This window comes from Rissa tridactyla, chromosome 4, assembly GCF_028500815.1.
Source record: "Rissa tridactyla isolate bRisTri1 chromosome 4, bRisTri1.patW.cur.20221130, whole genome shotgun sequence".
Taxonomy (NCBI): Eukaryota; Metazoa; Chordata; class Aves; order Charadriiformes; family Laridae; genus Rissa; species Rissa tridactyla.
The window spans coordinates 78454275-78598453 of NC_071469.1; the positions used below are offsets into that span (position 1 = coordinate 78454275).

At 40.6% G+C, this 144179-nt stretch overlaps 1 protein-coding gene across 2 annotated transcripts; it reads right to left on the reverse strand.

Annotated features, from left to right (window-relative positions):
* Nucleotides 1-12002: 12002 nt before the first annotated feature.
* Nucleotides 12003-118970, reverse strand: NKD1 (NKD inhibitor of WNT signaling pathway 1). 2 transcript variants are annotated; one of them, XM_054200247.1, is made up of 10 exons: nucleotides 118633-118969; nucleotides 118460-118492; nucleotides 118035-118195; nucleotides 49193-49250; nucleotides 30765-30871; nucleotides 28068-28163; nucleotides 19164-19311; nucleotides 18016-18100; nucleotides 13853-13983; nucleotides 12003-13069 (listed from the first exon to the last, which is right to left on the reverse strand). In XM_054200247.1, exons 1-10 carry the CDS (start codon nucleotides 118655-118657, stop codon nucleotides 12495-12497), a joined length of 1419 nt encoding a protein of 472 aa, XP_054056222.1. In that variant the 5' UTR covers nucleotides 118658-118969; the 3' UTR covers nucleotides 12003-12494. The 2 variants fall into 2 exon arrangements, with proteins under 2 accessions (XP_054056222.1, XP_054056224.1); XM_054200249.1 differs by lacking the exon at nucleotides 28068-28163 and having other exon boundaries at nucleotides 118633-118970.
* Between the last annotated feature and the right edge of the window lie 25209 nt (nucleotides 118971-144179).

Sequence of the window (144179 nt, forward strand, 5' to 3'; positions counted from 1 at the left end):
TAGTCTCCTTACCTGAGGAGCTCCGAAGTAGGAACTAGATGTGTAAACTCCTTCAGCAGTAAGCAAAACAGGAAGAGGGCGGGGAAAATAAAAATCAATCTACTGCCAGTGGCCAATACAGCAAATTAGAGCTGACACTCATTACTAATTGAAGTACTACTATATCAAACAAAATGATTAAGGACTTAACTGGGTCTAACCCTCTACAAGTAGAGATTATGAAACTCAATCATGAAAAAATACATGAGCAATTTAGGCTCTTACTGTAAAGAACACCAGTCATTTTATTTGATTCATCAATAGCACGGCAGCCTTGACAATACTTTCGTATGTTACAGTAAGGCCTGACAGCTTACAGGACATCAGGTCTCCTGTGCATGAAGATGTAGCTTTGTTGATTCAGAATTCCCTCAAGGAGTCCATTATTGTGGATTGCAGTGTTAAACAAGTGTGGGCTAAGCACTTAGATCTCAAAGAAAGAAAAATGGGACTGTTAAAAGATTAAACCAGGAATGCTTCAGAAAGAAAGCTCACAATAAACCAAAAGGGGGGGTGTGTGTGTATTGCAATTTAATTATTGGTGATCAGGAATGAAATAGCCATCAATGATTCTATCTTCTGAAAACTCAAGGTTTCAGCTGAGAGATTAAGTCTGGAATTAAAATAGAATTAAATTTAAATTCCAGAGTTCATTGGAAGCCGTACTGGAATAAAAGAAAATTTGAACTCAGCCCTATGCCTCTAATTGAAGCAGGTTAGCAATGCAAACTTAGAGCCGACTATTACACGTAGAAGAAAGAGCATGCCTTCACACTGAGCATTTTCATCTTTCAGTCTCTATCTGAGCATCATTACAAGCAAAGAATTCAAACCTGTCACAGCCCTTCAGCTTGTAACGTGCTGCAGAACTACAGTTGAGCCAAGCCTTTCTCTCTTGAACTTGCTAGCGTGGTTCATGGGATTACTGCCCCAAAGTGTCCCTTCTACCTCCTGTTGGAGCATAAGAGACTTTGAAACATCACAAATTCATTTTCCACATGAAAGATGATTTTCAGATTAATTTTTTTCTTCATGTTTATCCTTAAGGTAATTTTCTACTCAGAACTCTGAAAAAAAAAAAAAGGGCGTTCTGGCTCATATGCAGTCTACATCAAAAGTTACCAGAGGTAAAAACCAGTTAGGAACCAAGCTGACTGACCTAACCAAGAGTTAGCTGGGGCCCCCTGAAGGAAAAAAATTACTGAAAGACACCAGAGAAGGAAAAATAAAAAATGAAAGTCCATACTGTTGTGCTAAGCTGGTCCGAGCATGCCCACTACACCCTATTTATGTTGAAAGTGTCTAATATTACAGCCAGCTGGGAAAAAAACGCAGGAAAGTAAATTCAAAAGTTCTGAACATCTTTTCCCCTCTTTTTTTTCTTGACACTCAGTGCTGCCGACTGGCCCCACTTGCAGATAACAGAAGCCGCAGTCACTGCCTGCTTATGAAATGGCCCCACGTCCAGGCCGTGGTGCTCGCCGCGAGGGTGGCATCCACAGAGCCAGACCGTCTGAGAGCACAGGGCGTGAGGGATCCCCCAGCAGCCGCGAGGAGTGACAAATCAAGTGGTTATTTTCATCAAAGTGATAGAAACAGAGTTGATCAAAACAAGCAGAAGGCACTGTTCTGTTTGGTCGGTACACTTTGTACGCTGCCACTTGGGAACTTAATTAGCCCACATGCTTCATGTTTCTATCTTTAGTCTGATGGCATACAGCTGTTCTTTTCAACATCGCTGCCTATTGCCCTGTCCCTGCTGTTGGGGTACAATTGTAAATAGATGACGCGAGATCGCCTCAAGTTTAACCCTCTGCCAGTGCGGCCTCAGCTTACCGATGAACTGCAAGCCCAGGGAGATGGAGCAGCGCTGGGAGAGGGCCTCCATGGCCCTGAGGAGGTGCCATTGCCAGCCTCTTGCCTGATTAATTAACCCAAACAACACCTGGTAAAGGTGTCTAAAAGGCAGGGCCCTTGCTGATTGCCTAAACCAGTATGTTTTGGCCCAATTCATGAGGTAAATTACTTCATTACCTCACAGGAGTTTAATTTAATTGTGGTTAGGAAGACACTGCCACACAGGGGATGGATCCCTCAGCCTCACAACACTCACCCCATCGCAAGGCCACCCTCCAAAGCAAAAATGCTGGGGGGAAAAAAAAATCCAGCGTTTCGAGGGTGACTGTGCCTGATTGCCAAAACCAGTAAGTTTTGGCCCAAATCATGAGGTAAATTCCTTCATTACCTCATAGGAGTTTCATTTACTGGTGATTAGGAAGACACCACCACAGGGGGGATGGATCCTTCAGCCTCACAACACTCAACCCGATTGCTAGGCCACCCTCCAAAGCAAAAATGCTGGGGGAAAAAAAAAATAAATAAAACCCCCCAGCATTTCGAGGGCAACTGTACCTGATTGCCAAAACCAGTAAAGTTTTGGCCCAAATCGTGAGGTAAATTCCTTCATTACCTCACAGGATTTTCGTTCCGTTGCGGTTAGGAAGACACCACCACAGGGGGGACGGATCCCTCAGCCTCACAACACTCGCCCCCATCGCGAGGCCACCCTCCAAAGCAGAAACGCCCTGGGGGGGGGAAATAAAAAATTCCACCTTTTCGTGGGCGACCGTACCTTGTCGGGGTGAGGGGGAGGCACTTCGAGTCATCGCCATCGTGAGGTGAGGGGGCTGAGCTCGTGCTGCGGTGGCAGCAAGTGCCGCTTCCCGCCTCAGCCGAGGTGGCCCCCGTGAAACCTTCTGGAAAGGCGCCTGAGGCGCCTTTCCAGAAGGTTCCACAGGGGCCACCTCGGCTGAGGCAGGTTTGAGGCGGAGGAACGAGCCCTGGATGTGAAAACACATCGCGAAAGTATGAAAGGATATAGCTTACGGAGGCCTGGCGCTTTTCCTCAGAACACCTCCCGCCGTGACGAGAGGGTGACCGAGAACCGTGCAAGGATTTAAGTCCAGAAAAAAATAAGAAGACATCGAGGACCGAGGTCGCGGTGACATCTAGGGAAGATGCCAAGCTGGATGTCGGAGCCAAGCTCGAGGGAAAGACTCAGCAACGAGGCGGGAGCTCCCACTTCTGGTTGCCTATGCGTTTAGCATCAAGATGAGCCCCAGCACCCCTGTGCCCAGCGGTCACAAGCCCAGGGAGGAAGACAAAGCCGGCTTTATGGTCTTGAGGCTGGAGGGAGGAAGGGAACGCACCCCCACAGTAGGTGGGGGTCTGCACAATACCTTCGCTTGTGTCATTTCTCGCATATGATATCACAGCCTTCCACTTTCAACTGGGATATTCGTACCTCCCAGATGGAACGCAGCCGGCATCTCCAAGCCTGGCTGTCACCCCCCCCCCCCCACCCCAGTTCAGACAGCAACTAATTTTTCTGAGCAGTTAAGAAGTTACACATTCATCAGCTCCCAAGATTTGCCGTATCAGTATCCTCCACCTCCCCCCCCCATTAGTTTTTGTCTCTTGTAATCATTTTTTCTCATATCCTAGAAATTCCTGCCTCACTACCTTGACAGTGATGTTAACGTCAGGTGCTGCATATCATGCCACACTCATGAGTTTTACATTCCTACGACATGGCAGACTTTGATACAATTACAGCTTGGCTACATATCTTAATTTATGTTACAATATTGCTGTAGTGATATCGAGACAAATGTTTAATTCACAGAACCTCAGTTTCAAACTACAGTCCCTGAATGCAAACAGCAGACTTCAATATTTTTTCATCAATTTCTTAGTTCATAAAAATCAATTTTTGTAGAGTTTTTACACTGTACATAAAAGACTGTGGCATCAATTAGCCTTAATTCTTTTTTTTTTTCTTTTTTGGAAACCTCTTTGTAGGAAAATCTCATATTTCAGCAATTTGCATTATCCACACAATCTGCTTTGAAGTTCTAAGTTATGGTAAGAAAAGGATCCACTTATCTGCACATAAAAAATGTTCAAAGCTTATAAATTCCCTGAAACAGATGTACATTATCATTGGATTTGCCTTTCTCTCTTTGCTGTTGCATGGCTAATAGAGTTTCATGTGCCCCCTCACATCCTCCCCATTTAGCATCTTTTCTCTACAGAAGCATGCACCCTACTGTGCCAATCCACACTTCAAAGATTTCTGTCTATCTATTAGAAACAAAGCACAAAGTGAGAACATATGGCCCCTTTTAAATTTCCCACATTTAAGTCAATATCGTTTCTTTTCTCCTTTGGCAAAGAAACATAATAAGGTTTATCTTCTCCCTTCCTAAATCTGCTGGCTCTCTCAAACTGCTTGTGCCAATTCAGCAGTTACTTTGCAGTATCAGACTTGGCAGCACACATGAAAACAAAATCTTTAATTTTTTAAATTGCTTTTATTTCTTCAGATCAAGAAGATGCATTTAAATGATGAAAAAGGACAAAATGTAACTGCATACTTTCAGATAAGTGGATTTTAAACCCATGAAAGGGCACAGCAGAGAGTCAACAGCAAAAAAATTGTCTCGTTCTTTTCACAGTGACATCTTTCCAAACGTTTCCTACCACTTACTACAGGGATGGAAGAGCATTTTGGAATCCAAAGCCTTACTGAGTACAAGCATCCGTTTGTCCTGTGTCCCAAAGCATCCGCAGAAATCCAGCATACTGGCATGGAGGGGAGTGATCAGGCAGTACGAGACACTGATGCCCCTCTTGAGGAAGGGGAACAGTTACTTGCCTCAGAATCACTTTGGCTCCTCAATTTTCTCTGTTGGGGTTACAGACATAGTGAAGGTACCTCTTGTCTGCCTGGAAGCAGAAATTTCAGACCATTTTTTTGGAGTCACTCCATCCTGCACATCCTTGGGGAAGGGCGTAACGGGGCACGCGGGATGCTCTTGGTGAGGTCTGCTGTTCAGATGATTCCCTTTACATTTGTGGGCAATAAAGGCAGTATCTACATCAACAAAGGCCCTAAGTAAAATAAACTTCATTAACTATTGTTAGACAGATCATCAGACACAGAGTATCCTGTGAATGCTGAATTTATCATTCAATTATAAGGCAAGGGGTTGCAGTGATGATGATTTTAGCAGCGTAAGGTATGAAAGTCTTGCTCCACTCCTGAAAACACTATGACTTACTCCTTTAATTCAGTCACTAGCTAAAATGACTCCATATTTCAGATTCCTAAAGTGTCAAGATTGTAATCTTTAAATTAATTGATTTTAACATCCATTTATTAGATCAGGAAAATTCTTATAAAAACCTGTCCCTGATCAGTGCAAGCCACGAGTGCCCCAGGGCCCTGATTCCAAGCGAGTGTAAATTGAAGTACCTCTGTTTACATCTGCCGATCCAGTTAAGCTGCACAAAGTTTCCATTGAAACCCATGGAAGTCACATGTGCAGAGCCATTGAGGGCTATAGCCTTAACAGATGGCATACTCAAATGGCAAGAAGTTGTGATTATAGACATCAAAAGTAAAAAATATTCCCTGAGAAGGCTGTAAAGAGACAGGAGGAATGTGAGGCCCACAGTGCTGCTTTTTGCTTCCCTTCATACTTTTGCACTTACTGGAAACTCCGAGTCTCTTTAATTGAGCTTTTCCTCCGCTCCATTCCTTGCAGGGTGAGAGGGTTAATTGCTTCGGACTGAAACATTACAATTTTCATACTCCTGCTTCCTAATGGCACGTTGAGTATGCAAGGATGCCCTGGGCATGCACCGCAAAGGAGCCCGTACAGCACTCTGAGCAGGGATGGAATAAATAGCTCCGGACCCCACGGCCATGGGTATCTAATAAAGCACTGTATCTGCGACTTTAAAAATCAGCACTGGCCAAGTGAGACCTTAATGCTAATTGCCATAGCATTTCACTGTTTATCTTAGTTGAACTAGCATTACCAGTCCTGGTTGTTAACAACCTCAAGTGGCACTTTATTCATCTATCAACAGTCTTATCCTGTGAACAAGCAAGCGAAGAACTATAAACACCCACTCCAAAGTCACTTTGTAGGTTTAAGCTAAAGCCCACCGAAAAAGACCATTCACAGAACTCCAGTGAGAACAGACAAAATACAACCTCCAAACCAAAGTTTTAATCTACAAAGTTTTATTTGTCTTTTTTAAACTTGTAAACCATAAAAAGAGCTTATCAAATATCTGAAATTAGTACAAGAAAAAATGATGACTCATATAGCAAACTGCATTTGAAGGTCCAAATTCCCAGAGGTGCATGGGGCTCTTCTGGCTTCCATTTGTGAAGCTGAAGACAAATTTGGCCCAGTTTGTTAGGTGTTTTATCAGAAAATTCACAAAGCCTCAACGTGTTATACTTTGTGACTAGAACAGAACGGGAAGGATTAAGTGCAAGAATAAGCACTCAGCACCAGAAAGATCTGAACCCCATACCTTTGTCCACAAAGTACAGGCTCACCAAAGCAGTACATCTCTCAGCTGGTAGCAATTACAAGCTGCTTTGCCTATATATGGACTAGGCGCTCAAAGGAAGACACAAACCCCACTTCATAAGCATGTCGTAAAAAACCAGAAAGCACAGTGCACAGAATTACCAGTATGCCTGATACTGTTAATGTTTGCCCATTGCCAAATTTATGAAGCCCCTTAACATTATGTCTTCAACATTCTTATGAAAACTTCTGGAACTTCCTAATCTCAGACCCTGAAATACTAGGCTGATGAGACGACTGATAGGTCCAGTCTGCCATTTCTTGTGATATAAATGACTACACTTTGTGTCAGTAGATTTCCAAGGTATAGTTAGTGCTTAGTGTTTAGAAAAATCAGGACCGATATCAAAGCTTTGGGCAACATTTGACTAACTTACGTGTGTTTGTAATCAAACAGAAAAAGAACTGATGCTACTATTCAAAGCATGCTCTAAAGAATATTGAAAACATCTGTAGAAACACCTCTGCTGCTGAAAACATTTCCCTCAGAGTGGACAAGGACTCTGGAAACTGGGGCATCATTTCTTATTCTGCCACAGCCCTCGTGGTGATTATCTACAGCCTTCCTTGCGCCTCCCACTGCACACTGGAGATTGACCTCTTCCAGAAAGTCTCTCAAGTTTTCCCAGTGAAAAGCATTCTATGAACTACTGTTGCTGTTTTATGAGCAATAAAAGTACCATAAGAGATTCAAAAATGTAACATGAATATAACTTCTCCATATAGTATTTTCCTGCCTCTTGCCTATCTCCCCCTGCCCCTCTGTTGGACAGTTCTGTGCTACCCCTACACTTCTCAAATCTTTCCATCCTTCCCTTGCCAGTCTTTCTTCATGGCTCTAACCCTCACAGTAATCCATCTGAATAGTTCTTAAGTTCTGCTATTCAAAAATAAAAAAATAAAAAAAATGAGAAGACCTCATCCATATGATTTCTATCATTTTAGCTCAGTAGGATCAAATTATCTAGAATTATATAGAAATATAACAGTAAATTAAAGCATCGTTGAAAGCCTCATTATTTAATAACTATAATCCAAACCTCAAGTAAGATGCAGTTCAACATGCACGGAATAATTTCAATATAAAGTTATTTGCTTTTCTACGTCTGTTCCTTTTAGCCCATTTTGAGCACATTTTAAACGTACACAAGCCAAAAAATCCCAAAACAGCTCCTTCCAAGTCAAATCAACTGAACAGCTGTCAAATATGCAAAGAAAAGAAATCATTATGTGATAAATTGAGGCTGGTTTTGCTGCTAAGTGCATTAGAAAAGAAGAGAAATCTTCTTTCAGAAGCTATTTAGAAAACACATTAAGTTCAATTTTTATTTCATGGATTTTCAAACATGTTTCTGCTTGGTACATTTAAAAAAAAAAAAGTCTGACAACTAACAGGATGCTGAATATGACTTGGTTCCCAGCAAAACCATGAATAAGTCATGTTTGAAAAAGTATTTTCAGATCTTGATGAATTGCATCAACGTAATTAAAGGTGAGACTTGATTAGCTGACACATTTCCAAACATGAACATTCTTGCCTATACTCCAGGCAAAAATTATGGTGAATGTTTTTGCAAATTTTCTAGCACGATGAATTTTTCTCAAGTATAATTCAGCCCCCAAGGGGCCTAACTTTCCTGTTAATTGGAATACAAATGAAATCTGCCATTCAATAATTGAGGCGCACAATGACATATGGAGAACAGTAAGCATTCATCATATCCGTATGTTTATGTGGCAACTTGTAGACTCTTGAGCATACACGGTACTTATCCCTTTATAAAAGATCACCTCTGTCAGAATCCATCTTGTGCCATTCTCTAACTTCTGCCAGAGGACACATATACACATACATATATATATATACACACACACACACGCATACACCTTTAAGGTACTTCTCCAGCTATACTTTGCTGCTCTGTGCTCCAGATGACTAGAGCAGGAAGGCAGTTACAGAGGTCACACAGTGGCTTTTTAGTTTGGTATGGCCTTAAGGGGCTGGTCTGCCAATACGCCAGGAGAATCTGTACTTCATCATCCAAGGGCAGAACTATGTCTTAATTTCTAACAGTGACTAAATGATGTGGGGATGTTTCAAAGACATTTGGAAGTGCCTTGAGGTCCTCCAATGACATGAGTATAAAGCGCAGTATTTGCTGCTAATCTTAATTAACTTACCAGCTTGATCTCTTACTGTAAAGCTTCCACTTAATGTTAGCTACTACAAAACCATCAGCAGTAAGATGCATAAACAATAAATACTGAAATCACTGTCTGCACATTATGTAGACTTCAAACCCACATTCCCAGAATGAAATTATAGGCACCCTGAAGCCAGTGGGAATCTGGCAGACTTGCCAGAGATTTCACTGGGAGAGAGATTTTCCTTTGCTATCCTTAGCTTAGTTTACTTGGTGTTAGGCAGTCATGAAGTTGTGAGAAGGGCTTAGCAATCCTGGCTTCCCAAAAATTGTAGATGGTAGAGCTCAGCAAAATTTTTCAGTTGAAATATTTTCAGCAAATAGTGCAAAGTTTGGGATCAGCTTAGTTTTGCTGAATTGCTTTTGTGTAAAAATAGAAAATGTAAGTGAAAAGGCTGGAGTTTTCTTTCAAAATGACTTTGTGCCACTCCATTTTACTTTTAAAAGGTAATAATATACTCAACTCTGATGTGTTTTTTCTTGGAAATGAAACCAGAAACTAATCTATTTTAAATTCTGATTCAGCCACAGTTTTGAGCAACTTAAAACAATATACTCGTTTTTTTAAGAAAGGTTTTCAGAATTAATAACAAGCTGAAAAATCAGTTACCCAACACAGGTCTAATAGTAGGGGACAAAAAAAATTTAATATCGAAACTTGAGAGTTTAAATATAAAACCAAAGCGTACCCAGTCCATACCTTATGGCCTGATCCTGTTCCCAAAAATGTTAATGCAAGCTCTTTCATCAGTGGGATCTGCAAGCTCTGACAGCAATTGCAATAAGTCCCTGAAATCCACAACAAGAAGGAGGAAATATACTTTCTGAGCTAGTAAAACTTTAATTAACAGGGGGTTCTCTTGGCACAGTTTTTGCTGTTAAATAAATAAAGCATTTAGTCAAAACCATCTATATTTACTATACAAAATACTGAAAAGCAAACATTTTGAAAAGATACAGAAATTTAAGGTTCTGTGAAAAGAAACTGTGCTACATGTTATTCACACTTCATACACGTAACACAACTGCAACACAGTATTTAGATACTGTACGTTCATACATGGCTGGTGTAAAGTCTTAGTACGGGGATGCCACGTTATTAAAATGTATTTGTATTTCACAGAATCTGGGCAAGGCAGAATTTGTCTTTTGACTCTCCAAATATAATAAACCAAAGCAAATCAATGCAAGGTTGTATCCAATGGTCAGTCGTGTTACATTTCCGAGTTCACTTGGCACAACCGGTACTGCTTTTCAATCTGGTGGGGTTTCACTATGGTGCTGTTATCTTTTCCAGCGAAATATCTTTGGATGAAAGAGCATTTATGCCCCTTTGCTGCCCCTTCTTAGAAAAGCCCACAGTTCTGAAAACACTCGAGTTTTTCAGAACGTTTTCTGGTTTTCATCAACAATCTGTGTTAAAAAAATTGACTAAGAAACAATTCCCACCTCCCAGTCTTTCTGGCATATGCTCTACTGAAAAGAGAACAGCTTTAATTGCATCTTTAAAACAAATAGCATGGCATCCCTTCTTAGATGGAATGTACACTTGTGTGTTTGCATGCGGTATAACGTAAGTCACTTGAATACATCAGACTTTGTTAACACTATAATATAAATAAGCTTATTCCTTCTACTAGACATTTAAATGCCTTTTTTTTGCAGTCCATAATTATATATACATTGAAAAAGAATGATACACAAGCAGCAAAAAAGGCTTAGACTAGAACAACTCAGTGGTAACTAACCAAATTTGTGGCTTTTTCATATTTTCAATACAGAAAATTCTGCATATAAATATTTTTGGACTTTAGGAATTTTAAAAATAAACAGAACAGTATAGTTGTCACACAGATCAAACACATTTTAAAAACATTTTGTTAGAGTTAACAGAACACACTGTTGACAGCTAAAAAAATAAAATAAAATAAACCAGATTTTTAAAAGAGGACAATAAGTCTAAACAACTGCTGATCCAGGGAGACAAGAGATGGACCTAATTACCACGAAGCAGTGATTCTATTCCAATTCCACAAGAAGGCAAGGCTTTCCACTTTTCTTTAAAAGTTGATGTCTCCATGTTCTTAGAAAGGACAATGTCCCTCTAAAACTGGTCAGCAGGAAGGTAATATCCCATTTTGGACTGATCAAAACTCTAGTCAGAAAAAAAATACCCTAATCATAAAGGGCTTATAATAATGTGGGATAGTTACATTTTACAATATATACTATAGACAAAATACCACAACATTTAAAATAATTAAAACCAAAAGCAAATATGTTTATAGAACAATTATGTTTTTATGTGAGGAGTTCTCTACTTTAAAGTTCCAAAAGCAACGTAGGTGTTTTTCAGTCACTTTCTACCTGCAAAATGGTGATCTGTACAAAACCCAATTGAATGGATTATAAATCTGGGCCCCTCAGAAAGTAAAACTTGAATGTACTGACCCTTGTTTTCACTTTTCCAATTTGCTTTTGACCTTCAAATTTCTCATCAGCCAGTAAGGTCTTGTGAGTATGGTCTCGTTCTCCTTCATGGAATGGAAGCCCTTTGATACAGAAAAAGTAGAAGAGGCCAGAATAATTGTGAATGATATTTTTTTACATGTTGAATTGTCTCTAAAATGGGGAAATTTAAATTGGAGGCACCTAAGAAAATGCCACGGCATATATTTGTAAAAAGTCACTGTTGTGGAAAAAAAAATTATAATGTTAATATTCAAACCACAGATTTCTAAAACACAACAAAATGTACCTGAGAGTGTGCATATTTATATATATATATATATTTATATTTATATTTTATATATATTTGCCAACATTTAAAGTGAGAAAGTATATTTTCCTCAATTCTTTCTCAAAACAAAGAACTGTGGATTTAAACAAAACAAAACTCCCAAACAATCCCTCTCCTTCCCAAACCCCCATGAATGATACTTATGGCCCAAGAACTAAAGTCTAGTGATGCTTTTGAAAACCCCATTTCACATCCTCCTCTTTTCAAATGGTTACCCCAAACAGAATGGAGAGTAAGCAAAAGAAAAACCAAAAATAAAAGAAGTATATTTAAATATTACCCAGTATATAACAGACTGTACTTGTGTCAGTGAAGAATCTCCAAGAAAATAAAGTGTAAGTTGTACAAATGTAGCTCTGTTGACAAGTATAGCTAATATTTCCTTGTCGTTATTAAGATAATTTGAAAGGATGTGAACACAAACAGGCTACATGAATGCAGTATATTAAAATCCCCCCCCGCCCCCCGCCCCCGTAGCACATTACAATCAATAAAAAGAAAATAAAATCTGAATAATACTAGAGGTAGCAGCTGTTTGTATTTTCTGTTATTCTGAGTATCTCTGGAGTCCAACCCTTTGAACATTGCTCCCCTGATAAAAGGCTTGTGTGCGATCAGCCGACATACAGCAGACTGGTAAGCTAGATGTCTGCAATAGTGTTTGAAGTATCTTTCCTACTACAATGGAAGTAGTACTTGTAAAGAAGTGCGTTGACGACCTGTATTAAATCACAGCTCAAAAAGCTATGGCTGTTTGCTGTTTTACAAGCCACTTTAAAAAAAAAAAAAAATCCACAAGGTGTTTAAGTAAGCTATGCAGTTCCACAACATATAAATAGGGTAAGTTTCAAGAGTTCCATATAACCTCTAAAATATATGCTAGCTGAATATTAATGGAGTAACAATAATATTAATCATAGTAATGCCTTAGTTCTGGTATCACGAGAACACATTTCCTTCATATGGGATGATTCTTGGAGGATGCTGGTGGGATCTGTTTTATGTCTGGTAGAAGTGATGGTAGTGGTGGTGGTGCTCGTGGTGGTGGTGGTGTTCGTGTCTTTGTATCATTTGTCCAACTTGGCCTTCATATAAAATGACTGTGGGCAGGTCTCTCACATGCTCCTTTTCCACAACTGTCCCTGGAGACTGAAAGGTTTTGCACATTTGATGATTCTCCTTCGCTCTCTGCTTATGCTTCTTGTGAACCTGCTGAGATTGCAAGGGGAGGTAAGGAAGATTGTGACCCACCCGTGCAGTTGGGGAAGCCATTGGCACGGGCGCCCCTTGAAAAGGTTTATTTCTTACTGCCCTTCCAGAATGCATAGGGGCAACGTTTTTGCCCTGGGCCTTGGGAGACCTCACAAAGTGCTTGTTTGAGTCCTGGTTCCGGAGCCTCTGTTGGATTTCTGCAATCTTGGCATACGAACTCTCAGCCAGATTGATGTGGCTCGGATCCACCACTTGAGATTTCCTATGGTGAGCATGGAAGGTTTCAGGTTCATGAGAACGCGATCTAGTCTGATTCACAACTCTGCTTGGTGGGTCATGTTTTTGAGCTGCTGGAGGAGATCCTAGGAAATAACAAGCTGAGTTAGTCATCTAGTATTTCAAAGTTTTAATTAGTAGCATGCAGTTGGCAGGAATAGCATTAATCGGCAGAGTGAATTTTTCCTAAGGAAATGAATGCAATTATAGCTGTCTAGTTTAATTACATTTAATAATTCTGACTAGTAAATAATACAATCACAAATACACATACATATCTATATAAGAGAGTGTGTGTGTGTGTATGTGTGTGGGGGTGTGTGTGTATAAAAGTGTTTACATTACCTTCTCTTGGTCATCATCTATCTGAAATTCACCAAAATAACTGAGAGTGGAATAGTAAAATCTTGGCAGAAGACAGGCAAAGGGAGGAAATCCAAATCCCTTTAATTTGGGTACAGAAGCCAAAATTCCACGTTTGAACCCACATTCTCCGATTTTTGGGTCAGTAGTGAGTACAAAGTATGTGCTGGTATCACCTTGGGAACGAGCTCCAACATCCAAAAATTAGTCCTCGCCTCACCCATAGACTAAACGTAATAATTTAGATGTAAAGATTGTTCTCCTAGGCTCACCTCCAAGTTTAGCTACACAAACAAGTACTTCAAAGCAGGCTTGCAGCACATTAGCCACTCTGTTGTGATACCACCTTCATCAGTAATTATCTTGCAGTATTCACACAGGCCTATTCCTTCCAATATGTTCACTACAGACCAATCACACAGGTTCCCAATTCACTGCCCCTGATGTGGAACATGCAACTGAAGAAAGAAAAGATGAAAAGGTTGCAACACAAATTACCAAATTACCTGGCCCAAACTTTGATGTGTAGTTTTCTATTCCTGCAAGATCCAAATAGTGGTTTCTCCTTTCAATGTTCTCATCAACACAATGACGATAGCACCCACTTTGCTCTGGATTGTTCTCACTCTGGTGATATCTGTCAGCAGCAAGCAAAATTATAGTTCAGCAGAACTTCTTTAAAGTTGTTATCACCATCTGCAAACCAACAACTAATGGCCTCTTTGAAGTGACAGGAGTTGCTCACAAAGAAACAACAAACGCATGAAATTCTGGATGACTGGATTTGCTAAGTCGACAGGCCTGAACTGACTGTTCTTTCTCCTCATTTAAATTGACCCCAATGTTGCAAAGCGAAGGAGGCTTTCAAATTGCATCACACACGCAAAAACAAATAAAAATCCTCCTAGAGTTTATTGCATTCTGTCTTAGGGCCAAACCATTCAACGGATTCTCTAATTTGGACATGCCAAAGAAAACCTGCTGTTTGATTCATGGCTGTTCCCACCGCTGTCAGGAAGCGCCGGGGTAAGTCTCGTGTCAGATAAACATTCACGTGTATCTGCTTCAGAAAGACAGGCAACAGCAGAGCTGTGGTAACTAGAGAGAGCCTGTGCAGAGAAGGTGTTGGTACGGCACCCAGAGATAACCACTGCTTTCCAAAATACAATTAATAAGGTCGGATCAGCCACTGGGTTCAGAATCTCGACTCCTTTTCCTGCTCAGCTTTGCAATTTTATTTATAGCAGAACTATTTCCTGAGAATGAATATCTGAAATACCATTCATTTATGAGGCAGAAAAAAAATAAGGCAGAGGTTTACAGTATTGTAGCCCGTAATGCTGAACAATTTAATTCAGCAATTTAAATGGATGTCTGCAGATATGAACAATATTTTCAATATAACAAACAGGATAAGCAGAAAACTCTTGATTAAATCACTGCCTGTCATTCAGGTAGTTCAGTCTCCAAGACCACAACACAGGTTTTTTTCTTCCTCTGTGCGATTGCACGGATGTCAACCTAAGACCAGAGCTTGGCCTTGCATCCTACAGCAGTTGCTAAACATGGGCTCCGCACTGCACGGTGCCCAGTACTCCGCTTTTACACTATTCACACATTTCCAGGTTTCCAGAGGCTGCTGATCCCATTGAGCTTTGGCACCAACTGCTTTCCTGGTCTAGCGCAGTACTGTTCAGGGACATTACAGAACTGAGTCCCCTGTGTCTCTGTCAGACACAGGTCTACAGTTTCTTTGATAAAAGTCACAAGACTTGACCTACCTGGAAGATAATTTTTGCTCTACTTTGATAGAGGTAGAGTCTCCTGGATGGAGGAGAGTCTGCCTGGAAAGCAGGTAAGCTTTACAGACTCTGAGTCAGCTTTGAACCCCAGAAGTGACGTGGCATACTGTCAAAAAAAGGGAATGTCCAGATATTCTTTATTTTTTTGGATACATAGCCAATTGGTACCTTTCCTGCCTCAGACACACCTTTACAGGTTGGTTACACTTTAGCAAGTCAACATAAAATATCTCTGGGACTAGAACCTGGCTAACTGAAGTTGCCAAGCATGACTTGCCTACGGAAACCATTGGGACCTGCACGCATGTGCTGAAGAAAAAGCACATTTAACCCAGAAAATACGTTATTGGGTTTGATCCAACACAATTAAGCAACACTGTACACAGCACTGTTGAAAACTAAGTTAACAGGGAACCTGGGTTTTTGTTACTGTAATAAATTCCATCTCTCATCAAGACAGTGAAGAAAAACTATGCCAGTACTGCCACAGCCCTGCATCCTAATAGCTTTCTTGCATGCGAGATGACATTCAGCAATACTCATAAAAATATAGACAGTGAAGCAATTATCTACTGATGAGAGATATGCTCCACTGTCAAAGAGAACTTGAAGTACTGAGAACTGAGAAGTCTGGCATCCAGCCCCACAATGCTCTCCTGCATACACACAGGAGGACACAGGCATGCATCAACCTTGCATCAAGCACAGGGTGTTAAAAATATACAGTGGCTTTATTGTTTTTTTGGTTTGGTTGTGTTTTTAATAAAAAAGGCATCTGCTTAAGTGTTTGTGGAGTGTGTGAAAGCCCCGTCTAAAATTCCCACACTGGAGTGTCATTCTGATGCTAATAAGCACAGAGCAATATAGTAGGTAAGGGGAATAGAGCAGCAATAGAGAGCAGGGGAGAAAAATGCACGGACATTTCCCGAAAGCTACACTCACTGATAACAGAGTTTAAGCCACTCAGGGAGAAATCACTTAAGCAGGAAAGAAAGAAAGAGTGAGAATATTTATCTGTGGGTAAAAGGAAGATCTTTTAGAGGCTGGCATGCATCATATTTTCTCTGTTGTGCTAAATGAAATATGAACTAGAACGGCATGAAGATACCCAATCTACAAAGTTGCTGCCAGTGCTCTTCCACCACTAATTTTATACCACACATGCCAGACAAGCTAGCTATGAATCTAGTTAGTTGATCTTGATACTTGTATTAGCCCTACAGGTGAAAACTCCTGCCTGTAGCTTCCACCAGATGAAAAACCTAACCCATCTATCTCCCACCTTCAGGATAAAAACATTTCTATCCATTTTATCTTGAATATTAATCACATCTTGCCTAGAATTCCTAAGTGACCAAATCTGTGAAATGTGTGCACTTCTCACAAGTCCTTGTTGCCGCTTTCAAAGGGGAAACCTGTGCATTAACATCGTGAGATTCCAATATGAGCCTCAGGGAGCTTTCCTGGGGGTCAGCAATCTGGCCAGAGTGCACAAACACCCCTGGAACATACACAGCGTGAACAGGGCATTCTTTGTCCTGTCCACATTTAATGAGATGCAACAAGAACTGTCAGATGCCGACAGCTGTCTGATGCCGATCTGCTCAGCTCAAGATACAGGTTTGTCCTGTTGAGGAAGCCTCTAACCAAAGGGATGAAAAGGACAAACGCAGCAGAGCCAAGATTCTTCCCCAATATTTGATGCCCCCATGACCGTGGATTTAAGTGGAAATGGCTGCTGTTCATAACCCCACAACATTTGCAAAACCAGGACTTTAAGGCGGATGGGAGGGGGGGCTTCAAACTGACAGGGGATTTTTGCAATAGATTATCAAACAAAACCCATCCATTAAATTCACACAGGGCAGACCTTTGCTAACAGGCATAGGGAATCCGAACACCACATCTAGGCCAGCAAGCAAAACCACGGAGTATTGTTTAGTTCACGTGGAGTGTTCTTTAGCTCAAAAAAGATTTTGTACAGAGTTGCTAACAGAAGATTAGAAGTCATTATAGTCTTTTTTTAATCTGAAATTTGACTGTACTGGGATTTATTCACTGGGATAACTCACTAGCATTTTCACTCTATCCAAAAAAGGGAGGCACAGTTTTGTTGTCATTTTTAATAAAACTGACTGCTCCTTTCTCCTGATAAATTTATTAAACTAAATACATGTATTTGGACAAATATCCCTAAATCCAAGAAAAGCCAAAACTGGATTTTTTTTTTCAATTTGTATCTGAAGAAACAAATGTAACTAATGATTCAGTGTCGTTACTCTAGCATCTCAGCAAACACTTCCCTCTGTCTCAACATGAAACGTAAAATCCTAAAACAAATCAAACCTATACATCAAAATGACCTATTTGGAGCAACTAATCTACTTTAAAATGCATCAAAATTACCTGCTTTTGATTTGTTTTGCTATCCATTAAAATACCAAATTCAGAAAAGGAGTAGCACACCTATGTGTGACCAAGAGATTAACATTTTTCTTAGCTGTAAAAAATTTTAATACTTGAAAAATACATTGAAAATTATTATCACATACTCTGAAGTTCAGTGCAGGTAATAGCTATCATGTAGGTAGACCTCATCTAAAAAACACTGCATGTCCTCCAAAGAGCAAAGAGAAGAAGAAAATTTGAGTAACGCGTGCTACAGATTTGGGTTTTTTGGTTTTGTTTTAATATAGAAAGTATTCACCCATGGAATCTGCTGATGGTTCCACAGTGAAAAATCCTGTAATTCCTCTATTTTAACATATTTCTTTAAAACAAAGCAAGTGAGCAGGCAAGAAATCAGCGGTTGAGGTTTCCTCAGAGGTAGCCAGTGCCTGTCAGGGGACAAGTTTCTTTCCCCTTACCTGAGAGAAGCCCGCTGCTTCTTCTCAGAGCTTCTTACTTCTTCATTAGCTTTGCTTTCAGCTCTATGCCTGGCACTCTGCAAATCTGCCAACAAGAGAAAGTACATTATTCTCACATTACTGTCCTAGCTGATCAGCATAACTAACATGCTGCATTGCAAATACATTTTTTCTTGTTGGTAGATCAAGACACAACGTATCATTTCGTGTAACCTTCTCAAAAGTGCTTTTGTCCGCACGACAGATTTTAGGCAGACATAACCTTGGCTGTAGGACATTAGTCAGGGTTAGGCTGCAAGCCATGTGGCACGTTAAATGGAACCACATTTGCAGTGATATACTTGTCCCTCAGGAGGGCTCGGTACTTCGGAGCTTGATGCTGTACTAATGCATCACGTAGCTCCCCAGCCGTGCAAATTTGTTTACGGCTGCATGAGACTGAGTGGAAGTACATACTAAACAACAAGGCAACAAGGCTCTCCTTTTGGATAAGGTGCCCACATTTTCTACTGAAGTATTACTTTTATACTTTTAAAATACTTTAAAGTATTTTAGTTTAGTACTACGTTCTCTACTGAAGTAATTATGCTCGTATAACTATTATTAGAGTGAATATAAGATGAATAAGCCATCAGAATATAAGACATTTTACAATGGCAGACTCTGCCAGTACAGAAAAACGTGCAATTTTTATGCATAGATTCATAAAGGTTACTTATTTAATGGTTTGTTTTTATCCAGTAGCAGCGAGAGCTATGCACTTGCAAAAAACATTTTATACCACTACCCCTGTTTCAACACAAACTGGGCGCTGTAATATCAGGTGAGTTAAAGTGGTACAAGTCAAAAAGGCCTTAAATCTGCCTTGCAGTACACAAAGACAATTACACAACATACGGGTTATCGCTGCTGCCAAGAGGAAACAATCAATAAGGAGAGGCAACCCTAATTTGCTTAAGAGACACTGAAAGGAGGGCAGGCAATTTTGTACCCGAGATCTTAAAACAGGTTCATGGAGTTTAAAACACCCACGTAATTATTTGCCTTTAAGTATATATTTATTTGCATTAACAAAATACAAAGAGGTATTTTTAAGGGATTCTTGAAGTTTTTTGTATTTTTTCCAATGGCTGATCGCACATCCTTACCAGTATGATTTAACAAGATGCTCTTCTTCTTCTGGCTGCCATCTGGTGCCACAGTAAGTTTCACTCGCAGAGTTTTGCTGGAACTAGGAGAATGGTTTACTGATGCATCAACTACCTCATAGATGGTATGAAGCAAGCTGGTAATATCCTATAGTTGGATTGAAACACAAAGAGATACGCTATTGTGAAAATGGTATGAAACCTACAGCTTTGATACTTATAACTATGTTAGCCTTGGGACTATTAAACTCTGAAATATCCTCAGAAATCACTGAATTTAAAAGAGCAGAACTTGCACAGACCCTTACAAGAAAGGATTCATTTCTCTTTTCTGTTAACCCCCATTTTTATTAATGTAGACTGTAATATAACTCACAGACACAGAAGGGAATGATTCAAGTGCATCCATATTCTTCTTCATCAAATGGCATAAGATTTATGAAAAGGGGCAAACCAGATCAAAACAATAATAAAAGCACAAGGTATTCAGGTTTCCCAAACTGTGAATCAGCAAAATTCTGTCCTGCCTTTTCTTTTTTTTGGTTTCAACAGAACCCAGGGATAACCATTCATACTGCACTAGACATAGAGTTCACATGACCCAAACAACTACAGTAATTGAAGAAAACCTCAGACATTAAAGTCCTACTACTTCTTGGGGTTTTTTTCTTGGGATAGTTAAATAGTTGATTATATAGAGAAAAACCACTAAGAGAAGTGGCAGAACTATAAACCCCCGATTTGGAAATAAATGACATCTGAATGTCGCTCTACCATATGCATATCGGGGTCTAGCTTTTTTTGTAAAATTCAAACCTGTTCTAAATTTACATTTTTGAACAGCAGAGATTATTCAGTCAGGCCCATTACAGAACATTCTTCACACGTCTCTTTCTTTGAAGGCAAGGGGACGTGAACAAATGCTTACATGTGTGGCTGTATCAGAAAGAACACTAGCTAAATTCAATAAGCCAAGTGTTTCAAACAGGAGAAGCACTGTTTAGTAGCTGGTGATGCTCAAAGATGTCTCTGGTTGATCTAATCCAGCCAGGGTCAAATAGGGTACTCCCTTAAATTGCCAGGATGAAAAGGAGATCTCTTGATTCACTGTTTTTCCTTGAAGGGATTTCACCCAAATTGATCTTGGGCACCAACCTAAGGCCAAAGCATACTGATCCTTGCACGCGATAAAACATCCCATTCAACGTATACCTGAGAATTTTTCCAAGCTGGTCTTCCTATTCCTTGATCTATCCTAGTACCTAAGCTCTTTCCAAATGCCGGAGAGCACAAAGGAAATCTAAATCATACTTTCTTAAGTATAACTGGGCCTGAGGATTAAGAGTCAGGTCTGTAAAAATTCAAAACCTCTACAAGTCTTCCTTTGCCCTTAACAATGGCAGCCTGAAGTTTAGTATGCCTCAACAGGTCTCAGTACTTCAGTAGTCAATATACTACACGGTCCTCGTTATCTAACCAGCTTTAAAGGTGATGCAGAAATATTAATTTCTACTCACAGAGAATTTAGGGAAATACTGACCTTATGGGCCAGGACAGTAGATGATTTTCCAGCTCAACAGGCAGAATGAATAACTAAATCCTAGGCAGTCCAGAGTTTGTCTTAACATTTACCCTCTCTAACTTTTCTGCATTCAGTGGAATTTCTCCATACTTGTGAGTTCAAGACAACATTCATTAAAAAAGAGGTAAATTTTACTTCCCCACTGAAATATTTTTTTCTGCCATTTCCACAAGGGTCTCTGTATATGGGCTGTTACTACCGTGTCAGTAGATGCTTTCCATCCTTTTGACAAGAACCACTGCCTAAAGCTTGAATGAGGGAGAGACTGCTCAGTGACACTCTGGTGGACACCTCACAGCTTTTTAATACATTTCATTTCTCACACTTCCACTCTAATTTGAAACCTAGCCAGACCTCTAAATAGGCACAGACATATCTGACAGCCAGCTTGAAGGGCTAGATTTTTATTTCATCTATGAGAAAAACCTAACCAAGCAATAAAATAAACAGACCAACAAACAAAACATATCTGTTGCTTTATACACCCTTCATAAATTATCTTCTAGGACCCTTGTGCTATAATCCTACACCTCAATAAGCCAAACCTTCCCATTCAGCAGAATACTTAAGCACCATATTTATTCTTACAGGCCCTCATACACTCAGCACTTTGGTGAATGGAGCCTTTCCCACACGTTCCTTAACAAGTGGTGGTTAGCCAACATGGCATCTATCCACACAAGGCTACTATCAAGAAGTTATTATCAACACTTTCATTCACAATAATCAGTCCCCCTTCCTTTTTTCATCTATGCCAGATGTTTGTACAAGCTCATCGTATTTTAACTTCAATAGGCAAAGACAAAACCTCTTTACTCCCACTGTCCTTTTACATGACTTTTTCCCAGTGATGAGGTCTAACTTTCTAACTGGCACACAATCTGGCCCTTGTGTTCTGTAAGGGTCTTTCTCAACAAGCCACTTGACTCAGGAGTTTAAAAGCACTCCGAAACGTTGTGAAGGAAGGCCAGATGTAACGTTTGTGTGACACATACTTGGCAAGTCAGAAATATGTGCATGCATGTATCCATGAGGACAATTTACATCTCTCAGCCAAACAGGTCTGAATTAACCCAAATTAACGTCCAGGCTCCAAGCAGCTTAAGAGGCGGCACAGAGGCATCAGGACACTTTGTGGCCTTACGCTCTGCTGCCTGGGCATTTCGTTGCATGTTTAATACCCAGCTTCCTCCACAACAATCTGAACTGCTTTGTCTTCTGGCACTGAATGAACGCGGTCGTCAGACTGGATGTATACCAAGATCGAGGTTAGGGATATCCATAAGTAACCGCTTAATGCTTATGCTGATCTTTTAAATACCAACATCAACATTTTTTATTATAGGATTCATTTACTTGTGGTCCTCATTTAGGGTTGGAAATTCCAGCAAGCTGACAGCTCTGATTCGGTTAAACAAGTCTGCTTGGGTCATTCGCTACTCTCTCATCTACCGAGGTCCTGGCCAAGAAGGTACCAGCTACAAGGCTCCTTGAACCTCCTGGTGCTTTCCAGTTATTGCTTCACAATTATAAAATACAAATTCCTGAGGCATTCCTGGTAGGAGTGGTCTTCGCCAACGAGTTTTGAATGGTGACTAAAACTACCTTCTTATAGCCCTTTTTTGGCAGCTAATATGGTAACGGCTTCTTGTCAAATTAGTAGCACTAGACCATTAAAATCTATGTTACAAAATTTGTATTTTACAGTTATGTCTATATTTACCCCCAAAAGAATTTTTGTCTTCCCGTAGCCTGCCAGGAGACTGAAGCAATTTATGTTCCCCTTGAAAGCTGTCCCACGGAACATTTTCTGCATTTAAAATCCTTAAAGAACTGCCTAAAACCATTGACACAGCTTCACCTTCTACACACCAGCTTGTGCATTTCACTGTCCTCAAGAAATTTAGCATCAAAGATCAAGAATAAAAGCTAGTTCCACTTTCCTCTCTTCTGGTACACCAGCCAGCACAGCACGTCTCAGAGACCACCTACCAAAAATCTAACTTTTCTGCACAATGGATTAGGATTTTTGTAAGTCACATAATTTACCAACTGCTTTGCTTAAGACTGCTTGGCACTTCCCGTACATTCCCCCCCACACTTCATCCCACATTTCTCTAACTTCCTCCCTTTTTACATGAAAAATATACAATAACAGATTTTTCAGTGCTTCCCCTTTTTCCAAAAATATAATTTGCTTGGGTTTTTTTAACTGAAATGTACCTTTAAAGCATTTCTAGTTAAAAATCATTGTGGATTTTTAAATTACTATATTAAATGGGTAAAGAGAAATTAGAAATATAAAAAATAAAATAAAATAGAATAAAATAAAATAAAATAAAATAAAATAAAATAATAAAATAAAATAAAATAAAATAAAATAAAATAAAATAAAAATAAAATAAATTTCTCTCCTTTCTCTCCTTTGTAGCAAAGGGATTATATTAAGAGGGGAAGTAGCCTGCATGAATCTGCCTAACTTCCGAAGGGCTTCTAGTGTGCAGAATTTCTGCTGGGATAGCTAGTTTAATCAAGAAAAAAACCTGAAACTATGATATTTTTCCTCAAAGGGGAAAACAAATGCTTCCTGGGTAGTATCCAAACAGCCAGCACATGCCATACCCAGATTTGTGCCTTGCTTATTGAACGCTACAGTTGGTTTTTCCAGGGCTGAAGGATTTAACAGTGTTAATCTCTATGTTTTTCACATCCTATTTTATCAAGCAGCTAATACAACAAAGTATATTAAAAAGAGCAACTTTAATAAATTGCCAGAAATACTTGCATTAGAAATACTAAAAAGCAAACAGTGAAGGCCACACACGTGTGCTGCACTCACACACGCATCCGCAGAATACTTTACAGATCTCCAGTAGGAGATTAGCAGGAATTTAAAACGTTCAGAGAAACTAACGGGTCTGCAAAAAAGAACAAGAGCAAATGACACTGAAGCATTCTTCATTCTTTACAGAACTCATGTGACTGAGAAAGTTCCTATTCCAGGTATTAATTATATACTTCTAAGGATCATTAGTGGTAAAGGGATGACCCTATTTTTTCCAGTATTAGCATAGCTTATCATCATAGGACTAGTTAGCAAATTAGAGATTCTGTAAAGGAAACTAAGAGGCTTTTCCAGTGGAATTAATTTCCCAAAATGAGATATTTGCACAAAAATTAAAAAAAAAAAATAAAGAAAACCCGCAAAACAAACAAATCTCAAACAACACAACAACAACACCACCACCACAACCAACCCCACTGAGTGTAATAACACTGAAAGAAAACATTCAGTATGATTCTTTGTAACTTGTCTAAGAGGCATGTTTTTGGCTTCCCTCAAAACTAAAAGAGAAAGTCAGATTTTCTCTTAATATTTCTCTCTGGCATAAATGCACCAAATCTAATGGCCAAAATGATGTCTCCTCTGATACAGACAGACATTACTCCTCTGTCTGTTGGTTGCATTGCTGCTTCTATATCATGAGTTCATACAATGTTAACAAACACACGAAAAACCAGCAAATTTCAAGATAAGGGTCAGGCTGATGAACAGTAGCCCCAGAAAAGCCAGTATCCTTCCCCAAGACAAAGATTTGGTGCTGACTTCTGAATACAGAAATAACCTCAAACCTTTTCATCCATTACAGAGGATATGAGCAAAAATAACTAAAAAGGGAAAGAAAAAAAAAAAAAAGAAAGGAAACGTAAGAGGAAAAATTGGGTATTTAATGTAAGATACAAAGAACATTTTTAGCATTAAAAATGCATGAAGAGAAATGTCAATATCAGTTCATTACCTTTCCCTCAGAAAAAGAAAAGTACAAATGTCTTATTTGTACTTTGTTTGTAGTCTGATTTTTACATACAGCAGGATGTTTTTATTGCAACATCAGCTTTGTTTGATCACATACGTTTTTGAATCATTCTTATTTGGAACCTGAAAGGAGCTTCACTTGCTATCTACTGAACAACTAGTCTAGAAGAAATTCCCTTTTTTAACTCCTGACAAGCAACTTCCTTCTGTGCTTATTCCTGTGCAGTCTCTCACCAAAGAAACCCAATTTTCCAAGAAAGAGCTGATTGCAAAAAAAAAAAAAAAAGAAAGCTAGTGTTTATGAAGTATAATTACATTCAGAGAGCTCAATATAAAACCTCACGGATCAAAACACATTAGTTCAATTATCCAAGTTTCAAGTCTGATTACAAATATTCGTGTGAAGATAATTACAGTGCAGCTGTCAGTTCTAAAAGGCCTGTAGTACATAATGAATTGTCCTCTTATGGCTTGTGGAATGAAGGGAAACATTATTAGCCAAGTTTTGTAATATACATATTAGAGCAGGAAAAGTTATCTCCCACTACTCCAAAAGGACTGAAAAATGGTCGTCTTCTATGACAGAAAAAGTAGTAGTTCAATAACACACAGTAATGCTAATTTTATAATTTGCTATCCCAATAATTATGCTTTCATAATGGGTGTATCTCTTCAAGAAGCATGACTAGATCTGAATTTCTAATTATAAGGACTACGGAATAAGTCATACAGACTCTAGGAAGAAATCAAAGCACTATTAAGTTCTGAAGATGTTGTTAAGATCCAGAAAAAATTTCACCAAGATGGAATTTGAATGCTCTTGCAGTGATCTGTCATTGTGTGAAATCCAAGGGATATTTTATCCAGTAACTAAATCCATATCTTATTTACAATTTTCAAACATTCTAATGAAAAAAACATTTAGTCCGCTTGTAAAATTGCACCCCACCTACATGTCTCTTAGAAACTTATTTAACACTGCGTATTCCTTTGGACACTCTCTGGACATGAAGTCCATTGTTTTAAACACAATGACTTTGAATCAAATGAAATGAATGTGGGTGGGCAAGTCACTTCCTCTTCCAGCGTCTCACTTTTCCAACGTTAAAAACAAGAATGATAAGGCTGACTTCTTTTTGTAAAGTACCTCAAGGTCTACAGATAGAAATCTGACTTAAGAAATTTCATCTCTCTGTTAAATCCGGCTATAAATCCAGGAGACATTAAAGTGAAATTTTCAAAGAAGGCGAAAAGTCCACGCTAAGCTTTTCTCACAAGAACACCGGACCTTTGTTTAGAAAAGCTGACCGGTTCTGAAAGCATTTTCATCAGCTCACTAAATGGCACTGGTAGAGATCAGCCCTCTTCCTTAGACTGCCCGTTCTGTCCCTGATCCAGCAATGTGCTTCACTTACTTTTAACTCAAAGCATGTGTTCTATTCATTTTAATTGAAACTATTCACACGTTTAACATTCACCATCATTACGCCCTTTGCTTGGATCAGGAGAAGAGCGGCTTAACAAATGACACTATCAAGCCCATTAAGTTGAACACCAGTCTCCCAGGGGCCAATAGAATAAGAAATTCTGTGTCATGTGAAGAGACTGAAATTCCTCTTTTGTAGCCAAGATGATCTATGAGCTGTTATCATTAGTCATTCTTGCATAAACAACTCTTAAATTGCATCTGCATTCAGCAGAAGACAACCAACAAGATGGATTGTACAAATGGCACTGGAACAGCTTGCGAAAGAAGTGTGTAACATAACTGGGAAACTCTGCAATGGTGCATACTATTTGTTTCTATCTTTGGTCACATGCAAAGAGCTGAAAATTATCAACCTATTTGGTCCCTTGGTTAAAAGAATTTTTTTTGGCACAGGTTCAAGCCTGAATATAGCAACCTCCAGACCTCAGAGCAGTATAATTTTCAATCCCTGCACAGATTTGGTTTCAGTTAAGCTGCAGTCTGCTCTTGTAGCAGGGAGAGGTAGACTTTGGCTGTAACATATTCTCTAAGTACAGTCAAATTAAGCTCTTTGGTGTACCACATAATCACAAATAATTATTGTATACATACTTAAAAGCATATTCTCGTTATGTTCAGCACATGGAACTCCCACTGACATTAATGGGAATTCCATGCCTGAATGTAAAGGACACCCATGTGTGTGGGTTCGGGTTTTGTGTGTTTTTCCCCTATTCTTTGAGAGTCACGATAATCTTGTAATGAAGACTTAGCCTTGGGTCTCCAACGATCTGGGTTCAATCTGCCACTAGGTTCTTGTGAGACTTCAGGCAAGTTATTTCATTTTTCTGGTCTCTGTTCCCCATACATTAACAAATACAACACTACTTCCCCACCCCCCATTCTCCTTGCCCTCTCTATATATCTCATCTTCCCATTTGAAACTCTGGACCTGGCCTGTAACTTTTCATCTGCTTATTCTCTTGCATGAGGAGCACAGATTTCTTTTGACTACTCAAAGCGCTATCAGAGTAGAGACAATGAAAAAAGCCTAGTAATGATGTTCACATACACGTTAAAAACCCTGAAAAACCACCACACTTGGCAATTTGTTCATAAATGGCAAAAGATATTTGCTTCAGTCTTCTAGGAAAAATTTCTGCCCTCATTTGGTGTCTAAGGCCACTATACTTTTGGTATTTACCCTATTCCTTTCAGTCAGTTCTTAGTAATTTCCACAGACACCAGTGTAAGAGTCAAGAGAGACAAAAACTGTCAATGTTCAGCTGATTATCTGAAGACATGGGAGCCAGAAAACACACCACACACAAAAATCAATGACAGCACATTGCAGTACATCTCAGTAAAAGACATTCTTCTAGAAGAACTATCATTCAATCTGGATAGAAATAATTCTGAAAAAGGACTGTATTCTAATCTATACATCCTCTTATTTGGCTTCTTATTCGCACAGGAAATATGACTTGAAGACATCCCGATAATAAAAAATACACACAGGTATGCTTTGACAGCCATTCACTAAGGTCATCCAGCAAGTATTATCAATCTTATTTATACTTGGAGGGAGCAGGCAGAGATCAGCCTAATATTTATGAAAACAACAGAACAGTATAGTTAGTCCTACTGGAAAGAATGTCAGAAAGCAACCTTGCTATTTGGTTAGCTTAACTCTAAGAAGCAGGATAGAAGCCAGAACAATATACATTTGCAGGGGTTTATTTTGACAATGTGTTTAGTTGTTCGGTTGTTTCAGACATTTTTCCTCCTCAAATGCCATTACTATTTTTTAAAGGCTAATCCCAGATATTAAACAACAACCAGCTTAAGAAGTGGTACAGTACATCTGAAAACAGTAAACTGCTGGTGGGATTGTTTCTAGGAGGGAAGGGTCCATGGAAACTGCTGTTTAAGTTGGCAGGACACCTCTATTTCACAGAAGAAAAAAATGTTCCTGTTATAAAACACTTCTCTTGTTAGCAAACGCTGCACACAAAGGGGCAGCTGTACTTTGCTTACCTCACGTGTGACTCTTCCGTTGTTATCAAAGTCATACAGTGTGAAGGTCCATTCTTGCCTGTTATCTTCCTCTACAGACACATCACATTGCAATTCCTAAGAAACATGCAAAGAGCAGCTGATTACCTAAAGCAAAAGGCCTGTTTGCAGAGCAGACTCTCCATGGAAGGAGGTTGCTTGCTTCCTTCCTTCCTCCCTCCCTGGCAGGAGGAAGCTTTCAGGATACGTCCCGGGGAGGCCTCTGTCCACCACACTGAAGGAGTCTCATCACAATCACAAGATAATGCTGACTCCCTTGGGCTAGACTTCGGGGAATCTGCAAGATGCTTTCTACTTCGTTGTAGCAAACACGTACAGGAAGGTACAAGGAAACTACTGCCTGAAGCTCTTGAAATATAATAAAATTTCCCACTAAAAAGTGAGAAAGAAAACTCTGCTTAACTCAGGAAGAGAAAGATAACAGAAATAGAGTGACAGAACGAGGCGGTACACCACAGTGCCAGGAGGAGTCATTAATACAAAGCGGACATATGGCACAAATCCCCACCAGCGCGACCTGTCCTTGACACAGATATTTGATACCCAAAGGTTGTCAGAATTAGTGCAGTACAGCATCACGACACCGAAGCTCCCGACATGGAACCCGCCTAGGAACTGGCAGGTAAGAACGACCTGGGAGCACTGCCTGGTCCTTATTTTACCTGCACTTTTGTTAGTGAGAGTGCGATCTGTGGAAAGCCTGAAAGAATCAATTTGTTATAGGGAAAAAAAATTCTCAAACCAAACCCAAGACTTCAGTCAAGAACAAAGGCTGCACTTTGACTGACTCCAGTCACCTGGGTGCAAATCGTTTGCTTTCTCTCAAGACCTGCGCAATCAAAATTATCCAGAGCCACAACAAGGCAAACCAGAAGAGTTACAGTGCAATTAAAATGAAAGCCACTGTACGCAAGTAAAATAAACAGCTCCAAATAGCTTCGGCATGATAGAGCTCAAAATACCTGGTTGATCTTCTGACTTGAAACCAATTCCCTACAGCAGTTCCCGGTCCCCCTGTCCCCTGCTGAGTTCAAAGGCAGGCTGCTCCCCGTTGCAGCAAGCCTGGCAGAGAGCTGCCAAGCGCCCCACACTCTACTGTGGAAACACAGTCTCACGTTACATAAACATTCCCGGCACCTTAAAAGCCAAATCACATCCACCTCAGATTTAGACCTCATGTCTCAACACTTGCATTTCTGATTCTTTTATACCTTTGAAACGTTTACCAATCTCTTAGCTCCTAGCTTACATAGCTGGAAAACTTTCATTTGTAGAACAAGGGGAAAAATATCAATACTTGGTTTCTTGCCACATATTAATACCTCCCTGTCCCACATTGCCTAACATAACATCTTTATGTGAGGATGTGCTCTGCTTAGTCAAGAGCCATGGCAACCTTCCCTGCATTCGTCACGGAGCCTAGTACCAAGTGCTAACCTTTATGGCATGCCAAGAACTACTTGGGAACAAACACAGACTTTGCTGGTACGGTAGAGTTCCAGCTACTCTGGCACCAACCATGTTGACAGGTGTCCTCCAACGTTCAAATATCAAGGCACCGTTAATTGCAATTTATCATCCCTTTCCTGTCTGCAAGCGTCTGCTACTCAAGGTAGAATATAAAATATGCCTAGAAAAAAGAGGTATCGCTGTGAAAAGACAGGAAAAGTCACCTCCCCCCAGAAGGCACACAAGCACCTAGCAACACCTGAACTGCCTATGGGAAAGCTACCTCCTTTTAATCAGCCTTAAAACAGTAAAAAATAAATCATACTAGACTACTAAATCCGCTCGAGAGAAGGAAACGAACACTGGAGCCATGCTGCAAGGTGGCTGCATGGTCTTTTAAATAACAATTGAGGAACGAAAAGCTCATTACTGTGACAAGCTGACAGCACTGAAAGGCAGAAGTTTGCCACATCTGCTGGAGTGCAGAGAGATGAAAATTCGTGCTGTTTCTTGCCAGTACCAGAGTATCTTCCTCCTCACCAAGACGGACAACCCTCTAGCTGGATGACAGCATGTTTCAATACTCATATTTATTAAATCACTCCCTACATAAACAAAACCTGCCAACTACACACAATGTCTGGCAGTTTTATGATGTTTGTAAGTCTAGAAGGAAATAGACCATCAGACTCATTGCCCTCCAGGATCCTTCCCCTCCTGACATGTGATTGCATGGATTTCCCCTGTAGCAGGTCAGGGCTATTTCACTTTGGAGGCCCAGGCAGAGAAGACGGATGGTTATGGAAGCTTTCACAAACATCTTTTACACCAGTCAGATTTAACCAAGTGCAATAGTCCATGAAAGTCCATCTAAAGATTTGATAATGTGATAGCTGGCATAATAAATTGCTAATGAAAGAATCATAGATAAAGGGTTAAATCAAATGCCTCCTCCTACTGTACATTTCGTGTCCTACAGAGGAATGATCATCATTTGATCCTCTCCAAACCTGGAAATAAATCTCACTAATCACCTCATAAGGAGCACCAATAGTCAGACACTGACTTGTGACAATTCTGCTCCCTCCTGTACCCATTACGATTGTCGGGAGCTGTATACCTGCATCAGCGGACACTATTTGGTCCATAGGTTATTTTTCTACCATAATTATGTCAGTACAGTGAAACTTTAAAATATAAAGGACTTACTTCAAATTTCAGTTGCTTCTTGGAACCTGTGCGTGTGTCACTTTCTTTTTCTGCTTTCTTTTCATCTCCACTGCAAACTCCATCTGTCTTCTCTGGAGGCAAAGCCACTGCGAAAAATATATTTAAGAAAAAACGCTCATAAGGAAATGTCAAAGCAGTCTCATATTTGCAAATCTGTCTTTATTTTTAGGGTGAAATTGATTTCAGCAAACTTGAATGAGAGGATCATTATACTTGATTTGCTTTTGTGTTCACTACACATCTGGGATAATTTCTGCAGACAATCTACCAACAGCTTTTGGTACACAGCCTCTCCTACAAACATCACTAGTCACAGGAAGTTCAAACACAGTATTATGAGAATATAAATCAGCAGAACTGTTACTGTAAATAAGTTGAATAATTTTGCAACATATTGAAAGTTTGTGACATATTGCAAAAACACACTGCATTCACCAGCAGTGAAGTAAGGAAGCAGAAGTCCTCATTCTGTTTCAATTTCCCTCTTCAAATACACACAAACATTACTGCCTTCTAAAAAGGTAAAGCTACCCGCCAAAAAGGTTAAGCTGCATTTTTTCAAGTATGTATAAAAAAGTATATTTTACCTAAGTTTCAAGTTAAAACATTTGCACTTGCATAATTCATTAGCACTCATAAAGAGAATCAATATTAACATCTATCAGATACATATCACAACATATCATAACATGTACCAGATATGGAACAAAAAGATAGATATACTTCTCCTGTGGATTAAAAGACAAATGCCCATGAACTTAATAGCTGTGCCTTTGGCTCCTGCAGAGGCACTCAGGCTTGCACATGATGTAACCCTCTATCTGAAGAAAATGAATCCTATATTCATTGTGAAAACATACAGATTTTTTAACCCTACCCTCAAATGTTTTAGATATGAATTTTTATACATCCACATACCTCTGCCAATAATGTTATACCCACACTTCATTAAACATAGCAGTAATCCTGCCTATTCCCCAAAAAATAGAAGATATTGCGAGATTGTGGGTCTTAACGTCAGCATTTGTTCTCTTGCACTGCAGCATTTGCATTTACCCAAAGCCTTTATCCTAATGCTATGTAGGAACCATTTCTTGGGGATGCGCTTGTAAGTAATATCTCACGTAAGTGCCACTTCGACAAAGTCAGATTCCTCACAAAAAAAGGAGACCTGATCCTCTCCAGTTCAGGATGACCCATTTCAAACTGGGTTTACTCTGTAGCTCTCCTGTTGTTCGGCACTACTGAGGTGCCTCCCAAACATTCTCCCAGGAAAGCAACTCACTAACATGCTAGAAATTAAGATATTGTATTAGCCATCTTTCAGTATTTTCTTTAACATTTAAAATTGGACAGTTAGCTAAAAAATAAAAAAAACTACCCTTACCATAGCTTTATACTCTCAGAAACTCCAAAAACTAAGATTTCTGCCGCAATATTCCCATTACTACAGTGCAGTACAACACATTTTCTAGTCTTATTTCTTTGTTCAAATTTAACACTACTGTCTTTCTTCTTTTTTTTGGTTTTCAAAATTGTGGTATACTAGAAAAGATTCTGGATGTGCAGGAAAGAAGGGGGAATGAGGTAGAAATCCTAACCTTTGGAATTTGCTGACTTTGTTACTTATTTGCAGTTTTGATGTTATACTAACACGCGGTTCCCAACACGCACATGTAATTTGCATTGTACAAATGCAAGTAGGCATGGAGTTTATTAGACACATACTCACACACTGATACACTTTGATTTCTACTCCAAGCCACATTAGGATTCCCTACACTAAACACAGGCTAAGCAGGAAGGTCAGCTGAAGGAAGAGAAACCTCACTTCACAGCAGTTTCTTCCCTTGTCCTTTTAATCTGGTGTTATCAGATGAGCAGGGACTGCTTATTAGGAGGTTTTTGTATAGTGTTTATCATAATGAAGGCACATATAAAAATAAATACTACTTACAATAGAGAAATCTGAAGTATATCTGAAGAAGGGCCATTTGCTTTATACTCCCCCTTTGTCCATAAATACAACTCCATATTCCTGGAATTTGAAAGCTAAGGCCGCAGAAAGCCCTCCGTAAAACAAAAGTCAACATTTGGTGGTCTACCTTAGTCCAGCCTTGTTGTTTCATTCTATAATCACCAAGAAATGAAAAGGTAATGAGGGCCTTCAGAACAAGGACAGTTACATTGACAATGGCTCTTCATAACTATTAAATATGCCGCTAGATTTTCAGTGGCTCATTTGTACCAGTGATGAGTTTCTCCCAGGTACAGTTCTAACTAAGCTGATAGAAACATTTGTATGAGGGGCTTTTGCAATCCCTCGCGATCTCACTCTAGGAAACATGAAATAAATGAAAGCTGGGCTGGTATGACCCCTCGCTTCGTTGGAACGGTGGACAACCAATTGAAAAAGAAATCCCCCCTTGTTATCACACATGCTTTTAAATGTATAAAGGTACATAATGGCCAAAAGACTTCTAAGTGGTCTTTTATCTGTTAAGGGGCAGCATCCCAAATGACACTGGCATGGCAAACAACATTAGGCTGAGAGCACTGAGGAGCAGATCCTGCACAAGGTGACTACTCCCTGCCCCAGTGCTCTTTTTGAGTTTTTCTGTAAAAATTAAGTGTGTTACAGAGCATTCTCTCCCAGCCACCACCGTGCTCTTGCACTGTGCTGAAAGCATACCGCTGCCTGCTCCCATGGCAGGGGGTTGGAACTAGGTGATCTTTAAGGTCCCTTCCAACCCACACCATTCTATGTGCAAAGGAGCACCAGAGCTCCCCAGCCCACATGGTGCCGCTGAGAGGAACGGCAGGGAGTTACCTTCTGGTGTCAGGAACAGCCCTTCCACTGGCACGTCTAATAACCTTTCTGGATGTAGAGTTTGTGTGTTCAGATAGGAAGCTTTCACTTTAATGTATAATTTATGTAACAGAGGAAAAAATGTGCTCTGACAAATTAGTCTTCTCGAAAAACAAGAGTTCAACTATTGGGGAAGGAGGGGATACATCTTGCAGTACACTCCTTGAGAGAGTTTAAATACTGTATGCCAGAAATTATCCTCTTTGAGCTTCGCTGACCTTTGATCTGAAGAACTCATTGGCCTTGCTGCTCTGGGGAATTATCCTTTGAAATCAGTTCCTCGTTTTGGAGCTCAGATGAAATGGGGAAATCTGGTGATCTCATCCTGATGTCAAGTTTCATTCAGCAAAGAAAAATAAAATCTAAATGGGGAAACTTTAAAGGGGAATACGGAGGTATTAAAATAATATTTACGAGTGATCAAATAATGTGTCTGTGCATATATCCTCGTGTGCCTTATCCAAAGCCAACGAACATTTAAAAATACATGCTGGAGTGAGACTGTTTTGTCTGAGAAGAGAAGTACAAGTGGTTTGGTATCTTGTTTCTATACTTAGTTTTGACTATTGACACGCGCTCAATTTCATGAAGGATACAAACACATGCTGAAGCTACTTATAAATAAAATAAGAATGTCTGCTTGGGACAGTTAAAACTGGCAGCCTATAAACAGAGATCCACCAGTGAGCCGCATGCCAAGGTTCAGATATATTCACAATGTGAACTTCCTTTCAGCTCTGCCAATGATATTAAACTAGACCAGACAAGATAGCTATCTCAAAGGAGCGCGGAGAATTAATAGACTTGTGTTTCCAAAGTCTAGGCCATCAGAAATAGGTCCACGTACAATATATCATCTGTGCAAAAATACTTATTTACCTCCCCACTCAGATAACAAGTCCTGACAAAGAGAATGCGCTACATAGACGAATACACAGAGAAACCTACCCTTGTTGTGGGAATCCACAACTGGAGGGGGAAAAAAAAAAGTATATTTATTGCTTCTCAGGGGAATAACCATATGCTCTCAAAAACAATGTTCCCTACAGAATGTTTCATGAACTGAAATACTGCATATGTTTTCTTTATGATGTTCTCTTTTCTTGTTCATTATTAATGGTCTTGTATTCACTTCTATAACCTTAAGACACTATAAAAATGCGTCTGGACAATATTTGAAATTGGAAAGACAATAAAGGAAAAATATTAACTTGGAAAAATTGTGAAATACCATTCCTTCATGAAAAACAAACTGACTGGCTTAAGTGTACTAGCAGATGTTTCTCTCTAAGATTGTTAATTACTACCACCCAATTGCTCGTAATTGAGGCGGGGGAGGAAGAGAAGAGAATGAACACTAGTTTAAAGGTATTAAGACTCATCCCTGAAGAATTAAGTCTTTTTTCTTAGAGGTTTATTCATTCCTAAAAAAAGAAGGGGTAATAATTCCAAATGCTCCTTAGGAATCACCAAAAAATCCCAGAAATGAGGTAAAACTGGTTGCTGTGCTGCGTATATTGAACAAGCATACAATACGAAGCTTCAGACATCCAAACCATTCTTCGCTGACCTCCATCCTGCATCTGAGAATAAGGGGGAAAAAACAGAGAGCCAAAATGGAGCTGCCATCCGGTTGAAAAGTGACTGTTTAAACTTTCACCCTCACTCAGGTGGCTTGTCATTTCATACTTCTCAAAGCCTCATTCAAGGAAAGCACCACGCTCTTTAACAAACAGTCTTCCTTCTCAAAGTAAGGACAGTTTCACTCTGTTTTTCAACTGTACTTAGCGTTTTAGTCAGATGGATTAAGAGGATCTTGTGGCCAGAAACAGAAAAGGATGCAACTCTGATGAATGTTCAGGTCTAAGTTACAGCTACCAAGTCCAAATTTGCACAGCAGTTAGGAAAACTCAGGCTAACTATAACCAACTTCAGAGCCTCTTTGGGATGACAGCCATTCTGAAAGGTATGTGATGGATCACAGGGTCTTAACTCAGAGAGCAGAACTATGGGAGAAGCTATGCAATTCCACAGTGATAAATTATGACTGGACATTGACATTATCTCAACATCAGGGTCATTACTGTGTAATTTTTGAGAGAAAGCAGAGTAAAGGTAAAATTGGAGAATTGACAAAAATGCCACCTCTGAAAGTCAGCATCTGGCATACATGAAACCAAACCCTTTGAAGTGAAATATTATTAGCCTTCCCCTCAAGTCGGGATAGACCAGATTCCACATCAATTCTTTAAAACTACGACTAGAAACAAAGGGACAGAATTATCTGTACATGGAGAAAAACAACAAGCCACACACTAGAACCTGAGACTTATGGGGGAGTAGGATAAAAGGAAAATAAAAATTGCATAGATATATGAAGACAAAGAGATGAAGTCATAAGCACTTCTGTAACAGCTCAAATTGAACTTCAGTAGCAATATTTGACTGGCAGAATTGAGTGTCAAAGAGCTGGTCCAACCAAGCTCAGCAGTAAATTCCTACTGACGTCAATAGGGTAAGGGTTTCACTTCCAATTTACAGATCTAGCAGATGCAACAGAACTTAAAGTCAGAAACTATGAGGACCAAAGGGATAGAAAGAGAATTAATTTTGTTATTTTTCCTGAAGTCTCTGATGTCTAAATTATCTGGTTCTGTCAACGTTTTTTTCATTGCAAATCAGGTTTGACAAACATAACTGACATTCTTTGCTGACTGCACAACAACAACCAGAGCAATAATAACTGTGTTTCAAAGTCCAAATTGAGAAGTCATCCTTTAATCAACATTTGCATTCACATTCAGATTTCACTTTTAAGTTCTCCTGGAGGCCATGGATTAAGAAATATCACCCCCATTAAGCACACATTTTGGTTTTTTTTCCACAGAGTTGATTGAAATACATCCCCGATAGAGATAACTTTGCTTAAGCAGGGGTGCTCTTCTCCAGTAGCAAATGAACGTAGGCAGAGCAGGACCAGGAAGGGAGTAACATTCCTGTTCCACAGCCACCAGAATAAGCGTGTAGAAAAACAGGCTCGCCCTGGGTCAGTGCCAAAAGCGTGTATTCAACTTTCTCTGGCTGAAAGCTGAAGCTGATGAATTAGACACACCCTTCAAAACAACAAAGATCAAGCTGCCTTCTCTGAAACTTACTGTAGGGAAATTAATTGTCCATTTTAAGTGCAGAGGGACAAGTCAAAACCAATTTAGCAAGAGCCGTACTAGTGGTGCTTTGTACTAGTCTGGGATGGGTACTTCAGTCTGAAGTATGGAGAGAAGTCACGTTCTTCTATTTCACCGTTTCCTGTTGATGGTCACAATACAAATTAAAGGTTGAATTGCACACCATGGAGTGGAAAAAAAAAAAGATTCATGATGTCACAAGACGTATTGCCAGCACCCGAGCAGGGGGAGACAGTTAGGCACAGATCAGAGGGGTAGTGACTCAGACCATGTGATGGTTTGCAAAAAAAAACCAACAAAAATAGACAACCAAAATATGTGTTAATCATTCAGGCATCAGATAATGATTCTAACTGACAAGTCACTGCTAGGACACTGGGGAATTGCTAAACTGAAATTTACTTAAATGTTCAGACAACATTTTCTCTCCTGAATAAAAAATAGTCAAACTTACAGGTTTGTGCAACACCACCTCCCTGAAAGCTTCAATTCCTTTTGCCAACCCCAATAATTTGACATATGTAAGCAGAAGTATTTCCAAGTCTTGATACAGAGTCACTGGTTTCTATCTAGGTCTAGTGCCTTTTTTTTTGGCTGCTGGGTTTTGGGGGAAAAAATTTTACTATCTCCTTAGGAAAAAAAGATTTGCACTAAAGATGCAGATACAAAGGACAATACGGTTTCTCTCTGCTAGCTAGGGTGTAACTCATACATGCTTAAACACTAAACCTAGATTTCTCACACTCCCGCTGCAGTGAGTTTGCTGAAGGGAGGGAGTTTGCTGAATTTTGCCAGATTATGATTCCCTTTTCCAATTAGTTCCCCAACTGGCTGTATTTCATCAACAGCAACTGCCAGATTAAATGCCTTACTTGACCATCTTCACCCAATACACTTTGATGTTCAGTTCTCAAACTTCAAAATACCTTTTGGATGAAGATCAGACAGCACTAAACAGAATTACTAATTAATTAAGCAAAGTTAAATTTTAAACACTGTTTGTTGTGTTAGCCAAAAGCCTGAACAGAACAGTCTTTTTTTTTCCCTTCCTCATCGGAGATCAAAGAAGATCATTTCTCCCTCCCCTCCCCTATCTTAAAAAAAAAGGGGGGGGGAGGGGGGGGCAGAATCTCCATAAGCTTTGGTCAGAATAGTTCAGGATGATACCTGTAGCAGCAAGATTTGTGTTTGACCAGTGAGCATATCAAAAGCCACATTAAGAGAACGCAATCTGCTGTAACTATCTGTATCATTTAACATGGGTAAGTACTTAAGTGAAAACTGTCATTGTCACATGGACCACTTACCACTTTCTAACAGCATTATGTGTCCCTGGAGCTCTAAATGGGCCTGCAAAGCGTTGAATTCTGTTGCTGAACAGTGACAGATGGGGACACCAACTGATCATTTGTGACTTAAAGCAAAAGAAGAAAGACCTTTCTTCTCTAAAGATGGCCGTACACTGATTTTGGTTAGTAACTGCTAACAATTTTGCTTTTTAAAAATCCCTTACCAGTGTAAGTTGCAGATCTGCGTGTTCACACAGGATTTGCTATCTCAGATTTTCTTTGTCTCTCTGGATTTTTTTCCCCCTGAGACTCACAAGGGAAGAAAAAGAAGAAAAAAACCCAGCCACTACATAACCCTTTATTCAAATGAAGGCTGAGTAGGTAGTGTTATTAATAATGTAGGCTTTGATATCAACTCGCTCCCATCTAACTTAGATGTTCAATGGAAAAATCGTGTTTTCACCACCTTTGCTATGATAACGGGGCTTCTAAAGGTATATGAACTGTAATATTCATCTCATCAGAATTGTTTCCCATGAGGAAGAATGTCACTCTGACCCTCACAAAGATGGCCTTTTATAGAGAGCAATGTTTTGGGCCTGTACTGCAACATTATTTGGGCTGTGATGAATCAGTTGCATGTCTGACAACTCTCTCATAGTTAATATTCAGTAGCATGTTCAGTGTTCCCATCCTCAGAGCCATAGATGTTACTCTGAGAGGTGGGAGAGAATGGAGGACAACTAAAAAGCAATATAGTGACCAATAGTCCAGCATATACCCGTGCATGTACAAGCATACATCTCTTTCCCTTTTCATATTCATACATGGGTGAGGAATGGTACTGAGGTGATACATCACATACTGCAAAACATGCAGAGAAATAAAATTCATCAAGGCTTGACCCAACAACCTTATTTAAAGTCTAGAGAGCACACAGGATCTCACCACAAGAAATGACTCCCACAGAGCAAACACAGGTAACTGCTCACTGTTTTTAGTAAGTATAGTACAGCCTGAAGGCCACAACCAGAGATGGAAGCCCACTGTGCTACGTACTGCTCACAATGCAGAAGAGGAGACAGTTTGGAGCATGCTTACAGGAGAAGCCAGACCTTCTTACTGCCCTAGAGACCCCATGTGTTTCGCAACTCAAGATTCAGCTTCCCACTTTGAGCTACCCCTTTGGTGGAAAACCCTGCAATATCCTCCTGGACAGGGCCATTGTGAAGTTTTGTTCAAATGCAGCTTCTTGCAATCTAGGCAGCAATCCCTACTGCAGGGCAGGCGGGTGGGTGCCCAGCGTGGCTCCCAAGGGTCCTGCATGGGCACGGAGCTGGACACGGAGCCGTCTTCATCTGAATGCTGCTTTGCCAAGAATATCCTTCCACACCTGGATGGCTCCACTCTCTGTAGAGGCTCATTAAAGTAACAAACCAAGGGTCTGCAGCACCACACTGCAACTTCATGCTGCCAAATCCTTAAGAGGGACTCCAACTCCCTCCTAAATAAATCTCTTGTGGATGGAGCTCAGGGCTGCCTTGGCTCCCCTTGGCCACTGCTGGCTGGTGCTGAGCCCAGCGCGCTGCGCCGGCTGCAGGGCACAGTAAAAACCCTCCGCTCCTCCGGAGCCCTGTGAAAATTCCTCGGGTAGCAGCTCTTTTACTTCTGGATATTTTGTTTTACAACTATTCCTTTCCTCTCTTTTTGTTACCTTTATAGTTTTAAATCCTTTTCGGTACAAAGTTGGGCACTTTGTATGACATATTTTACTGGTGAAAAGACCTGGATTTCTGGATCAGATTTCTAAAGCAAGAAAAAACTGATTACTGGTATTTTTATTTTTTTGGTAGGTTGGGGGTTGGGACTTTCCATCTAACAAGAGCAGCTGGACCTCGAGCTCTTTCAAGAGCACAAATGTTGCTTCAGGTTCATTTCCACAACCCCATAGTGCTGCATTTATTATTTGCTTTTACTCACAAACTAGTTGCGGTTACCAAAAAAAAACCACTCTTCCAAACAAATGACATTTTATCTTTTTCTCCACAGGAGAATAAGGTTGACTGCTACTTGTGCTTTGAGGTTTGGATATGATTGAGATGAAACATCTGTTAAGAAAAAAGGTGTGGGGGGGACTTTTTTCTGCTAAAAATATCATGCCTTTTTTTTTTTCCACCAAACTTGAAACATGTGATGAAATTCAACTTTTAAAATATAACCCTGGAGCTACTTGAAACTATAAAAGTCTCCTCAGTATCTGAGGCAAGTCAGAATTTCCACTGTTCAAGCTGGGCTTTTATGAAGAGCAGACTTTAGAAAAAGCTGTAATCTGTCTAGGTAACAAAGGGCACTTGTTCTGCCTGGTGAGGTAAAACTTTGGGTTTCTGTAGCTACTGCAGCAGAAGTGGAGTTGAAGCACACAAAAGCACCCTGACTGATACACACTTTGAATTTGGAATAGCAACTGGCAAAAGCAATATGCTTTTCACTGAAATTGCCTCCCTCAGTCTGCATGTACACGCTTGTGTATTTGTAAGGTTCGGCAGGATAACAGGTTGTTGTGCCTAAACTATCCAGCCTGAAGGTTCACGCATCTATCTCGTTTTACACCCATCTAGCCGCCGATATAAAACAATGGCTCCTAAATTCAATCCCAGAAATGCAAGAACTATTCAATCCTGTCATAAACTGTATCCTCACATAAGACACTCTGGGATATGAAATCCCTACGGGTAGGAGAGCAGGGCCTTACAGGAGCACGCACATGGGATCTAAACAAAAGCCGACTGCAGAAGGCTACCAAAGACCCAGCAAAGGGAGCACTCAAACTCGGTTGCCTGGCTGTGTCAAGGTCAAGTCAAACACAAGAGAACCGGCAACTTGAGGAATATTCGGGAGTTGCAGCAGGACATATTGCCTGTCAAATGCAGCATTCAAGGGTTCTACAAATGAATGTAAAGTTTCATGTAAAGGCAAGGGATTTGAAACAAATATATTGTCTTCTGAAATAGCGTAGGCCAAAACTTCTTTCAATTACAAGAGTACAAAACTGGAATAATTCCATGAACACCAGCATGAGAGTATTATCTGGCCCCAAATCTTTGCCTGGAAATATGCTCTAGTTTCACATGGATTAAAAAAAAAAGAAAAAAAGAAAAAAAAAGAAAAAGAGAGAGAGTCACAAGAGAGTCAGAGAAGAATGGCATTTTGACTCACTTTTCAAAAACATGTTTAATAAAACCTCCACGAACTGTGGTCAAAGCTACAAGAAAAATAACTGGTAATAATCGTTGCTGGGAAATTAAAAGTAGAAAAGGACCTTTGTTCTTGAAGTAGAATAAATGAAACCACGGGTATTCATCATGTTTCCAGAGAGATTGTTTTCAAACTCCTGACTTGTTCCCATATTTCATTCTTTGTTCTTGGTGGTGGATGTCCTGGGGCAAAGTTCAAGTGCATTTTTATCCTGCAGCACACGTACAGTAATGCAGCTTTATCTCTGTACCGTCCACTAGACCAGCTCTCTCCCAGAGACATGCCTGAGTCCATCAGCTTGCCAAGGTGTATCTGATGGTCGACGCTGCCTCCTAGATTAGTCACCACTGCAGAGGTAGGAGAGCAGGGCAGGAAGAGAGATGTGACCGGCTGTAACCCAGCCATCTCGGACGGTGGCAAGGGTTTGAGGGGTGCACCCACACGGCGGGCAGCCAGCGCAGAGCTGTGCACCAGCCTGCATTCCTGTGCGCTCAGTGTGACTGTCACCCGGCCTGAGCTGGACGAACAGCTCACCCAGATGTGCCTACACACGCTTCAGTTCCTTCCTCCTCTGAATCACAACATTGACAGCCGAAGGGAAACACCAAAGACCAAGACTGACTGGTCTTTCAAACTCTTTCAAACCTCATGGACAGAGCATCAGCCTCATGTCACTGGCAGCCACTTCTTGTCCCTATTTCAGTCACACTACACAGTAGCTTCCCTCGGGCTTCACTCACTGGTGTGAGCAACCAGTTAGGTTCCATGGTCTGCTGCCTAAGCACCACCGTGATGCTTTGCCTTCAGGATGCGGAAAGCAAATGCAAGAGCCCTCCTCCCTCTGATGAGATCTCTCTAAGTTATGCACTTTTGCACTTTGGTTGCCCTGCTTCCCACACACACCCTGATCGTCTGCCTCTTACGTGCTACAAAAGAAGCAGCTTGAGAGACCTGTAGTCATAGGTTTTCAACAGCTATATCTTTGCCTCCTAGCAGACTAGTTCAAGACTACTCCAGATGTGAGAGTAAATGAATATTCTACTGTTAATTGATTATTTTTTAATGACCGCTTGGAAAGAGCATTAGCTTCTCTGTGAAAGAAGGAAAAGTTGCCCATCTTAGGTAGAAGGAAAGAGTATGGAAAAACAATATTGTTATAAATACCAAGCATGCACATAATATTAAAGCTTTCTATGTTTAAGGTGTTCATAATGATCAACTCCATGCTTTTTTGAGGTGCTTGTTCACTTCCCTTTTCATTACCTCAGTTTTCTACTGAAATGCTTTTTATACACTACACACAATTAAATTAACATTTGGCTTTCTTCAGCCATCATGAAGAATAGAGACCACTTGTAAGTTTGGAAGGTTTTCTTGTGTATTGTACTTTGAAACGCTCTCTCTCTCATACTGGAAGGGACAGACATAGATGTAGGAAATCCCAGGCTCTGTTCTGAGCTTTGCTATTGTGTCCCTGAACCAAACATGCAACTTGCTTGTGTTCAGGCGTGACAACTTTCCAGCAGCATAGAATGATCTGAATACAGAGATCAATGTGAAGCTATTACTTAAAGCAGGTATGATCTTCCCAGTCCAATGCAGAGGATTAATAACCCAGAACAAAACTCTCAAGCCCTAGACAAAACACATACTCTATCAAAAACCGCTAGGAGCTGGTGGGTTGTCAGCTGAAGAGAGAGATACCCTGCACACAGGGAACAAGCTCAGCACGGGCAGCAGAGCACAAACCCTCCGCACTGCAGTGGCTCAGTGTGAGGAGGAAAAGCTCACCCTCTGAGGTGACATAACAGCCCACTTTTCACTGCCTTTCTGTGCTCTGCTTGCCAACATGGGTGGGAGCCATTAGACACTGCAAAGGACCATTTGGAAACACCTGGAGACCACTAACTCATTACACACAGGCCATGGACAACCATTGGATGGCAACACTCTTTCATCACTACTGACCTGGCTGCACTTGAAACAGCAGCTCTAGAAGTAAAAGCTTCTGATCCAAATACCAACCCCCCTCAACTGGAACAGCTAATGTTAAGAAACACTTGTACAATTTTACTTCCCCCCGCCCCCCCGCCTTAAAGTGCCTTATGCCATAAGATTTTCCTCCCGCTCATGGCAAACAGCCTACCTGCTTCTTATAATTTCCTGGATCTGTATATGACCACAGGAAAACTTCTGCTAATCCTACCAGTCTCATGTTCTTTGGTGACTTTTATTCTAACTGCCAAACTAAGCAGTTTTCTCTTGGCACTCTCCACTGCTCCTTTTTTTCCCCCCTCATGTTCTTTGGTACTCCTTCCAATTCACAGTAACCAGCTTATCAGCTTCCAGCCTCGGCAGGGAGTAGCTGTTTGTCAGATAATGGCGGCTGCTGCCCGTGGGTCACCCTGAAGCTGAAGATATTTTTCACAGTTGTTTCATGTCACATGAAAAGGGTACAGCAGAAACCTCTCGATAGCCGAAAAAAAATACAGGCAATGAGCAAGCGATCACCAGTCTGCAGTGATCACATAACCTATACTCGTCCATAGCAAATCGATGGTAAGGGTGTAGGACTGGCAACAAGTCATTAAAACACACAACATCCCAGAAGGCTGACCACAAGAGCACTTTTAAAGTAGAATTATTCGCACTCTGTTTGCAGTGTCAGGGATGAACAGATATTTGGTTTAAGAACATGACAGGGAAGGGACCTTCATTTTCCGCAAAGCACCAAGCCTGCATCAATAGTACTAGGTAGGTAATAACAACGGTGCTGAGATAAAGCAACTTTGCCTGCGTGCAAGATGCAATCCATGTATTTTCTATAAATACACTGGCATTTCACGTACATAATACATAGAATATTATTTAAGCTTTAGAAAATAAATGAAATAACCACCATAACTGAAGGCATTAACTAGAAATGAGCATGCAGTTTGAAATAACTGCCTTTTGTTGCCCATTCATAGCTCAGCCTAGCACAATACAAGAATTTATTACAGCTAAGACATTATCAAAGTGTGGTAAAAAGTGTCTTATAGGCAAACAGAAGGTTAGTTAAAACTAATTAAAATGCTTGTTCAAGTTTTCCTCTGCTGAGAAGTTTATAAACAATTTGGGCCCAAGTACCACACCTTGCCATCCTTCCTCTGAGTTGACAACCCAGCAGATATTCTTCTAGTCATACTAGTAACATCTTGAAAAACATATAGCAATATTAAAAATAGAATGAATTATTTTTCTGCTTTGATGAATACAGCATGCCTTGCTTGAAGGTTTAGAAATTCCGTCACGTCTTGTAAATGTGTGAACAGTGCTACAGGTAGCTCTTTTACAGATATGATAGACTTTTTTTTCAGCAACAACATATGCTTTGCACTCTGCTGGAGAGGTCTCTAATACTTATGGGCAAGAAGATGACCTAGTACCAGATGAAGGAACATCTTACATTGTCAAGGGATTTGGATACATCTGGTTTGGGAAACATATAAAAAAAATGGGTTTCTTGATTCAGGTCAAGCTCTGTCACTACTTTCATCAGGACTTTGGATATCATGTTCAGATAAGGCAACAGGAAGGCTTGGATCTTCTCCAGTCTTCTGTTGAGAGAATAATAATCAAGACATCACCCTCAGCTGACAAATGAAACAGGGAACAGATTGCTATCAGCATAAGAGACAGCTCCTCTGACAGGCACAGGGTAAGATTGATCTCACAGAGATGCAAGATTTCTGGTTTGTAGAAACACTTAACTCATACTTTTCATGAGAACGGTGACATGAGAGATCACATTATCACATAACTAACTGGGGTGACAGGTTAGGTGTCTCCTGAGTTTAAGGACTTCACCTTGAACTCCAAAAGGCAGCTGAAGGAGACTGACAGCTATAACCCACTGGGCTCTAAAGGGCTTGTATTGAGACAAGTAGGATATTGCCTCATTGCCATAATCAGTCTGTGTCAGAGGGAGACTTTCCTGCTTCTGCTTCAGATATCACAAGCAGGGAGAAAACAGGCTGCTTTGAAAAGCTTCTAAATAGTCAGGTAATAAGACAGAGGAACCCCAGTTCACTTCCTAAAGACGTGGAGCGGTCAAGAAAACCCTCCTGGTCTACAGGTTGTAGCTGTGAAAATTTCCCAAAAGGTCCAGGGAAAGGAGGTAAAAAAATTCTGGAAAACAAGAGCAGGACTGTTGAATGATGCATTTAAAAGCTTGCTTGTGCCTTGAAGAGCAGAGAGAGATATCTTTCTAATAGCAGATATCTTTCTGAACCACCTGCATGTCTCCATGATGGAAGAGTGACTTGCTGTTTGATGCTACATTCAATTCCTGCCTGCCATTTTAGCTTCCCCACTGAAAAATACCTCCTAATGTATGTGCTGTTTTTTTGACTTCTTCCAGAACCACCTCCAGTCATTCAGTTCTACTATTCTATAGCAGGACAAGGAAGAGAAATTTCAAGCTCTTTTATCCTAGAGATGAAGAGTAATGAAGCACACGCTTCTTGTGCAGAAACTGTTGGACAAGAAAGTTCAAGCACAAGAAGTTTGTACACAGCCACAGCAGACTGCACAAGTACTTAAAGTTTGGCAAGTGGAAGTCTCCGACATGCAGTGGGAAAGCACTGCTAAACTTGGAATTAAAGTTGCAAATGAATCCACTACAGAACCTATATCCAGCATGCCCAATTGCTGAGTTACTAATGAAAGAGAAAGACAGGAAACAGAGTAAGAGTAATACAGAGAAGAGACTGAGGTTTCCATTGATATCTCTTATCTAAGGAAATCACTGACCATGTAAGAGAAAACCCAAAAATTTCAATTTAGTTACTTGCCAGCACAAAATCAAAGGCAGGTGCTGGACATAATAGACAATACTGGTCAAACTGTTTCTTTCTGCACAGCACTCAGTAAACAGAGTCGCCACTATTGAGTTCTAACCTCTTGTCATGCAGCAACATTGAGTCAACAATCCGCTCTCATGGCTTAATGCTTTTGATGTTTACTTTGTTCTTTCTATAGTTCAAAAGAAAGCACTAATGCACCAGTCCTCTTACCAAATACAATCTTAATCCCAGAATCCCGAGCCTTTTGCTGTTGGCCAGTTAAGTCTGTTAAGACGAAAGGATTTGATCAAGCTTTACATAACAACACAGAAGTTAAATCCAGCAAAGAGAGTTCCTTTTATCTGTACTTCTCAGATGGCTAAGAGGGGGGAAAAAAAGAGAGGGAGGGAAAAAAAAAGGTAATGAACTTGGCTATGTAAAACAAAATAAAGAATTCAATTATTTCTCTTATTGCCACTTTGTCTTTTCAGTGAGAGTCTTCCATAGAACTCAGATTTATTCTCCAATAAAGTCTCTGAGTGCGAAGGCTGTAACTTTCCCCTAACACAGAAGAATTGTGGCACCTGCTGTGCTTTTTTGCAAATCTGAGAAGTGTTTCTTTTTCAGTTTTTTTTCCATCCCTATGGTGCATTTATGAAGACAGAACACAGTTCATTGATTAGACACTTGCCTGGTACTTAGAAGAGCTGGTCTCAAGTCTTTGTCTTGCTGTTCATGCCCTTTGGGAGCTTTGCCCAACCAACCATGTTTCAGTGGGTTACAGCTCCCTATCTCTAAAACTAGTTATCAGTGATGTTGATGTTATCTTATGACACATGAATGTATAAACTTGCAACGTGCATTACACCAGTACATATGTAAAGATTGTGAGGTAGTAAAATAAAAGCAGAACAACTATTTTAGGTGGAAAGATTAATATACTTTCTAGAATATTAATTAATTACATTTTCACACAAAACATTTCTATGCAGAAAAGAGTTACAACAGTGGTCATCGTGTACCTAAGCCAGACAATTCAAGCTGTGCCCTAACAAAGGTCTCAAATGATGTTTCAGCTTCACTTTATATTAATATCACAATTTTATACTAGTACTATCACAATCGTCCAAAAATATTATGCCAGTAAAAAGCACAAAGTTATACAAAAAGGGCGAAAGCATCCTGCTTTACCACAATGCTTCTAGTATCGTCTGTTAATCATAAGATTTTAAATATCCCATTCAAGAGGGAAGCGGCTAACACTGTCCCCCAGCATGGAGAGCAAAGCCTGGAGATCTGAGAGCCAAAGGGATGAGGACCGAGCCTTGGCAATCCACACGCATTTGCCTGAGCACCAGGTGGGAAGAGTTACCTGCCTCCCACCTGGAAAGATGCCACAAAACAGCTCTTCCCCAGTGGCAGGACACAAAGAAAGGACCACCTGCCAGTACCTAAATCTTGTCTTTGCTACTTAGCTACTTTGTAAGAAATGAGACACATCAGAAGTAATAATGTAAAACTGCTGAAAGACTGAAATTACAGTAGCCTAAAAGGTTTTACACTCTAATAAAAACAATCCTGCTGCTGACTACTTTGGAAATATTATATATTAGATATTATGTTTGCTATGCAAGACAATTCTGCACAACAAAGTAAGAAATAATTAGAGGCAAGGAAAGGTAGAATGAGACACAGAAAAATGAAATTATTCACCTCACTGACATTTAATATCCTGTGTTATGTAGCTTCTCCTATAATTCCGAGAATGAAAAAGCCACCCTTTATTAGAGTTATATCCTACTATAAGCAGAAAGGAAAACGGTGGTGAAGTTAAATATTGAAACATTCTTAACAAACACTGACTCCATCATGGCAAGTATATCTTGCTTTTTTGTTTAACAGTAGCCTACACGTGCTAGCTGAAATTGAACTCCTACGTTACAGGGACATATGAGGCAATATTCTTTGTAAACTAAAGACATGACAGAAACATGGGGTCCAAGAAACCCAGTATATTAACACATTTCACAGGTAAGAAACTGTAAGACGGACATTCTTAACATAGAGAATCTTTCAAGTTCTGTTTAGACAGAAGTCTCTACCACCAGAAACAAATGACTGGATTACAAAACAACAAAACTTTCTAAGTTAAGTTTGACATGGTTCATTGCTCTAAATAAGTTTGGCATATTGTTTCCACTAGCCTATAACATAAATCTAGCACACAGCCCATGCAACCACTTGTTATACTAGAGCGTTTCCTAGAGAGTTTCACAAGTCTCATTTCCTTGTTTTTTAAAAAGAATGAGCAACAATGCCCTCAAATTAATCTCTTCTGTTCATCAACCCCCACTTGCCCAACTGAAGTTCAAGGTACTTCAGATGTGTTCTCTGGCACGCAGGATACAGACTCAAGGACCCCAAAGGCCCTTCCCACCAGAACAACGATGCCATCTCCTACTGCAATGAGAGGCCTGATCACAGCTGAAGAGATTAAATGAGCCTGGGAAAGAAGTTATCTAGGGCATTAATGATTACATTCATATTAAAGAGAAATGTATTAAGTAAGAGTCTCTGGTCTTTATTAGAAATTAAAGCAGGAGTTTCTAAGCCCAGTTTGTGTAACATGGAAGGATGTGCAGCGTTTCACAAAGCCCAGTGCTAGTGTTTTCAGTGATTGCATTTACCACCTCTGCTGGGGACAGTGACACTCACTACTGCTACCAATGCCAAGAGAAGTACCTGGAAAAAAATTGTGAGACCCTGAATTAAAACACTTGGTCCCTATGATACAACTGTGTGACTTTTTTTGATACTAGGAGGACAGTGGTAGAAGATACAGAAATAATACCATATTCCCATCTTAACAGTTTTGCCAGGCAAATGACACATCAGTATATCAAGAAATGCACTTTCATATATGCATTCTCACAGACTTGTTCACTGACATAATATTAACCAAGAAATTTTGTTCTTTAAATACCTTCTAGATGAAAGTGTTCATCACCAATAGTGTCTCTGTAGCCTTCCCCAGACAAATCCTGTTTAAAAAAAAAAATAAAAATTACAAATATACTGCATATGAAGTGTTGAGGTGTTAAGAATACGTATTTATTATCGCCAGGATTAATATAAAACACCAACAAGAGCACAGAAGTTGTTCTCCAGGAAAGCAGTGAATCACTTTATTAGTGGTAGTCAGTGCATTTGGTGCTATTTCACAATGCTCTGGACACACTTTAGGACAAAAATTTAATGGAGATTAATAGATTGCACAGGGGAAAGAAAGAGAAGTGTTCATATTCAAATCCTTTTACAAAGTAGATTAATATTTAGCATTTCAACGTTCTGTCAATCAAGCAAGATAAAAAAACCTCCAAATGGAAGCGATAAAGAAGAAATAAGCCCTTCACTACCCACAGAGGAATGTTATCACTTGGTTCCACCAACAAACATAAAACTTCCATATGCCAGAGGTCACCCAAGAAAAGCAGATACCAGACTCTGAAGAGCTGCCTGATCCCTCAGTCCCAAAATTAATGAAATTTTGTCAGCCCCAGTATGTCTACAGCAATACAGAAGCAGATGCCATAGATATGCAGATGATCTTATCTCAGACCCAAAAACCATTTCTCTAATGGTCATGAAGTAGTAATAAAGGGCATCAGTGGGATTTGGAGCTAATCCCACTTACAAAGACCCTGAAGAGCATTCTTACTCTCTTATTAGCAGACCCTTCCAGCTCCATCCCCCCACCCCAGCTAAAGCACAAGCAACGACAGCTATCCTCATGTTTTGCCTTCTCCCGTTCATTCTGAAGGCCTGAAGGCCATTCACTGACCTTACATTATAGTCTGGCTCCCTAGATTCTCCAACACTTTCTACCACTGATAAATAGTTACGGTGATAAAGGACATGGTTCTAAAAAACTGGCATGCTGCACTCATGGCCATTTTAACTTCACCTGCAAAAACACAGCAGGAACACAGAGCCAGCATTCTCCACTGAAGAACTACAAGTTGACAGTACGGAGATTTTTGCACAAGATAAGAATAAGGGAATAACCTGTGAAAATTAAGTGTCTGATTGTATTCATTAGTTTTATTGTTAAGCAATTTTATCACGATAAAAGCAGTTCATCTCTTTTTCTTGAAAAAGCTGACAGAGGTTCTTTTCTGCCTTCCACATGCCCAAATGTTATTCTTTGGGATTAGTTATCAGAAAGTAACTAAACCACAAAAGCATATCTTGAGAATTCTTCAGTATCAATTTCGGCAACAGCATTTTAAAAATTAGATTTCACAAACACTTACTGGATAGCGAGCCCAGAGACCCTGAAAATACTGTTCTGTTCACGAGCAGATACCCTGAAATAAAGCTAGAACTCATGGACCAAATAGCTCTGAAAAATGCTGGCCACTTGGCTGGAATGCTAGGATTCTGCACAGCACAAGGTTGCTATAAAAGCTGTCATTCTGGGTTTACCTTTCCAACAAGCAAATCACAAAACCCGTTTTGTTTCCTTGAGGGTTTGTTCCAGAAAAAAGGTCTCTTCTTTTTGAGCATGTGCTGAATAATATCAATCATTACCTTAAAAATTATGGCAGAAATGGACAGTGAATGAAAAAAAGCCATTAAATGTTGGCATAACTTATCATATTTCTGCAAGACTGTCTTTCTAGGGCCTTGTAAAAGTTAGTATACTTTTGTTTGATCAAATTCCCCCATGTCATCATTTTCCATGAAGCTCGGAAAGCACACCTCTGACTGCTATCGTAGATAATGAAATACATAGAAGTGACTGCATAGGCATGTATGGCACCTCTGCTCTCTCCCACAGTGTTAAATATTTAATACCTGCTTCGTTTGTGGGTTTGGTTTTTTTACTAAACTCAGAATTCCTGCTCCCTCCTGCTCTCTTGGAAAAAAAAAAATAAATTCTGTTAACCTGATCAGCAAATATGCTCTGAGTAGGTATGATCTTACTTGTGATGTCCCACTGAGGAGAACTTTATCTAGCTGGTAGCCTTCATCTCTTAAGATTTTAGCAAAGCAACCAGTGCATCTGGGTATCACATGTTGCCTGTTAAAATGTCATCTTAAGTCATTAATTTTTATGACTTTTCAGAAGGTGTCACTTAAAAATGAGCACACATTTGCTGATGTAAAATGCACCATCAAGTAACTCCATGGAAAAGAGTGGAAGACAAACGTGTAAAACAGCAGAGTAAAGCATTAATATTCATTAAGCTAGCTTCCTTATTTTCTCACTTTTAATCATTACATGGGTCTTAAGTAAATATATTTTATATTCTAGTCTAGTTTCACTCCTTCTCTAGCTCCTAGTTATTTAAGTTAAAGTAGTAACTTAATGCAAGCAAATTTCCATAAGTGTTTCCGCCTTAAACCAAATTATTATAAATTACCAAATTCTAGAAAAGTGTTTTTTATGATGTTGAACTATAATATTAGTGTTAAATGCCACATAAATTGACAACCCATCTTGAAACTGACGGGAGTATCATTTGAACATTTTAGTGACACATTTAAGCAGAACTCCTCAGCTCCCATTCAAATGTGTTCCTCTGTGCACAAGATTATGACATCTATTATCTTTGATCGACAGATGTGTATTTGCAAAAGGTGTGGGCAACTCAGGATTTTACAGGAAAAAAATGAAAGGGGGGGGGGGAGAAACTGTATCATTCACCTTATTATCATTAACTCTTCTGTCTGCAGAGAGTTACCTGAATATTTTTAGCATCCCTGAGACGGATGTCACAACCTGGATAAATACCAAAATGTACCTGCTTGAGGAAAGGATTCTGGACAGCATATGTAAACTTACACTCGACAGAAAAGTACAAAAGCTGAGCAAGCTCATACTGCGTAATGGAGTATTATCCTCCAGTATACATGTATACTGCAGTATACATACTGCATAATGGAGTATTATCCCATAATGGAGTATTACACTCCATTATCCCATAATGGATAATATAACCTGTACAAATTGCCTTATTGTGAATAAGAGGGTGCACCTAGTCCCACTCCCCCAAATTCAGAAAGTGGACTAGAGCAAAAGAAAAAGGTAACTGTGTAAGACAACCTGCAGCTCAAGAAATTCCAGTGGGAAGCAAATGCTATAGCCAGGTAGGAATATTTGACACCGGGGAGAAGCGTGTTGGAGCACAAAGGTAAGACAGGTTCGAGGGGACGGAGAACGCAGCAGCGGCTGGGCCGTTGGCCAGGCTGTGCAGCGTGGGCTGCCCCATGCAGGCGCAGGAGCCCGGCCCGCGGCGGGAACGGTGCCTGAGAGAGCAAAAGCAACACCGTTTAGGTCATAGGTAGTTGTATATCACTGTCCTGACACGATGTTTTAAATCACAACACTGCATTTTCAAACTGGAACACTAAGTCATGAAACAACCAAAACCAGATGTACCCTGTGAAATACTACATAAATGAGGTCAGCGAGCCCTTGAAAGAATAAAGAAAAGAAACATTTAATGCAGAAGGATTCCGGCGTGCCACTTCTATAGGTTGCTAAACAGGAACCCATCTAGAGTAAGCATCTCTACCTCACTGGGAGTTTCCCAGAAAAATAAGTTGGCCACCATTAGCCACCAAGACACATCACACAAAATGACTGAGATTCAGGCTCAAACATCTGCTTCAAAACTCTGACCAGCTGGCTGCCCGGCCTGGGTACAAAGGACCTTGTGTCCCATATGTCCCTTCTGATAGGTGCTGCTGTACTCAGCTGAGATTTAAGAAGGTGGGGGTGGAGAGAAGAGTTAATTAGTGCAACTCCCTCAGAAATGCTGCTGAGTATATACATACACAAGGAAGAAAAACAATCTTTAAAAGCTCCCACACCCCAGGGCTTCTATTCAGCTGGTTACAAGTCAGGCAATCGTCACTCGCTTCCCACCTTTGCCATGCAATCAGACTCTGATGAATGCTAACTCGCTGGGAATTTTATTTTTTTAACCCCAACCTCAGCCCTAACCACCCTGTGCAGTTTTCTTACTGATACAAGTCTCCGGAGACTAAAGGCCAGGCTCTCACTCAGGGGCTTCCACTTACTGACTTCTTTTTCACCAGCTATCTGAAAATGCTGCCATCCAAATCCTCACCCATCCTCCTGCCTTCATCGCTTTATTCCTCCAATGCCTTTGCTTGGCTCCCTTTCTGCTTCTACACTGAGGTTGAGTTCCTTGTCTTCACCTTCCAGGCTCTACACAGTTGTATTTGCATTGCCATCTCCTAGCCCTCCCTCCTGGCCCCTGTGCCCACCGATTCCTTTAATCTTGGTCATCAGTATGACTTTTTCTACCTGTCCTGGCTCAGCCTTTTCATACCGCTCTCCATGACATCCAGCAGCCACCACATAAAAGCCAAAGCTACAGAATGCAAACAGACTGTTTTAGCGACTCGTATTTGGATTACTGTGCTGTTAAATACAGTTTTGCTTTTGGTGTAGGTAGAGACAGCTACATCCATAGATGTATTACATACATCAAAGGATAACCTTTGATTTAGGTAGGTTATCATGATAACAAGCACATTTTTTAAAATTTGGACCCCTCTACTCCCTGTATTACATCACAGTCAATATTGTGTTAATTAATATTTTTCTAAAAGGTGCTGCTCTTCTCAAGTAGAAACAAGTTGTTTTAGCTCTTCTCCTTCAAACACCTCATTAAAATCCTTTGATTTAGCCTTAAGATACTCGATTTTCCACATTTTTGGCAGAAAATATGCACACATTTCCTGTTTTAGCGAAGTTCTCATCAAGGTATCATGTCCACCACTTTCCCCAAGTAAAACAGATGCAAAATGACAAATTGTCAACCAAGAAATCTTTTCTCCCTATTTTTAACTGTCTGACTGAAACATGTGTTTTTTTCTCTCTTTAGTCTCATATTGATGCAATAAAGTTCCAGTACTTTTGGAAAGAGCAAAGTTGAAGAAACGTGTTTCACAACAGAACTGCAAGGGATAAGATATGTGGTAACTCTTAACATCTTGTGGAGTAGATTTTATAACGGTTTTAAAGTAGCTGCCAACAAGAATGCTGTGCCACCTATACACAAACCATTCTTGATGCAGACAAAAAAAAGTCCACAGAAATAGATGTTCAAGAGAATAAGGATGCCCTTTGGCCTTTCACCGAACCAACTGAGGACTCTGTCAACTGCTACGTGGCTATTCTGAATGCTTCGGTCTCATGTGCAGGAAGCAACTTTCAAAAATAAGTCTGATTTTCATATAGCAAGTCCTGAGCAGATTTTGAAAACGGAGTCTCTTGAAGATGCTTCAGGAAACCCATCCAAACCCCAAAGCAGTCATTCTTTTTGTTTTACTTTATTTTTAATCTTGTCCAGACTTGAAGAGAAAGAGGTAAAAGACTTTTTCAACAAACAATTGATGGGAGGAACCTAGTTCCCCTTTGGGTATCTGAAATTTCCCATGGACTAGAAACATAGCCATGTGTAACTATGATCAACTCAAGCCTAGTCTTCACTACTAGGAAACCTATTCACACCTCAAAACCTGGTATCATTTATTTTAGGATAATGCAGGTGAAAGTAGATATTCAGTTATCTGAGGTTATCTGAGGTTATCATTCTTAACAAACACAGCTTTATAACCAGGCCTAAAACTCATAGATAGATAGATAGATACATAGATAGATAGATAGATAGATAGATAGATAGATAGATAGATAGATAGATATTTAAACTGCTTGTAGTCAGACATACTTGGAGATGATGTTTTGCTAGGTTAGCAGCTTCCATGCATACAAACCCGTGCAGTCAAATATACATAAAAGTAGACCTTTGTGCGCACAATTTTGTGTGATCACTACGTACAGGCAAAAGGTAAGAATGCATTTTGGGCATGCATTTGGCTCTCTCCACATTTGGAAATGAAGATTTCATATTAATATTCTCTTTCAAAAATGCTTGAAGATCCCCCTCGTAAGCCTCTTCAAATAAACCACATGCTTCTGTATTACAGTGTCCTATTTAGGACAAGAGCTTCCTTTCCTTCCCTGTTCATAAGTAATCCATATACCCAGGGCCTCATAAAGTATATATTCCAAGCCCCCCTATAATGAAAATTGAAACTAGGCAAATACAATTAAGAATCAAAGTATATATCATATAGAAAAACACTATAGAGCAATACACATTCATGCCTTGGTTTAAGCCTCATATTGTTTCTCCTATGGCATATTTTACCTTTCGTTCTGCAACCACGAGGTTTTACTTTTTCTTTGTGAGTTTGCCATTCCGGATAATTTAATAATAAAGATAACTCACACCAGGATTCAACTTTCTGTAAAGAATGTGTAAAGCAGCTCACACTTGGAGAAGGAGTCAAGGTGACTTTAACTATTAGACCAAAATTAAAACACACGTTGCAACTGCAGTAATGCAGTTAGTTAAGCAGAAGCACCAAGCTCAACTTCTATAATGTTTTCTTTCTCTGAAATAAGAACCTGGTGCTCTATGATCCATTACAGATGGGTTTTTCTCCCTCCACCATGCGTGGAAGCTCCTCTCAGATAAAATTTCTTCATAATATAATCACAGCAGGTAGAATTGTTAAGAAAACAAGTTTCTCCTCTAAGATCTCTGACAGATGATCTTGGGTGGGTTTAGCTGCTGTGGTTTCGGATTTTACTGCCTTTATCAGCCATGCTGGGCTCTATGTCCAGAGTTCCAGAGACAGCAGAACACAATGGGCGTAGCACAGCAGATACTGAAACTCATCCTTTGGTACCTTAGCACAAAGTTCACACTAATATACCAGCTCAAAAACTATGATGGTGAAACACACAAATGCATTCAGTTCGTCTGCCCCTGCTGTAGGAGCAGTAACCCCCAGCCATAACAACATGGTAATGGCGTTTGAAATCACTGCATCTACATCCACCAATTTGACAGAATTGGAGCCCCTGCAGTCTCATCTCACAGAAGGTGACTGTAGAGCAATTCCAGCAGCTGGTAAAATACTGTGAAGATAAAGACAGGATAACAAAAAAAACCACCCAAAAAACCCCCAAAAAACCAAACACAAAACCTTTAATCTCCAGGCACAAAGGATTGTGGACTATTAGAGACTTACGAGGGAAAAAATATCACCAATATCTTTATATCCCTGTTACAGACCCTGCAACAGGTACAAGGAGCAGTTGTATGATACGCTTTTAAGGATATCCCATCCATAGGAACAGGAACATGAGGCTGTTGAGGAAGTGAAAGTGCAAAGCAGATGGGCACTTACACAAAAGACATCATGATGGACGTCTGGATAAGTAAGAAAGGAAACGTGGTACTTTTTGCTCCAGGTTGCTTGCAAAATGCAGCTGAATCTCTTTTGTCCCAATCCAACACCTGGACTAGGCTTTAGAACAGGAAAAACACGAATCCTTTCTTTGTTCTTCCGATATATTTCTTTTCTCCAGCCTCTGAAAATCAGGTAGTGGCAATACTGAGACATGCTTTTTGCAGGTAACTCTCATCTCTGCTGCAGCAGGTAAATGAGCATCCCCTTTTAATGGTCAGTCACTGCAACATGCATCCAACAAAAGCTACCAACGTGCCCATTTAACTTGAATCATAAGACTCGTATGTGCTGTGGAAGATAAGCATGCTAGTAAATATATATCTATACATATCCTGTATACAAAAAAAAATTAAAATCTATAGAAGTAAAAAAGATCCATTTAGGGGGCGGGTTTATTTAGATCACTCAAATTTCAAGACAGAACATTACTGTTTCTATGATGTTTTCATCCTGGATTTCATGGATCTTTACGAAACTCTTGCTAGATGTTGCAAAGTGACATCTTCCATTAACAGTATTAATGGAATTCTAGAACTATTATGGCTTCTACTTTTTAAGGCGATAAGGTGAGACACAGTTTTTCAAGGGCTTAGGCCAGATAAGAGATGATATAATTGAAAGCAACTGTATGAACAGACCTATGGATTCAGCAGTTACTTTCCAAATGAAGGGTCCAACCATCTCCAACTAAAAAAGACCAACCGTCTGAGATTAAATAGGACTGAAACAAGAAATGACTGCTGTTTGCTATATTTAAATTCACTTTGAAGCTACTTCAGAAGGATAAATGTACTCACTCTACAGATTCAGCTATTTACCTTACTTTGTTCTTCTAGCTATGCTCTAACCTCTTTGCTGATTGCAAAATCAATTGTCCCATGTCCCCCGAGATCTCATCTTCAACATAGACTACACTGATGAATAAGTCTAAGGACACGAATGAAAAAGGACAAATCTTCATCTTACTTACAGCCGGGAGAAGCTCGATAACTCCTCCAAATTGCTTATTTCAGGCTTCTTCACCACAGAAGACAGATGGACATAGCTATGTAATAAATGTTATTTTCTGTTCAGCTTCCTTTCATGACAGATTTGGTTACCAAGAAACCCTTTAACAAACAGACTTAAGTGCACTGAGGTGATTCTACCCAGGCATACGCTGAGAAACAAGCATGCACAAAATGGCTACAGAGCTTGACTACAGAATAACTTGCTCATTTAAGATGTGATCACCAAAACCAAGGGTACTCTTTCCACCAACTTCAGTGATCATCACAGATTTAACATACCACATTCTGAACCTTTCTTGTGATAATAGCCTGTGTCTTCTTCCTGCATGGCACAGGTTTTCATACAGCACAAGGGCTTAAAGCTCCCCTAGAATGATAATCAATGCTCCTCTATTATGTTTATAGCTCTAAGTCTCTTCCTGCTAATGGATGACGTATATTTATGCAGCTGGAAGAAACCTGGATTCAATAACTGCTCCACCACAGACTCACTGTGTGGTGTAGGGTAAGTCACTTAAATCTCTCTGTGCCTTCGTTTTCCAACTGTAAAACAGAATTCTTGATGCCCACCTTTGCAAAGAGCTCTGAATCCTCAGGACGAAAACATACCCTGCTAAATAATATTACCTTGTTAGGAAGCACAGGTGTGTGACCCTGGACACATATGCTAATGTTGATCCATAAATCTGTCAACAGGAGGTGCTGGCAAAACAGATGGTTCACATTCCTTTTTAAACCACCTCTTTGTCCCCAAAGCCCAGGTATGTCAACTAATCATTTTATAACTGGTCAGGGTTTTAATGGGCCAGGAAGTCACAGTGAAGCACAATGCCACCAGCATTATAGCTAAAACCAGAGCCAAGAGGAGTAAAACACAGACACAGAGGTTTCTTTTACCCTTCTCCTCTGCTCCCTGGCACGTAGGACAAACACTGTAAGGATCTGCAGAAAAAGATAAAAGAAAAAGCAGAACCCATCCCCACACATTCCTGTAAGTAGTACAGCACCAGTGATCCTGCCTGAATGCTGATTGATGCCGCGTACATAGAAACAGACACATGTTTTTTAATTACAGGCAATAAAAACCCACAGACACACACCATTTAAAAACCTGATTTAGATGAACAGTTGCATGTTGACCCACAGGGTCAGGAGGATTACAAGCAAATAAAAAGTTCACTTCTGAACATTTATTTTACTTTATTTTATTTACTTAAGAGTTACCTCTATTATTAGGAATTTCGCTTCCCCATCTCAATAGCTGAAAACTGAGCACACAAGCATTTTCCTTGAAAATGTTACTGTAGCAACAAGGGCTGTGGCGGGATGGATGCTGCAGGAGGGAGCGCTGGGGCGGGCAGCCGTGCGGGACCGTCTGCCACGCACATTCCCATAAAAGGGATCCCAGGGCCAGAAGACCACATCAAAGCCCTGGAGTTTAGCAGATTTCCCCTTCCCCTCCCCCTGAGTCTTTGAGACGGAGACTTCATACTCCAGAATTTAATATCTTTTTCCTCCCTCCCCCCATCAGCCCCTTTGTCTGCGTCTCTGTTCTCTAAGAGCTAACAGATGTTGATGCCATATAGTTTCAAAGAAAACTTTTGATGCCCACATAACTCATTACAACTAATATATTCCAAGAATGCTTGTAGCTCAGGAAACACTGGGGTGAAAAAACAGAGGAGAGGGGGCAAATGGCTACACTGAATAACTCTTGAGAGAAAATAAATAGTTCACTTCAAAGTCATCAGGGAATTCTTTAACAAGCTCTTTCTTCCGCAAAACACAGAACAAATTCAGCTGAGCCTAGAATTCCCCAAGGAAAAAAATAAAACCAAACCCCATATAAACGGCAAAGCAGAGGGAAGCATCAGAGAGGTCGCCCAGCTTGCCCAGCAACAAAGCGCAGCATTCTCGAGGTTCCATATTCCCAAGCAACCTGCACTGTGCCAGGGCACAAAAGCATTGCTGAAAAGCGGAGACTGTCAACAATAACAATACAGAAAGCCCTAAAAAAAGCTAACCCTGTCCCTCTGCACGGAGTGAATGCAGCGATGAGATTGCTCAATTCACAGAGCACTTCAATTCAGCCTTACAACATAAGCAGGAGGACATGTCACGAATGTCACAGTTACAGAGAAGAAACACTGGCTCATTTAGCAAAAGCAGGTGATTGCATTTTTCAGGGCGGGCAGGTCCACGTCCTTAGCTCTTTTCTAGGGTTACATCTAGGATATGACCCTGCATAAATTTTTCTAGCAGGTCTCCTCCCCTCCCCTGCTGCTCCCGCACACAGCTGCATCCTCCTTTCCTTTTGGTGAGAAGCCCCCCAGGAGTCACCAGGGGCTGGTAGGGAGAAGGGTTGAGAAAGGGGGAGGGGGGAGGGCGAGAATGTGATTACATCAATTTCCACAGCAGGAGGATCAGATTGCATCATTGTACACAACTTGGGGCCCGTTCTTTTATCCCTGATGCAGGCAAATTTCCCATTGAAATCAGTGGGAGACTTGTCTGTGCAAGGACTGCAGAATCGGGCGTTCTGTGATCACAGAATTAGAAAGCCATAGGAAGCCACACCTGGCAGCACCTCTCTCGGCGGTGCTCTGCCCTCCATCAGGGTATCAAATCAAAACAAACTAAAAATATAACAACAATGTTAAATTCCTTCTCCCCCTCATACACACACTCCAAAAAAATCCACCACTGCAGTTATTGTATAAAAGTCTGTATAAAGTTCCTACTAGTAAACTGCAGATTTCACATGAAACAAGTAACAATGAGAAAGGAAATGGGGAGGGAATCTATCCCACTACACAATTGTAGCCATCTCTCATCTAATAATTAAAACGTAAAGAGTTTTAAGGGTTTTAGACAAACAGGTGTGTTCTCCTGCTTGTTTTTTTTTTTTTCCCCCAAGGGTTTAGATGGAAGAGGGGGAAAAAAAAACAAGTCAGCCCTACTTCTGCAGCAGCGACACATGGTCTCTTTTTCAGAACACTTCAAACACAAACCATAGTACCGTAGCACAATATGCAGAATTATTAGTTTTTCACTGCTGCTCATTCCCAAGCACCACACTTTGCATCCACTTTCACCTGCATAAAAATTTTCCTTGTAGCTGCTCAATAATCTCCCTGCTTCAGCTGCTGCTACTCCCATGCATACCATCTTTCCAGAATATTTATCCCCCAAACACACTGGTAAACAGCTTAGGCAAACCAGAACTAAAATCTTCTATCAGATTTGTTCAGAATAAAATGTGGTTCCTCATAAAATGACTCCTTATTATCTCTCCAGCCCCACTGTTTGGGGATGGATCATTTCCTCTAGGGAATAACAAGGAAGGCGTCCACAAGCCTTGTGGCTTTGTGAGCAAAATCCCGTATTGCTGAGGTCATCCACCACATTGCAGGGTGGCAGGGGATCCAGCACGAGAACAGAAAGCAGGGCGGCTCAGGTAACTCAGATCTAGTCCGTGGACATTACTGAGCTCTTGGGGCTAAGTGCATGGAATCAGAAGATTTAACATTCTATTATATAAATTCAAAAGCCTACTAAACTCTCCAAATAGTGCACCTGTAAGATCTGAGTCCTAAGTTTCCTCAAAACACCCCACGGCATCCAGACTAAGAGTACTATTCAGTGTGCGGACAGGCAGTGAAGCCTTTGCACCAGCGCCTGTGGTGGCTGCTCTACGGCAACTCCAGACTCCATCAAACGGCAGGTTCTGAGCTGCTGGGATGCAGCACTTGGGCCAGCAGCCACCTTTGTTTTGCCCGTGATTTTCACAACTGTCAAACAGCATATTCCAGTACAGGCTAATTACATGCCCCTCTGTCTCACATATACCAGAACAGAGGGGAAAAAACAAAAGAATCCTGAAACACATGATATAAAACAAAGGGGATGGCCTGGTTTTAGTTTCAGCTGAGCCCTATTGTGACTATTTTGTGACAGCAAAATAATTTGTCTTTTAGGATGAAAAACCAGCAAATGATAATTAGAAGATATAAAAGAGAAAAAAAACCCACCCAACTTTATAAGCATTACTGACAGTGGCTATCAGCAGCAAGAATTGAAGTCTCCCCAGCATAAGAGGAAGCACAACAGCAGCAGCACCACCACGGAGGCTTTACGTTAAAAACCAACAGGACCACAACCTAAGGTTCCTTCTAAAGCTGGTGATGCTTTGCCTGAATAAAGACTTAGAAATCTGCACCTACATCAATACTCTTAACTTTATACCACGTTTCTGCTTTCTATACTCAAACATTAACTACAAAGGAGCTGATACATCCAGCTTTTTAGTAAACTTGTTGGACTCTCTCAGCTGTTTCTATACATTGAAAATTACGTTCAATAGACTAAGTTACTTCTGCTGGAATTTGTCAAAGAAAAAACCCAAGCTATAGACAAGCCAGAACACAAAACCTTTCAAGTGTATCTCCTTCAAATGGCCTCAGCAGTAGGGGCCCAGCAGTATTGATTGCTCTCGGAAACTCATAATTCCTTTCCACTCTCACGCAGACAAATTAAAAGCAATTAAAATTCTTTAAGTTTTTCCCAAACTTTTTTTTTTAACTGTCAAAGTTAGCATTAACGTATTTTCAGCTGTGTCCCCCTGAACACTAAAGGTCTAGACAGAAATCTTTCAGACGTGCATATCTTTCTCAAACAGGACTTACACCCATACACACAGGAACTGTGCTACACACAGGAGAAAAAAACCCAACAACTTCAGTCTGCCACGATGGAGCAGATCCTCATTTTGACACAACTACGACATTCTGGACATGCAAAACTCTGAACATTGGGCCACTGGCATGGTTTTGTCTCCTGAACTGGGCAGAATGATACCCAGAGACATCCAAAGACCCTGGAAGGGTTTTTATGGCTGGTTTTCACCATTTCAGGGACAATGTTTGGTTTTCTAATTGTATGTTTGTGAACGTGTGTCAGAGTGCGTACGTTTGTTTGTTCCATTGCAAGGAGAACAGAAACTTTAAGAAAAGACAGATTCATTTTGCCAAACATGAAGTTTCCTCTCAAGAAACACTGATAGAAAAACATAATCCAGTCTTACAGAGTACATACGGAGTCCCTTAGCCTGAAATAAAGGACTTTATCTTGCAGTGACTGTCCTGGTTTGATACAGTGACAAAGCCAAGTGACAATGAAGCATTACGGGAGCTTATATTTGTAGGACCTCTTTCAACACCTTTATTCCCTTGTTCCACTATTTGCATTATCAAGTATTACTGTTATCTATTACTCTTTGGCAGCATACTCTAGCAGAAACCACTGCCTGTGCCTCCCAGTGCTATGAAGACCCACAACCTCCCCTGGCCCAGGAGGATACACTCCAAAAGCTATGCGGGGATTTAGTTCTTGGCACCTGCAGGTTCTTGCAGTAGAGAAGAGCCTACCAAGCACTGCCATCTGGAGCGGCTCTCGTGTTTGCCTCCTGCAGTGACCAAGCTCAGTGAAAGATGAGCACACAGGTCTTGAGCAACCAAACTGGATCTTTCGGTCCAGGTTCCACAAGTGCACAGGTACTCCGAGATCAACCCCGAATGCCAGGGATCCATCTCCAGTCACGATATTATGTATGATTTCAGATATGGTGCATGTATCTGAAAAAAGCTGGCCTTGGCATAAGACTTCACACAAAACCGGAGAGGCCAAAACCAGAACAGTGAGAAGCCAACCAAACCAAGGATACCGAATGTTGTCAAAAGCTGTAAGAACATCTTTTCCATGTTCTGAGCACATCACTAGGGCTAGCAAGTCCTCAGTGTGTTCCCTTTGGAAAGGCACAGCTCCCTTTTAAACAGGTGGCATAGAGAACAGGATTTCATGACTAGCACAACACACTTTGACAAAAGCGGCATCACTTGGGAACAGCAGCCACTTTCTGTTCCCACAGAGGGTGGGAGAAAGCTGGAAGAGAAACTTAGGGTACTTTAGTTTCATCACAGGTCCATAAAGTCCTCCTCACGTGGTTGTGACAAGCAAGTGACACAAACTGGAGTTTTGAGTCTTCTCAGCTTACCATCCTGCTGTACTTTCTCTTTTAAACCAACTTAACTCCATCTTTGTGGCAAGGCTTTGTAGTCATTTGCTATGATTTATGACATCTTATTTAAACAGAAAGGCCAGTAGAAATCCTTTACAATGTTTATACAATCTTTAATATTTTCCATGAGGACCAGACACATCTGGGAGGGGAGGGGGGAGGGATGACAGCCAAATGCAGATTATATGCAGAGCAGCAGGCCTGACTGACCCCATGCAGCTATTAAAGGGACAGCAGCTTCTTAAAATGCACATTTGCCCAGAAAAGTTTTCCCTAGCCTTATGCAAACACTGGAACGGCATTAAAGGAGGAAGGAAACCTCAGCATTTCCAGTCAGTTTACTTTGCTCTCTTGACTTTACAAAGATTGTTTCCTTAATTTTTCGATTCAAGCCTGTTGATCCATTTAACATGCTCCCGTATGAAAGGTGCACAAAGAGGACTGGTGCAAATAATTATTAAACGAAAGGAAAATGACAAGGAGACTTTATTACCCCAAGCTACCTTCATTTAAATTTTTATATATAAACTAGGAGAAATATTTCATCACAGTCATTACTGGCATCTTAGTTAACATTACTAATGTCAAATGTTTTTTAATGCTGCTAATTTTTAATTGCTTGTATTTAAAGAATGAAAGAAAATCAACGCCAACAGAAGAGATCTCTCCTCTCTTGCTAGACGCAACTTTTAACTTCAGTCAGAGTCTGTCAGGCAGCCCAGATTGCATCAACAGCTTCATAAGCTCATGACACACCAGCAACATAGCACAAACTGTTGCCCAAGCTGTCCTGGCAAGACATGCAAGCCTTGATTTTGATCCCAGTTTTACCCTAGTTTCACATTTCTGTAACTGCAGTGGAACAAAATCAGAGTGGCTGGAAACAGAATTGTGCCTTCACCTCTTGCCGGAGCATTCAGGACCAACTCATTTTATCGTCAGCTATAGCATCAATATCAATATCAAAGTAGGTATTTTAACTTAAGTTGAAAACTCTTTATATTTCTTCCACAAGCAAAATATTAAGAACCCTGCCCTAGAGAAAGATGAAAGGAGCCAATCTCCCCTTTAAATTACCAAGCAAGCCTGGGCCTTGACTCCTTTTTCAATGGGAAGTCAAAACGTCTGACTTCAATCAGTTTGTATAAACCAGCTTTTGTTTTTCCTTTTACCCAAATGACTCCACTCTTAAGGATTTATTGTAACTGGATTGCTTTTCTACCCAGCAGGGAGCTGTAGCACTAGCAAAGCTGTTCCACACAGTAGGTTTTCCGCTGATTGAATTTCTAGACTTTCAGCTCTTCGGAAATGTTTGCTCTTGTACAAGCTGTCAGAGGGAAATTGTGTGCAGTCGATTTTGTCTCAGCTAAAGCCAAGCGGGGTTCCATATGCAGCCAGCCAATGCGGAATTGAAAGAAGGAGGATCAATCAAATTGCAAAGGAAAAAAAGGTCTCAGCACAAACAAACAAAAAACTCCCCAAAGAAGCAAACCACACAAGAAAAAAGGGCAAGGGGAAACAGATGAGAGTGAAAACCACTTCTGCAAATAGGTGCACTCAAAAGAACCAGCAACATCCTTTCTTAAGAGGAAAACTTTTATTTTAAAAATCACTAAAATAAGGGCTAGGAGCCATTTGAAGAAGCTGTTCCATTAAATGTGCACAAAGCCAACACCATTCTGTTGCTCCAAACCCCAGCTGCTGTATAAAACCCTCACCCTTTGGAGCAGCCCACCCAGCGGTACCGCCACAACTGCAGTGCCAGGGTCCCATCACGTCCCAGTGCAGCATACCTGCCACAGCGAGCGCTGGAGTAGCCAGCCCTCTTACACTGCCTACTGTGCTTCTGCGTAACCAGGAACGCATGCTGGGAAGACGTAGGACGCCATTGCAAAGCTGCCATCCTCGTCACAGGTGGTGGAGGGTGATTTAACGAGACCGATTTTTCAGCCACCATGTTCTCGGTATCTTACAAAGTCTATAGAGTCACCTCCACCTCAAGTGCGCCACAGCCATTATCTTGCTACGCACATGGACTAATGGTTCAAATTGCTGTCTGCACTTGAGGTTTTGTTAGTTAGAAATCTGATAAATGACAAGGCCAGAAGTGCACATCGGGGCCGACACAACCAAAGAAATCAGAAGCAGCAATCAGAGATTAAGACACCTGTATTAAAGATCCCATAAAAGGATCTTAGTATAAGCAACACTTGACTGTGGTCTGGTCTGCAATAGCTCATATTTCTAACTCAACTGCAAGGACAAATTTTGGTTCTAACTGCGTTACAGGGAACAGAAATGCTTTTAGGCATACACCAATACTTCCAAATGACACAGCAACTCGTGACAGCACAGGGGAGTATTAGACTGGGAGACTCTGCCCTGCCAGCCATGGGTAGCCAAGCCCTACAGACTTTAAGTATACCGTAATACGAGCTATTACGCCGACTCCAGGCTCACCACCTTGACTCAGAAGTGAGGTGCATTCTGATGACCCTGTGTCAAAAAAGATGTGCCACCTGGTTTTTATTTTAAAAAATAATTACAGGTCGTGGGTCGTTCTTTTTTTGACACACAGTAAAAATCAAAGCCATCCACCAGGGTTTTTCTTTTTAAATTACCGGATTTGACCTTAAAAGACTCCTAAGTCCTTTTACCTTGTACAGTTCAGGACTCATCCTCATGTGTAAGTTTAGTGAGTAGCCGTACGGTGCAGCAGCATCCATACTACTCTCTGTCTGTAAGGACAGTCACTCTACCTGCTAAACGTATAATGGAGAGAAGCACCTTGCAAAAAGGCTTTCTTAGAGCATCCCAAGTGTCTGCAAGAGTGACTGGTGCAGAGTTTCAGTGAAAGTGCAAAAAGTGAACTTTCAGTTTACTGTGCGCTGTCTTTCCTCAGAAGACACTTACTATGCAGTGAGAAAAGATGACATCTATCATGAAACAAATAATAATAATGAGGATTTTTGCCAGTCAGCTGCCTTCTATTAACAGTGGTTTTCTCTCTCAGTTCCTACCTTATTTCACCTGTTAAGTGCAGCTCAGTGATTTTCCTGCTGGGAGTCTGTTCAGACACGCTTTCCCAACTCAGCACACTGACAGCCTGACATTCGTGTTCCTAATCAACAGCGCACCTCGACAAAGCCCCGATGATGAAAGGAAATATCCTGGCTCCAAAGTCTTCTAAAGGGCCACTTGCCTGATGAAGGCATTTGCACCACTATTTGCACCATATTTAATGAACCTCATTACGCAAACAGTCATCTGCTCACACTAGTCACTAAAGAGTTTCCTCATTTTTTTTACCTCTCGGGAGGGTACAGTTCCTCTTTGACCATAAAGAAAAACATTGCAAGCAAAAAAGGGAGAAGGCAGAAAGTAAGAAATTCCTGATACACAGGAAGGAAGCACAAGGCTGCAAATGACCCGAAACTTTGATCAGTCTTTCCTACTGATGCTATTAAGATTTACTCCAGCTGTCCCAGCCACTAGTCTTAGCAGTGGACCTGGCGCAGGGCTGTAACCATGTACAATAGCTAAATAAAGTATTGCCTTAAGATAGAAATTCATTCATAAATCCCAACAAAGGTTATTGAAAGGTTATTGCTCTCCAGTTAAAGATACACTGGCATTTTAAACTAAATACGGATTTGACGCATACAGGACACGGAATATAAAATTAAATATTGCAAATGCATAACCTTCAGTGTTCTACAGGAAAAGCAGAACAAAGATTGGTCAATTCTCCCCACACGGACTGATGAAGCTTAGATTGCCTGAAAGATTTCTTATCTTATTATTGATTTCAATGAAGTGTTCTATTGTGCAATTCGGTTTGTGGGCACAGGGTTATACAAAGTGCAAAGAATTATTCTGGAGCTGACAGATGCAACTGAAGCAAGGTTGGCACAGCTCCAGCACAGCTTCTCACCAACACTTATCTGTAACCCACTGCTTAATTTCTTACATATATTCCACTTTCAGGTCCTAAAAAACAGAGGACAACAATACTTGTACTGTCTGTCGTTAGTGTTCTTCACCATCACCAGCCTTAGAGTTTTGCTCTAAGTTTTGCTCTATTTACCTGCTTTGGATGAAAGCTTGCCCTCCCCTTCCCTCTTATAAAAGAGGAATTTATGAGATGGAGAAAGAGGAAAAGAGGAACGACTGAGTGGAGCAAGAAGACATTTGGGGGACTGTGGAAAAAGCAGAGCATGGCTTGGAACCTTGCTGCTCACCTCCACACTCTCCCAACTGAGCCACCAATAATCTTAACCCTACCAGCTCACCTATACACTGCACTGGAAAGTACGCACCTTCCTCAAAAGGTTACAACAGAAGTTTGAACGTCTGAGTCACTCTACTCCAATGTGTGTAATTATACAAAATACACACTGTGGATTTGCTACTTCTCCCATTTAAGTAAACGTAAGTTTTGCCATGGATTTTAATGGAAGGAGCCCTTATTTCCATTGCATAGCACAGGCCATCTGCAGATTAACCATATGTCTCGCCTGGCAGGTCTCACTTTAGCCTACAATTGTCTTTCATCCCAAACAAATTGCTGTCAATCTGCCTTTATTTGCTTTAACAATTATTTGCCTTACAGTTATTACCAGAAACTGCTAACAGACTTCTTTTGAAGGAGCAAAGCAATTTCACACAGAACCAGGATGGTGCCAATGATGGAAGCAGATAAAGTAAGAAAGCTAGGGGAAGGGGTTTTTTTATATATGTTATTTCATTTTAAAAAAAAGGCAAAAAACAACACAAAAAAGACACTGATGTTGTGAGAAGTTAGAGACAAGGCATAACAACAGAAGACGACTGGAAAACAGACACATAGAAGAAATTAAAAGTAATGGAAACCTTTGCACAAACACTAAAGTTTACTCAAACAAACTTCTTTTGAAACCAATGTGACTTCTTGAATGAGTAAATTTTACAGCATTCTAAAATGAATGCTTAAAAACAATGGAAAAAGATACAAGGTATCTGTAACAGAGTAACAGCACATGAAATATTGTATCACGCTAATACTAATGTTAATTATCCCTCATTAAAAATAAACTTCAAAGTGGGACAAGAAACCCGAATGGTAATATAGGCAAGATTTAAAAGTGATGATAGAAACTAGGCTAAAGTATATACTAGAATATGCACTGAAAAGGGAGTAATTAGAAAGACTGAAACAAAAACCAGGCAAAGAAGCAAGGGCTACAGCAGGAAAGAAAACTGGATGGGTTTAAAGAACGATTGTGCCCACATGTCTTTATCCCCTGCCTATTCAGAGCCACAGCCCTCAAACATTTAACATCTGATGAAAAGACTAAAGCCATGGCCATTGCTGTGAATTTCAGTGACCTGGGTCTAACTCTTAAAGACATTCCTAGGTTTGGAGTTGCAGGGGCTTCTCTTGTGAATGAGCACACGCACCTGCATATGTGCATCTGCAGGATTTAGTCATTAACTCACAGCCCTTTCAGGGTTGCATTTTTCTCACAATATGGCTCCAGTAGCCACAGCCTTGTCCAAGTGAGAAGGAATTGCTGGTGTGTGACAAAATGGGATGCAATGCAGAGACAGACATCCAGTGGAGACTGGGATTTCTGAGAAATTATGGACAAATTCTGCTGCTTACCTGACAGAAATGGGATGGGCTGCTGGCTGACACTTCAGAAAACACTGACAACACTACCCCAGTGAGAAAACTTTCTTTAACATGTAAATGAACTTTCCTTGGATCACGCATATGTAAAATAAAGTTAGGAATCAACGCTTCACATATACATAGAGCTGCCTTGAAAAAAAAATAATCAAGAATTCAAAAGAAAACCAGGTATGAACAAGATAATTCTGTGGATGATGTCTTTCAGTGAAGCTCTTCTACAACTCTATACTACTGAAAAAAAGTCCATCTTAACAAGTTTCTGCTGAAGCAGTGTGGGCAGCTGACAGTGCAGCACCTCACCTGCCACCAAGTTTCCCTGTGCCGGCATGTCCGTGCTACCTGAGCAACCATTTTAAAGCAATCCTCAAAGTTTCTACACGAGCTGCTCTTACATCACTGTGTATAGTATAGACACCCCCCTCAAATGTGTTGTAGGGGGCAGAGAGGAGTAACCGTCTATAATGACATTGCTCAAAGGCAATAATCTATAACAGGGATGCTAAAAAACAATTAAACAAAAACCTGAGGAGTCATAGAAGCGCACAGAGATAGGCTAGAAAAACACATATTGTGACGGGAGTAAAGGCCCTGAAAGTTACACCAAATTTATGGAAAAATGCAATGTTCAAATGTCCATGGTAAACCTTACTTGTACAGTTTTTCCAGGGCATCCAGGGCCAAAGCAGAAGCCCCAGCAGCTTGAGCTAGAGGACAGCGTCCCTAAAAAGCCACCTCCCACAGGCTCATAAGTTCCGCAAACAAGGCACAGATGGGTTTGCAGCGCACAGGAACAGAACTTTTCACAACTTTCTGGTCCATTTGAATTGATGAATATCGTAGACTCAAATAGCGGAAGGAAGTCTAGGAGGAAAGCGTCTGTTAACATGGGACAAGCCTTTGACTGCAGGAAACATGAACACAACCTGGCTTAGCCCCATCCCTGGAGACGTTCAAGGCCAGGTTGGACGGGACTTTGAGCAGCCTGGACTAGTGGGAGGTCTCCCTGCCCATGGCATGGGGTTGAAACTAGATGACCTTTAAGGTCCCTTCCAACCCAAACCATTCTGTGATTCTATAAAACACAGTGGCTGTGATAGTTTTAGCACACCAGTTCAAAAATAGGTAGTCTCTGCCCTAGGATGGAGTGAGGTGTTTCACATAGGTTGGCAATATATGGATTTCACACTGGAGTCTGAGGTATTCTTCATTTGCTCACACTGTACTATTAAAAGACCGTTTTATGTCAAGTTTCTCTGCTCTCGTGGCAAATAATTATGCATACCCAGTATTTACCAATTGCAGTGTGGTGGCAGAATTCCTGTTAACAGCTTAATTTTGTGAATCTCTTACATAATGCCTGCCCAGCAACCTTTGCAGCTGCTGAGCTTGTTATGGATCAGGTACTCCTTTGCATCCTGACTGAATTCTAAATGTGCCCATTAAAGCTCTGTTTATTTTAGCTAGGGATATTTCCATAGGCCTGTTTTGATGGGCAGAGCTCCTTCTCCTCTGCTTTGGTGTCTTTTCCATTTAAGAGTAACAAACTTAAAAGATTTAAAAATAAATAAATAAATGGAACAGGAAAACTAGCATAGCTTCAAGATCTGACTTTCTGGATAGAATTTAGGACAAGAGGCAATACTAACAAATACAATTTGTACCAGACTTTAAAGCCTACATGCTCAAGCCAATGATCACACACATCGACAAATTCATGCTGTGAATTCTATTATAAGTTTGCTGGAGATAACACACAAAAGCTTGTTTAGAGACCTCTGCTCTTTTTTTCCCTAATGTATTATCACTGTATTTATTTTTGTTATGCCCTTGCACGTACAGCCTTAGCTCTCCGCTTACAACGCGCATTCTGCTCTTCTCACTGAAGCAGGAGTGGAATCGGGGAGAAGACGAGTTTCCTAATTATACACAGAGCAAGTCACCACACTGTGACATTTAGAAGCAGTCGTGCAGCCCTCTGTGATCAGGGCTGCATTTAAGCCTTCCGATAACAGACCGGGTCAGGTAGGTGCGTCACTGTGGACATATTAAACTGTACTGACAGAAGACAGTAGCTCCTTTGAAGAGAGTTTGTGCACACAGAGGTAACAAGGCTAGCTGTGTAGTTTGGTACGGGCAGCTGGCACGAGCCACCCCCCCCCCGCCGCCTGCTTGAGCAAGGGAAGAGCATAATGCGGCCAAGGAAAGAACACAGTTCAAAGGCCCGAGCCTGACAGTAAATACTAAAAGAAAAGGAAAAATAAGAACAAAGAAATGTTAAACTGGCTTGTCTGTTTCTCAGTTTACACAACTGTAAACAAATGCAGAGGTTTATTAGTTTATAATGCTTTCTGCGGTCATGTAACTCAAATGTGAGCTTTGATTTAAGAAATGGAATTTGGCAAGAAAGGAGTTTCAAGGCAACCTACTCACTTTCCCATTAAGAAGATTAAAAAAGAATTCAAAATATTTAACTTCGAGTAATAAGGCATGTACTCGTGTAGCAACTAATCTTGTGCTCATGCACATCCCAATTCGGTACTGCACTTGCTTAACTTTAAGCATCCAAGTAATCTCACTGACTTCCCGCATACTTCAGCACGCGCTGAGTGCTTTGCTGAAATGGGGCCATGATCAGATTTAAACAGAGTGTCCCTTAATGAGGATTTACACGTTCAAATAAAAGGTCTCCAGAAAAGCCACTCAGCCTGTAAAACTCTAGCCATTCACGTTAACCAGCAACTTCTTATCTAACTTTGTCTTTAAATAAAGCTATCTTCCGTACAAGGAAGGAATCCACAGAAGAGTTTAACAGGACATTTCAAGTTCAGCAAAATGTGGGAAAAATCAGGGCCTGGACTCTTAACCATATCCGGACTTGCTGTGCCTACATGTAGAAGGCAGCAGCATATAATCCCTTGGTACACGGCAGCCACTTGTGCATTCAGCCTGAACTCTGAACGTGCTGTTTTACTTTCCTAATCCAACAGGCAACATCCATATTTTCTGGCGAAATTCTTTTCAGTTACAATCTTTTCCAGATTTCAGTTGTTACTTGGGTGCAAAAGGAGTTGAATTCAAACTTTTACACTACAATAGGCTTTAACTGCATACACCACGTACTTTTAAACACTAATTCTCATGAGCAGTAACTGAGAAATAACCGTACTTTGCTTTGAAAATACAGGATATAGTTCGGAATAAAGGAAAAAGTCACTGAAGAAATACCACCCAGTTCCCCAACTCTTGCTCAAAGAGAAGGACGGTATTTTACGCTGAAAACATTCATGATTTCCTTTAAAGCAGGTTTAGGTCTTGGTCACAATTACGATTATTCTTTTACTGCTTTAACAATGTATCTTCCTCTTGCAGGCACTAGCGCAGAATAAGTCTTTACTCTGCAATAAATTACCCTGAAGAAGAGATTACGTTATCCCGCATCCATTTACCTGTTTAGAAAAATACACGGAAAGCCACAGAAACTGCAGCTTTTGTAGCCAGTAGAGACCTACGCTTGCCAATGGCAAGAGCGGAGGATTTTGGCAGAGCTGGTACCTCTCTCCCTGCTGGGGTGGCTGCTCCAGCCTGACTCCCGCAGCGCTGCAGGGCGCAGGGGCTTCTCTGCAGAAGACAGCTCTGCAGGATTTAAACGGGAAGCTTGGTTTTAAACTGAGTTAGAATGCAAAAAGCCATGCAGACGTTTGTTTTGTGCCGTTTATTTTTATTTGGCTTAATTGATTCAGAGCCATTTTAAGTCAAACAAAAAAAAAGAAGATAGCCAAAATCCTTAATGCCCACAATGGAGGCTTCACCATTCAATTCAAACTAAAGTCGCAGTTTATTTAAACTAAAGTTGTGCCACTCGTGTGTGTGGACAAGGCCAAAGCTAATCAGGTGTTGTCTCACCACAATCCCAGTGAACAATCGGAGCAGAGATAATGGAAGGCTCTGCTTCCTGCCACTGCAATTAGCAGCGAGCAAGGGAGGCTGTGCCAGGCCAGAGCTCTCCCAGCAGCAATTTGGGGTGTAGAGGGGAGAGAGGGAGCAGCTCCCTGCGAGACGGGGCTGGCAAATCTATTTCTGCACCAAAGAAACAATCCCCTCAACGTCCCTCCAGTGTGTTGTCGAACCTGACCTGTGTGAAATTTGAGAATGGATATAAATCAAAGGGAGAAAAAGTAATAAAAAGCTCCCGGCAGACTTGATGACATGTTGATAATGTTCTCGTCCTGGAGTCAGGGTGACACCAGCCCAAAGATGATATATAGAACTAAGCCCACATACCGACGATTTACTGGCCTAACGACAGTTTTCATTGATCAGAGGCCAACAATTACTGGATTCCTTCCCACTGCCTATTTCAGTATCAGGCTCTGGCGTACAATCAAAACACTAGCCCTGCTTCTCCACAGTTCATGTGCCAACTTTGCAGTGGATGCTCAAGCCAAGCAAGAATGATATGCAAATCTGGCAGGTGTTTGGGGCATACCAGTGCTGCTCAAAAGCCCAACCATAAAAAAGGAAACAGCAGAAAGGCGAGGGGAGTCCCGATCTGCTGCAGAAAGGCTGCAGGCTCTGTACAGTACACAGTAAACAGGTCCCAGAAACAGGAGACGTGGCTTTCAGGCAGCAACAGAAAAGCTCAATTATTTTTGCTCGCTATAAACAAAGCACACTCTTTTATATCCCCTCCTGATTGTCTAAAGGCCTCTCTTGCCACTGAAGCTTATTTCAAAAAGAATAAGAACTCACAAACAGATAGAGCAACTGGTGCTGGTACCAATCACATAACGTTCCTTTCTTTTTTGTTTTGCTTTTTGTCTTCAAGTAGGGAACCAGTAGAAAGATATTTCCTTCCCAAGTGTATGGAAAATGGATGTGTCAAACTGAATTAATATCTGCAATGGCACATTCAAATGGCCATGATTAAGCTGCTGGAACGAGATGAATCAATGTGGGAAAGGTGCTGGCAAAGAAATATTTTTCCAGTATTTTACTGTCTCTTACAGACAGGCAACTGCATGCAATTTGTCTTGGGCTATCAGGATTTACCTATCTGTTCCACAGTCAGTGTAGGGCAATGCTGCAAATTTCCAACAGCTTCTATCCACCTTCTTTGGGACGCAAAGAAAAGTTGGGAAAGGCTCCAAGAAAAGAAACAACTCCTGTTAAATGAAGTAATTAATAGATTCCTTACTGTTAACTCATGAGATATACACATTTAGAAATTACACAGGAGCACGGACTACACAAAGAGTGATACAACAGTAGCTTTATGAAACACTTAAAACTAGCAATGCTACTAAATATTTTCCTTGTCTTCACCTTCTATCCTCGTATTTCTGTTAATCTTTCTCTTACATCTGATGAAGCCAAGTCTTTCAGCAGAAACAAAAGTAGCTGAAGAGTTCAGAACTACTGCTTTTAGGAACACAGACAATAGAAAATATCTTCTTAAGACCAGCTGTCATTTGAAAAAATGACTTTCTGCTATTTCATGAGACTTCAGAGTTGGGTGACTACTTTCAAGGGCAAAGAGGCAGAAAGACAACGTGGTTTTGAAGAAATTCAAAAGGATGAATTTTTTTGTTGTTTTAAATAATATCTGTGTAAAAATGAAGCCACCATTAGAAATACTGTCAATGTTTTGGGAGAATAACCACCACCCAGGCCAGCTTGAAATTTGACAATTTCCAACCACATATTCTTTTCTTAAAAAAGATTAATACAACACTTGAAATACTTAACCCAGTTCCACAAAAGGAAGAAAGGATGTGATTGCAAAGGAAAAATGAGGAGATTGACCATCCAGAAGATGCTACGGGCATATACTCTGAAAAGAAAAGGAGTTTTCCTATCTTCAAGCTTCCCAACAGAAAAACTTTTAACAAGAGGGCCCGCGAGGTTCAAACACAAGTAGATTTTTACAGAGAGGGTATTAACTTCTATATAAACGTGCTGCACAAAGGAAGACCCCCTGAAAGTACATGAGATTGACAGTCTTTATGTGCTCCCCCATGCAGTATGGCTGTACAGCTCTTCCTTGCTGCCTCTATTTCAAACTTCACTTAATATGGCATTTTAGCTTCCATGTCTATTTACTCTTGAAATGTGACAGGCCAGTAACAATAATTATTTGCACTGCAGCCATGCCTACATGCCCTGGCAATGAGCTGGAACCCCCTCGCATTAAGCACTGAACTACCACTTAAACCAGCCTGTGAGTGTTGAGCAGGCTCCTGGCTGTCCTGTGTGCAAACAACTCCTCCTCTTCCCAGGCAAAAAGCATTCCTGGAGGGACCAGCACCACCCTGCCTTCACTGCACCAGGTTATCTCAGATGGGAGCAGCTCTACATGAGGCTCTCTAGAGACAAGATGCTGGTGGGGCAGCACAAGCACTAAAAATACATGTATTTTTTTGTCTAATGCAGACAGGTCGTTGGGATGCATTTCTCAGTATTTCCATACTAAAGGAATAAATAGGGAATGGACAAAATGGCAGCAGAACCTGGGAAATATGCTTTTGTTTTCCTTCCTAAGAAAGAGGCAAGAATTATTTGATGGGTCCCCATGGAACACGTACTTCTTTCAGACTCTTCTCCACTCAATTGTGGTACTTATCTGGAATCTAAGCCTTTCCTGCAACTGCTGAAACCACCCATCTTTAGCAACAACATTGATAAAACAGAATTAGCTCCATATCACTTTTATTATTATTTTTATTTCCTAGAGAGGCATTAGTACAACAGCAGTATTTCTGTGTGGAGGGAGAAGGGGACATTGGTAAACACTTTCCATCAGCAACTGATACTAAGGAAATTAAAGCAAAGAAATCTTGGCGCTCAGCCCCACCTGAAATGTTGGATCTGCCTGCATCACACTTCTACTGGGAGGAAATACAGGACAGAGCTTACTGAGAAGAGTGCCACCTTTGCGTTACGTGTGTTTGAACAATGCTCGGGTATTTTGACCATGTATACAGAGACCATAGAAGGTTTTTCAAGGTATCTTTTCCCCCACCCTTTCATATCAGTGTTCTTTCCTTTTGCTAGTATTTAGACAGTCTGGTGTTCATCAGCATGCCCTCCTGGTCAGGCAGGCATCTGTTTCAGCTTCAAGTGGTCTGTGGGGAAAAAAAGCTCTTAAGTTCAAAGTGGCCAAATTATTATGTGAAGAGGGTCCCCAAATCAGAACATCTGTATGCAGTAAATAGGTGTGTTTCTAAATATCAGGTTTTCGGAGAAAAGATGAAATAATCTACAAATACAAAGGTGAAAGATTTATTCATATCATGTACTTCAAATACTAAGCCTACCAATCAAGGTTTAAAAGTTCCTTTTCAGATATAATGCTTTCCCAAGGAACCTACTTTATAATTAGGAGTACATGGTAACCATATGCTGTTCACTGTACACTGAATGCAATGATAGGGTCAAATGACACTAAACCAACATATTTTTATGTCTGTACAGAGATAATATAATGGTAAATAATCAACCTTGTCTTTCTCAGTTGCTGGAACTGCCGTACTCCCAGAGGTGCGCTGTCTCTGGCAGATTTATTTGCTTGTGTTTGGTCCTTGATTTATTTGCTGTGTTTGACTGATTTTGATGAATCTGAATTATGACAGCGGTCCACTGTACTGCATTGTATGTCAAAATCTGGTCAACGCTGAGTTTACTTTACACCTCTAGTGACATATCAAGGATTTATAAATTTCTCCCAAGCAGCAGAAGACTATTTGACGCTGTTCCAAACTGTCCCGGACACTTAGTGCTCACACTTCCGAAATGTAAGCGTACTGTGGCAGCAACAAGAAACTCTAGTGTTGCCCGCAGACAACACTGCAGATATCAGGACATTACACTCAGCAGTACTCTGCCCAAAATTGGAAAGCTAGATTAACTTTTCAGTCTGGCAAAGGAAGTCTATATTGATCATACAGATCAAAAATTCCACAATAGTACTCTTCCTCCCCTGCAGTTAAAGCTTTTTTTGGCTGATGCAAGTGAAACTTTTCAGGCTTTATTTCTGAGGATGGATTACTGAAAGTGTGTGGAGTAAAAGCACTCCAAATGCTACTTGTCAGCCTTCAGAATTTGTTCCTGCATCTTTAATTTGGCTAGTCTTGCTTCTTTCTCCTCCTACCCACTGTTTCTCATTTCAGATCTTAGCCTTTTCACTGGATTAGCTTCTCCTTTTTTGGACAGTTGGTGCCCTGTGTTTATGTACAGAAGTCAACATACTTCAAAACCTTCCAACCTGCCAAATCTCACAGACTTAAAACACATGCCTAAAGTGAGGAACACAAGAAATAAAATTGTGGAATTAAACTTCAGTTTAAGTAATTCACGAGTCCAGCTCCTTTAACTTCACCTTCATTGTCTCTTTCAGCTGATGCCAGTGATTTATAGTAATGCAAATGAGATAAAAAATAGGTCTGTGTGGAATGGTAGTAAATATAAAACTAAAATAAAGGACAGCTGAAACGTGGAGTCAAGGTGCACTGTGCAATTAGGATCACTTAATTTTCTCATTATTTCACTAAGGGAAGGTTGCACGCACGGCTGATCTCTGCGAGGAGCTATGAAGTAAAAAGGAATTTTCAAGTACTTATGCTCTGTCCGAGTAATAACTGAGTAAAAGGTATATAAAAACCTTCTTGCTCATAACTTGGCAACATCTGACAGAGCAAGTTTCTCTATACCGCTATATTGAAAAAATAAAAATCAAAGCAATTCTCCTCTTACTAAGATCCCATGTCACCAGACAGCACAGCTGGGAGATCTTCTGGGTCCGCTCCACCCTACCTGCCCAAATGGAATTTCTTCCCTTTATTAATCTCCCCAGCAAGTGGTGGGGCTGCCGCTATATTTAGCCAGCTCATGCAGGACTGGCTCCCGCTGTCTTCAAAAGGCGTATCAGGTGCTGATGCCTATTTTTAAACAGGACATCTAAACTTCCCAAGTGTGGTGACCCGTGAGTTTGGACATTCTGCTTTTAATCAAGTGAGTTAATTAACTACAGGGCTCTAAAGGAAAAAAAGGCATCAAAGAGGAAGACCAGGCTACAATAAAGCAGCTCAAGATCTGAGTGATAGCAGCTCCTCCTACTTCAAGCACACATATTCTGGGAAGGAATTCCACCACCACCACCACCACACCCCCCCCTTACCTATACCACTTCTTCCTTCCTGCGAGGGGCTGACAGCATCTTTTGTTCAAGAAAGTCTCAATCACTGGTATTACTCACTCTCAAGTGAAAAGTCTTTCAGCAGACAAAAATCTTGTCCCTAAATACCATGCCACTGGGAAGATATTAAGAAAATACTGAAATCCATGACGGAAGGTAAGTACGAACTGCTTTACAGACATTAACAGAACCTCGTAAAAGAAGTATCACAACTAGCTACGGTAGTGAGCACTGATGGCAGGTGATAGGATGGTACGGAATGCAATGGGGGTTGAAAAAGTTTAAAGCTATTTTCAAGACAAAGCATGGCACGCTGAAGTTAGAGCTGGAGAGGACCCATCAAAGAACCCAGGACTTCTTATAACCCCACCTACTTTGTAACCATTGGCCAATAACCCTTCCAAAGCAGAGTGACAGGGTTATTGTTCCCTCTGCTAGTTAAACGTATGGTGAAAAAGAAGTTCAATATTTTGAACCACTCTGGAAAAAGATGTATAGCTTAAAGTTGTCCAAGTTATTTACACACACACACCGTCCTACTGGCACACATCTCACCTCTAACGTAACGGAGCTGCTACTCTGACCTGTGCTGCTGGGGAAGAGGCAAGGATTTTCTCAGTCTGTTCAATGTAAAAAGCAGATACAAAGAGATACGGGATAAGTCGTAGTCCTAGCAGAGGGCTGAGAAGTACTGAGAGCGCTTATCCACTGCTGTGACACACAGGCAAACGCTGCAGACACACACAAGATGATCAATGGACAAACCCCCTCTATCTGTTGAGGAGATGCACCCACTGTTGATAGTGGGTGTCATGTTCTGGTTCTGCAAAGATAAGTCCTTGGGCCTCTGTTTTCTCTCTCTCTGACACATGCACACACAAACACACTCTCCCTTAAACACCCACACTTAACAAAGTGCAACAGAGGCCAAGCTTTGCAGTCAAAGGTCCCCAAATCTACCCCTTTTCAGATACATAAGATTAATGCTTGCGTGTCGCTGCTGACATTCCAATTTGCTCTCCAGCTTAATGGCCTTCCTTAAAGCAGCAATGAATAAAGAGAGGACAGTCGGCAGCTTTCCTTTCTCCCTCTTTCTGTCATCTGCTCTTCTCCTTTTATACATATGCATAACCAATACATACTGTCTCCCAGATTTTTACTGCAGTGTTTCTTTTGGCAAGTTTCTTCCTTCTCAGCCACTGAACAAGGTTGGGTTTTTTGTTTTCCCTCAGCAAGGGTGACAGTTTTGGACACAGCAGTGAGTTCCAGCACAACACACTGGACATGAGCCTATCCATGGAAACCTGATATATCTCCTCTGGTTAAAATAGCACAACTAACTGTAAAATTTCAAAGCAGCTAGACACTGAGCAGCTAATCCTACCTTACTTACCTCCTGCTATATATTCAAAAATAACAACGTTCTCAATGCTATAAGAAAATTCTCACCCATGGTCTAGATATACCAGTACCACCCAGAGGAGCCAGCCAGAGGCGAGGTCTCATTCTGCTCTGTGGAACACAAACAGCGAAACAGACATTCCTGCTCACGTGGCTTAGCAGAAACAGTCACCAGTGTTAAAACTGACCTTGCTTAAGTTTCTGTTTCTTTCCACTGGTGAAAGGAGACAGCATGACTAGCTCAGATGTCACCATTTACCTTGTAGACATCTAAAGTTAGCTGAGATGAACTGAGCTCAAGACATGACAAGAAGTACAGAGTACTCACAGGGTGCCACGGCAGTTGTGTTGAGGGGTGCCAGCAGGACAAAGGGTAACCGTAAATTAAATGCAGATTCTGCATGCGAGTAGTATGAAATCTGGAAGTTTTCCTATGCCCACTTTGTTTAAATAAGATCACAAAGCCATTACCAAACAGTAATGAACTTCCTATTTGTAGAAGGCGGAAGTCGTAAAATAAAGACAACTATGGTCATTTATCTGAGCAGGTACTGCAGGGTTTGACCCCAACTTTACAGAGTTGAGCATTTGAAACTCTTTCAGCTTAGCTATAATTTACAAAATTCTTGACAGCTCAAGTCATTAACGTATCCAGAAAACTTTTCTGCATGGTCTCATATGCAGCACCTTTGTCTTTATTATTCATTGTTATAGACAATATTCATTGCCTCTAGTACCTTCTTTTTTGGCGCTCTGCTGGTTTTCCCACTTATTTTCATTCCTGACCTCTAATGGTAGTTTTGCAGGCAAATCGCAGCATTACTTTCATTACTGCTTGACTCAGCATGCTAATTTGCTTAAAAAAATACTCATAATATCCCCATTGCAATGAGGCCTGATTCTCCCAGACAGCTTTTACTGGTATTATTGTATGTTTAGTTTTGTTTAATAGCCTAGTCCTAAGGTACAAGTCATCAACTCATTTTGGTCAGCCTAATTTCTGAGCAATCAAGTCAGCTATTTAAACAATATGTTTCCACTTCTCATCTTCAAGGTAAATGACTTCATTGGGAAGCAGAGCATAGTTAGCAGCATCTGCTGTGGTTACATTAAAGGCAGGAGTCAAATTATCTCTCCCTGTTTTACAAACATTGAGCGATTTTTTTGAACTAACAAGATGCCTGAAAAATTGTTAGGTAATTTAGGAAGAAAAATCTTTAATTAAAGCAAAAAAAGGAAAACGAGCTCTCACCCCTATTTGGTTAGAGGTACAGTCAGGCACTACATGTCTTCTGGCACGCGCTGGACTCACAGTCAGATGACAGAGTCCAGAGGCTGGGCCACCATTCTCCATACGCCTGAAAAACTAGAAACGGCCAGCCGGTTTTTTACACATATCCCCCCATCCGATTTGAGCAGTCATTCATACCTGTCACACAGGAAGGATTATCAGACCTTGAACTTTAAAATGAGGGTGAACTCACACACATCTGGTAACCTGTAGAACTCTTACTTTTACAACCTAATTTTCTTCTGGCTAACAGCTCTTCTCAACACTCCTGATACTCATTCATGGATTGATTTAAAAGAGAACAGTTGCCTTCAGCAAACTTAGTCATGGGAGAAGGCTGTAACAGACAAATCTACGCTCCCATTCAGCAAAATATCTTCCTAAATGAAAATTCTTAAAAATGCAATTAATTCATTTTATAATATTTTTTTTTAATCAACTTGTGTGTGTTTTTGCATTTCTGTTTTGAGTTTTGCTTTCATTGTGTCAATCATGGAAGCAATCAGATGTTCTCTATCAAAAATTAATAAGCTGAACAACATATATGATAAAGGCAAATTCTGGAAAACACAAGAAAAGATATTTATTTTTTTTAAATGTATTTATAGAATGTTGGGCACATTCATATACAAATACCAAATTTAAGGGAAACTGAAGTTGCAAAGGAACGTCCCCAAGCGGGTATAATCCTTAGCTCTCAGCTCATATGTCACGTAGGATACGTACTCTTGGAAGACATTGCTCGTAGGATAAATCTGTGGCCGTTTGCACTGGTAATTACGATTCTGCCACGTGATATCAAATGGTATTTGAGCAGATTTGGACAGACAGCCCTAGTTAAACCTTCGGAAAGTGAGAACGGGTTTTTAAGCAAGGGCCAGATTGTATTTGGTTAGCAGGTTTTTAAAAGCATGTATGTAAAAGGATACTGCTGCAAAGGAAGTAGCCCAGCTTCAACTCCCATTAACCCTTGACAGGTATGACTTAAAGTTGAAATCTCACACCTTCCCTGGTTTAGCTCTAAGTGCTCCGATATGTACATAGATAATTCTCCAATTCCCAGGGTTTACAGTTCCCAGCTCCATCTAATGAAGAAACTTCCTCACAGTGTTTATTTTTTGAACATACTAGCAAGCCTTCCCATCCCTTAAGCCTCTGAATGCCCATTTCAGCAGGCTACCAGTTCATGTCACACTGTAATGAGCATGAAATCTAACTATAAACCACACTTGGCCAAATTCGTATTAACAGAGACAGGGGAAGTAAGACAGGCATAAGGGAAAGCCAGTTCACAGCTGTGAAGATCACAACTAAAGCGCTACATACAAGAACAAGATTACATTTCCTATCAAATTCCAGAGGGATTAAATCATCAAAATAATTCTGGTAAGGAGGACAGTTAATTCCATTAAACAAATCTGATATATACAAAAGGGAGTCTATTTCCTCTAAAATGAACAGAACATACAAGAGATTCAAGAACATCTTTCATGGCTAAGACAACAGAGAAATTTATGACCACAGAAATGCAGTTGATTACACAATTAAGCAAACTTTGAAAATATCAGTTGCATTTTCGAAGTGTCTAAAAATCCAAATAATATTCAGACTCTAAATACAAGTGGAAGATACATCATGCCATACACCGTCTTAATAGTTGAGAGACATAAGTAAACACAGCAGTGGAAAAGAGATCCAAAATAAGTGAAACTACTTATTCCCAGTCACGTAAGGGTTCAATAGAAGGCTGGAAATAGTGTGGAAGTCCGTCTAACCCATCTCCTCAATGACGACCCTGAGGGTGTACATAATTACAGAAGTATGATAAAATGTTCCATATAATACTCGCTTTGTCACTCTCCTTGCATGGACACAGACACAGTGCCAGGCAGTTTTAGCATTATTCAAAGAAAAGTTAAACTTTTATTCTTTACCACATCTCTATATTGGATATTTTATGCATACGAGGAAGAGAGAGAAAAGGCAGACTCAGGTCTAGCTTTGGTGGTGCTGGAGCAGAAATCTCTTATGGTATAACTTTGCTCTAGGACACAGAAGAAATTCTGCTGTTTTTCAGAGAGCGGAGATGTGGACATAGATGAACATGGAAAGAGCGGGCAGGCATGGAAGAGGAAGTGAAAAAGGAATGTCCAAGACAGGCTGAGGTTAGAGGCTGAGTTGGAAAAAAGAAGAATTAGAAAAAGTGGGTAGAGGTAGGAAAGGAAAATATCAGTTCAAAGACCTAATATAGCTAAACAAAGTATTAGCCCATGGCTTTAGGAGAACTGCTCTTCTTATAATACTAGGCTCCCAAGACAACTTCGGCAAGGTGCTTTCTTTTCTGTGGCACGTTTTTCAATGATATGCCAATAACACCAGGTTGCTGTAAGAAACAGCTCTGCACTGAGCACAGCCAGGAATGAGCAGCCTCACAGTAACAGAGCTGATGGAGAGACCTGCTGCCGTACTGCTATATATAGTGTTTTACTGAAGCGGGGGAAGGAATAAGAGGATGAAAAGTCTGGGGAAACAGGCCCAGCTCCAATTCATTCTTTGGCCGTGGAAAGTGGTGGTTTACCTTAGAAAAGTCAGGATGGCATACAAGTGTACACTGGCCCATTCTGACCACAATTATAGCCATTCAAAGAATATTTTCTTTGCCACACACAATAGCATTCTAATCATCCACAGCACTCACAGTTTCAAGCTATCATGCCAAATACTATTTAGACCCAATTAATATTACTAGTAATAATCTCACCACCAAACTAAAGTGAGCTTCTGCCTCAATGTGGACATCGCGCTCCTTAGGAGCGACAATTAGAGTAACTTAAGAATACAATAACCGGATTTTACACAGAACATAGATCTGCTGATGCATTCACTTCTTCCATCAATCACATGGTGCTAGTCCTTGGCAGGAAATGAGAGCCAAATTGTTTATTGCCTCCTAGAGCTATAGTCTCATCTCAAGGCAACATCTAATGAACACACTAATACATCCATTATGCAAAGATCTCCTCTGCAGGAGGATGAGCACTGTCCTTGTGTTCAGTCTCGTATTCACCAAGATCTGGCAGTCATTAAAAATTGCTCCCCCCAAAAAAAGGAATCAAAGATTATAGCAAAGATGTAAGTAAAGACAGGATATTACAGGACCAACAACCCATTATCTTCTTTTTGATGTTTAACTTGGGATATATGAAAAGAAAAATTAATACAGGGTGAAATAGATAAACCTTATCTATAAAATTGTTTCTCAATGCTGTCAATTTAAAGGAAGCAAAGACATGCAAAACCAGCCCATCAGCCTGGCAGGATGAGAGCTCAGCTATCTTGCCACAGTCTTGAAAGAAGCAACTCTTCCCTGGCGCATAATAAAAGGGTTAAAAATTTGAGCAGCACCAGAAGCCGCACAGAGGTTCAGACTGCTAACTCACTGTGGTAGCCTGCCAAGCTGGGGGAACGGTGTGGTTTCTCCTCAGTAAAAAAGAAACCCAGAATTTGAGTAAAACATGCCACAGTCTCAATAAGTGCTGCCAGAGAAACAACATGAAGAAAGAGCTGTAATCTAAAACGATGCTGGTGCTCAGGCTGAGTTCTTGCCCCAGGAAGAACCAGGAGGACTATGACCGACGTGGGAGAGAAGTTAAGAGCACAGGCCTGTGAGTCAGGGGTAAGGGCAAATACCATCCTTGAACATGACCAAAAGGTTCTCCGAGAGCTGAGTACTCCGAGTTCCCACTGTTTAGATAAACCAAGACCATGGCTACAGTTTCCTGAGGGAGCAGCTTCTGAAGTTCATTTGGAGTTTCAGATTGACCCAATCCAGGAACTCCAAGCCAAACTCAACACTCAAGAAGAAACTCACTTTCATCATACACGCAAAAGCACAGCTAAACACCCTAGCAAAGCTACACCCAGGAAAAGGTCGTGATCTGTCAGCATCTCTACAGGGTAGGATCTCCATGCAGAGGTGCTGGGCACTGTTTGCTGCAAATGTTCACGTGTGGCAAACCAAACCCACATTCTTGCCTTCCCTCTCCACTTCCCAGCTGGTAGCCTGCTGCCATCTCCCTCCAAGTGTTGAACCACTGCAGCGAGCAGCTGCTGCAGCCCTAGCACAGCAGTCCAAACTCCATGCTGTCACTCCAGCAGCTTCTTGCTCCATAAGCAAAACCAAAAGATGACAGAAAAGAAAAATGAGAAGTAGAGAGGAAAAAAGAAAGATCTGGGGAAAGGCAGGTATGGGGTGGGGGGAATTAAAAAAAAAAAAAAAAAAAAATCAGGAAGACGACGTACCCCACAACCGCAAGGAAAGAAAACAACTAGTTGGGAAGGGGCAGAGGGAGAGGAAGTCGTTAGAGTGAGTACACAAGAACTGAAGACAAACAGTAACACCCGCTACCTTTTGCTACATAGGGCTCTCCATAGAGACATGGAGGGAAAACAATTTGCCTGTAATTAGAATGAACTACTTCCGTTCACCTCCATGGAACATCAGCTCCCACGTTTCTAGCTTAGTTTTCTCTTTCCTTATCTGTGTGGTACGCCGCAGCACGAGCGTGAGGGTTCAGCCAATGTGCAAGTTCAGGGACCTGCCGCCTCCCCCCACACGCAGCAGTGCCGCAGGGAGGGGGCTACGGCCACCGCATGGAAAATGATGCATTGTAGGCCAACAGGAACAGTTGGGTTTTGGCCCTTTTGAAAGGGATTTTTCACCTGGTATCACAGCAGGAGACGTCACAGTCTATTACACAGATCTCAGATACAACAAACAGTGTATTCATTTCCATTCTAAAGAAATTGCCATGTTCATTTGGACATGCCTATTAAGTCTTAAGAAAAAAATAAATTTGAGCAACTGCCAATTTTAAAGCCTCGTGTTTGATAATAATTTTTTTTTTTTCCCCCAAGTAACATAATGGGCCTAATCCATATTGTGGGCAAGTATCCTGTAAAATTTAATTAAAAGCCCAAAGCTGGTAAACAACGTGATATTATGACACCAGAAGTATAACAGAGATTTGCGAGGTCTCAATGTAACTCAAGTCACAGGTGGTTCCTGAATCCCATACCCATTCGCAGCAACTACCTACTGTACAGTTTTTGTATGTGTTACTCAGTGGGGCCTGGGCCCCTAAACAAACCCTGGAGGAGGAGATGAAATCATTATCTTGGTGTACTCTAGCCTTCACTAAACAAAAAAATATTTCCATTTCCATCCTTTGGGATTTCATACGCCCTGAAGTTTGATGGTTAAGGGTACCGTACAAAGTATTAAGGCAGATCATAAAAAAGTTCAGTCTTTTCTCCAGGGAAATGTTATGCTGTGATCTCACTGTTTTCCCAGATAAATTTCATTGCATTGTTTCTTTTGCAGCAGTTTTAGACCCATGTGAATGCCATAGCCAATACCAGATGTGCCTCCATGCACTTGCAAGAGAGCTCTGAACAAAGAAAATCCAGGAGAGCTGGAGTTCTGCTTAATGAGAAAAGCCCTGGGACAAAGCTTTAATAGTTTAACTAAAATTACATTCAAAACTTAATTAGCAGAAGCTCTGAACTCACAAGCCGTGGCCCATGAGCTCTAATACACTAATTAGCTAAGACACCCTTTAAAGCCAAGTATAGCTAAACCTTCTTGAAGAGCTGTCACGTGAGTCCTCGATCTGAGGGAACATTTGTGTTGCACATGGGAAGTTCAGCATTATTTCACTACAATGCTGCTGCATATACAATTATTGCAGGTCCCAATTATTTTGCGTAACAAACAAACCATAAAATGTTCACAGCATATAGTTCTATACACAAGGAAGGATAAAAGCAGACGTTAACCATGGAGTTCCATACAGTAATGCGAGCCAAAAACCTTGGAGAACTGGACAATAATTTTCAAAACTTCAGAGAAATTGCATCTCTTAAGGAAAGATAAAAAATAAGTCACGAGTGACATATTCTTTTTTTTTTTTTCTTTCTAAAAATCTTCCTGGGTCAATCAAAACATCCAGAGATTTATTTAGATAATTTTCAAACAGTTCTGTTCCAATTTCAATCTTCTCTCTTGTTTACTTGCTATAACTGAAACATCTGAACAAAAAAATTGCTCAAACATTAGAAATAAAGACTCATTTGAAACATGTAAAAATCAGATGCTTCAGCAATTTTGAATAAAATGTGACATTCTCGGAAATTAAGCATTATCACACAGTGTGTCTATTTTGACAAATCATACTGTCTGGGAAAAAGATTTTACAGTAGTATTTCAAACCAGCTTTGGGTTGTCCCGCTATCTTTACTGATATTATTTAAGCAAGACTGATTACTGGTTTCAGTAGGAAATTTGGTGAAGTCCAGATTTCAGGACATGAAGCAACACTACAGGTATTGCAGAACCTTACAAGAAATACATTCAGATTTTTTACTGTAAATTTTGCCCTCCCACGAAAACCCTGGGAAAGGTTCAAAATCCCTTGTTATGTCAACACAAATGCATGTATTTCAGCTGTTACAATAAAGATTTTTTTATTATTATTATTATTTTGCACGTGAATTTCCACAGCATACCAGCATTCTATCATGGACGTTTTCAACATGCCTGTATCTGACATGTAGCATTCAGTGAATTGATGAAATCAGTTCAGTGCATTATATAGTGGAGAATGGGAAAGAGAAAATTTAAATCAGGGACATTAAGGAGAGTATCCTGTGGTCTTACAGAAGATGAACAAATGGAAATTTTACCCTCCCATGACAGATTTGCAGCCAGTGAAATCTGTGGTGCTTAAATTTATTTACCTCTGAAGGACAAACACAGACATTGCCAGGATTTGGATCTGTCAAGCCAGGGCATTTTAGTGGTTGAAACATGATGCTTTTATGTACCAGCCATTAGTTTTCCTTCTCTGAGGCCTTGTTTTTGCTGCTAAAAAGGTGTGTTTCTGTATTTCAGAAAAACTATTTTAGGCTGAAATTAAGACATAGATTCCTACCCAGTTAGTCAATGGAACACCTTCTCAACAGGAAAAATGGGGCAGTCGCCTCTTCCCCTGCCCCCCCCAGACAATCAAAAACCCTGGAGCGTTGTTGGGTTACTTATTTTAATGGATCCTAGTGAGTTTATAAATGTGCGTATTTGGCATGACTGTCTGTAACCCCAGTGGATAACCTTGACAACTCAGAGGATTATTCCAGCCCTTTGCCTCATTTTTTCTAATGCACTTGAGACATCTTAGGTAGAGATACACGGTTTTTTAACACAGGGCAAGCTAAATAGACTCACCCCCTGGCTGCTGCTGACCTTGCATAGTCAACCCTCTGGTAAAGCTGAAGCTGTGCTCTTACCTCAAGTTAGCTCATACAACTTAAAATTTTAAATTTTGAATTTTAAAAATATGCTTTTGCAGGAGTAAAGTCCGCTGTATCCCACCTGGCAACGCCCAGATGATCCAATGACTAGCAACAGGGTACAGTGTGCTGTAGTAACTACCCACCACATACACAGTCTGAAAACTGAAGTCCTGGTCCTGTATCTGACCCACGGAGTCTAATTCAACACCTGGAACAATAGCACAGTCCAGCCCTGCAAAATGGACACGGGGCATCCATTCTGCTTTCACCAAACGTGGCAAAGGGTACCAGGCAAACAGCAAATATTACACACTGCAATAATCCTGTCACATGATAACTACTGTTTTACACATGGAACTGTATAAAACTCACACTGACACAAATTCATAGCTTATAGCTATTAGGAAGGTTACCATCTAACAAGAAGTGTCCTTCTTTCCAGTTTTATATAACATTCATGAGATCCACAAAACATCAAGGGAAATCTTAACCAGGAGTGCAGAAAAACTTACTCCCAACAGGTTGAAACTAATAACAAACAAAAAAAGGAGTACATCAAAGTACAGTATTTAGTTCTGCTTGTATGTGTAAAGCACTGAGTCTTCCCTTGAGGACACAGAGTTGTGATGTTTGCCCCTGCACTGTGCTGCTTCCATTAAACCCATAGAAAGAGTTCAGGCCTCATGATAACTTTGCAACTGCTGATCCAGTAAGCCGCTTAAAAGCCTCTTGATCTCTCAAAGCAAATTTTTTGCTTCCAGTTTCAAGTTACATTCCCTATTTCAAATGACTGAAAAAAGGAAGAATCAAGGGAAAAGAAAAATAAAATTAAAAAAAAAAAAGAAAAATTAAAACGATGGATGCAGGCTCTCCACAGAAATCGACCAGCAAGAATTCAGCAGCACGCTATTCAGATTTCAGTCCAGCCTGTTCAAGGTAATATGTAGCAGCAGAATGAGGTTAATCTTTCCCCTTTCTCCTGAAAGTAAATGTAGAAAGGAGACTGGATCTGCAACACAAAAATGAGTTTCAGTTGCATCCACAGGACCAACTGCTGCTCTGCAGTCTTACAGAAATGCTTCATATCACACCGTCAGGAAGAGATCAAAGAAAACCCGTGAGGTTCGTTACCCTGACTCCCTTCCAAATCTTCTTTAGCCCCAAAGAAGAGATAATGCAATCTAAAGTTGGTTTAGATCTTACATCAACTCTCTAGGAGGACGGTCCCAACCAAGAGGGTACTCTATGGAGGAGCTGGTGAGCTATATGGAGCCAAAGCTGGGGCAGCATCCTAGTACCTCTATAGCTACAAACACACCCTGGCTTTCTTCTCTTTCAGAAAATAATTCACATAAGCCAAGAAGTTCACCAGAAAGATATCTAAGATTTTTCCTCTTTCCATGTTAAGTTTCCAATGAATTGGAAATGGCTTGGGAATGGCTTGGGTTGGAAGGGACCTTAAAGATCACCTAGTTCCAACCCCCTGCCCTGGGCAGGGCCACCTCCCACTAGACCAGGTTGCTCAGAGCCCCGTCCAGCCTGGCCTTGAACACCTCCAGGGATGGGGCAGCCACAGCTCCTCTGGGCAACCTGGGCCAGGGGCTCACCACCCTCAGAGTAAAGAATTTCTTTCTAATATCTAATCTAAATCTCCCCTCTTTCAATTTAAAACCATTACCCCTCATCCTATCTCTACGCTCCCTGATAGGGTCCCTCCCCACCTTTCCTGTAGCCCCCCTCAGGTACTGGAAGGGGCTGTAAGGTCTCCCCAGAGCCTTCTCTTCTCCAGGCTGAAGAACTCCAACTGTCTGAACCTGTCTTCACAAGAGAGGTGCTCCAGCCCTCTGAGCATCTTCGTGGCTTCCTCTGGACTCACTCCAGCAGGTCCATGTCCTTCTTACAGGGGCCCCAGAGCTGGACACAGTACTCCAGGTGGGGTCTCACCAGAGTGGAGCAGAGGGGCAGAATCACCTCCTTCGACCTGCTGGCCACGCTGCTTTTGATGCAGCCCAGGATGCAGTTGGCTTTCTGGGCTGCAAGCGCGCATTGCCTGCTCATGTTGAGCTTCTCATTAACCAACACTCCCAAGTACTTCTCCTCATAATAACTGAGTATAAGCCTGTTAATATAATTAACTCCTCCAGTGCAGGAAAGGTAAAATAGAATACAGAAGCTGGGATTTGGGATGTAAGAAAAGAGATTTATCACAAGGAGTATGCTTCTTGCTTAAAAAAACCCAAAAAACAACCAAACAAACACAAAACCCAAACACATCACAAAAAACCCCAATAACCATATTCTCATTAATGGTATCTTCTATTGTCACCTCCCGAACCAGCACATGCCCATACCAGGAACAATTTCATACTTCTCCCTGCACTAAAGCCAGTAATATTTATGCTGTGCACAAATCCAGCATATTCCCATGCCAGCTAGTTTGATTAGTGATGAACCCTTGATTATACTGGCCACGTGCTTTTATGCAAAATATAACTTATAAAGCATGTAGCGCATGGAGTGAATCAAAAATTGAGCAAATCTGCATTCTCATTAATAATTTTCAAATTTCTGTGCAAGGCAAAGCATAAGTGGCAATCAGACAATATACCACTGAACTTTATGCAGCCAGGGTAGAAGTATATAAACTATAGTGCAAGCAAAGCTTCATTTTTCTCCTTCAAATTGGGGCTTTAAAGCAAGGCTTGTTCCTAGATTACACTTTTGAAAGCAGCGGTTAGTAGAAACAAACTTCTAGCTGTCTTGCTGTCAGAGGTTAATGAGCTCCTGTTGGACATAAGGATGCGCCTGCAAACAAGAGGCAGAACTAGTCTCTTCTGAGAAATTGAGGTGTAGGGAGTGACCACTTCTAGAGCTCACGTTACCAAGTGTGTTTCCAAAACTAAGGTCTCAAGACAAATACTATGTCACTTCAGTAATGTCCAGTAGTTATCCTTCTACCTTCAGATCTCAAAATATCTCCAAGTACAGGACGGCCGTCTCTGTGCACCAAGAACTCTGTCAGTCTATCAAATACCTAAGACTTTCTACTATATGACTCCCAGCTCTGATGCATGCAATATTTTACAGTCAACCTGTCTTTCAAGAAGGTATTCGTACATGTATCAGGGCTCTCCTCTTTCTTGTGTAAGGGACTCAGATCTGGAAAGAAAGAAATTTGCTGGGATTTATATTCCCTTCCTGTTTTTCTGAAGCTTTCGGTATTTTGTCTTTATCCTTCATGTCTGATGATTTGAGTATCACTGCTCTGACAGACACATTATTTCCCTTCTTGCAAAGGTTTCTATTACTCTTTCTACTTAGAACTGATCATCGTTCTTATTTAAATGCAACATTTCAAGTAATAAGTTGTCTAAAAAGACAATCAAGACTCCTTTTCCTACATTTTCTTGTCACTTGGTAGCCTGCAATGCTCAAGGGCTTCTCTTCCAAAATCTCTTTGAGTTACAGCTCCTCATTCACTTCTGGAAAGCTCAGGGTTGGATTAAACTTCTTCTATTGCTTCCTGTTAAAATCTTAAGAGGACCCTTTTTTGTCTTACATTACTTGTTTTCAATTCTTCATATTCTTATTTGTCATTTGCATTTCAGTAGCACTTGGAGGTGCCAATAAAAGTGTAGACAACGGTTTGCATACTACAGCACTGGAATAGAGGGACTTTGCCCCAGGAGTTAAAAATTGAAAGAAACAAATAAAGGATAATTATCTTTGTGGGAAGGATGAACAATATGTAAAATACAGAAACAAGACCTGTCCAAGCTTACAAGGAAGTCTCTGACAGATATGGGAAGTGAGGCCAGATGTCTGAAAGGCTACCTATCTCCTCTCTCTGAAATGCTACTTTCCAGGGCATTTGTGCCCATCTGGTCTATTCAGCTATGCAAGAACAACATATAAATAGCTGTCATTTGCCTTCGCAGTCTCCAAAACCTGTTTTTCCAACTGCCAAAGATGGAGTTGCAGTAGACCAAAAGCACTTGATCTAGAAAAATGAGTGAAGGGAGTTAGTTGGAATATATGATCCCCATTTCCATACAGCAGCACCCCAAGGCAGTGAGTGGACTAAAATGACCACCCAAGAAATCTGATATTAAATATTAAACCAAGAAAACACATAAAGTACAGAACATCACTTCTAAGCAAAGATGAGATATTATTTTTCACAAAAATACACTTATTGCTGCATGTCTTATATTTTTTAAAAATCTCCAAGAACCCCAGCCTGCAGCATATAATGGTTTATGCAACAAATACTTGTGAAATGCCTACTTAAAAAGTTAAACCCCCTGGAGGGCTTGTGAATCTTTTAGTTGTAATGTACCCCTGGAGGATTTTATTTTGTATCCGACTAGCCTGAAGTTAAAGAGTACTTTTTGAACATGTTTGCTTTACTTGAAGCTAAAATCTGGGCTACTTGGGGGAGGGCAATGGAGAGTCTAATAAATCTTACAATATACTTCTTGGCAAGAAAACTACTTACTGGTGTCATGAAGAAACAACTTTACTGCTCTCTAAAGAAATATTGGTTTCAGAAGTTACTATTGTATTCAAGACACATGGAAGCTGCATTAAATCAAGTTGTGAAATGTACTGGGGTTATACATGGTTTTAAAAAAAAAGTTAAATCCTGAAACGGATCCTGACATATATATATATAAAAAAAAAAAGGAGGAAAGTTTGAGGCTTCCATAAATTTTGAAGGGAGGAAGTTTAAAACTTGGGTGTTCTCTCCATAAGTCACATTCCACAAGGAAACAGCTTGATTTTATGTATATATTTTTACCATTCAAACTTCAGTGGTTTTTTTTTAAACTTCTATTTTCACCGTTTAAAATTGCATATATGTATGCACAATAAGCACGAAGAGGGAGCACGCTTGCTCTGAGAGTGTCAGCTAGCGTATGTTTTCTTATTCATATTTGGGCAAGAGCCCTAACTGTTGGCACACAACACTCTCAGTTACTTTCTTCCCCAAATGCTGCATCCACAAATGGATCAGCAAATTAATCTAGACACAATTAATTAAGGCCACCAGCAGCAGAACAAAATTGCTTTGCCAGTTGCCTATGTGTCTGGACCTCCTCCCACAAGCTGCCCAGAGGAAAAAAACTGGGAGGCCCAATCTCTACAGAAAATCAACTGTAAAGAGAGTAAAGTGAATTTAGACAAAAGAAAGCAGATTGAGTCACCAATTTATCCTCAGAACAGACTCAGCTCAGATGAGAGCAAGGTTATGATCTTCCATGCTGCCACGTTCAATTCCATACTCAAGGGATCATCAGAACAAAGGAAACAAGGTGAATTCAAAGTCCCTGAATTTCTATGCTTTCTGTTTGAAGACATCTACAAGAATGTGAAGTAAGAGCACATGCAACAACTATCCTTCTGTGGCATATTTGCTAGACTGTTAATAAAAAAGTGTTTCCTTGGAAGTGGCATTTGTAGCTATACAGCTGGCTAAGAACCAGAAACTTCTAGTTCTCCTTCCTCACACGTTTTATTCTGGCCTAAGGAAGTTAACTAGGTATTAAAAAAAAAGAAATCTGCATACGAGTTAGACTTTGATGCTTGCAATCTACTTACTTAATTCCAAAATACACCTCCTTTCCCAAACCTGGATATAGAAGACATAGCCTAAGCCACACTGTCACAAATTTTGTATTGTTAATCCTCTGCTGAATGAAGAGTATATTGCCAAATTATGGTCAGTTAGGCAAAGTTTGTATTTTTTTCTTTAGAATTTGATTCTAATGATGTAGAAAATTACTTTTCTACCTGTTAAAATGCATCCACTTCTAGACCAGAACTGGAACCAATAGTTCCTAAGAGGTGCAGAACAACATTGTGAATTAAGAGCCTTTTGCTCAATGTGGACGGATTCAAAATTATATGAAAGAATATTTTCAACATACACATTTCATGCAGCAAAGATTCCGTAAGTGGGAAGAATGTTTCCCAATTTAGCCTGCTGTTTGCTTCCTCCCTCACCACTCCCATGGCACCGTGTCCAGCAAAAAGAAGAGGGCAAGGGAGGAAAAAAAAGAAGGGGGGGGGGGGGGGGGAAGAAAGGAGAAAACCCTCAAAACCCCAATGCCTGCCTTTCAGTTTGTCACATGGTTTCATGTGCCATGAAGGGCGCTGAAGAGTTTCCATAAGCCTTCCAAAACATCTGGTGTCCAATGCATCTGAGCTGTAAACTCCCCAACTGTAGAATGAAATGAAGAAAGTGGCATACTTTTAAAGCTTCAAAAACCACAGTGAAGTTTATCAGGAACTTCAATATAATTGTCTCAACTCTGCAAATTAGAATGAATATTTAGTGTTACAATGCTACCACCACAAAAGGCCTACTTCTTTTGATAAAGACACTGATTTATCTCAAAGCGTCCTGGGAGGGTGAGGCTGAAATATTGCAAAAGAAGCTGGCTTGGATCTAGATTTCAGAAATGACAAAAAAAATTATCAACCCTCAGTTCTTAACTGCCTTACATTAGTCTTCAAAGTTAAAAGGGGGATTAAAAACACCACTAAGTAAAGCAAGAAAATACCAGACATACTGGATTTCACGCACAGTCCAATTTTATCTCCTAATTATTTAAAATGCAAGCTGCCAAGTACACCAACCATTATGACAACAAGAATCTGATCCAACTTTGCAACAACAACAAAAAAAAATGTTTATCAGAGAAGTCTAAACCACAGACTCATTTTATAAACTTGGAAGCAATTCCAAAGCCAGTGCCATACATCTCAAAGGAAAAGATAAACCCTCACTCACATTTTTATATAACAACAACAACAAATATAAATGGATCAACAGTCTTCATGCAAAAAAAAATTAAAAGCCTTCACAGTTAAAGACATGAGACTTCAACAATGACTACTTATCAGGGACATTTCCGCTAACATAAGTGCAAATAAAACTCTTGGCAGAAGTGTCCTGACTCGTGTGTGTCAAGAGCGAGGAGTGAGGAACCAAGCTAGCTCTCAAGGGTTCAGAGCACTCCCGTGGTCCTTAACAAGAAAGGAAAACATTTGCCTGCTTCAGGAACTCTTGTAGGACAAGGGTTTCATCCCCTTCCGAATCATCTCTGGTTTCCAAGAGCTTCGCATGGAAACTGAAGCCAAATAGCATCTGAGAACTAAAGACTGAACAGTGAACTGAAGGCTTAAATAGTGCACATGAGAACAAGACACAGGCAAACACGTTTGAAGAGGTCAGGAAATTTCATGTTTTTACCCTCCACACATCTTTTTTTTTTTTTTCCAAATGCTTCTGGAGGACGAGCTGGCTCAGCAGATCAGAAAGGGAAATAGAGTCTTTCAATAACACGCTGCTGTTCCAAATCCAGACCAATCTTATGGTGACTGAAAGTTATTATCCAATAGGTGGCCAGTGTTAAATGAAATAGTGAATTCACTTCCAGTTTCTGTTAAGTAGGTGTCTGCAACACAACTGGCAGTTTCACCAGACAGGCCAAGCTCTGGCTCTCCAAGCCATGACCGAGGCGTGCTGGCAGGGCAGGATGGTGGCTTACACCTGTTTTGTGGCAAAGAACTTCATTTACCAGTGCTGTTAAATATGAACCAGGAGCAAGCGTGTGTTTTAAAAAGAAAGATGAAGAGGAGAATTCTACATACATGACTTTTTTCCTGATTAATTCCAGCAACAGAATACATATCTAGCATGTTTACACTATATAAATTATTACTACATCAAATTAAACTCGATACATAACTCTTAAATTTTGTTCCAAGCTATAAGTGAGGAGCTGTAGGACTGCCATCTGATAGAGCTCTGCTATCATGGCATATGGAGCAAATGACTAAGAGCCAGGAAATTTTACTAGATGAACCTCAGCAAAGCATTTTGGGGTAGTTTCTCAACATTAGGACAGGACATCTGAGAGTATGGCTACATGGCAGGCACTCCATGATAATAGCTCGTATCAACACTTCCACTGGGGTAAATAAAGGAATAAGCTGCCCCAAATTACCCTGTATTTACCATGGGGTATAAGGGAATGCAGACAGGACTGTGGAGCAGCCGGAGACCATCTGCCCCGAAACTGCAACCAAACTCCCATATCAGCCTTCAAGGTACCTGATACTGAGATATCTCCACCCTAGCCAGGCACAGATCAGGTGGGGTTTAACTCTGCCAGCACTTTGCCATTCCATCCTTTGCCTGGTTGCCAATACATCCTCACTACAGACAGCCTGTTTTAAGCTTCCTCTGACATCGGCTGTCCCTATACGCTTAAAGGGAAAGGCAAACTACCACCCAAAAGAACAGCCCCCAGGAGAAACCCAATAATTAGCAACATGTGTTTCGGTACAGAAAGGTGCAGAGAACATGGCTTCCCCTTTCAGTGCACATGAAGGAAATGTCTTGGAAAAGCAGGGAACTAGACATTGTTTTTTCAGCAATATTTAGTCTAACTCAGCCCCCACATAAGTTAACTTTTGCACTGAAAGAAGTATGCTGTGTAAACTTTTTAAGAGTTTTTTTTCTTTATATCCTATCCAGTGTCTTCCCTCGAGAGTATTCATAAAAGCTGAAAAAGGGCAGTATGTCCTCAGGTCACTCTACAATAACAAGTGTCTGCTGGGCCATGTGAGTTTGAACCGCTCTGCTATTTCCAAAGCTGGGCTTCCACCTGTGTGTTATTGATGACCAGTAACAAACAGAATAAACCCTACATTGTCACAACCGTGACACTACATATATATATATAAAAATATATATATATATAAATAAAGAAGGTGAATTTGAAACAAGTATTTCAATAATAAGTGAGTGTTACAAAATAATATTTTCCTCCTAAATGCACGGATAAAGAACCTTTTGCTAGTCTCTGAATTTGGCTTTCACAGCTACATCATCAACCAATGTCCTACCCAATAAAAATATTTCTGCAGAATTTAATAACTACATCTATAGCACCTTGTCTGAGATTCAAAAGCCTTGGAAATTAAAATATGGCAAGAGCAGAATTTATGACAACTCTGTGAAGTAATGTCTATACATACATTCCCTCTTAATGTCATGACTAATTTACTGCTAGGTCTATACTGTAACAAACTTAAAAAGAAGTTACTGGTTCTGCCCCAAAACAATGCCCACCCACAGAAGTCAAGCTTTTGGCCCCTGTGCCTGTTGAGCCGTTTTCTGCCTACTGAATGATGGCAATCAGAATAAAAGGCAAGAACGCTCAGATGTGTTAAAAGCTTCAGGCTCTTTGCAGCACTCCCCATAAGCCATAAGCAAATGTGATATTGCAAAATGGCTTGTCATCACCCTCTTCCTGCCCTTCCCAACACATATATTCCTCAAGAAGGGATCTTTTTCTCTCCAATAGCACCTTTGAGATACTGAAACCTTACTGCTCTAGTATTTTACTTCTGCTCTACTATACGAAATAGCAGGGGAAGATGTCTGCTGTTATACAAGCAATTCTATTTATGAATTGAAAATTACTTCCAGGATTGGCATTTCCTATATATTTATTATTTCAAGGATCATTAATTGTTATAAAGGACAGAGCTCTGAGTTACAACTAAGTGCTGTCAGCATAATCTGCTAAAGCCATGCCTAAAGTAAGAGCACTTGTACGTTGAATGGTATCGTGTACAAGGTATTCACTGAAAGGGAGAAAAATCCCCGAAGTCTGAATTGTGCTGACACAGATTCACACAGTTGTTCTATGTTTTCAGTAGAAGAAACTGAAATGAACCGAGTTCAATGGACTCAACTTTGAAGACCCTTTACCATTACATGCTTGAGAAAGTTAGAGATGTAATCTGTGCAGTTTTAACAACTCAAAGAGAAAATAAAACCTGTACCATTTTCCTCATTCAAACAGATCATCATTACCATGTCTTTACACTCAATCTTTCCTAAGTTCCCCCGTTGCTATTCCTAATCATACTCCTTTACAATTCTAAATAACCTTTTTTAAACTTCAGAAAATACAGACTAAATTCTCCTTTGGTCATTGCTCCAGTAGTATTTACTGGCATGTTTATATACGCAATAGGTATTCCAAAATAGCTGATGCGCAAACACTCTGTATCACAAATAGAAGCACTTTCATTCCTTCACTCTACATCTGTAACAAGAACTCTTCTTATCAGTTTCCCTACGTACACAAGAAGCAAATAATTTGCTCTTCCAGCCATCTTAGTTCAACCACCCTTAGCTCTTCTTCAAGCTTGCCCAATATCTTTTTGGGGGTTTCTCTGGGAACAAAAGGGTATTGTAATGGTGGCAGAGAACCACACATTGCATACTGCTTGCACGATAAAATCTCTACAGGCATGCAGAGCACCACCAGACTTGGACTGGCCTCAGCATCCATGCTGAAACACGTATAAATTCACCACATAGGCTTTTACCCACAGATCTAATAAGGCTAACAGAGGAGCGCTTGCAAATTCAACAAGGAATGAGAAGTAGGGAAAAGGAACAATACCATAGGTCTATGCTAGTTTCTGAAGAAGCAACGTCCCCTGCAATACCCCAAAAGGAACAGCAAGTGACAACGCAGCTGGGGTTGTAGCCTAACTTTATTGAAGTTTCCTACTGATTTTCAGTAACTCCCAAATGAGGGGTTCAAAAAGTCAGCAAAAGGAAAGAGGATTTATCTAAAGGTCACATTCAAATGTTTCTAAACAAGCGATTATTTTCAATCCCAACCTCTTTGGTATCGACTGGAACTTTGCCTGAGAAAATGGTTTCGGGACTCTGCCCACTGGTTTGTTTGTACAATGGTACGGGAAATATGTAAATAGATTAAATATATGACAAAGTGCCAAGCGTTTGAGAATGTCTGTATACCCATTTCTGTAATATTCTCTGCTACACAATCGCAACTGCCAGAGCCTAACTCTACAGAAGTCAGCACCAAAATCCCCTCTGAAAACAGACACCATGCAGTGTCTGACGGGCTTGTTTGCCATCACCTCAGGACCATCACACATGTTCACACATTATCAGCCTTTGCTCAGAATGAAGCTAGTCTGAAATTACATTAAGTGCCACACACCAGGCTACAGATACAATGGGTGACAGCCCAGGAGAAAGCACGTTCAATGCCTAGTTTATTTTTCTGTTCACATTTGGGTAATCATTTCTCTCTGCCATTCATAAATTATCACGTCTCATGACAAGAATTCAAATTTGGAGCCCTAACCTCCCTCTCTATAAACATACTGCCCGGTCAGACCTAACCTAACAGATCTGAGCAGAGAGCTCTTTTACCCAAAGGGAGAGGTGTTCTTACAATTGTAGTTAGGCTCAAAGTTTAAAACAAACAAAACACAACAAAAAACCACACACACACACACACACACACACACACACACCCCAGAAACCAAACCAAACCAAAAACCACACACACACAAAACAAAACCCCAAACCAGTTCAGTTCACTACAGGACCTAATTCTTGGTGTTAATCTTTCTCATTTAAGGTTCAGTTCTTCAAACCCAAGGATATTCATTAGTCAGCTTAAACCTTTTCCCATCTATCAGTCAATTTCAGTTGCTTGAGCAAAGAAATTTAACAAGCTATCAAAGCTGAAACAAAGAAATGAAAGCTTTCCTAAAAAGATAACATGATAGGACATATACTTTCTTCTCTATAAGGGCATACAAACTTGAGCGTTCACTTCAAGAGAATTTATAAGAAACATTTTTCATAGATGATTAACACTTTATACTTGCAGCTCTACTAGGGCTAGTCAAGTTCTTCTTCCTTGCCAGAGGATTCAGAGTTTGCCCAGTAAAAGAAAGGCTCTGACCCAAGCAGAAAGGAATATATTCTAAAATAAAGACTCGCTGAAAAAGGGAGATTTACACTACTAACAGCACAGCTCTCAAGCCACGCGGGTAAATTTTAACATTTATATCCCTGCTAACTAGAGACAGGCTCAAACCAAAACCACAAATATGGAGAAAGTCTGAACCCAGATCAGAATTTTATAGCTCACACCCCAACTCTTCTCTTAACAATGGCTGGAAAATGCTTTTCAAAACTCCTAGAATATTTGTTCCATACACAGGAAATGAGTTTAATAGTACATCTTTGAGGATTAACTTTGTTTAGCTGTCCAAGCCTTTGATTCAAAGCCTGTAGATAGTATTGCTTTAGCTGTTACACAGAAACGGACATATTTCCTGATGGGATGCCTCCCTTGCTCACATGGTCATTCACCTTAATCCCTGTTAACTTTATAGGATGCTATACTGCACATATCATTGGCTGTAAAGGAAGTCCTTTACACATGTTTCTTGGCCTTCCTCTATTCACAGCATGAAAATGGTGAAGATAAATATACTGCTGAAGCATGGGAATTGGGAAGTTGGCTAAAAAGCATTACATTCTTACAGAGGAATTCTTCATTTCTAGACAACAAAAAGCAGCTCCCGAGGATGAATTTACTGCTTCTCCGCTTCGGCATAGCGAGCTGCATTATGACCCTATAATCCACTACGAGAAAGGCAGCAGCTGAGAACTGCTCTGCCCCTGGAGCTGTCTGAGATAGCTCTGATTCACCAAATCACTGTTTCCTTTCCAGTTTCCCTGCTGCCTCAAGGAAGGCAGCAAGCAGCGTCACCACACTGTCCTCTTCCCAAAGTGATTCTGCTCTGGAGCTGGGCTATGGTCCACCGTCTTTCCACTCACAAATAGGCACGCAAGGAAGTAGGAGATGTGAAGAGAAATTCTTTACACTCCAAAAATACATATACGCTACACGTGTTTTTGTTAGCAATCTGTACAGTGTGTATGGTATGTCTAGGCAGTATGTATGATACATACCTGCCTCAAATGTTGTAGTATGGTGTGCTAGCCAATGCAAGATGGCAAAAGGATTCTTGATGATCCACCCCGCTAGTTAGACTACCGTGTGGCTTTGTTTCTCCACCAAGATTTAGTTTCTGAACAAAGCAGCATTTAAATCAAGCTGAGGCAAAGGCAATAGCCGTTAAAATAGAAGTATCTATCACATACAGTGATGAGACCTGAGGAAGTGGGAGGGACAGAAAGAAGCACACGGCAACTGCTGAGAAAGTAGGATCTGTTGGCAAAGAAAACTTGAAGTCTCCAAAGGGAGAGGAAAAAAAAAACAACAAACAAACAACAAATGCCTGTATCTTACACACAGACTGAAGTACAATAATTCCGGCCAGACTGACCAAACTCTCCAAAACCACTGAGCCGCTAGATTGAAACCATCCTTACATTCAACATTGAGAGTAATCATTGTTAAATACATAATAATGGGTTGTGAGATGCCATTAAATCCTCTTTAGACAGGCAGAATTTGTTTGAATTCTCTTCATATTTATAAGGAGGGGGAGCGGGGAAGCTACAGGCTGGGACGTGTAGGGGTGTGCTCACTGCTGCCAGCCTCATAACAGGACAATAAGTGCCTCTTCAGCACCATACATTTAACTGTGTGCTCTATTGCTTAAAAGAACAAGTGACATTTGCAGCAGAGAACCAGTGGCAACAACTAAAAAGCTTGGGAATATCCATGGCTAACCATCGGTCACCATTTCTAAACATGACCATGGATGATGTATCACTGCCAGCACCACAAGGAGGAGGGAAGAGGTGTTAATTAACCTGTAAACCTGCTCCACTTTGTGCTCCAGATAGTACAAAGGCCCACCAGAATAGGAGGCATAGTTCACCCTCATTATAAGGCTCTCCATTACAAAGCCAGTGCAAACAAAAGCCTACCGCTTTGACTCACCACTCCACTTCAGTTCATTGTAAACATTTTGACATGCATTTCACTCATGTACAAACTGTGCTGCTCTAAAGAATAACCTTCTAGAGAGGGTAATTTCATTATTCAAGCAAACCCCAGAAAAAAGATCATCTCCTTGCAAAGCCTCAAGTCTAGCTGGTGCAGCAGAGCTTGTCTTCAGCTGAATTTTTAACTAACATTTTCCTCCACCCTTTAGTTATGTCTGTGTAGTCCTTTTCATCTAGTAACAGTGGTAAAAGTCTGTCATTCTCCTCATCCTATATTATTTACCTATTATGATTTATACATATGCTAGCCATAGGCTCTATCCCTATGTTCCTACTAATGTGCACTGAATTTATATGCATGGCCAAAAGCAAAGTACAGCAATAAGCAGGAAGTCTACATCACTTCAATACACGTCCTTGGACACCACAAGGGGCAGAGATTCAGCTCATATATTAAAAATATGCCCCTTCCACCACCTTCTAACCTTCTCCAAATTCTCATTTGGGTGAGTGGGAAGTAAAATGTCTTTTTTCTCCATATGTTAAAACTGCTTTGATTGATACAAACTTTTTAAATTAGACGTCTTGGGCCACTGGATTGTGATGAGAGCTGGACAGTTCAGAAAGACCCCTTTCCAAAAGGATTTCAAGAAGATGACTGTAGAACAAAAGAAGAAAAAATGTAAGAGGGTTTTGGATTTTTTTTGGCAAAGGGGGATTATATAAGCTCCAACGGGAATTCAAACATTCTTTTTCATTCTTATTTTCTTACTTTTCTCAGGAAAGTAGGTAATAAATACCTGAGTTATTCATAAAAACATAGAAATTAAGTAAGCGTACAGCTGCCATTGAAGTTCTTCATGAACTTTAGATATTTCTCTGTCTATCTCAACAGCTTAGGTAGGTAGAAGGATAAAACCTATCCTCACTTCCCTGCTGGGGAAGTGGGAAAGAGTGGATAAAACTGGTAGTTTCAAAGAGAAGACAAATGAGACTAAATGAGTGACAAGTGCCTAGCTATCTTGGGTCTCTGTGGAGATTCACATTTGAGCAACCTGAGAAAGGATATACAGCTAAAGACAGGGTCTAGACTAGAATACATGGCTTTCTCTTTCGTGGCTTTCTCGCTTTCTTAAGCCATAAATTCAGAGTTTCAGAGACCAGGTAGCACCACAGCAATGGTTATCCAACTGACCACCCAGATCACACCACCTCGCAACTTCACATCCAAGCCCACAGACCAGTCTTCTAATCTCAGATGACTTCAAAGCCTACCTACCTTGTGATTCTGAGTGCTTAAGAAAGCTGTATGTAACCTATTATCCTACCTCCTTCAGTACAACAGGACTGACATCCTACCCATAAAATCCCAACCACTAAGTAGAGACCCAAGGGGCTACACTAGTCATCCCCGTCAGCAAAGGCATACCCTGTTATCAGAGATGCAAGGATTGCACGGCAAGCCTGAACCACCGAGAGCTTAATTTAGTTCTGCCATATATACCTGGATATAAAATATGGTTCAGCACCAGTTGTTAATAGATAAATCTAAGAAGTGCTGCACTAGAACATGCAAGTTCTAACAGACAAGAGAACTAGTAGTAAGTACTATCAAGATAAAAAACACCAACATAAATTATTTTATGGCTGATGCAAAAAGGATTAAGGGCACAACCCAGGTACCCCATCTCTGCTGCCTGAGCTTCTGATGTGCCCATTTCACCCCATCCCCTTAACAACCAAGTAAATGGTTTTGTTACACATATGCGTGTGAATCCTACGTTCATTTCTTTGACCATGTCCCCAGTACCAAATGAACCCTAATTTTGCACTTTGCATCTTTTAGTAAACCTGTCTACCTTAGCTGAAGAAACACTCCATCCTCTGCCTACTCACTTTTTCAGCCTCCTTTCAGAAGAAAAGTCTAGCTTTTCTACCTAGGATCTAACCAGCCCTCCCTTGGCTTCTTTCTTAAGAGCACATTTTCACCCAGTCTGAGGGGAGTGCATTTTGCTCATTCCTGTTTGATATATTTATTGTGAGACAGGATCATATGAGACTGAAGGCCCAGAAAGCCCCATGCTGTGTACCTTGCATAAAATGTACTTTCCTTTACGCTAGAAAAAGGCTTACATGACATATAGTTTTTATAAATATATATCTATGAAATTTTGAAAGTAGGCAAAAAACATTATAATATCATAAGGTGGCAAGGAATACAAAAGAAGAAAAAAACCACAGTGAATAGAATCCTTTTTTATATTAAAAAAAGCCCTATGCTTAACACAAACTCCTTCATGAATTCTCTTTATACTTGCAGCAACACGAATTCACCATTCTGCTGACACTGATGCTGACGCTACTGAAAAAGTCACCCAAGAAGGCTCATTTTAAAATAAAACTTTACAAGAAGACGAAACGCAGATTTGTAACAGAACACTTCCTTTTACTTAATCACAGCATCATTACTGGGATGGTATAAAGTGCACTTGGACTTCTTAATAGATTTAATGATAAAGACGTAACTTTTTTAAGCTAACTGCCACAAAGACATCCAGTTAAGAGAGAAATATCTTATAGTTACCCAAAAAATCCCCCCACAAAATTATTTAATACCAACAAACAAGAGATTCCTGCAGTAACTTGGTGTTTCTAATATTGCTATTAATTTTTAATACTACCTTCAGATTCCATTCACTGAAGTCACTGAGGGATTCTTAAGTATTTACAGGCATCAGTCAAACAAGGAACCTTTTCAGCTCTTTGCCCTTATAATCATGAGGTATAAACTTTCAACTTCCATACAGAAGATATTTTTAAAATGAAGAGTACATTTCCCAGAATAATGATGCTCTAATACCAAACAGCAGCTCAGTTATTTTGTGTTAAGAAACCAAAGCCCTTCTTACACAATTTCAAAGCAGCAGCTGTGACTTTGAAACTAGGAATTCATCCTGGCCACCTGCTTTAAAACTAGCCAAAATAAACGTGGTGGGATGGTTCCTGTGGACAACCATGGGATGGCAGGGTCGCACAGGTTGTTTGCTGTTAGGGCTTTAGGTCCTAGAGATCACTCACTTCTCCAGGATCTTGTCTGGACGAGGACCTTGGGATCCAGCCGCATCCGAAAGCTGGGTTAATTATTAAGTGCTAGATTGCGGTACTGTTACTCGTGAGGAGCAAAACTTCATTGCACAGTTGAGATGTGTTGGTCACAGCATGCCATTCACACTATGATGTTTTATTCCCACAGCAGATGACCCTTTTCAATCACTTGGCAAGCAGTATTATGGTCTGGCGTGTAAGGTATTGTTTTCTTTGAATAAAGGGTTTGTTTTGCTGTTGGTTTGGGTTTTTTAACATACCCAAACCCACCCATAATAGCAGTAACAGTAAACTAAAAGTGATGACTTTAAAACCTCAAACTAGCCCACTTTTTCTAGCCTTAATGAATGCACAAACATTGCAAAAACCAGTGCCCACCAATGCAACTTAGTGGAACATGAGATCTTCCCAGATTCACAGCCGTAGCTGACGTAGCATAGCACACCTCCAGAGATATTTCAGGGCCTAATCCTGCTCTCAGCAGAGTTAAGGGAGAGTTAATGGACTTCAACAGTAAAAGAATTTGGCCCACAAAGACTCAGCATTAAAAAGAAAGCATATTTTGCATTAACCTGAAAATAATCCCCGTCAGAAAACTATACTAGAAAGTACTACATAAGAAAAAGAAACTTTTAATATTTAAAAACATACAAACATGTTCCTAAAAGTTTATTTTAATATAACTTTGCTAAAGGGGGGAAGGCATAGTTTAAAAAAAAAAAAAAAAAGAAAAAATTAAAATCAGGTCACTGCTAAGCATGCTACATTCCTTCCACTTTCTACTCCTTTTTTTGCCTTGCTTTCAGCCTTTGCACACCCATTTCAGACAAAGTAACCTACTGGAACGCTAGCAGTGCCAAGGTGGAAATATGCTCCTCTCCTTACGGTCAGCAAAGGACACACACCTTGATCTTCAAGGAAAAGCCTCTGGATGGTGCAGCATAAAAGGCTGCTGCAAGTTTATCTTGTCTCTCTTTTTTTTTTTTTTTTCTTTTCCTATAAATTACTCCTACTTTTGATGTCTATTCTTGCTCTTAAAAAAAATACATACATCAGGTTAAGATGAAAACTGCCCACACGACAAGTTTGCGTTTACAAGCTTAAGAGCAAGTTTCACTTGAACACAGGTCAATGCCGCTTTAAGAAAACATCACATACCAAAAAAATCACACATGGTTAGAACACATCACGAGCAGAGAGGAATTGTGGACTCAGTCTGTGAGGCACCGAGCCAGGCTGAGAAGCCCTTTGAAGTTAGAAAAACATCCTCTGGTCAGAGCACATTTGTGAAACCGTGGGACAGGCGCTTTAAACAACATTCACTCCGAGATCACCTGCGGTGTGCCAGTGGATTGGCGCCTGTGTAACCTCAACAACGTAACCCTTTATATCCCACAAAGATCGCTCACTCCGAAAGCTGTCCCATCAGTAGCACACAGTCAAAAAAAACGCATGGCAAAACCTGTACCGTTTCACCCTCTGCACAACAGAGCCAGGTGGTTCCTACTGGAATGGGAAGTTTGGTTAAAGCCTGCTGTGAACAGGACGCAGGCAACGGGAGAAAGGGCGCTTTACCTGGACAAAGCAGCACTGGCACGGAAGGAAGGCATCATCACCCTGCAAGAAGGGCCGCCGCAAACCAGTGTTGCACAAAACTTAGAATACAGTTTGGCATGCAGATGGGTATGACACGAAATACTCACTGTTAGTCACCATTGGCATGAGAAGAAAGATTCCTGGCTGTGGATGGCTAAGCCCAGGTCATACACACCTCCCCCCCCCCCATCTACAGAGGGATGAGGCTGAACATCAGAGGCCTGCTTTTACAGATGAGTTACTTCCCTCCACCCAGTTCTGCCCTCAGCTATTAACACCCAGCCCAGTGGCACCAGTATGCTGCGCCAACACAATCTCAAGCCAAATCCTACCCCTGGCCTGGGCTGTGTCTCAGACTGGCACGCCTCTCAGAAAAGAGTCTCTGTACATATTTCTAGCTGAAGGCAGAACTGGTTATCCGTTCCTGATACTACTGGATATTGTAATTGATACACAGTATCAGCAGATTTTGAATAGATGGCATGTCTATTGAGAGCAGGGCAGGAGGAAGCCTCACCCTGCCTATGGGTAGGGCTCCTGCTGATAGCAGGAGACACTCTGACTGTACAGTAGGCCAGGACCCTTTCCTTGCTTCAGACATACCCCTAAAGGCACGACATTAGCATTTTTCTTGTCTTCTGTATTTGACAAGCCTTCCTATTTTCCCCAGTGGTGGTGAAAATCTCCTCATCGTTTTGAGGAGACCAGGACTTTAGCTGTTGCCATCAGAAACACACAGGAGGAGGCTCAGATTACCGGTGCGGAGATAATAAGGGACCTCAGCCTTTTTGCTGCTCCCACAGGACATTACCTATTGTCTGCTGTTCATTTACTGGCAAATCTACAGGGCTTCCCACTGCAGCATCTTCGGTTTCTGTCTTGCCAAAATGGGGAAAATCAGAGGTGGCCTTAGACTAAGGGTAAATTTTTTTAGCAGAGGTTTGTTCTGTGCTTAAACAGCACCCGTATGTTTACTGACTAAGCACGGGGAACACCTGCATGCCCCACTCTAGCTGGGCCCTCCTGGAGAACAGCAAATGTCCAAGGACACAGTGCTACTTCAACGTGCCTTGCTTTTGACTTTCATCACACAGTTCTCACAGAAATTGATTTCATTTTTTTTTTTCTGAATTGCATTTTTTTAAGACAAGAAATCAAACAGCACATCTGGAAAAGAGTGCCATCATAAGGTTGATGACCAAATTCCAGGGAAATTTGTATAGCATCAATGAATACAATACTTCCTTTCCAAATGCTGGGGTTGTTCTCTTTCTTTTTTGATACACGTCACCATGTTTTAATCCAAGACTGACTGCCTTTCAAAGCCCTGCACTATAGCTTAGGAGGAAGAGATCTCATTTACTTCTTTATGCTGTGCATTAGTCCAGAGTTAAGAGATTTTGTGTGCTTCCTATTGGTCATAAATAAACGATTAAAAACAGCCTTAGAGTAGAAGGGGAAAAAAAAAAAACAAAAGGAGAATGAGACTGTGGTGCAATACTTTAGCAAACCAATCTAATTAGATAAAAAACACTTTCATACAATAAAAATGTGGTATTTTAATGGGTATTAAGCAATGCTGTGGAAATAGCCTTTCTCAAAACATGCTTTTTAAACCTATCTGCAAAATTACATTGCTAATTACAAGTGGGAATTTAAGTAGCAGTACAAGTAGGAAAAAACTTTTGTGAACCTGTCATAAAATGATCAGATAAACTGCATCTTCCGGGGAAAATACATTGCCATTCCACCAGCAGCTGCTAGATAGAACGACTATTAGTCTCACCACTTGAACCTTCCCTCATCTTCCACTGATGTGGCAGAGAACCTGATACAAAACCACTGAAAGCAATGAGAAGCTTCCCCTCTACTACAGCAGGGCTTTCACATCAAAACATAACAGAGAAATATTGCAGAATTTTTCAAAAAGATAAAGCCAGACTTACCTAACGGCACTGAGTTAGTTTAAAAATATACCTTTAAAAGTAAATTATTTATGGTACTCTGAAAAACTCCTTTTACATACATATCCACATCAGGAACAAGACCTTGCTCATAAGCTTTGCATAAATAAAAATAGCTTTAACTGAGATAACCTATGAAGTTTATCCTCAAAATAAAATTAAATATTCGGGGTGGCTAAATGAGGCACAGTTTTTCCATGGGAAAAATATCAAAGTATTATTTATTTTTCTGTAAGTACTTGTTTTGAAAAGCCTTTCCTCCCCACCTGGGCTTCGGCTAAAAGCCACAATCTACATTTAAACAGTGTGTACACTTTAGAAAACTATCAACCATCTTTTTTTAAAGCAGAAGCGTATGAAATTATTTGATCCACTTTTCATATAGAAAGTCTAGGGCTGACCATAAAGAAATAGGCAGGCTCCCAGTATAAACTTACCAGGATTACATCAAAGACCTTCCTCTAGGATCAGACGATTGATTTCTTCAATGCTTTTTAGAATTTCTTCCAGGATATTTTGGGTTATTGCCTTAGACCTTTGCTCAGCTGGAATGACAGATATTCTGTTTGCTAGACTATGATGTTCTCTCTTTATAGGGGAATGAGTGTCTGTAGTTTATACACACGTACGCTATGTGAACAGAGAGAGACTTGGAAAGTTCACAAGCAAAATTATTATTTATTGTTTCAAAAAAAAGAGCAGTTTATTACAGAAACACTGATACAGGCTTAACCGCAGCATCTTATGCAATACAGAGACTGCTTGTTATTCTGTGAGCTCAGGACTGGCGCACTCTATGCTCAAGGAAAATTCCCGCTCCCCCAAACAGGCATTTGTTCTTTATATACATTTAACACATAAGGCTTAGCTTTACAGCTACTACCTTCTCTACCTAACTCTCTTGAAACCAACTGTCCTGGAATTTCAAAAGATTTTTAAGATAGGACAAGAAGCAGCTTAGTCCTTACCTACCACTATCAAATCTTTGGGGAATCAGACAGCAAACTATCTCTAAGGGCAATGCGACACACTACCCACCGTTCTCCTTCCTCCCCCAAGACAAATCTGTCACCTCCATACCACTCATCATCCGCATCAGAGTATGGATCAAAAGACCCGAGGCTGCTCCCAAATCCCATTTCTCCTGCAAGACAGTACTTTGTTCTGTCACTTCCCTACTGAGTCTATCCCCTTATTTTATGCCTCACAGCATGCGTGGCTGCACCCCAAGATCAAACACCCACGTATGATTTTCTTTCACAGATCTTGAATCACAATGTTATACTTTAATAGGAACCTCAATATACTTAATCCCTCTAAAGCTGCCACAGTAATGCCCCCAAATGCATTAAATTCCACCCTAATCGCAAAACACAAAGTATTTCTCTCGATGGACAGTGCATAGACTGTTCTGACCACATGCCAATCCACCTCCAGGCTAAAGCAAGACACACTGCCAGCATTTGTTAGTTGGAAGCCCAAGGATACAGGGCTGAAAATTCCAGGCACCTTAAAAGTTCTGATGCAAATTTTGCTCAAAATATAACTGATCCCCTCCCACATTTTAAGGGAGGATCCCGCATTCTCAAGGGATTCAAATCTATTACAACCAAAAGCAAGACGGGTAGATGGCACTTTTCAAGGTACAAGCAAGTCACCCTTTCACAGTCAATGAGTTTCAGAGTTCCACAGAATTTTCATATCAAGAAGGGTTATCGGAGAAAATCACCAAACTCGGAGCTTTCACAAAAAGCAGAAAAACTGCTTGCCTGATAAATCTTGTGAACAAGAATTTGAGTTTATTAACAACAGCTTCAGATTTAAGGCACAACAACTTCTTGTGTACCTTTGGCGGGGACCTTGGTTTGAGACAGGGAACGACAAGGTCTGACATTACCCCAGACAAGAGGTCAGCATGGCTGGATCTTTTAGGTGTATTTTTACAGGGCTCTTCTTGGCCATTGAGGAACTTCTCAGGCACCGATGGCATTTTAGTCTCCTGTGGCCACAGTCTGGTCTTCTGAGGAGCAAAAGGATTTACTCCACCAAAAGTTTTATAGACTAAAACAATAGGATCATTTATTGCCCTATAACATACAATAGGCCACACTACACAAACCAAATCAGTGGTACTCAGTTCCACAGCTATTATAGGACCTCCCAGCATGAGACTGCATTGTTCCCTTCCTCAAACAATTCTATTCTGGAGTAAACCAGAAGTATTTCTCATATACGATGGGCACATATCAGGCCATGTGAGAGACACACGTATGGGTATTAAGTAATCTGGCTGAACACTTACTTGCAGATATAAGCCCGTTTGAAAGCCGGCTCCCATGACAAGCCAATAGACTAGTCCACAGCAGTCTATTTGCCAGACACTAACTATTCAGGACTTGCCAACTCAAAAAAGGATGTCTCTCACATTCAGAAGTGCCATCTCTACTCTGCAAATTACTCTGCAAAATATATGCCGTATTGCTCTGATGACAATAAACCCAGAAGTTTACAAAAAGCAAATGCACTGTATGGCTGTAGCCCTTGCAGAGAGACCAGGACAGCAATAGTTGAACCTACACAAGTCATTTCCCCTCTCTCTTAGATTACGCAGTAGTAAAAGCATCTGCGCCAGCACAGCCCTTTCACCACAGCTAACACCGCTGGCGTTCCACCACTGCAAGACAAATGTCATGAGATATTCCAACACAAACACTCTTTGCTGGCTCAGAAATCAGACACAATGAAGATTTTGCATTTGGAACTTGGTTAATAATTCTTGAATGGAATACAGTCCAACTCAGTCTCCCATAGCTGTAGTTACTCTGTAGGAGTAAATACAAGCTTAGTTTTGCTGCCAATGTTGGCAGATATGACTAAATAAATTCACAGAGAAAGTCTATTTGACCATTTCTTCACATTAATTTTTTGAACTAAAACTATACCTCATTTTCCATGTAAAGATATCTATAAATATCACATAGCCTGAAAACTCCTGAGTATTCGGAGTAACTAGTATATTAACTAGAAAAGTGGTTTAGTAAAAAAAAAAACAAACCACAAAACAAACTTCAAGTATTTTGTACATTTCAACATCTACTATTTACTCTCCAAGCAGGTTTTGATGCTGACATTCATGAAGCAAAACCCATCCACAAGGATTTCTATAAAGGCCAACATCTGCAGCACAGAGAGCAACGTTCCATTTTGATTTAAATATCATCACCGAACAATTATTTCCCCAACTTCGGAAAAACTCTTACAAAGTTTCAATACTCAAGAGACTTCTCTTTCCTCTGTTCATAACCCAATTCAAAAGAGACCATAAAAGTCAACTAAGATCTTCTTCTGAAGGGTGCCTACAAATAGCCACTTACCGAGCTCCTCCTGGGTCTTATTACAGATCTCACAAAACCTACAGAAAATCCTTCTGTTAATGAATGCTGCTGTAAAAAACATTCCCATATGTCGATAATCATGTGCTACAAATTTCCCATTTTTGTTATAAGCAAAGTTTTAGTGTAAGCCTGGACTAAATTATTTACATTTAAGTCATTAAAGAATGTAACACATTGTTGTTATTTTTCATCCCAATTTATGGAAGAAAACCTACTCCATAAGCAAGGCCTTCTCATTCAGAAGAATTAAGGTTTCACTAAGCCAAGGGGGACTATCAGTAGCCCAACAGACATGGCTTGTATCACTTACATGAGGACTTCACCCAGCTACTACACAGAATTTGCTTCCTTCTTACAAACATCAACCTAAGTAACTCCACTTTAGAGGCATGGGAGAAAGAGGGTTGTTAGAGATCAAAAAAAAGTTACTTTAACGAGATTGCTTGCAGAAACTTCACGGGCCATTCAGCTTTCCAATCAACATGCCAAATTAAAAGTGCACCACATTAAATCTGAAACACCTATAAAACAAGCCCTGATGAAATACAGACTGTCTTCAGTCCACCTCCTCCATATGGCTCCAGCAAAGTCAACTTTTAATTTCATAACACAAAATATTTAATTTATGCTTTTCTTCATATGTCAATTTAACCTCCGGCACATAGCTTTGAAACCATGTAAGGATGCCTAACACTTTCCATATGGCAACCGAATTGTGGCTTTTAATTGCACCAACTGGTATCATTCAAGGATAATTCCCTTGGAATCCAGCTTTCTGCTACAGTATTGGCCAATCCACTAATCTCATCACCATGGCACTAATACTTTCAGAGACTCTTTGATTGTTAATATTCATATTATAATTTTCCCAAACCAGAGCTGTCAAGATATACTATGTGCACCACTAATTAAATTATCTTGGTTTGTTGGCACCAAATTTCAACACTAAATAAGATTCTGCTTCTCTCTCTTTCAGTACAAAGTTTGGCAATTTTATTTTAAATGCCATGCACAATATTTTGTGCATCAAAATATTTTTTTTAGTCATACCAATATCTGGCACTGCTGAGTCTGTTGTTTCTTTTAATCCTCAGAGTCAATACAAATAATTATCTATACAATACTGACATTAATGTACTTCAAAATATTTCCGTTTAAAAGATCGCTTCATGCAGTCACACAAGATAGGACCCAAGGAAGTTTTAATTGCTCTTGTCACCATATCAGTACGAAGGCAGTCTTTCAAATGTCATTCTACCCATGAGATGACCCCAAAGTAGTGCTACAATTAAATCTTCCACTTCAACAGCCTTTACGCCATAGTAGATACATACCACTAAAAAAAGTCTCTTTTCTGTTTATTATTTTCATTTTGGACAGATGACCTACCCAGCTGTGTCTTCCATAAGGCTATGTATTTTTATATGCACACACACACATGCTATTTAACAGTGGGGGACTGGGAAGGGCTTTTTTTTTGAAGAAAGCTCATGCTGGAGGAGCAGTGAAGTTGACACTGGCGTAGTCTCCTCTCAGCCATGCAAGGAATGCCCATTAATGTCACTGGCAGTTACAGGCACAGAACAAATGGAGAACAAGCCCCACCTCCGAAGCAGTGATGTGCCTCAGCATTTCATACTGTATTATTCCCAGACCAGATACTCAACTCTAATTAATATCAATTAGGGTTGAACATGAGGATCACTAGCACTAAAGAGCCCAGCAGCAGTGGTAAGCTAAAGTCTTTTCTATTTTACCTAAAATGATCACTTACAACTTGGCTCACTGTGAGCTGATTTGAAATTTAATTAAAAATATGAGGTTTTTTCCAATCCCAAGCACAGATCTCAATGAGACAGCGTAAGAAACTAGTAAAATTTCTTATGGCTTTGAAGATAAAAGTAAATTGAACTAAGCAAGTGTCATATTTAATATTTTCCCCTCTAGCATAGAGCTACTTCTCAGTTAAATAAATAAATACATGAATATTTGCAAACAATGTTGATCTCCAAAAATAGTCTGTAAAAGTAAACACACCGAATAAATTTAAACTTAAGAATTATACAGGATAATCCACAATGTCAGAAAACCTTTCCAGGCACAAGTTAACTCATTCTTAAAGCAGTAAAACAAGTGTATTCACTTGCTCTAACAGATTTACAGCCCCAGTGGTTTCAATTAGCTTTGAAACTAGAAGATGACTCTGGACCTCGTACTTTTCATGGATGCAACAGAATTCCTTTTTTCTTTAATTCTGCATGATGTGGAAGGCTGCAGCACTAGCCCTTAGCCTCCACAGTAATTAAAACATTTAGAGCAGAGCAGCCCCTGCTGGGCAGGTGGCAATGGTTTAATGAGATCAGAGCTCCTAGGCCAGAACAGAAAGTTGCATACACACCAGAAGTGCATATTTCAGATATAGTCCCCTTCCCCTGGCTCATGCCTTCACCACCAATTTACCATGAGATCCTTCTCAGATAACTGATGCATTTGGCAAGAGCTAGACACTAATTACTGTTCTTCCAGTTAATTGGAGGGGGAAAGACACAAATGGGCAGGAGATGACATGGACAACATGTCAGCAGAGGGAAGTCTGCTCTAACTAAGAAACTCTCAAAACTTCAGTTCAGGAAGAGAAAAAGTGTTGTATTCTTGAACCCTCCTTGTGTCAAACACTCCCTCAGTGAACTGATGTAAAGACCTCCCCTCCACAACTACTGTGAATTCAGTCATTCTATAGAGGAGGACAAATGAAATTTTATTGCTTTCCTGTATTACTCACTCATTCCTCTTGTAAAATGCTACATGAATCCCCCTGAACTTCAGTGTCATCTCCCCTGGATGACTAACTTTAGCAAAACAGTTCAGTGTGTCTGTTCTTGAGGAAAACAGCCTTCCAACTACAACCAAGACGGAAATTTTGGCTTATCTAGAGCAATGTAAATCAGATTTCACTATTGCATTCAAGTTCTAATCAAAATGATTCAAAGCTTTGACGTTTCAGGCTTGGAAGCAACCAAGCGCTCTCCTCTCCCATCAAAAGGTCTTTGGAAGGACACTGGATTTCACCAAACAGGGCCCTACATATGAACGAAACCACCATCAACAAAACTATGGTTAAGGATTCCTAGGAGGAAAATTATTTCTAGGACCATTATTTTTTTAAAAGTCATCTGCATTCAGAGAAACATCCAGTTATTTTCATCAGTGTTTGATCTAACTCCTTCTGCCATAAGTCACAAGCGTGGCAATTAGGGCCTATTTCAGGGGAAAAAACATGTTTTAAGGAGAAGCCAAAGTTTCGGCTGTGACACAGTAAAACTGTACCATTCCACAGAGCCTTGTAAGCTAATTGAACATTTTAGGAGGAATTTTGAAGTAGTAAGGAGAAGAGCCCTTGGTTGATTCAAGTGCAACAGTACTACATTATTGCGGAATACAAAACTGTCCCACACAGTCCCATATGACTAACTATTAGCAGAAGTGACTGGTATTTCTACATCTTGAGGTGAATAAAGAGCCAAGAGGTTAGGCTACAATTTGCTTTGTATCTTGGTATAATTATACAAGAGATCAAAGAGATCTCAGAAGAGAAACGGTCATGCAATCTCAGTTACGGAGTCAATAGCTGTGACTCCACAATCCTTGTCAAAAAGACTGTACATATGGCACATCTGGTTCCAATGCAGGATTAGAAATGCATCCTTCCATATTACCAAAAGTTCATATTTTAAAGGAACTTTAATGTAGCTGTCACAGTGTGCCTGTGACAGGATGACAATTAAACTAAATCAATTAGCAGGCTATAGATGCATACTACCAAATATATTAGGCAATAAATTGCTAATATTTTCAAACATTCAGAAACAGCTCCATCAGGATGACAGTAAAAAGCCTCATGGGAACAGTGCTTTTAAACATACTTAAACCTATTTATAATTTTATAATGTATTAAACTGTAGACTAATTTTTAGTTAATGGCTTGCTAATTGCTGAGCTATCATGAGGAGGACACCTTGAGTAAGAAGAAAAATACTGTTCTACTGTCATTCCAGCTGAGCAGACCTCATGGAACTGAAAACTGAAGAGCTTTGTGAATAGCAAAATATCTTTGACAAAAGATTTTTTTTTTTTCTTATTTTCAGAAAGCAAACTGTCTTTGTGGAAGAAAACATATTTCACAAAGCTAAAGTCAGAGTTTTGGACCTTTAACTCTTGTATTTTAAACCTATGTTTAGTTTGATGAGTTGAGCTTCTTTCCTAGAAAATACGTATATGAAAGACAGAATGTATCTAAAAAGCTTGACTCACAAAAATGGGGATAATGAAAAATAATTAAAAGCACATGTTTTTACTCATTGCATCTGTATGATACATGTGTGTACCTTTATTAACAAGAACTTCTTTCTTTGGACACATTGGCTCCAAGTAAAGCACAACAAAAATCACTTCAACCGACCATACCTGCAAGTTGAACATGAAGTGATTCTGCTGATCAATTACAAACGCTTAATATCAGTATCTTACTCCCTTCGCCTTACTTCTAGTGACTCCCAAACAATTTATTCTCCTCTAAACATAATACTGGTGGAATCTAAAAAGTCATCATTAGCTTTTCCTATATGACACATATTCTACACCCCACCTAAAATGAAGATTCTCCACTTACAAGTTAATTTTTCCTGAGACATGAGACATGTCCAGGCTTCTGACAATAAAACTGGTGGCTAACAAAGCAAAGAGCCTGCAGGAGGTTTGGTAGCCCTGCTCTGCTTGTGCTTTCAGAGCCACATTCCTTGCTGGGAAGCACAGATTCCAATCTCCCCATCTCTCAGGTTACTTTTCCACTGATGAAGCTTTCAGGGCTTGATCCAAAGCTCACGGAAGTCAATGGGAGTCTTTCAGTAAACATCAATAAGCTCCGGATCATACCCTGAAACGCTATGAGGACCATATCTAAGAACTGTTAAGTTTGTTTACCTCCCATCATGCCTTTTTGTTTAAAGAGACAACATTGAAAAAAAAAACAAAACAAACATTTCCACCAGCCCAACTTTACAGGGGAGGACGGGAGGAAAAAGAAAGGGTGGAAAGTGACCAGTGTGGTAACTGCCAGGACAAGTGACATGTGCAGTAACTCTTATGAAGAAAGTCGGCCACACATTATTAGCAAAGAGCAAATAAATAACAATACACTCTTCGGGGACTTCTCCTTTCCTGAATTCCTCTGCCAAAATGTCACAGACAAAGTTGTGCACCAATCAGGGTTCACAAGCTTGCGCACACTGGCAGGGTGCTGGGCTTTTCCCAGAGATTCTCTGTTTGTTCCTGTTAGTGAAGGGTTTTGTTCTAACCGTACTGCCCAGACGCTAGCAGGCAGGTCCCCTTACTCCTCTGGCTTTTTGTACCAGCCCCAAGTTTGCTCTGCAGCTCCTAACTTCATCAAAGGGCTGAAGAAAACCACCCACGGGGCAGCCCCCTGGAGCAGCATTAGGGCAAAGAAACCCCTTCCTTTGCACAACCGACCCTTGGGAGGGAGAGAGGGATGTAGAAAGAGCTTTTGGTTTTCCCCGTTTCAAAAAGCAGGGGCGGGGGAGGGTGGGGGCAGCGAGGAAGCTGACATACCCTGCTGGCGCTGGAGAGCCTGCAAACAGCCCGGTGCTGGCAGCCCTGCGGGAGTCCCGAGCTGCTGCCTCCGCTGCTGCTGCCCCCGGAGTATTTCTGCTTCACCATCCAGTCCTCCAGCCCTTTGCGAGCCAGAGAGGCGTTCACCGCGAAACTATCACCTAGAAAAGAGGAGACAATGCCGCCGCTGAGCCGCCCGCAGAGCCCGCCCGGCCCCCGCGGCCATCCCCGCTGCCTCCCGGCCACGGCTGGCCGCGGATCCGCGGAGGAGGGGGGGGGGGGATGGGGATGGGGACCGGGACCGGCAGGCAGCAGGCAAACCGCGGCGGAAAGTTGAGGGGAGAGGGCAGGGGGACGGGGGCAGCCCCCCGGAGCGGGGATAAGGAAGGCGTTCAAAGTTAGTGGCAGTGAGGAGACATCCCTACCTTCTGGACTTTCTCGGGGTTTACAAACGGCAGCTAGGCAGATCCGGAGGAAAGTGTGTGAGGGAAATAATAAAGGAAGATCATTAGACACCGGTATAAAATCACAGCAACAAACCGAGTAAAATCCCAATCAGGGGAAGGGGCAAAGGAAGTAGCAAGTGAAAGGAACTAACCATGTTTCGAGTGAAGTTTCCCCATCTCTCTGCATTGATCTGCAATTACGATTCATTTGACTGTTTTCAGTAGGGTCAGGTTCGGTCGTTGTTATTTTTGTAGCTGTATAAAATCCCAGCGTGTTTAGAAATCCATGTGCTCCGCTTCTCCCTGCTAAACGCACAAGCGAGATCAAATCTCAGCTCCTCTCCTGCAGCACGGTCCGGCGTCCCCCTCTCCGCTCCAGTCTTCCTCCTCTCTCCTCTCTTTCCCAAAGACAGAGGCGGTTACAAAAGACCTTACTTCACCCACCGGGGAACATGATTGACACCTCATTGAGATTAGACCACTTGCAGGCAGCCTCCGCCTTCCCATTGGGCCGCGGCGGCAGATGAAAGGGGAGAGTGAGCCTTTTGGAGGCTCCAAAAAAAAAAAAAAAAAAGGAAAGAAAGAAAAAAAAAAAAAAAAAAAGAAAAAAGGAGCAGCCAGGGCGCGTTTCACTTCCAGCCGGGCACGGGCGGCGGGGCCGGCCCCGCTCCGCTCCCCGCGCAGCCCCGGGGGCGCCGGGCAGACAATGCGCCGCGCTGCGCCCCCCGGCCCCCGCCTGGCCCGCCCGCGGAGCCCCGCGCTGCTGCTGCTGCTGCCGCCGCCGCCGCCTGGCCCGGGCTGCCCTCCCCGCACCCGCCGCCAGCTCCGGCCCGGCCCGGCCCGGCCGGGGTCTCCCGGGGCCGCCCCGCCGCCCTCCGCAGGCTGCACCGCCCGCGGGGCGCTGCCCCCTCCGTTCGCGGAAAAGCAGCTTTTCCACGCGGGCCGAAAGGTTCTCCCTCCCAGCCGCCACCCTTCGGGGATGCAGAAGGGGTCCGGACACCCCGCACGCCTTTTGCGGTGTCCGCCAACCGCCTGCCATCGCCCCCGGCACGCGGCTGCGGCGACAAAGCGCTGCTGAACCCCTCGTGTCCCCACTTAGCAGTATCCTGACTGCGAAGGAAGCCAGCGTGTCTGGAAAAGCAGTTGTTCTATTGACTTAGTCCTGCAAACTGTTTTTCACGGGCATTTCTGCGTGCACGAGTGATCCTACTGGAGTCACCGCTACTGCCAAAATGCAGTTTTCAGGGTCAGATCCAGAACCCTTTCCCAGAGATTCTAAATGTTAGCAGCAGGAGGACAAAGTCTCTATCAGCTTTTTTAAATTACTGATTGAGTAGATGAGATTTAAAGAGAATCTCCCCTTCTTCTCCAGTTTATGAATGGTGTATTTTTTACATATAGAATAAGCTAAAAGGAAACTTGCTGTTTCATAAAGACAATTCTCACAGTCATTACAAATTTGCTTCCTTCCTCTGGCTGGTCATTATTTTTCTGTTTATGAAAATTACATCTCCCTTGAGATCCTTGTAGTTCAACTAGGAGAGATAAAAGGGAGTGCGTAGTAGGTTCAGAACAAGAAAAAAATGAAGGCTTCTGAGAATTTCACTCAAGAAACTACTAGTTAAACTATGTAGGGATTGACCCAGATGGGCCTGGTCCAAAAAACTTCAAGGCCACATCTGTGCTTTCAAATCCATACGTTTCAAGCACAGGGAGGAAGGAGTTAGACTTGGGAGCTCATCTGAAAAAAAGATTCAAAGCATATGTAGTAACACTTCTGCAGGGAATTGGGACGGGGAGAGGAGGGTCAGGCTTGGAGCTCATTTTTAGAAGGAATTCCAAAGCACATGGATGTGGTGATGGTCTGGTATGAAACGACTGCGCAGCACAGCCAGTGGAAAGCCATTAAATGAACCATTTAAAGCCAAATTGTTCTTTGGATGACTGCAAAGTCATTTCTCACATTATTTCAACTATTTATCTGTCTAGCAAAGAAAACACTTGAGTTGTGAAATGCAGCTATTGCAACAGCATCAATTGCTTGTCAAATAGCTAATAACATGCATCTTTTGTGAATCTCTTTCTTAAGTATTTTAATAATTTATTTGGCCCATTTTTTGTGTTGTGTATTTAAAGTGACATATTTGTTCCTTTGAAGATTGCCTCTTGTTTTGGGGAGGAGAAAGAGGGGAAGAAAGTGATTTAGATGAAGCAGACTCCTTGGGGCATGAGCCTCACCTAGACTGTGAAAATGTGTAAAAACTCTCTGATGCATACTAAGAAATTTGAAATTGAAATGCCAATTATTTTTTTCTCCTCAGCTTGGCATATACCCTTTTTTAACTTCATCAGCAAATGTTTTATTTGGGATATCACTTATCTTCATTGTTTACGAGAAATAGAGAACACTTTAATGGAAGTGCCCCCCAAATGGTATGGATTTGACCGGGGGAAGAAGTCCTCGCTTTCACAGCGGATTACAGAGGTCCACTTGTCTCCCAGTTACAGAGACGAAGGGACTTGCATTTTTGACACAGTCACTGTTGTGCAGTGCTGCTTTCGCCTGTGCAACCTTTGTTAGAGTTTAAAGCAAGCCCTTTTTAATAAGTCAATGACGTACCATGCAAAACCAAGGTTTTCACAGGACAGCAAATCTGCCAAAAGAATCCCAAACGTCAGTAAGTGACTGCATAGAGGGGGATTCATGACTGCGGTGCTTGGGCACAGAAGTAACACAAATACAAGCTGGTTGGTTACATTACATTGAGTGGGAATCACAACTGCAGCTATTTCTTCCTCCACCTGGGAGAAAGTTTTAGCTGTTCTTAAAAGGCCACATCTTGAGATTCTTAGCGTATTTTTGCTCAGGCAAATTCCAGTTGATTTCAGGAGGATTTAGCATGGTATAACAACTAAAGAGGGACCTCAGGATTTGACTCAGTAGAATTATAATGATCTTCAAAACTACAGGGACCTCGAGGCACACAAAGCCTTTTGTTTTTCCTTCCATGGAGCCAGAAGTGTGTTAAGTAGTGACGTCTAGTAAAATATCAGAGTAAAGTACACCATTCATAAAACTGTACTAATGATTAAAGGGTCTCTAATTCAACCCGGTGACCCCAGTGGAATTCTTAAAGTTTGAAAGCCATGACGTAGAGTATTATTCATTGCCCTTTCATTAGTGCTGACTACACTCTACTTTTTCAGAGGACGGAAAGCCCTTTTGAACCTTGATACAATATAAACTATTTGATGATAGGAAATGAATGTATCTTAGCCAAGGAACAAGTGACTAAGACCACTCTGGGAATTAATTTTCAATATTCAATAGCATAGTAAAATTAATGACAATACTTGTGATAGCAAGAGTTACATCATCAGTTAGATTGAGAAGAACCCTGTGTGTATGACTTGAAGGTTGTTCTGATGTCCTGACAAAGAGTGGAGTACTTCTATGCAATGATGTCAGCCAAAACAACACGTCTTTTTTATTCTATATTTGCATATTAGCTACAGAACAGCAGGCAAAAATAAATGCTGGCCTAGCGTATGGCAAAGTAAACCAGCATTGAAAAGGTTCAGATTCAACACGTATCTAAATATAACTAAACATGGTATAAGGCTGTGTGAAAGCAACTGTCCTAAAACCAGTTTTTTAGAGGCCAGGGTAGAAATACTATGCTACACACTAATGGTATACCCGGAGGGAGGAGGGCAAACACACACGGCAGATGAAAGAATCACACTGATTCTGGGTAATGGGGTAAAGGGTAGGACCCTGCTTTCCAGTTCTCCAGCGTTATCTCCTTCCTTTTCTTCCCCTCTCCTGCCATGTTCCCATCCAGCTGAAGATGAAAAGTCTGGCATTGGCCTCCCAAGGTCTCAGATGGCTGTTCCTTCACCTGGAAGTGGCATGCAGGTCGTGCTAGACCTCCTCCAGCAGAAGTAAGGGCTGAACTGTGCTTTTTAAAGTGGGAAAAACCATGTAACACTCAAAAAATTGTGCACGCAGAGGCAGTAAAGTGCAAACTTGCTGTTCCTCCTCCGCATTAAATAATCTACGTCTATATTTTACATAATTCTTTTAAGACAAGGCTGCTCAGTTGTGAGAGGAAAAACATAGATAATTGCATGTTTCTAAAGATGCTTCTGGTGCTCTCAGCACCATTGTCAGGGATATCTTGAAATATATCTCAGCTGTTGATGTTTCCAGGATCCAGCAGATACAGAATTTTGAACCCCCCCTCGCTCTCAAAATCACAAAGGAGCTCACAAACTACACTCAACCTCCATTTCAGCTACCTTCCAATCAGTCTTTTACTCCATCAACAAATAATTGCCCACAGCAACGATACCTCTTCAACAATTGCTTCAATTACTATCCAGCTGATGCATTTAGGGTCACAGTCCTGCTCTTGCAGGTATGGCTGATCCTTTTAATAACATTTAAATTTTGTTTGGGTGACCATGTGAGTGCTTTGATCACTCATTCCCAAGACACACAAATGGGATGCCTGTCACAAGACACTCTTTCAGCTTTTGGGTCTTTGTCTTTGGTACCTATGGTCTTGGCAGTTTTTTCAGCACTTTTGCCTCAGGCATTTTTGCAATCTGGCATGTCAGCACCTACTAGCTTTAGCAACTTTGCAGCCTTGGCTTATTGCCTCAAAGCTTTGGCATGAGTCTGCACTGTGGCATCCTTTCAACTCCAAACCTACTTGCTTCGCAGGTTTTCTTTGGTTTTTTTTAGGATGTCAGCAACTGCCCTGACCCTAGGGGGGAAGAAAGACTGATCAACAAGTTCAAACAGTGTCTGTGCAGCAGAAAGATGTCTATCACAAATGAGCACATTCACTACATCACTTGCCCTTCTGTGTAAGCGTGCCAGATATTGCACATGCTCAGGTACCATGAGAAATTCTTCCAGGCCTTCTTCAAGATTATCCCTATACTTCTGAGAGGCTGTGATGATTGGCTGGAGAAAACCCTGGCAAACTTCATAGTCCTGGACTGTTAAAACACAATGTCTCCATACTCCAGTGGGTATAGTTTCCATCATCAAAGTATTTTCTCTTTCACCTCTCTTCAAAGCCAAGAAAACCCATCACGTAGAGATAGCTCTTGGGTTTAAGGGTTGGTAGTTCAGGGTCACAAGTGCTGATTCAGCAGATGAGCTGCTTCCTACAAGAACCACCAGGAGACAACTAGGTGTCCTTTGTACTGCCTCCATTAAAATGCTCCTTTTCATGTAGTATCACATCTTCTTTGCATTGTATGCAGGGAAATGAATCTTAAGAAGCCTTAAAACGGAAGAATCCACAATGATGAGGATATAGGCTCATGCCAGCTTAATCTATTACTCTGAAAGTCCACGTCAGCAACTGCCATCAGCGATGGCTTGAGTTTTCGTGCAGCTGGAAGACTTCTCTGTTAGAAATGCTTCGTGGTTGTGAACTCATAATTGTCACCTGTTTTGTCCTGCAACTTTTCCCTCAAAACTTTTGCATAGCCAACTCAATAATCCAAACTTCAGCTCATCAGAAAAGTAGAAACGTGAAAAAAACAACAGATGATGCCTAAAAATAAGTAAAATGCTCTTGCTACCATGTATCCCTCTATAGCTAAGGAAGTTGGATCAGGACTTTCCCAGCAATTTAGAACTAACTGGCTGTTTCAGTAGATTTTAAAGGGTGTTGGATCTAGAATCTGTTTGCTTGGAATTTGACTGCAGATCCATCAGAAAGAATTCAGAGATCATAGAGAATTACCGGGAATTTTTCTGTCAAAGTTTCCCCAAGGAAAACACATTTCCTTCCCAAATAAAATGAATTTGCAGCTTATTTACAAATCTGAAACGCTGTGGATGTCCTTCATAAAAAAGGCAATACTTGAGATATTTCAAAATGTGTTTTTTTCTGAGAGTTTTTTTCCAGTGGATATTTTGCTGAGATGAAATTTGCTAACAACTATAACAATATGCAGAGAAAGAGAAAAAATAACTTTTGCCAGCATCATGTACAGTGTGCTACACATAAAAAGAAAAGAAGCAAAGTAAAAAGTAGTGCCATGACTTCAATAATCAGAACCTTTCCTTTAGCATCTAAGAAATGACAAGTAAGAAAGTTTTAATATAGGAGAGGATTTTTATTTGCATTTCTTAACAATAAGGGTGGTTTATACTCCACCTGGTGTCTTTTCTCACATCATCTTTTATGGGCTTCTCTCAGTGACAAGTACCTTTGTACAAAGGTTTCCTCCCCCCTTCTCCCCCTTCTCTGGTTTTAACTCTCTAGCAGGCTTCAGCATACAAACACAATGGGAGCATTGAAAGGAAGACAGTGGGACACCTCCTTTGATCTTGTGTTCTAATAACTTGTGTATGTTTGTGTCCAAAAACAATGTTCCAAGGCTGTGAGGACTGCTGCTGCCGAAAAGAATACTCATCACAGGGGTGGTGGAATAGTTAAACTGTATTCAGGAGAGTAAAGCACTGGCCAGTAACGTAAACAGCAGACTGTAAACTCTGCTCAATGCTCTGAGGACTGAAAAGAGCCCTGCTCCTGTGAGCTGACAACATAGGTCTGTTCAAAGCATGGCACTGAGGGTCACCGTTAAATCATACAATTCCCTATTACTTTTCATATCCATTCTAGAGGATACTTATTGCATATGGACAAAAGAAACGTGTCCTGCATTAAAGCAAATGGCTACTGTCAGATAAGCCATCTGAGCTCCTCCACTCTACTGCTGCTTGCTCGATGTTGTTGGAGCTTTTTTAAACTACAAGAAACTGGATTTTTGTTTTCATTTTTCATTTTGTAACTTGCTGTTGCTGTTCTTTCTAAGAAAATAAATGGAAAAATAACTGGCACAAGAACAGAATAAGATCAGTCAGACCTTACACACAGAGCACACTGCTTGTGTAAAGTCACTTCTGACAAAGTGGCAACCTATAGCGAGGAGTGGAGGAAGGAGAAAGCTGCTTGATCATCGTCCTATTATTTACAGTTACGGCCTGGTAAAGTCTTATGCACTTAGTTAGACTGTCACATGTTGACAAAGCTGTGAACTTTGGAAAGAGAATTTAGGAATCAGGATCTGCACCTGTATTCTGTATTTAGGTTCCATCTCTGGAACCAGCAGATTTGAAACTACAGTTTGACAGACACCCAATACGATAGCCTTTGCAAAACTCTCATGAAATGTGAAAGGCTTGAATTCAATGTGTGTTGGTTCAGCACAGCATTTCTGTTAGTTTTCCTTGTTTTTTTAAAATAAGCATAAAGTTTATTGAAGTTCTGTTGCTATAGTAAGCAGGGTTGGTGCTGTGCTTACAAATTAGTAAGTGTAAGAAGTGTTTAACTTCACAGATATCTGAAAAGCATGAAAAATGTTAGGAAAACAATCTTATAAGCTCTGTGTGAATTATAACAATTCCAAAGTGTTTTCGCAAACTCACTCATAACCATATCGTACTGGGAAAGAAAACTTTACTCTAAAAAATATGCCTGCGCCACCACGTCACTGTACAAATCTGGCACCAGTAACTTGCCACGAGTATTTTGTCATTCTAAAATAAACTTGGCTATAAAAGAATGCCTTCTTTTGAACATTGAGATAGGACAAAAAACTTCTTCAGGTCTATTTTTAAGTTGCTTACACCCAGAATCTTTGGTTACTACTGATTTTCCCCAGAGATACTCTGCTTACACTACGGAATGGTTTTGGTGCAAGGCTTGGGATGCAGCAGGCATACAGTGAATGACGAGGTGAGGAGTGGTGGCAAAGACAACAGCCACTCTCCATTTCAGTCTGCGTGTTTCTGCTCCACTGAACACCGAGCAGACCCTGGCTGCCTGTAGCCTACAGACAGTCTTGGTGACGAATTACACAAGATTTAAACAGAAAGGATACAAACTGTTAATTATAGGTTCTCTGTAACTTCAGCCAAGGGGCGCATAAAGCATGGTCCTGGCTCAACGCTCAGCATTTGTGCAGCTTACCAAAGTTGTTGAATCACCAATAGACTCGTTTCAGACATGGACCCAGGGAGGTGGAGGGACACAGCAGAAGTAAAGAGCGCATTAGTAGTGCCCAGCACCACACACACGCTCCAGGGGATGAGACACAGCCTGAGCCCTGTGTGGACTTAATCCCTCACAAGGAAAACGGAAATCACTAATGCAGTTCAGCTATATTGCTGCAACCAGCACAGCACAAACAGCTAAATGGCCCTTGTCGTTTGTTTTCACAATTTACTTATTTTTTTCTTACAAGATGCACCCAATGGAACCACAAGACCTGCTCATACAGATAAGGCACTATCTTAAATGAGCTTAAAACCGGCTAAGCCTTCTTCACTCCTACAAGGAAACTTCTGAAATCCTGGCAGATGGACAGATATGAGATGACTAAGTAAACTCTTTGAACATTTAATTTATACTTCTCTGATATTTTTTTTTTGCCATTAACTGTCAGTGTTACAAGACTTTGCATCTACCCAACATGTTGCACATTGATCTAATTCGTGTGCTGTATACACGGCCTCTTCACTGTACCTCTGCAACATTTTCTTGTGGCATTAATGACATAATTATTGCATTCAGATAGCCTGCGCTAGTTTGAATGAAGTGAAGATAACCCATGGAGATCCACTTTGCTGCTCTGCTCCACACTCTGTGTCCTTTTGCATTGTGTATTTTCAAATACATGACAGAAGCTACAGGAATTCTGGGATTTGCATAAAACTAACAAGCCCCCAATTCTTCTCCTGGCATTCAGTAATTTTGCCACGGTGGTTTTGAACTAGTGCCAGACCACATCCAACCAAGACAGCATTTCTGCCAGCATCCTGCAAAGGCAGGGTGCATCATAGCAGGCTTCCCCTTTTGCCTCTCTGTCAGCAGAAGGTCAGACAAGCGAAAGACCTCTGGCACGTGAACCACACACCCTGTGCTTGTCCCAGCATTACCTACTGCCCTCACTTGTGGGACTTTCTGGCAGTGTCTTAAGGGAATCTTTCCCTATAAGACTTTTTCAGTATTTTGAGGCAGTTGTAGGAATGTGGGCTGGATCACTGAGGCTAATACTGTCTTCATGCAATAATAGCCCAGTCTCTTATGTATTCAACTAAATTTAGATTTTAAAAAATCCAAACAAGTTCCTGAAAACGTACTAGACAGAATTCATCTCCCTGTACAATCAATGGAGAGAAACAGGTAGTTCATGTGACCTATTGTATATGTGTATATTGAGATGAATCATTTTCTCTAAGTACCTATTAGGACATGATTTGTCTCATCTTAATATAGACATTTAAAATAGGTCAGATGAAATGGCTGTTCTCTTCCCTTGGCTATAAGGGGAGACTGGGTGACAAGATATTGTAGGCAGCTAAAGCCAAGTGAGATGTTCCACTCCCTGTACATGGTGTAAGATTTAAGGTTCCTTTTTCCTCTGGTCTTGAAGGGAGAGGTAATTTTTTTAAAACACAAAAATAATACTCCTGCATATTACACACTGCAAAACATCTAGGAGATCAGAGGGAACAAATTGCTACCAAGCTGAACAAGGCTCAAGTGAGCACATAGAAAAGCCTGCAAGATCACACCTTTGTCATCATACAGAAGACACGTGTAAGTTACACATGTGTTAAGCCAGTTCCTGTATGTGTACTTTTGGCTGTTGTGGAATGTTTCAAGGTGTACCTTCTGTTTCTGGAAGGAGAAAGAATGTCACCACGGAAAGTTTCAATAGCATAAAAGGCACTGTATCAATAAAAGCTTTACTAACTGCTCTGATTTTAGGATCTGCTCTAATCAGCCCTCTTGTGCAGACTGGAAGGGCACTGTCCGGCGACCAGACCAACCATTCCCATCAACCTCCATCAGACAAAATACATGAAAGAACAGCTATGTCACCTCGAGTCCTCTGATGTTCCTAACCAACTAGTGGAAGTACCCTAGCTTACATAGGCTGAAGGAAAGATTGGGCAAAACAACATAAGGGAAATCCACCAACACTTTCTAAATGCATAGAAGCCATCTCAAACTCGAGGATTCCCTGAATAACAACTTGTTAGAGACCGAGAGATGACTGAGTGGAAGTATCATGATATGTTAACCCTATTATTGTATTCTTCCCCAGGCATCTGCTTTTGGTCACCGTTAGAGAGCAGCATTCTGTACAGCAATTCTTAAACTACCTACCACAAAAAATAAAGTGGATCATGAGTGTTTGAGACCAATTGAAGAAGTTCAATTAGCATTGTCCCCATGGAGGAGAGGAAGAAAACTCCTGCACCGAGTTCAGCTAAGCCACTGAGCTGGTCTGGAGACTCCATACTGATTTCAAGAGACCCATGAGGTACAATTCGAGACCCATGAGGTACAATTCATTCTCTTTATGTCTGAGTAGCTGTACAATAATAGCCACATTATTAAAATAAAATCTTGTTTCATAAGACAGTTTCCTCATATGTTCTGAGTGTTTCCTACTGAGAGTGGGAAGGCGTTAATAAAACTGGATTTAAAATTCTACAAATCAGCATAAACCTCTATGGAAAAAGAATATACTTCAGCTCTTCCCCGCTGCTGGATTATTGTTGAATACCCTATGGTTCTCCACAAATTCTTTTCTGTAGCACAAACCAATGAGATGGATAATGTAACTTTTGTTTATAAATTCTATATTCTCTTTACTATAAAGCCTCATATTTTAATACCTAATCTTTCATACAGTTGAAGTGTATACTAAGAATTATGGCACCCTCGCAAATAGTTAAGGGATTTAAATATATCAGTCTTAAATCTGTTCAGGATTTATCCTTAACCAGATTAACAATCTAAAAGATAACACAGAATCATTGAATGGTTTGGGTTGGAAGAAACCTTAAAGATTGCCTCATTCTGGTCATTAATAGAGATGCTGAACAATATTTGGCTCCAGTATTGGTTCCTTGGGTACACCACTGGTGACTGGCCTCCAGCTGGACTTCATACTGCTGATCACAAGACTCTGAGCCCAGCAGTTCAGCCAGTTTTCAGTCCACTCATCTGGACTGTACTTCATCAGTTTGTCAGTAAGGATCTTATGTGAGACAGTGCAAAAAGTCCTACTAAAGTCAAGATAAACAACATCCGCTGTAACATCCACCTTTCATTATAGAAGGCTATCAGGTTTTTTCAGGGATTATTTTCCCCCTTCATCAATCAAGGCGGACCACTCCCAGTCACCTTCTATCCTTAGCGTGCTTGGAAATGGGTTCCAGGATTATGTGCTCCATTACCTTCCCTGGAATCAAGGTGAAGCTGACTGGCCTGTAATTTCTCAGATCATCCCTTTTGCCCTTCCTTGAAGGTATGAGTCACATTTGCTTTATTTCAGTCCTCAGGAACCTCCCCCAATAGCCATAACCTTTCAAAGATGATTGAGAGTGGCGTCACAGTGATATCAGCCAGCTCCCTTGTGAGTGCATCCCATCAACTCCCATGGACTTGTGTACATCCAGTTTCTTCAAATGTTACCTAATAACATTTGGTGAGTCTTCATCGCTTCAGACTTTCTCACTGGACTCAGGAACCTGGGATTGCTGAAGGCTGGTCTTACCAGTAGAGACTGAGCCAAAGAGGATGCTGAGTACCTTGGCCTCCTCTGTGTCCTCTGTCACCAGGCCCACCACCTCATTCAGCAGCAGACCCACGTTTTTCCCTGCTGATACAATTGCAGTAGCCCTTCTTGTTGCCCTTCATATCCTTTGACAGATTCAACTCCAGGTGGGCTTTGGCTTTCCCAGCCCCATCCCCATGCCCACATTGATACAGGTTGCTAGAGGCTACGCTGTGCAACGTGCCTGGAGTTTGTGTCTAGAGTCAATTACAAATGTAATGTACCAGTCTCAGAAGTAAACAAGAAACGGTCTTTTGTGTACACGCTGGCAGGAGAGACTGATTTTGCAAGGACCACAAAATATCCCAGCCATCCTAATTTTCACTTTACCAATTAAAAGAATCCAGATGTGATTCCCTGCATTCATTTTAAGTAAATATTACAAGCAAATCTAAGAGTTTAAAACTGCTACAGTGGTCCAAGCCTTTGTCAAGCTTATAGATGGGAACAGAGCTGTGCAGAAATTAAATTTTCTGCTTTGTAGGAAATTTCACAAGTATTTTTTTAAGCATTCTGAATGAGGAAAAAACTCTTGAAATTTTCACGAAGTTTTGAATGCTCTTTTTGGGTTGAAACTGATCATTCTGATTTTTTGGCTTTTTCTATTAGAAAGCACAATTTGTCTTCTTAATTTTAAACAATGGGCTAAAAAGCTACTTTACAAGATCAAAACATTCTATTCCAGAAATTTCATTTCTATTCAAATATCCTGCTCTAATATTTTTAATACATAGAAAATGGCCAAAAGTGAAACGATTATATGGATTGCCATTTTGCAATGAAAAGCTGTTCCACAATACATTTTCTGACCAGTTCCAATTTGATACATGAGAGAATACAGGGATTATATTTACAACTGGGTTTTTCTCTTCAATGGTATTACTCATCCCTTTCATCTCCTAAGGGCAAAGATGACTCAGAAAATCATGATTGAAGGTCCAGGCCCTAGATATAACAAACGTAATAATTATATTTATTATTTTATCATGTTTTAAAGATTTAAGATATCATCTGAAAAAAATACTTTTCAATTCTGATTCACCTGACTATTTACCTAAGTTCATCTTCCCCAGTGATTATAATGAGGAAGGTATACTTTAATTTCAAAAGCATTTCAGTCTCTCTGTGCCAGTTTTACTTTAAAGGAAGAACATCTTATTTTTGCCAGTTTCCTTTCCACCCATACTGCAGGGTGCCTCCGATTATGCTAAACATTTTGGCTAGTGAAAGCCACTTGGCTTTATTTTATGTATTTTTATGCTGAAGATGTTTACAGTTGTTTTATTAGAACACCAGGACTTTTTCCCCACATGAGATGCAAAACTTAGTAACACTTTATTTGCTAATACTGAGTTAACAGTCACAGTGTACAGCATCCACACTAACCCTGAACAAGAATTCTGTCCTCATCAGACACTATAAATAATACAGACATAATCCTATTGAAAAGATAAAATAATATAAGAGGAAGCAAACCAAAAGGAATCTTAAGTATGTGTATTCCTCTTTTGTCTTTACAACTGTACAGTCCCTCTGAAACCATCACATTTCATTACAGTGGAGCTTTCTGGTCCATCCTCACTTAGAGAAAAGGTGCCTCCATATCCTTGAGCTCTTTCCTGTCTGTATTCGGCACAGATTTCGAGTATAGGATGAGCATCTGACCTTCAAAAAGATCTTAAATTCAGAATATATAAAACAGGTTGCTTAGCCATTCTTCTTATTTCTAAAGGAGATTAAATGCAGTTGAAGAAACTACACTACATTCAGAAACTGGACCCTTTGGAAGAAAGGGTGACATTTTCTCAAAAAGAAAAAGTCTACAGACTAGGACTTTTCAACTGTTTCAGTATAAAAGAGCCAAATATAAAGAGCAGGAAACCATTCTGTACTTTCAGAATAATGTGAAAAAGACAACCCAAGAGAGCTTTAATACCTGAAATGCTCTTAAATCCTAAAGAAAGACTTTTTGTAATACTATATCAAAAGGGGAAAGGGAAATAGCCCAACACAGTGCTTTCCTTTTTTCAGCATGATATGGATGTGGAAAGTATGTTAATTCCTGTATTCTCAAAGGAAAACAAATAGCATAAACAGACAGACAGGAGAGGAAGAGAGCAGTATGTTTAAAATAATAGAGAAACCCACCACTCATTTAAGCTGTTAGCTCTGGGAAGGCTCAGGCTGTGTGTCCAATCACAGGACCTACAGTTTATGCCAAGACTTGTTTCAGATGCATTCTGCACCAACTCCACCGAATGCAAACACAATTAGAGCATTCAGCATCAGACAGTAGGAGATCCCCTTTGATGTTGGGATAAAATGAGGATATGCATGGTTTTGTCCAAAATGACAACCATCCCAGGTTTACTAATGGGTATCTAATAGAAAAAGAGAACTTTATGATGCTCATTAATTACCAAACTGTCATGTGCTTCTGGCAGAAAGAAAGTAATCCTCTTCTCCAGATTAGACAGCCACCACAAAGGACTTCAAAGAACTTTCAGTCCCCTCCCCTGAGAGCTGCCTTGCATAAACCTCACAGCACTAACCGTGCAAATTAAAAGAAGGGAGCAGTTGACAAACCCTTCCTGATACATGCGCAGTCTATTGCTGTTGGCAGTTCAGACACGAGCCCTTATTCCGCTGGCAGATGTGCACATTCTCTATACATAAAACGGGCTTGAAAATTCACACAAAACTTTACAAATTATCAGTAAACAATGCTTTCCATTCTTGCTTTCAAGCCTGGAGATATTTGTGCTGAAGACTCTTTGGTGGCAATAAAAATTCTTTTTTAAGAACATGAAAATGTAGAGGAAATACAGCTGAAAGTCTAGTTCTCAGAAATTTTCCTCAGATGCTTTTCTTAATGAGGAGCAGCTAAAGTATGCCTTTTCCTGGCGATTCGCCACAATGGGTACAAAAGGCTACAGAGATCATCTAATATGAGAATGGATGCATTAGGGAGTGTGAAGCACTTACAGTGACTCCCCTAGTTTTAAATGGTCAGACATTTACAGAGTTGGGGATTTCGCTTTCAGCAGAAATTCCTTCTACATTTCTATAAACTCTTTATATGTTACTTTTTTTTTTTTCCCAGGGACTGAACTCTACAGACTTCAAAGTATGCAATACATTTCACATATTTATGATTGTCACCCAAATGCATGTATTTATGGTTGTTTTCACAAAGGTCTGAAATAGTGATAAAGTCTGAATTGTCTCTCAGGAGGAGCGGGGGGACGGGTACTTCTGATGTTCGGATGTCACACAAATTTGAGATGACAGGATTGTGTTCTTGAACATATTTGCCTTGTGGTTTTTTATTTACTCATGTAGATTCAAATTGCTTTACTGACAAGGTGTAAGACAATAAGCCCCATTATGATTTGGAATCTGAATATTCTAATTCAAAGGCCTTCCCGAGCAGCATTTGGTTAAAGGTTTGTGCCTTGGTCTTACTGGGCAGAACAAGTTTTTAATAGGTGCGCCACAAACTTTAAATTTAAATAAGGGCTTTCTCCAACCAATTTGACACATTTTTTAGTACACAATGATTGCCAGAAGCATACTGCTATCCAAACCATCATTGGCTTTATGTTTCCTTTTTTTATGAGTAATTGAACTTCCTTGAAAACTCTAGGGTTGCATCAGAAATGTCATGTATTCTGAACATGTGACCATCCTAGGTCAAAACTATGTGTGTAAAATACTGCATGAGGCTGGCTGAAATTTGTTATTCAACATTTTTAGTGAAAAAATTCCTCTTTTTTGATAAAAAACCCAAACACTTTAATGGATTTTTTTGTCATAGTATAGAAAGATCAAGAATTTAGAGAATAATGTCAGCACAAAACTGAAGAGATGGAATTTCGCCTGAGAATTCTTTCTCTTTTCATCTTCCATTGATTTTATTTGAGGATCAAAAATATATTTCCTGATCATCTCTACAGTTAAGCCCTTCATTGTCTCTTTTGCTCACTAAACACGTTCCTTTTTAGAGTATTCTTTTTTTAGATTAATAATTACTAAGAGCCTCAACACTTCCAAACTGCCGTGAGTAGGGTTCTGGCCTTCCTAGCAGCTCTCCAGCATTTATAATGGACCCAGTTATAACTGATGAAATAAAAATTTAATATTTGAACATGAGACAGTCTGTGTTTGGTCAGTCACAAGGAAGACAAGCACTGCTCCCCTAAGAAGTCAAATGAAATATGATCATAACCACTAAAATATTAGAGTTATATTGTGCTATAGAAACTTTCCTGATTGTATCTCTACAGATTTTTTCCTTCCCAGCAGAACCTTTAAAAATACCTACAAAAATATCGAGAGTGCTACCATGTACTCTTGATGCCACTACTGTGTAATTTGCCATTTTCTCTGGGATGAAACCATCACAAATTATTTTGCATTATTATTAAAGACAGATAAAGTACAGACCGAGTATCTTGATTAGTTTGTATGTTTGCTAGAGATGACCAGAACTTGTAGGCTGAACAGTCACAGAACTTTCTTTTCCACCCATTTTTTGAAGTTATTCACTGCAGCTGAAAATCCAACGCCCACCCTCACTTTGTACTTGCAATTCAGCTGATGCAAAAAAGTAGGACATAATTTTTGACACAACATCCTATGTTAAGAACATCCTCCCCACCTTCTTCCCCAAACTCTAAAAGATAGCCAAGAAACATACAGTCAAGATTAAGTCCCTCCCAACTTAGTGTCATAGGCGTGCATTTCTGAGTAAATCCTTTCTTGGGTAGATTAACAAAACTGATGCACCATTCTAGCAAACTGAAGCGATGCATGCATTCTACTTCCACCTCCATAAATTCCTCTATAACTTTCGTCACAATAAGACCAAAACACATTTAATTCCTAAATGAGTATGTTTCTGCAGACACACACCAAATTCCAGGATATGCCCACAGAAATGTGATTCCATTTGTTGGCTGTTTGCTTTAGTGAACATCAATGGAGAATTCGTGTTTCAAAATACTCTGATTTGCACCAGAAAAACAAGTCATTCTACTGAATGCGAGATAATTTCCATTAGTTTTCCTTTGGTTAAGTGACAGCTGAAAGAAAAGAAGCCCTGGAAAAACTTGGGAATGGGTTGATCCTTGCAAGCAGAAATTAAATTGGGATAAAATTAAAAAATGCAATGACAGAGGTGTTTGTACTGAATTTTTGTGCTGCATCTTTAGGCATGTGAAAGAACAAATGAAGGCAGCAAAAAGAAATCCAAAGCAAACAGAGGCAACATGATCTGAGAAGAGTTAAGAAGAGTTTTAGAGTAGAGGGCTGGCTGGACGAAGGCCTGGATCTCCGAGTCCGGTTGTTAAGCCCAGCTGTGCTCAGGCAAACAGGTCCCAGTGCATATTCTTTGTAACTGAACAGATTTGTCCCAAAGAAATACTTCACTTCATAGTCAACTTCTCCTCCCAACAGAAACAAGCTAAAATTGGCGAGCCCCTTAGGTCAAAAAGGGATTAGTGGTGTTAGCAATGAGATCTGAAGTATAAGCACAGAAATTTCAAGTTGCTATTCCTGCTAAGCCAAAGTGCAAGCTCTGGCATTTTTTCAGCTCAATGTCAAACTCAAATGAACGGCTCACAAGATGGTCAGAAAGGGCAGGAGTTTTTTTAGCAGCCAGCTAGTCTGATCTAGCACCAATGGTGTTGCAAAATTTCCTCCCGCTCCAAAAAACAGAATCGTTCCAATCCAGGACCAGCCCTTGATACGCTTGAAACAGCCAGCACACGGCATAGCTGGCCCCAGCACGACTAAGAGGTAGAAGTCAGGAGGGAAGGAAGAGACCCCACTTGAACTGGCAAACGACTTGAGGAAACTTGTATTTTTGGTATATTCAAGCACTTATAAGGTCTTCCAGGATAAACAGGCAATGAACCAGTTTATACACACTCAGATGCATCTGGACTTGCAGATTGAGATCAGGGGAGAAAAAAGAAGCAACAGCACTCCAAGAGGCTGTTTGGAATGCGTGAAACCTGAGTTTTTCTAAATGGCCAACAATGAATATTTCATTATTTCTCTTTTGAAACTGTTTGTTTATCCTATTATGTGATTACTAAACAAAGACAGACCTGCAGCAAAAATAAAGTATGGTCTGTGTTCACAAAGGAGAAGGAAAAACAGATTTCAATTCTGAACTTTCAATTTCCAAAACAGAGTAGAGTGGAAGCGCCCTGATTTGCTAGTCCCAGATCTAGAACACTTTTAGGACACTTGAACACCTTTGTGTCTTTGAGACATGCATTCGCACAGCTCAGACAACAAAAAGTTGCTCCAAAATAGGACTTTTATCAAGGGACCTATGGGCTAACACCTCCCAATGTTTGCTTTCCAGTCAAGTCACCTTAATTTCCTTCTTATTTTCAAAGCCTTCCCAAAAGTTTTAGCCACGTGAAATGGCAACAGTGATTCACAAATCCAATTCTGTAGGTCCTGTTCTCATCACAGGAAAAAAACCCCATATGCTAAGCATAATTAGGGCCTGACACACCCTTTTAACACAGTATCCATGCAAAACTCATTTTCCTGTCACAATGCCATCTTGCCCTGCCCATATTTACTATATTTCTCAAATGCATTAACACCTATGAACCCTAACAAAGCCTAGATATCATTCCAAATAGCCTCAGCTAACAAAATACAGAGCATGAGCTCATCTTGCCACAGAGCATGATGGAAAGAAAAGAAAAGCGAGTTGGAGGTAAATGTTAAAGAACAGTCACTGTGTTGTAAGATCTCAACTGACTGTGTTACAGTCTTATTCAGGAAAAAAGGTCTAAACAAGTGCTGAAGTTATGTGGAAGTGAATGTTAAACTTGCCTAAGCCAGTTAAGAACCTAAAATGCACTAGGGTGAAGATACTATACTGGGTTCTGGTATAACACACATGGGATGAAACACATTAGCAGCGTCACAGTAGTATTGGTGATTGGAATCCAGGTATTTATCTGTAGAGTCACATGGAAAAGTAGGGTTATTGAGCAAAATATTGGAAAATATTAGCTAGTGATCAGATAAGAGATGCTTATCATAACAGAAATAGATGTACAGTTTATAAGAAGATTGATTCCTCAAGCAGGTCACTCAATAGGTGCTTGAAAATAAGTTAGTCACGCTTAACTGAAGTATTAAGCGTATAGATGTTTTCATAAAACCACAAATTATCCAGTTATCATTGCTGGACACGTACCAAGCTTGAAAGCAATCCAGCAAATATGCAAAACCTTGATACCCACAAAGCATTAATACTCTAGATAAGTCTCTACTGTACCCAGCCAACGACAGCCCATGACTACAGGGGGATAACTGATGTTGAGAGGATGATCAGAGGGGATAAACTCATTGCCAGATTATATCTGATGATATACAGATAACAAAATGGGAAAATAGCTCTATTCACTCTGAAGGGTCTTCAGAGGGTGTTTGTATCTTGCAAATAATCCCAATGTTAATGCAGAATTATTAATGCATTTTCTATTAAAAAAATAATCAGTATAATAGCTGTTAAGAAGATCTATCTGATGATCCTGTTGAGGGTCAGAACAGCTTATCTGTTCTTAGAACTGTAAAGATAATATTAAGCATGCAAAGAAACAGCTATGGATCTAGACAAAGCGGCTCGGTAAATCAAAAGGCCCCCCTGCTATTTTACACAGCACATAAACAGCTTTAGCTCCTGGTCTGCATACACTGACAGCTACTTACATGAATTTTAACACTAGGACACAACGTTAAGATGGTATTTTCAGAGCATTATTTTTTCATTCTGATATCCCCCACTATTTAGCAGCCTACTCTGGGTTACCAACTTCTACGCTTCGAAGAGGCAAAGGCAGCAGAAGTGCTAGTCCACTCTGACAATGAGGTCAGAACAGTGAAAACTGAAGTTCACACCTTGGGCTGTGGAAGAGCTCAGAACTTCACTGGTATGGGCAAGGCCCATCACGTGGTGAGTGAGTAGAGCAAACATAAAGCCATCTATAAAATAAGTCTCCAATTTAACCTTCCTCTTGAAATCTCAAGATGAAATATCACAAAGAAATAGTTAGATATGGAGAACATACATACACTTCAAATCAAAAGCTCTCCTTGTGCCTCTAATGCAGGAATACCAGGTTTCAGCTCTCTGGATATGAACTGATGACCCAGTTAAAGAATGATACAAGCAGCAGTTCAGCAACTGCTCAACTCCATGTCATTTTCTGACCAGCTTCTCTTTTCCTACTCTAGAGTAAACATAGTTGACAAAGTCAAATATGTAGAACACTGACACAAAAAATCCCCAGACACCAAATCAAAACAAAAATAGTGGCTCCATACTCACAGGAGAGAGCCACGGTCTGTTCTCTTGCAGCCAGACTTGGTTATGAAACAAATTCCTGTGAAGGCAACTTGCTGTCAGAGAGAAGCGCTGGGGCAGCAACGGGCAGGGAGCTCTGTCACAGTTGGGCCACAGGGAGGGCGGACGTTATTAGGGTCACTTCTTTTCTCTCGGGAAATGAGAGACTAGACAAAGAGATCAACTGCTCATCTGGAAGAGCATTAAATCAACCAGAAATCAGCCAGAAGAGGACCGGGCAGATGTAAAAAGTTAAGACTGATGGTATTGTTCTTGTGACTTGAAGTACAGATCGCAAGACCTAAGACTTTCAAAATTAAAACTTTATGAACTAGGGTGCTACCAACAGATTTCTCTGTTTTGTGAACTACAATAAGGTGACGAGTCAGGTAAAAGAAAAAAATTTCTAACATTTAGATTGTATTTAAATTAAACATTCATTTCAAGTGAACACCTCTATAATACACCTACATTGTACGTGCTGGAATAATGACAATTTTTAAAAAAATCTTTTTCTAAATTAAAATATTTCAGGGGTGAAGAATACTAAGGGAACTAATGAGCATAAATTATTCTCAAAAAGTATGGGGAAATACTGACAAGGCACAAAATATATATGACAGTCATACAACATTTTGGGTCCTGCAAACCATAGCGCAGGTTTAAGACTAAGAATGAAAAAGTTACTGTTTTGCTGATTCTTTTTTTCCCCATGGAGAAACACGTGTTTTGATGTTTGCCCTTTTGCAGAGCCTTGGGTAGCTTAGGGCTTCTCTATCAGCAAAGCAGAGCAGAGTTCATCCAGCTGCCTAATGAGGTAAGAGTGAGTGCTGAGACAGGGGATTTGCAGGCAGGACGGGATCCTCAGTTTGGTAGGCTGGGAACAGAAGGCAAAATGAATGGAAAAGGAATTTAGTTTCAATATTTATGAAGAGACAAAGCAAGGAAACTAATGAAAAGGTCCTAATCTCTTTCTGGTAGGCTTATTGAAGTCTAACTTTGGCAAATATATGCAGTTAGAAATCTCTACGTTGACACACTGTCATAAACTGTTATTACTCTTAAGTTACTGGAGGGAAGAGAGAAGTCTCCTGAGTCGGGGAATCCCCAGCTGTGTGGGTCAAAGGACACTAGCTCTAGATTGATGGTATCTGGTCCTTAGTCCTCCTACGTGAAGAGGAAAACAATGAGATGTAACTGCCATTTGAACTACAAAGACCGGACCTAACCCCAAAGAGAAGAAGAGCAGTGCACAGACGCTGAAGCTGGAAAGCTCCCTAGATATTTTTTTTTTCCACTGACTCTACACCAAATATTTTGAAGAGGGAATTTGATCAACTTGTGGAAGAGACTGAAGAGACGGAAAGGGGATATTTCCTGCAATAGCAGTGATTTGGACATACTGCCAAGTTCCTTCTGATTTGATAATCACAGAATTATTTAATAATCTAGATTGGAAGGGACTTTGGATGTCATCTAGTGCAAACCCCTGGAAAGTTTTTTACTGTGAATCTCCGTCAAGAGTGTCATGAGTATTAAAAGCGTAGGATCTGCAACACTTTTGTCAAGCCAATGATTCAGTATCATGTTTCTAAGCACTACAAGCTGTAAGGGAAGAACAAGGCATGCACAGGTCTCCATCATCCTTCCTAATTCCAACAAGTGGAAATTTAGGAACTCCTTGAGTTAGAGTCTGCAACCCATCAGTAGTGCTTAATTAGACATAGGTTTAATCCTTTCTTGAATCTATTTTGTTTCCACAAAATTCTGTGGTGTAAGTGTTGTAGTTGAATTATAAATTATGGAAAAGTGCTTCCTTCACTTGAAGTGAAACAAACCGAGCTCTCCCAGTTTTGGCAATATTGTGTTAGAAGCAAGCGAGACTAAGATGCGTGACTTTGCTACCTCATTTATGCAACTTCAGTGGCAACGTATCTCGAGAATGTTTTCAAACTTTCCAGTGCATGGAAACTGTTGAGATAGCAAATGTTAGCATCCTTTCAGAATTTCTCTGCATAATAAAGTTTACCATCAGAACTACCCCAGTGAAGCTTTTCCCCTATACTTCTAGTGGTATAATTTCTCATGTGAAGAAACTCGAAAATAGGCCAGTTAACCCAGGATTTAGAGCAATATAGCAATCATAGTATAGATTGCGTGGTATATCTATACATGTGCATAAGCACTGAATGCAAAAATGCAAAGAAAGAAATTTGAAAATAGAGATTTTTTTTTTCCCCTAAAAGACGAGCCCTTGCCCACTTTTAAGATCAAATGCATATTGCAAAGATGTTTATCAAGAGAAACATAGCTGTGTCAGTCCAAAACTAAAAATTAAATACTGTGGTGTTACCACTAGTCATTTTCAAATGCTGTATGTTTTCTTCTATATTCCTGCTCAAATCACTGCTTGCCAGAACACTGAACCTTAAAATTGAAAATCACTCTTTTTAAAATTATGCTTTTACTTATGCTGACTTTAACTACCATGGCTGCTCTCCATTCGGTCTGATGCCACCATCCCTCCAGCCCTTTCTGAGAGTTTAAACGTAGTCATAATAGCCAGTGAAAGAATAATCACTGGATTTTAGTCAAAATACCAGGTGTCTTGCCAGCTTAGGGTGTTCCAGAAAAAATAAGTCTATACTGACGCTCATGCTTGTGCTGAACTGACTCTTATCCTCTTTTTCGCTTTCTCCTCCTTCTGTAGACTTTCTAATAAATGCCTTTAAAACTCAATACTGTGATCCCTACCTCCACTTTTGTTTCAGTGTTGAGTCACTCTATTTATTTGACTCCCTTTGTATAAACTGAACCTGGTTAAGAATTCCCTTTTGCTGTAAATCCGAATGGAATTCTTGGCAGTACGTAATGCCATACACCATGCCGGGGCGTTTGCTCCCATGCCTCACTCAAAGGCAAGGGGCTTTGTTCTGATTTACACACTTCAGATAAGATCAGAATCAGGCCAACAGTTCCTGCCAAAAGAGCATACAAACTGAAAGGCAGAGAAGATAAAACAGACTCACTCCAAGAGATTCAGAGAATGGAAGTAGCAGAAAGCTTTTTAACTTTTTCTGGTTTAGTAGGCAGTAATGCTAGCCTGCGAGGAGCATTCATAGGCTCTGTGGAAGCAGGGGGATTTCCAGAGGTATTAGATAGGAAAGATAAAGACAAATGAACTGGTGAAAAAAGTTAGAATGAAAACTTTAAAATACGTCACCCTGCTTCAAAGAAGGTAGCTTTGTTCATATTTCATGGTGCAATCATGCTCATGTTTTTAGAGACCTCAGGACTACTCTCTTTGTACATAAAAGTAAAGAGTCTGGAGAACAGTTGACCAGATAACAACTCCCTAAATTTAGTTGTCCTTACTCTTGCATCTGTCCTTCTGACATGTATCTTCCCCTTGCTAATTGACCATACAGGAACTAAAGTAAGAAGCATTCAAAACTTGCAGTGCAATCTGGTTCCAAACACAGCTGCGAGGTGACTGGAGGCAGTTTCCCTCCCAACTTGCTCTTGTAGGGACAGGGAACCACGTTTTGCAGACAGCAAGTTGGGCTCTTGCCTAGCCCTGTTGCATCTTGAACTCAGCAGCTCCCATCCTAAAGAATTCCCCCCCAAGGGCTTTTTTGCCCTTACCCTTCATATGCTCTTGTCACAGTATATGGCCACAAAGTCAGCTTTGATGACTTTTTTTATATGCATTTCCAGGGTTTGGCCCACCCCCAGTTCACAGTGAAAACCTCATGCCCATGTTAAGAGTCTGCCTCAGCCCAAACTCTGTACTTTTGGGAGCCACAAGAAAAAGTGTAGGCAAAAGAAAAGTCTGTGCAGGTTACACAGCAACAGTAAATCAGTTCTAAGATCATAAGCTTTGTTTGACAGTAAAAGAAAGGAAAATAGAAGGCAGGTATCAGAGCAGGAAACAGTGCCTATAGTTGCTGAAGCATGCCTGGTATTTTAGCACGGGCCCAAGCTATTGTTCATAAGTCTGGATGGACCAGACACAGGCAAACCATACATGTTACAAAATAGTCTGCCAAGAGATAACACAAGCCAACTCTTCCTGAGAATGTGAATGCTCTAAGTCAAAACTGCAGCTGGGCTAACAGTCATTGGGAAAGAAAGCATGAGTCATAGGGTTCAGTAGGCTTTAACAACTCTTCATGTCACAGTGTAGACACAATCTCACTATGCAGTTCCTGGACAGCTGGAGAAAGACTTTGGAGAGAAATATTATATGCTTTTTTTCCAAAAGCCAAGGCCCTACTCCTTTGACGCATCTCTCCAGGCAATGGAAAGAATCACGACCTGATCTTGGTTCGCATAGTCAGAGCTATTGTAAATAAGCTGTGTCTACACGGCACAACAAGTGCACTCTACAGTGGGACGAGTACACATACCTCACAAGGATGTTCTCTGGCTCCAAATGAAGACACAACAAAGATGCCCACTGCCCTATGGAACTGCAGGGCCTGACTGGGATCCTCGCACCACCAGGACTGAGGGGTACAGAACGGAATTCTCATGCTCTACAGTGTGGCACAGATTTAGTAGAATAACTAAAAAACTAGTTTTGGTTCGTGTGATGTTACTTCTTACTTTCTCTGAAAACTGTGTTTCACTTCTTTTGCTTTCACCAAGAAATGAAAGTTGCACATGTCTCAAGATAACTATTTACTCCGTGTCAGAATAACAGAGAATGTATAGACATTACTTCTTCCTATACCCTGCAAATGGCTTCTTTTTCCAGATGCAAAGCACGTATTGTTTTCAAAGCAGCATGTATTGTATGACATAAATCACGCCAAGTTTCATGAAAACCTAAGCATGTTTATAAAATAAGAGTTGGATGATACTCACACATTAAAAGCTGATCATTAAAGTTAATTTTGTTTATTTCTGGTGATTATGTTAATCCTGAAGTGTTTTTGTGGTATTCATTGAAATTGATTGCAATGAAATGTTTACTAACTACAGTACATCTTTCTGAATGAATTGATGGCACAGTTAGTTTTTCTAATTTTCACAAAAAGGATTAAAATTTTATATAAAATATCTCATAGCCTATCATTTAGCTTCAAAGCAACTCTGAATAACACAAGTCAACGATCTTACAGTGAAAGAAGACACTGTCATCTCATGTTGTCCATATGTAGATACTGCGAGATAAGTTTAACTGCTTTTTAGGTGATGCATTGTCCCCACAGTCTTTGGGTTTGTTTTGGTTCGGTTTTCAAACATAGGCAGCGTTCCACTGCCAGCAAGCAGGCCGTTGGGTATTTTGCCTTAAAAATGTCCTCCATCAGTTAACATTTTGATAATGCTACTTTACAGGGGCTAAAACGTTGGATTTTTCCAAACGTGCCTCATCTAAATAAGCCAAGTGTTTTGGAGAGGAATCCAGAAGTATTTAATCAGGCAAAACTTCCATTGATTTCCATGGGAGTCTTGTCAGAGTAAGAACTGAGTCAAGACTTCAAGACTTGGCACGTTATCAATCCCAGCAAATGACGGGCGAGAGCTGATGCCTAACGCATGTTCTAGGGAGGAAACAACTTGGCTCAAGGACCATATTTAAAACATCACATACTGTAGTTTAAGCTCTGTAAGAAGTGAGAAGAACAAAGCTTCAGTTAGTCCCTA

Coding starts and splice junctions, on each gene's coding strand:
- NKD1 (XM_054200247.1), bottom strand. CDS start 118,657: ATGGGGAAACTTCACTCGAAACATG. Junction 118,196..118,459: donor ACCCCGAGAAAGTCCAGAAG/GTAGGGATGTCT, acceptor CCTCTTTTCTAG/GTGATAGTTTCGCGGTGAAC. Junction 28,164..30,764: donor AGAAGCAACTGAAATTTGAA/GTAAGTCCTTTA, acceptor CATGTTTCTTAG/GAATTGCAATGTGATGTGTC.